Source organism: Hetaerina americana, unplaced genomic scaffold (genome assembly GCF_022747635.1).
Source record: "Hetaerina americana unplaced genomic scaffold, ioHetAmer1.1.p SCAF_2, whole genome shotgun sequence".
Lineage (NCBI taxonomy): Eukaryota > Metazoa > Arthropoda > Insecta > Odonata > Calopterygidae > Hetaerina > Hetaerina americana.
Genome location: NW_027286763.1, coordinates 11,491,647 through 11,635,825, shown reverse-complemented (window position 1 = coordinate 11,635,825; position 144,179 = coordinate 11,491,647).

The window sequence follows — 144,179 nt, the reverse complement described above, 5'->3', positions numbered from 1 at the left end:
ATCGCCCAATGACAGCGCGAACGAGTTGGTCTCGCATTAAAACGATGCTTATTGCCTTCTTTTACACCCGAGGAATCGTCCATTTTGAGTTTTTACCGTAGGGAGAAACTGTCAACTCAGCCTCTTACCTTGAAGTGCTCAAGAGATTGAAACACCGGGTCGCGAGCGAGAGAATTTAAATCAAATACACGATCAAACTACCCCATGACAAAGCCCCCAGTCACACGTTCTTCATCGTTACCAACTTCCTTGCCCAGATAATCACCCCGGTGGTCCCCCAGCCCTCCTAGAGTCCCGAATCAGCTCCGTGTGACATTTTTGCTTACCCGACTGAAGAGAGAGCTGAAAGGAAAGCATTGAGAGACCATGGAAAACATCCAAAAGCATGTTGCAACTATCTTGAGAGAGATTCCCGTCGAGCAGTTTCAGAGTGCCTTCCAGTCGTGGCAGAAACATCTCCGCAAATGTATTGATGCAGGGGAAGAGTATTTTGAAGAATTTTAAGTATTTGCACAAGTCCAAAAAATAAATCTATATTTTCCAGAAAATGCGCATTATTTTATAATGGACCCTATAGATTTAAACAATCAATTCTTCTTGGGGTATCTTTGATATTAAGGGTGATAATGATACTCGTCATTGTTAAATAATATATTGGTAGAAGAGCGCAAAGATTTTTACTGCAAGAAAAACATTTTAATTTATATAAAAAAATTAATGGTAAAAGTTATCGAACGGTTAAATTAATGAAAATATGAAGCTCTGGAATTGGCTGATAAAACTAATTTGGCTTAATGCCTAATGCGAGTACTAAGCATGATATATTTTCCCTAAGAATACTACTGGAAAACAAAATCGATTATTTAAAACTCCGGCATTAGGAGAAGGCTGGATGTCGTTATTGTTGTCTGGAGAAATTGCGTGATTTTCCATCGAGAAGCAAGGATTTCCGTTACAATATATCAATTTAGTGGGAGGCATTTGCGAAACTCATAAACCATTCTGAGAGAATCAGTATTAAATAAGTATTATAGTAAATACTAGAAAAGACATCAATTGTCTTAGTGACTGGGTTACAAATAACAATATGGGCATTAATGTTAGTAAGAGCAAACAGAAATATTTTTCAAATAAAAACAATACACAAAAAGGTTATTTACACCATCTTTAGAGAAAAAATCCCATGTAGCAGTCATTGCAAATATTTAGGCGTTTACTTAACTAGGGATCTTGAGTGGGGAATCCAAGTTGATAATGTTGTACGGAAGGCATTTAAATTACTTCATTCGGTAATGAGAAATTTAAAACGAAGTAGCGTAGCCACACATGAAAAAGCATATGAGGTACTGGTTATCCCTATACTAGAATACTCGTCCACAGCATGGGATCCACTTGAGGTGGGACATATTAAAAAGATAGATAAAGTCCAAAGGAAGGCATTAAGATATGTACTCGGAAGGTGCAAAAGATCAGATAGTGTCACAGAAATGTTGGATACACTGAAATGGGAGAGATTGAAAAAGAGTAGAAAAAGGAGTAGGTTAGGCGCAATGTATAGAATTGTTAAAAATGATGAAGCGTGGGAAGATTTATGGGATGAGATAGAAAAACCAAACTTAAAGGAATGACCACGGTTTTAAAGTAAAAATCAGAACGCCAAAAACAAATATGAAAAACTGCTATTGTTTAAACAGAACTATCGCTGAATGGAACCAGCTACCTGGAGGTTTGTTTGAGCCTTTTCCATCCAATTTTAGGAATTCTATGAATAAGTATAAAAAAGCCGTTGGGTGATAAAATTGATAGTAGTAGTAGTAGTTTTTAGGGGAGGCGACCGACAGCTAAGGTCAATTGCGCCATAGGGGATGGACAGGAAAGGATGAAGGGTGGAGAGAAACCCGGCGTCGGCATTAGCCTACTCTTTACGAAAGGCGCCAAGGGGTCCGCAGTTTAACGTCCCATCCGACGGACGGCGTACTCACTCAAAGTGCCCTACACAAAGCACCTCAAGTAGGGATCGAGATACCTCTGAAAAATATTCAACACTGCCGGGATTTGAACCCGCGCCCTCAGGGTGGGAAGCGATAAAATTGATTAATCAGTTAATATTAAACCTGTTTTTTTTTACTTATTAAAATATTGTTTTTATGAGATGTGGATGGCATGAGAAGATGTATTACAATAATGCTTTAACGGTGCGTGATTTGGAACAGTGAATGAAATTGAAGAGTGCGCGATTATAGATGGAGTGGGGTGATGGACGGAGCGTTATAAGTATGGCGTGTACCTAGCCCTTGTGTGATGGTAAAGGTGCGGTTGGTAATCTTTAAGTGTCATTGTATTTATATAGATAATTCTGTCTCATATCTGTTCTTATTTTGTATGAATGTATGTGCATTGTAAGAGTGACCGTTGACCAGACTTGACCGTTGCCACCAGGCCTAAAATCATCAAGATTTATACAATAATAATAATAATAATAATTAAAATAAAATATAGAATTTGAAAAAATGAGTCGTTTCTTAAAAGGGCTTCATATTGAGTCCATGCATATCTAAAATGGTGGACAATGATGCTATCATGAAAGGTATACATACAAGATAAGAAGTCGTGTGCCACGTTGTTTTCTGACGATGGCAAAACAGTTACCACCATGGCTAAAAAGGCGCGGGGCAAACTCTCATTATTGAAATAAAGACTAAATATTCATATTATGAATAAAGCAGAGATAAGACCGGATACTTTTATGTCAAAGTTGAGGTTGATAACAAGTGGCATAAAAATGCTCAGATGAATATGAGACGCGACAATAATTGACATTAATAAGAATAAAAATGTAAGAATTAGCTTTAAAATGCACCAAATTGGGAGAAATAAAACGTAGAAAAGAGTCTTTAGAGTAACAGAGTACAAAACGTTAGTCCAGCTAGTCAAAGACGCGGAGATAGATCAGAGCTAAGGTAGGAGGATGTACTGAGAATTGTGAAGGAGAGCGGAATGGTGGGATAAAGTGCGAAGATCAGGCAAGATGAAGAAAACTAAAGAGGAAAGCCTACCCAAACATGGGAAAAGCTAGGAAGAAATACATTACAGACCAAATGATTAGGTGTTAAATTTTAATCAAATCTCACCTTTCCAAGCACACATTAATTCCAAGATTCAAACATTAAACCAGACATTAGGAAATTTGGTTTTATTTAACGAGTTGCAGGAGAATGTAAGGAAATAAGAGAGATTAGGTATTCAAATTTATCAAGGTATTATTTGAAATACGTGACAATTATTACGAGCAACGGTTACGGTTTTGTTGAAAAACAAGCTTAGGAACCCCATGGTTTATGAAAAAAAGGACAAAATCTACCTTTCGAATTACTGTCGAATGTTTTCCTTAAGCATCGCAAAAATTATTTTTTCTTGTTGATTGTTTACTATTCCTTTGTATTCTTTCCTTTCCTTGATTGTTTGCACCTAGAACATAAAAATAACCAATTCATTTCGGTCAGCAAAAGTTTCTACCAATGTTTCTCAAATACTGGCCTGTTCAATGTTTGCTACACTTCTTCCTTCTAAAACTCAATTCTATAACTGCCACTTGCTGGCTCTCGTTTCTCCACTGTATTTGACTACAAATGTCCAAAAAACATTCGTATCCTTCGTATATTATGTCACATAGCACTATCAAATACCTTCAGTATTTATATATAACTGTATTGCAATACGTATCTTGTTGCCAATAGTGTTTTAGCATTTAATATCCTCATTCAAACTCTTTTGTTCATGTTTTTGGTATTTGTTGCAGTTGGGTCCGACATAAAGGGTGCGTTCCGAAAGTAATGCAATTATTTTTCTTGGTAATTTATTTAATAGATTTGTACAAACACTTAAAATTCTTCAAAGCACTGTCCTTGGGCTTCTACGTATTTTTTCAGAAACGTACGCACCCTGGATGGGGCGTTATTTTTTTAACGCGTTAGATTTTTTAACGCGTTTTTTTAACGCTTTAGATAAGCGCGCTTGACTTTTCATTAACACATGAGAATTATTCTATGTTTTAAGTGATCCAACATTTTTGTAACAGATGAGTTCCATACCAATCATTGTGAGGAGAGTAGCAATAAACATATTTTTTGAATTAATCCAGTTAGTAAACAAAGCTTCATTATTTTGAGAGATAGCTGTGGCCGATTCTTCGTGGAATTTTGTTGTAATTAAAAAAGGAAGGCCCAAATAACTTCGTGCATCCACAGAATACTAAATATTTTTTGCCCAGTATAAATGCAAAATTATTGACAGCTTCGATTTGCTCACTGAAATCAAGCGATTGTCCCTTAATCTATTAAAGATTAAAGTAGCGAAATACCCTTAGTTAAAGGTATTAATTGAGCTATAACATTAGATTGTATAGGTAAATTTATGGATAATTCAACATATATGGATCCAATAAAAATCACAAGCGATGAAAAACCCTATCGTCTTTATTCTTAACAAGATTATTGATTTTAGCAGCGTTAAACTATTATGTAAACAAAGTAACACTTTCAAAAAGAATTATTTTTGCCACAACAAACGCACCGAACGTGATAATGATAGCTAATATATTTTCCACATTTAACCCAATCATCAATCATAACATTGCCTGCAAATTATAAATAGATATTCCTATGAATCATAATAATATCACCTGTATATTCTGCCAATCACTAACACGCTACTACATCATGCGGTAACAAAGGAACTACGCAAAGAATATAAATTACATTAAGCAATTTCATAAACGTGTATGCATGAGATATAATTTATTTGTTTTTTTTTCTTCGGAGACACATGATGCCAAGACGGTACGGAATAAAAGCCTCTTTTTGCAGTAAAGAAGTAAAGACCCATGAAATCATACTTGTACAGGCTTCTTCCGAATTGGATATGATTTTCTGTACATTTTGGAGATCGAAAACTGATTTTTTAAAAACATTTTGTCCCACAGAGATGGCAGCACAAATTAGATTTAGAATTTTTATCCCTTCACTTCAATGAGCATATATAATTAACTTGTCCCTTTTTTCTCCAGCTATAATTTTATTTAAAAATGCATATTCTTATTTATTCCGAGAGCTGAGAAAACGCTTCTTACATTGTAAACAGCTGCTGCAAATTCAAATGGCCTTGGATAATTTCTTTTAAAAGGAACTAATAAAGTGCTTCAGTTCATTTTTATAATTGTTCCAATAATACCTGGCAAATTCAAATCTCTTAATCATGTTTTGCAATAAGTATCTTACTTTTAGATATATATATATATGTATTTTAAGCAAAAATTATTAGTATTTTAAAATAAATGCATGAAATGGTCTCTTATTCGAATTAAATCCAGCTCTGTAGATAAATTGTTCCAGCAAAGCCAGGCATATCCGCCAGTGACATTTTGAATGGGAGACCATTTTTACGGATCTTATTATTCTCCCTTATTGTTTTCAACAATTTCATAGATCTCTCTCTTTACATCACGACGAGAGGAAGACACAGTATTCAAAATAACCCGGGCATTACCCGTTTGGGTAAGTTTCATAGACAATGGAACCACAAATTACATCACCGGCACATTGTGGCATTAATTCGATTGCTTTTACTGTTTTTGATAGAATCTTCAATTATTATAACAGGCTGAAGCTTTATTTAAATAATCCAACCATGAAATAAAGTTCAAAAATTTGTTTCTGTATGATGGAAAAATGCGCGATTTCACATCTAATTTTATTTTTGTGGTCTCTGATACGAGCTGCATGCATTTACTGACTCAGTTTTAGTGCAAAATGTATTTAAACAATTCTACTTTTCAGTTGATTGGACAGCGGAAATCTTGCTTACTGGAGTGACTCTTTGATGAATCTTGTTTTAAATGGAGATCAAGAACCTGGCAATACCGATTAAGACAATGATCTCATTCCTCTGTCATGCCTCTTGATTGACTCTAGAGATCCCCTCACGCAGTGAAATTCTCTTTCCACCTCAGAGAATATTCCGTCTTCCCCCCTCCCTCTCTCTCTCCCAAAAGCAACCCTCTGTCCCATCTAGAGGGGAGAAGCCGAAGCTGCACATCAGCCCAAGGGTTTGGAATCAGACGTACTCGATTTTTTCCTGAATCAATGGGTAAGATTGACGACTATGTATTCATGTGAAGAAAACAGCCTGTTCGTGAAAACAGGAAAAAGACCACTTATCCGTATCTCTTTGCTTCCCCTGTAAAACCGCTATGAGTGCTAGTATAAGTGCAACAAATGAGCTTTTCGATTCCGTAGCACAAAAAACATTTCACACGATTGGAGAAGAATATAAAGGTGACACCGCTTCTATAATGGAATTGGCATACACCATTTAATCGTCAAATTCTAATAATCCGTTTTTCAATAATCAGATTTTAAATTATCAACCAGAAAACTAATATAAAGTATTGCACGTACTGAATATCTACCGAGTAAATATTTTTTCTAGATTTTGTAATCGAATCGAAGTATTTTTTCATTTTTTTATTTGATAAAATTTTATAAATTTTGTTTACATTTTTCCTGTTCATTTTTTGGTAAACAAACAAAAAAGAATGAATTAATTCAATTATTCTCCAAACTCTATTTTTTTCAGTAAAATTCCTCACACAACTTGATGTTAAAAATCTCGCCTCAAAAATATCATTCGATTGGCGTTTGCAGGCAATTCCTGCTCAGTGACATTCGGGTTGAACAGTCCAGAGGAACTACGAGTATTAACAAGTAGTAATCAATCACCGGTTAAAACCAAAACTAATCGATGAATATGTAATTTATTGTAATGTATTTATGGTTGATCTAGAGCAAAATAATAAATGGATATTTTGTAGACGTCCATATTTCACATTTGAAAAATATAATTCTTGTTCAAATAAATGTTACCGAACAGTTTTTTGAATATCCGACTACTGTTTTGTGAAATAGGTGTTTTTTTGATGTTTTAGTAGATCGAAGGATTTCTTTGAGAGTACAACATATTACGAGCTTTAAAGTAAACTTTGCTGAAATGAATAATTTACTTTCAAAACAAGGAAGGTCAGACAAGCAGAATGTCGATTTATTTTAGAACTCACACTCAAGTAAAAGTGAAAGGTCTATTGCTCTAAGGGTTAGTTAGTTGTCCTCGGTAAGCTTTGACTGCCAGGAAGTCGTGGGAAGTGTGTTACGAATCCCTTAAAGGGACCGTAGGTGTGGTAAAACATCAAGTTTATTTATTTTATTGATGAACCCTTGGGATTAACTGAAGATTAGTACATCTAAATCTAAATCTACTTAATACCCCGCAAGCAGCCGCAAGGGCGTGTGGCGGGGGGGGGGGGTACATTGATGTGGCTGTTTTCTGCTACGAAAATTTTAACACGGTTTGATGTAATTCAAAAAACAACTACTTTGATGAGATTTGATTTCATCGATTTTCAATTTTCCATAAAAATCGGACATGTTGTCCTTTGTCAGCTGATGACATTAGTAACATTACTCGTCGTTTCGCTCGATGACGATAACGAATCAAAAGATCGCCGATGATTTCACATTCTTGTAGATTAGATATCAATCATGTATCTCGCTTGTGTTGGATTACTTTGATTTGCACATCAGGGAAAAATTAAAACGCTCGAATATCGCTTAATAACTTTTTAAATGTCTTCCGTGATAGCCGGGCAAGTTTGACTACTTCTCTAAAAATACATATTTTCTATGAAATAATTGGGTTCACTGTGAACGTTTTACAGTTTATGATTGGTTTTTCTTAATCTAATAAAATGATTATCACGTTTACATTAAACTTGCAGTACAAACCTACGCATGCACTTTGTTTTGAACTGTATTGCTTTGCCACGACTAAGTATGCAATATTATTTTAATGTTTCATGCATATTTAAATGCCATTCTAAAAATGAAGTTGGCTTAAAAATTTGTCGATGAGGAAGACTCATATTGTTGTTTTCCAAATTAAAAGTAAAATAATTTTTTTATTTCATTAAAAACAGATAGAGATATTTCATAGTTACTAGCCAAAAATATCAATTTATATTATATATACGAGGGTGGTCCCATTTTTACCCGGCCTGACCTAGGGATGGCGGGAGTTGTTTTATAAATGTCACTGTATTAATAAGTACGTACTCTACAAAGTATGTGTTTCAAGTTCTAAGACGCTACGTTGCTTGGTATTTGTTTGGCAACCATCAATCGGTATTTGGTATTTGGTATCCGTGCTTGGTATTTGTTTGGCAATAAACTTGTGAAAATGGAGAAAATTGTTCATCCTCATGTGATACAATACTTTTATCTGAAAGGCCTCAGCCAAACTAATATAATAGCTGAACTAGATTCTACTCTGATTGAGTCTGCTCCTTCTTTTACAATGGTAAAATATTGGGTACCAGAGTTTAAACGAGGCCGTACGAGCTGTCAAGACGAGCATTGCATTGGTCGACCAAATGAGGTGACAACCCCAGAAACGGTGAAGAGAAACCGCATAGTGATGCTGGATGATCCTCGAGTGAAATTTTGCAAGCTAGTAGACATAGTAGGCATTTCAAACAGTGCGGTACATCGCATAGTGACTGAAAATTTGGACATGAGAAACCTGTGTGAAAGATGGGTGCCACGTTTGCTAACACTCGAGCAAAACCAGTGTTATGAAGATGTTTCAATTGAGTGTTTAGCAACGTTTCACAACAAAAAAGCAGGATTTCCGCGCCGTTCATAACCATGGATGAAATATGGATCCATTTCTTCACACCCGAGACAAAAGTGCAATCAAAGCAATGGATTTAAACGGGAAAACCAAATCCTAAAAAGGTGAAGACCACTTTATCTGCAGGCAAGGTCATTGCGTGGGTTTTTTGGGATTCGCGTGGGATAATTTCATTGATTAATTTGAAAAAGGAGAAACCATTAATGGCGTGTATTATGCGAACTTATTGCAACGTTTGAGCGAAGAAATCAAGCAAAAGCGGCCGATTGCAAGAAAGTGTTGCTTCATCAAGGCAATGCACAAGTTCACAAATCCGTTATAGCAAATGCCAAAATTCATAAATTAGATTAAATTAAAAATTTGAATGGCTACCTCATGAACCCTATTCGCCAGATTTAGCCCCTCGCATTATTTTCTGTTCGCAAACTTGAAAAAATGGCTCGGTGGTCAAAGATCATCCAACCGTGAAGAAGTGATGTCGGCAGATAATGGCTATTTTAAAGAGCAAGACAGTTTTTACTATAGAAAGGGTATCAAACGAATTGTAAATCGCTGGGAAAAGTGTATAGAGCTGAAAGGAGATTATGTTAAAAAAAATAAATACATTTTTTTACCGAAATGCTTGTGTTTTCTCTTTGTTGGGTCGGGTACTTCTGGTACCACCCACGTACTATAATTTACTAAAATATATTATACTCGTAAATGAATAGATATTTTTAATAATGAGAAAAATATTTTAAGCAGCATCTTAAAAGCCTCGAAGCAACGATATGTTTGAAAGGTCTTGTACTTTCCTTTACGGTGTATCTGTTGTGTGAAATCCTCTCGGGACTACCACTTTGCTAGTGTCTATATGAATGAAGATTCTAACACGGCGGAACACCCAGGGACAATTTTACTCGATACAAATATTTTTTTATAATTTAGAAATATACGCAACTGTATATTGCGGTATTCAAAAACACCAGAGATTTCGACTTTATATATATATATATATATATATATATATATATATATATATATAAACAATTTTTATTGCTCTGGGAGCAAAGTCCCTTGGAGCAGAATACAGTTTACATTAGGTTTCGAAACCTATGGAGTGAAACTGGTTCTAAACTAGTGAAACAAGACATAATTTAACATCAGTTGAACGAAACATATAGTACAATACATACATACAAATACAAAGAACAATGGTTAAATATTTAACCTGATAGAACAGTAATAAGGTCATTTTGGTAGTGTGGTAGACAGATATTCAAACATTTTCCTGTTGAATTGGGATGTGTTCCTGGATAATTTTACATTATTAGGCAAAGAGTTCCATAGTTTACAGGATGAAATACTGAATGACTTTTCATATATAGCCGTGCGGTATTTGGGAAGATGGAATGTTTTTGTAATGCGGGTTAATCTCTTTGTCGTAAGTGAATTGAATATAAAATTTTCATAAATTCCAAAGAAACTGCGGGAGATGCCGCAACAGTAACTTTTAACGGAGTCATCCGCTAATGTGCATTTTAATGCAACAATTTCAGAGCGTAAAAATCATTCGCCTTGACTGGGACTCGAACCCAGATCCCTCAATATCCGGTCGAGTGCTTTAGCCACTTAAGCTACCGAGGCGTCCTCTTAAACTCTGAAATTTTGGGGCTTTTAAAGGAACTAGATGTTATGACGAAATACCGTACATACAATGTCACATGCATTCGTAGTCGTGCGCGAGGCGCCACTGTCCACGAGGTTAAAAGCCAACTTTAAACACGTATGGTGTTTTCCCTTTGACAAATTCCAAAGAAACTGCGGGAGATGCCGCAACAGTAACTTTTAACGGAGTCATCCGCTAATGTGCATTTTAATGCAACAATTTCAGAGCGTAAAAATCATTCGCCTTGACTGGGACTCGAACCCAGATCCCTCAATATCCGGTCGAGTGCTTTAGCCACTTAAGCTACCGAGGCGTCCTCTTAAACTCTGAAATTTTGGGGCTTTTAAAGGAACTAGATGTTATGACGAAATACCGTACATACAATGTCACATGCATTCGTAGTCGTGCGCGAGGCGCCACTGTCCACGAGGTTAAAAGCCAACTTTAAACACGTATGGTGTTTTCCCTTTGACAAATTCCAAAGAAACTGCGGGAGATGCCGCAACAGTAACTTTTAACGGAGTCATCCGCTAATGTGCATTTTAATGCAACAATTTCAGAGCGTAAAAATCATTCGCCTTGACTGGGACTCGAACCCAGATCCCTCAATATCCGGTCGAGTGCTTTAGCCACTTAAGCTACCGAGGCGTCCTCTTAAACTCTGAAATTTTGGGGCTTTTAAAGGAACTAGATGTTATGACGAAATACCGTACATACAATGTCACATGCATTCGTAGTCGTGCGCGAGGCGCCACTGTCCACGAGGTTAAAAGCCAACTTTAAACACGTATGGTGTTTTCCCTTTGACAAATTCCAAAGAAACTGCGGGAGATGCCGCAACAGTAACTTTTAACGGAGTCATCCGCTAATGTGCATTTTAATGCAACAATTTCAGAGCGTAAAAATCATTCGCCTTGACTGGGACTCGAACCCAGATCCCTCAATATCCGGTCGAGTGCTTTAGCCACTTAAGCTACCGAGGCGTCCTCTTAAACTCTGAAATTTTGGGGCTTTTAAAGGAACTAGATGTTATGACGAAATACCGTACATACAATGTCACATGCATTCGTAGTCGTGCGCGAGGCGCCACTGTCCACGAGGTTAAAAGCCAACTTTAAACACGTATGGTGTTTTCCCTTTGACAAATTCCAAAGAAACTGCGGGAGATGCCGCAACAGTAACTTTTAACGGAGTCATCCGCTAATGTGCATTTTAATGCAACAATTTCAGAGCGTAAAAATCATTCGCCTTGACTGGGACTCGAACCCAGATCCCTCAATATCCGGTCGAGTGCTTTAGCCACTTAAGCTACCGAGGCGTCCTCTTAAACTCTGAAATTTTGGGGCTTTTAAAGGAACTAGATGTTATGACGAAATACCGTACATACAATGTCACATGCATTCGTAGTCGTGCGCGAGGCGCCACTGTCCACGAGGTTAAAAGCCAACTTTAAACACGTATGGTGTTTTCCCTTTGACAAATTCCAAAGAAACTGCGGGAGATGCCGCAACAGTAACTTTTAACGGAGTCATCCGCTAATGTGCATTTTAATGCAACAATTTCAGAGCGTAAAAATCATTCGCCTTGACTGGGACTCGAACCCAGATCCCTCAATATCCGGTCGAGTGCTTTAGCCACTTAAGCTACCGAGGCGTCCTCTTAAACTCTGAAATTTTGGGGCTTTTAAAGGAACTAGATGTTATGACGAAATACCGTACATACAATGTCACATGCATTCGTAGTCGTGCGCGAGGCGCCACTGTCCACGAGGTTAAAAGCCAACTTTAAACACGTATGGTGTTTTCCCTTTGACAAATTCCAAAGAAACTGCGGGAGATGCCGCAACAGTAACTTTTAACGGAGTCATCCGCTAATGTGCATTTTAATGCAACAATGCAGCAATTGTTGCATTAAAATGCACATTAGCGGATGACTCCGTTAAAAGTTACTGTTGCGGCATCTCCCGCAGTTTCTTTGGAATTTGTCAAAGGGAAAACACCATACGTGTTTAAAGTTGGCTTTTAACCTCGTGGACAGTGGCGCCTCGCGCACGACTACGAATGCATGTGACATTGTATGTACGGTATTTCGTCATAACATCTAGTTCCTTTAAAAGCCCCAAAATTTCAGAGTTTAAGAGGACGCCTCGGTAGCTTAAGTGGCTAAAGCACTCGACCGGATATTGAGGGATCTGGGTTCGAGTCCCAGTCAAGGCGAATGATTTTTACGCTCTGAAATTGTTGCATTAAAATGCACATTAGCGGATGACTCCGTTAAAAGTTACTGTTGCGGCATCTCCCGCAGTTTCTTTGGAATTTGTCAAAGGGAAAACACCATACGTGTTTAAAGTTGGCTTTTAACCTCGTGGACAGTGGCGCCTCGCGCACGACTACGAATGCATGTGACATTGTATGTACGGTATTTCGTCATAACATCTAGTTCCTTTAAAAGCCCCAAAATTTCAGAGTTTAAGAGGACGCCTCGGTAGCTTAAGTGGCTAAAGCACTCGACCGGATATTGAGGGATCTGGGTTCGAGTCCCAGTCAAGGCGAATGATTTTTACGCTCTGAAATTGTTGCATTAAAATGCACATTAGCGGATGACTCCGTTAAAAGTTACTGTTGCGGCATCTCCCGCAGTTTCTTTGGAATTTGTCAAAGGGAAAACACCATACGTGTTTAAAGTTGGCTTTTAACCTCGTGGACAGTGGCGCCTCGCGCACGACTACGAATGCATGTGACATTGTATGTACGGTATTTCGTCATAACATCTAGTTCCTTTAAAAGCCCCAAAATTTCAGAGTTTAAGAGGACGCCTCGGTAGCTTAAGTGGCTAAAGCACTCGACCGGATATTGAGGGATCTGGGTTCGAGTCCCAGTCAAGGCGAATGATTTTTACGCTCTGAAATTGTTGCATTAAAATGCACATTAGCGGATGACTCCGTTAAAAGTTACTGTTGCGGCATCTCCCGCAGTTTCTTTGGAATTTGTCAAAGGGAAAACACCATACGTGTTTAAAGTTGGCTTTTAACCTCGTGGACAGTGGCGCCTCGCGCACGACTACGAATGCATGTGACATTGTATGTACGGTATTTCGTCATAACATCTAGTTCCTTTAAAAGCCCCAAAATTTCAGAGTTTAAGAGGACGCCTCGGTAGCTTAAGTGGCTAAAGCACTCGACCGGATATTGAGGGATCTGGGTTCGAGTCCCAGTCAAGGCGAATGATTTTTACGCTCTGAAATTGTTGCATTAAAATGCACATTAGCGGATGACTCCGTTAAAAGTTACTGTTGCGGCATCTCCCGCAGTTTCTTTGGAATTTGTCAAAGGGAAAACACCATACGTGTTTAAAGTTGGCTTTTAACCTCGTGGACAGTGGCGCCTCGCGCACGACTACGAATGCATGTGACATTGTATGTACGGTATTTCGTCATAACATCTAGTTCCTTTAAAAGCCCCAAAATTTCAGAGTTTAAGAGGACGCCTCGGTAGCTTAAGTGGCTAAAGCACTCGACCGGATATTGAGGGATCTGGGTTCGAGTCCCAGTCAAGGCGAATGATTTTTACGCTCTGAAATTGTTGCAATAAAATTTTCATATAAATATGAATACAGAATTTCACTTTAGGGCGGTAACAGCATGATTTTCAAGTGAAAATTATGTTCTTACCACCCCAATTCGAGTGGAGTGATCTGTGGTGGGAAAAATGGTAAGAGGTATTGGAAAGCACCGTGACCTGTGTTAATTATCTTCGGACCGTTGCAGTGCGAAGATTTCTGCGAGACTAGACCTCTCTTCGATCATTGTCTAACAAATCGATGATGCCACTTTCCTTATAGCAATGATACGTGATAAAAGTGTTCATTAAGCTTGAAAAATAGAGTTCGAAGACCATGACCATGGTTAAGGATGCTTATGGTGATGGAGAAATGTCCCAAGTTATGGTTTTTTGCTTCTCCACAGGATGATCTGGGAGGGATACGAAGAGTAATGCCCAGCACACGAATCAGCATTATATTGTGACGAAAATGTGCAAAAAGTGAGGCAGAAGCTAAATTCAATATTCAAAAAACCAGAGTGCATTGCATTTTTTCACGGAAGATTAAGCCACAAGAAAGGTGTGCCTAGATAGTCCCCAAGCTGCTGTCAGAAAAATACTTGTGTGATAATCTTACTTTGGAACCCTTTGGACCACGGTGAAGGTGGCACGAATTTTTAAGAAGAGGAGACGAGACATACAAGGTTTTAGGTGTGTAGATCTTTTAGTTGGGCGCGAGTATAACTCCTTTAAGTACCATTTTGGACCACTGGATTATGTCAAAGAAGCCAAGACGAGGTATCTGAACGAGGGTCCTGTTGATGCCCTTGAGGAATCATACCACACCTGACGGAGTCACATATTGGTTTTTCAATGCATAAGGATGCTCTAATGAAGAATTTTAGCAATTTATACTCTGAATTGCAGTATATATTGTATTGAAAAGTACATTTTTTCCCCAGATTTATTCTGCTTATTTTTGGGACAGACCTTGCATATAGAGCTACATCGTCACTGCCGAGGTGATTGTATCATTGCGTTATTCGCTATCAGTGATTATTGATCCATTATACATTGCGTTCGATTAACTTGATCAGTGAGAATATTCTATTCGAAGCGTAACGAAGGGAGATGTTGTATAATGGCTCTGGGGTAGCTCTATTGCCTCACTCCCTTCGCATCGCTCTATGAATACCTGAGCAGCCCATCGAAAGTTAGGCTTTTCGTCCATTTGATTGCTTCCTTTGATCCCTAACAGTAGTTACGTACATCAATATACAGCATCAATCCTTTTCTCTACAAAAATACATACATTTCCCAATGCTAAACCGTGGAGAATGAATATTATAAACTCGGCTTTCATAGAATATTGACTACACAAGTTTATCACATTGAAATTTCGTAAAAACTCTTTATAATCTCTTTAGTAATATAAGTCATAAATAAAAGTAGAAAATACTTGGAGTCTATGCAAAATCGTTTAGAAAATTTTCTTATCTTTCTAATTTTCAGTGTACTATTTTCAAAAACGTATTCTACGATCTCTTCTATGGCTTCATCGTCATCATTCATCTACATCTATTTGATACCCGGCAAGCCAACGCATGGGCGTGTGGAGGGGAGTGTTAGGGCACCACCCGTAATTAAGAAGAAAGCATCTAAAAGCCACAAATTAATACAATCCACAAGCAAAACATGGCATGCATTCATGCAAGAACCCTTAAATCCTACCCACATGCAAGCACTCAAACTGCCAACTAATATACATACCCACCTATAAATATAGCTAATATTTTTGCAATTTTTAATTTTGTTTCGACTTGTAAATTCAGTGTTTTTAATATTTCTAAAGTGACTTCGGTTTTTTACTATTATGATTCTTGATTGTTCGGGGAAAGAATGAGTATACATATCTATCTATACTGGAATCTCGCATCTCCCTTATTTTATCTTTGTGGTCTGATTTAAACAAGTAGTGTGGGGCCATTATAACTATTTTGTGTCATCGTTAAACACGTTTTTTCTAAATATTCTCAATGCCATTTTATAAATATTAAGGCCGATAGCGTTATTTTAGGGACTGAGCTGTTCATTGTATATTACTTTCATTGAATAATTCAGATTCCAACTCTCACGTAGTAAATTTTATGTGCAACTGAAATCACCTGGAGTGCCTCCACTAGCCGAGGGTGGATTTTAAATTGACCTTCAGATGTCACATATCAGCCTCGCTCCAAGAGCTAAAACTAGTGTATTTTTCCCGGCCACGTTTTGCTGGATCGCAGCGATAAAGATCCATGCAAGAAAAACGCCGAAATGGAGGATCCTCCCCCCTTATGGATTCAAAGATCTTAATTAACTCGGTGATTTAACCGACTCATTTCCAGTTGTATATTTCAAAGAACCAATTCTCAAAAAAAAAACGAAAAACAGGAAATGGGCAATTGGATTCCAGTAAAACATTGACCGGAGAATAATATTTTACTCGTGAACTAGTTTTTTGGAAACTTTTCAATTGGAGAGAGGACTTCACGAGACAAATAATTAATGAGATTTCGTAATTTGAAATGGTACGGGTGAGCTTGTATTGGAAGAGACGAGAGTCATGGCTGCATGGGGAGGGGTAATTGTTTTCCTCTTAGTTTTATTGTCCCGCCGGCGTCTGCTTCGAAGTGGTGGGAGGATAAGGATTGATGAGCCGGCCTTGGAAGACTCCAACGTTTGGCCGTGCTTCGATGCAAACTTCTGCCGCGCTACCCACACTCCCCCATTCCCAATCACTTTCTTAGTGCCCCTTTCTCCTCCTAACCTGCAACCGTGGACCATAACGACACGCTGCGGACGCACCGGGGTCGTATAAGGTTGCGTAGCAAACTCGAATCGTAGCAGCTTTGGTCGAAATTCCAATTTCAAGAGCAATTTCGTTCACGTCCAAAAAAGAAGATCCTGGTTTAAGAAACCCCGGGCCAGAAATACAGGATGCGTTTCAAAATTAATGCAGTTGAATTTCCTGCGTCGCTCCTATTGGTCAAAGTGGGATCAAATTATTCACAGTAGATGGGGTAAATGCTATGCTTTACCGCAAAACCGGTCTCGGTGCTTTCCAAGCCGTGAAGGAGACAGGACGTTAGTTTTTGCTAACTTCTGCACGCCAACCGTGTCACGAAAGAGCAGCCAAGCGGAAATGTTACATGAACTTTTGCAACGCATTGAAAATGAATATGAATTTTTGGAAAACGTCATCACTGGTGATGAAACCTGAGTTTTTGAATACGACCATGAAACAAAACGCCAACGCTTGGAATGGCATACCGACCAATCCCCAAAAAGGCAATAATGAGCAAATCAAAGGTGAAAACAATGTTCATTGTCTTTTTGACAGTCAAGGAGTGGTCCATTAGGCGTTTGTTCCTCAAGGAGAGACCGATAACGCTGCCTGCTACGCGGATGTGCTGGAAAGACTCCGCAAAAGGAACATCAGTACGAGAATAGACATCTTCGCTACCTGGCAACTCCATCACGACAACGCGCCTGGCCACAATGCGTTACGAGTCCGTGCGTTTCTGATCAAACACTAGGTGCCAATGCTGCCCAAACCCCCCCTATAGTCCTGACGTCACTCCAACAGACTTCTTTTTGTTCCCTTGGATTAAGGCAGCCCTGAAAGGAACCCGTTTATCGTCCATAGAAGAGATCCAATAAGCCTTGACGAAGACCTTGCGAGAGGTTCCCTTACGAGACGCCCTCCAGGATGCGTACCGATCATGGCAGAGTCGCTGGAAAAATGTGAAGAGGCCCAAGGACAGCACTTTGAAGAATTTGATTGTTTGTGCAGATCTATTAAAAAAATTACTTTTTAAATAATTGCATTACTTTCGGAAGGCACCTATTACATTGGCCTGATGGCCGAGTGTGAAATATTCCTTCTAAATAAAATGAGCGTACGCATATCTAATCCTCCCTTTTAATGGTTCTGCTTGAAGGGTGAAAAAATATACTTTACATCCTCTTTATTTAAATATAAGTTTTTAATACGTATTTGCACTCGGGAATAATATCTTGCCTTTTATTATTCATGAAAATTAAAAATAAAACTTAACTGATTTCTAGACAGTTCAAATAATATTCGTGGAAGAATATTCGAAACCCTTAAATAAATTCTCCGAATCTCATAAATATTTAGCATAAGTATTCATGTACACCGTGAATTATTGTATACCTCAAGGAGCAAAGAAAGGTTGAGAATTAATAGAAAATGAGGTCATAAAAAGATAACCGACCCTCAACCAAAATGTCGGAGTGTAAGAAAACGTCATGGTAGTTTAAGGTAGTAGGTAGTAAGAAAACGTCACTGGCTTAAGCCAGACATCAAGCGATTCTGGCTGGAATCTTGAGCAAGGCGAATGATTTTTAAACTCTGCATTTGTTGCATTGAAATAGCCAACACTATTTGCAATCATTTTTTCAAGTACTTTGCTTGTGTTTCGCCGTACTACGTCACTGCTTTTCCACATAGCATCGACGCAATAAACAAACGCTAGGCGAATTTATACTTCCAGTAACTTTTATGCCCAATATTCCCGTTGTGCCTGTGAAAACTGATGCAGTACCTAAGATTAAATATTTCCGCCTGGTAGGCACTGTTTTCTTCAAGTATATCAACCGCAAGAATTTAAATACCTGTTGTAGTCATAGGGTCCGTTTTCGATAACACGGGAGACTTATTCGTTAGTCTTCCTCGCAGGCGGTTATAGTCCATCTCTGACATTATGAGGGAGTTTATGCTCGGAGATATGACATGCACGCGAAAGTGATTCGAAAAGGCGAGGAAGAGAGCATAGGGGAGGATGAGAAAGGTGAAGGTGGAAGGGGGAAAGGGTTAAGTGGGGAGGAGCTTAAACCAAGAGCAGAAGAGGGGAATGGAGTAGGGGTGAGTGGATGGCGGTGGAAAGGGTGGAAACCTCAAAATATTCAAAATATCCGCTGTATTTGGTGCACCAGCTTCATGGCATCCAAAAACCTTGTCAGGGTCTTAATCCTGCTGACTTTAATTTCCCGTCTGGCTGCCATTGTACGTGCATTGCCATTCCTGCCCAGTACTATCCCAGATATTCTCGCGGCAGTAGAACTCAGTTTTTTATTTCATTTTTTTTCATAAATTAAGCTTTGATGCACTTGCTCTTGCTCTTGCTTATTTTCACCATTAATATATTTCGTTCAAATAGAAAGGTTTTCGAGATGAATTTGAGGAATTTATTCAATGATTTGAAATAAGATGATATCACGGTTAAGTGTCACGCGATTCAATAATGCTGATTAGGCTTCACGGCCATATGTCTTGGACAATGAAAGATGGTATAAATGGCCCCGTAAATTAAATATCGTCCATTTTCCTTTTCTTAGTTTTATGTTCTTTCCGAAATGTAAAATATATAAGTCTAAGGTTGTCACAGGCGTCCTTAGACTTAATATACCCTTACCCTTAATGTACCCTGTATATTCCTTCCTTCATTCCATTTTCTTACTTATTCATCGGAGCAAAAGCCACAGGAATTCCCTCTGAACGAATTACAAATCTCATTCGAATAAAAACAACTTTTGTTTGCTAAACTTCCTTTCATATCGTCTTACTTTGGCTTGTATTTATCTCAATATCACAACTCAAGTATAATCAACTGAATTCTGAATAACAATCTCTACCTTACATCATGGCCATGATGACCTAACGGATACCATTGGTACTACGGGCCGGTGACCCCCCCGCCACAAGGGCGCGTGGCGGCGGGGTCACCGGCCATGCATGCACAATCCTAATGTCACCTCTTAGATGAAAAAAATGGGATACTGTAAACATCGCAGATTAAATATATACAATGCAGTTGTTTTAAGCGCAAGAAGCGATTTATTATTGCACCGAGATTAATAAACTAGGGCTTGGTCATCAGAAAACCTCATTTATTTTACGGATTCCCGGACGACTTCCTGTCCTATCCCGTTCTTCCCATGCCTTTTTCATTACTCCTCTTCATAACACTACCTATCCGGACTTTTCATCCCTCTCTCGAACCTGAGTAGTCTGCATCTACTTCTATATCTATATCTACTTAATACACCGCAAGCCCCCGCAAGGGCTTGCGGCGGAGGTGTTAGGGCACCACCCATAGTTAAGAAAACAACTGTATGAAAAAGCCACAAAATTATACAATCCACAAATAAGATATGGTATGCATTCATGCAAAAACTCTTAGACCCCACACACATGCAAACCCACAAACTACCAAATAACATACACATGCACCTACAAATATACCTGATATCTTTGCAATGTTTAATTTCGTTCCGACTTGTAAATTAAATATTTTTATATTTCTAAAGTGACTTCGGTTTCTTGCTATTATGATTTCTGATGGTTCGCTCTGGAAACTCAATGGCCCAAAGGTCTTCAAAATATTCGTTATATATACTTTATCGCCATGATAGTCAGTAATGAATTCTTATTCTGTATTATTCTGTAACATTTTCAATCTGATGAAAGAAGGCACTTTGCTTTGCCACATAGAATGTACTTATTAAGACCTAGGTTTCGTTACAGCGTAACATCTTCAGGTAAATTCTTACGCTGTATCGATACCTAGGTCGCAATAAAAATATTCTCTGTGGGAAAGCAACATGTCTTCTTTCACCAATAAGAATGTCCACCATACTACGCCTGAAACCGCGTACTATGTTACAATTCAACTCTTACCGGATCATGCAAAATGCACTGCGTTCTATTTTTAGGACGATTCTACGTTTTCAAAACGGTAATCTTACATGAAGTTACATGAACTCCTGAGAACCATCGAGATCGTGTGTAACGGGGTTTGGATCGATACTAGACATCCTCGGTACGCGAAGAGCAACGGTCATGTACCGTGAATGAAAAGTATTTTTGTGTTAAAAACCAAGGCAGCATAGTCTCCCTAGATGGCAGGAACTTGTGTGCGTACCGGGTTCCTGATGATGTCGTATCACATTCAAACACGTTGAACCAAAGAGTACAATTCTATGGAAAAATATGTTCCTTCTCTTTTATTATGAGCATTTTCAACTTCACAAACGAGAAGCCAGAATCCACGCATATGGTCAATATGAGGATAACTCAATTAAAATGTCATCTTTTGAATTGAAAAAAAAACAGATGAAAGGAAAATTAATCATTAACATCATATTTAAGCACCTCTGAAGGTGTTTCCTCATTTAATGAAATTTATTTAAAAAAACTTTCGTCCCACTCACCAAAATTAATGTGTTTATCCTGATGCTATCCAATTGCGGCTTTTCCTCAGCAACGTTTCTGAATATTTATTAACAGTTTCCATCCCCAAAATTAAACCGACATATTATGTATCTTCATGAATAACATTCTATTATATTAATGGCATATAACAACATAACATCCGTTTATTCTGCCTTGGCAAGGACATTAATTGTCCATATCATTGGTAAACACGCGCTAAGAATAACATTCAAGGGTCAGAGAATAGTCTGACTTCCCTAATGAATGTATAGTCAACAAAATGCCATTCTATAAGAAGAGGAAACACTAAAACAGTGGCAACACTCACTCAAAACAGTGTTCCAGTAATGGAGATCCCTTGAATGTTTTCGTATTTTGATCAAATCAAACTTGTTGCCACACATTCATTGTAAATGGAAGTAAAAATGTTTTAATAAACAGAATGGAACATTACGTGAAAATATTGATATTCATTCAATCATGCATATAATACCCAATTCTGTCTTTGAAACATTGGGTAAAAGTCTCTACTCTCCAACGAATATAAAGTCATGCATTAGTAAATAGTGTTAAGCGGATAATATCCACATGCAATAAATGATATTAATAACTCTTATATTAATCAATATAAGCCTGATTCAAAAGCTTATTTCACCAATTAAAATTGCATGCATTTGTCAAGCATTACTGCCGCGAGTAAATATTTACATATTCTCACAGATATACTAAATCTGTGCCATTTTTCTTAAAGATTTTAGAAGAGGATGATGATGTATGATTCACGAATATGACACGTCATAAGTATCTTTGTAAGATCAATTTAACTCGGATACCACATCTTTACAGTGTCACTGCACAAATGACTAAGCATATAGCTATTAACTGACGTGTTTCTTCAGTAAATATACGGGAGGCTTATTGCAAATTTTTATCATATTCATTCCTTGGTTACTTGACAGCTAATTACAGTTGGAATGTGAGAATTCTTCATCACTAAACCGTTGTGCAAAAAATATTCTGTATACCTACTTTCATACAATAGCTCAAAAGCATGGAAAGAAATCAATTTATTTGTGAATAAATGCTTACACTGTTAGGGTCATTTTCACAATTACGAACAACGCTCTGTTGGCACAATAAAAAACATCGGCATTTAAATGTAAGCATCAACATATACCAATTATTAAAAACAAAATTAAAACATCAAATGGCCTCAATAAATATGTAAGAACAAAATTATGTTATGATAATATTTTTCGGGAAAAAGAAAATACCGAAATCAATTATTCTTCAAGGAAATACTTTCTTGTCGGACGAAAAATCATGATAAACGTGATACCGCACGATTGAACGTACGAGTATGGATTCTACACCAGCCAATTATGGAACCTGGCCGGATGTCATGGACGACATTTGACACTCAAAGAGATTCCCTCACATTTCCGACTCTTCTGATGCACAATTCATAGAAATACGCAGCAATGTCTGCGTAGTTTGAATACTATCCCGCTGATGTTTATATGAAAATGATGTCGGTCTTTCGACTCGTTCATTCACCAAGCAACTTGAGCGTGTTCAATAACAATTCTTTCTTTCTGATTGCTATGGAAAACATAATATTTAAAGACACTATAGTGCCATTTCCATCAACCACGTCGAGTTTTTTCAATTAAAACAAACCGTGCAAATTTCCCCAACCGGAGCACAGCCACATTCCTTGACTAATTTTCACTCTGATCCTCCTCATCAAAAGCTTCAGGCAAAAACTTAGTACCTTGGGTTTTATAGTATCTAACACCATGAAAGAGGGACAAAACAAAATTTTATACCTACCTGGGTGTTTAAGCCGTACAATGGCACTAAATGAAGTCATTATGCAGGGCCTAAGTGGCATTACTTAGACGTGAACTAAATTGCTGGTTTTTTTTTTATTTTCTCTTTGGTAAAAATTATTTCAGATGTGTTCCATTTTTCAATTATGACCTTAGAATAAATAAAGACTCAAACAAAAGAAAGGCATTGCCAATATCAGGAACCAATTATTGTCTTTCATCGTCACGTGGGCAGTCGGGAAGAAGGGATGTGGTGTGGAGGAATCGATCGATACTTGAAAGAACGCCCGAGTGGTGGAGGGCCGATGTAAGGCAGGGAATGGCAGGCGGAAGATAGAGTGGCAAATCCATTTTCGGGGGTTTAGCTAATTGTTCACTCCCGATGGGAACTCCCTCGCGTCAAGCGCACAAGCCACAGACCTTGGCGAGCTGCCACCCCTAACCCCCCCCCCCCCCAACTCCCACCGCAGGGAGGGGGAAGGAAGAGAGGAGGAGGAGGGGAGAGGTCTCGGATGGATGGGAGCGCATGTAGTCTATTTTTCTGAAGGATATAATCAGTTCTAGGACTAGGAGTTTGTCCTGCTGAAGGATTTGGACAAATCGTCTTGTGGAGGGAAATTATAACAGTGGCACATGATGACTCAAGGCATCCAAAATGCGCAATTAATTTTGTAGCTCTTCTGTTCTCGAAGAGATCAGGCGAGTCTTAGAATTTAGAAAAATATACAGAACACCTAAGGTTACTCGGGACACCGAGGTAATTTTCATAACACCAAATAATATTGGGAAACAGTGCTGATAAATTATGCTGTTCGTTAATCTGCAGTTAACTCTAATATATTCAAAACGATATCATCCTAAATTCCTAGGCATTTTCTATAAATACCTACACCTTTTTATTTATGCCTAAACCAAGTGTTCCTCATGATTAACCCCTGTCTCCTGCAGAGCCCTAAGCCTTTCTCCCCGTTCGCTGACTTCCTCCTCCTAAACCTGTAGTCTCCGACCTCACTACCGTCTCATCCTTCCCCCCGTTTAATTTGAATAAAATAATTACTGTCGTACTCTAATAAGGCCATATTTTGTGGCTGAGGACACCTCAGATACGCTAATTGCGGAATCGGTAAAGATTTAGAAATAATCCACGAGGCTTTTTAAAATTACTACGAGGAGCAAATAAGCAAATAAAGCAAAGCGACCAACGTGTAATGATTCAGTTAAAACGGGCCAATTATTTCTGTATGCATAAAGGCATGAATATGTATGTGTGTACGTGTGCTTGTGCACGGAAGCAAATATACATTCATAAGAATGTAGGGTCTCGTATTTGTGCTTGCGCGGCTTGTGACCGACTACCCACGTCTCCCACCCGCGGCTTGGGAGAGGGTGGCATTGCGTGGGCGTAAATACGCAAACACACTCTTTCCTAGCTACGCCTATATCAGATATATATATATATATATATATATATATATATATATATATATATATATGTATGTATGTGGGTATGTCTATTTCTCCTTTTGTGGGTGGAACAGCTCCCTAGCGCCATCTCTTGGCCAAAGAATCGGGGCACTTGGTTGCATAAAGCATCGCAGATCTCAGTGTAAATTACGTTTCCTGGATCGCTCAAGTGGTTAAGAGCCTCCGCCCGGCAAGTGGAAAGATCCGGAGTTCATATCCCGGTCGAGGAATTATTTTTAAATTCGTGATCTGCTGGATTCCGCCTTCCCCACCTCTCCTGTGTTCGTCCATTATGTGTGCTCCATCCCTTTTCCTTATATCTATTTCTATATAAATGAATATACATATATATATACACACACACACACATATATATATATATACACAATGTATATATATACATATGTGTGTATATATATATATATATATATATATATATATATATATATATATATATATATATATATATATATATATATATATATATATATATGTTTTCGTAGACGTAACACGGAAGTGCCGAATAGTACAATACACAGTAACACACATAGTCCAGGGGGTAGAGCGTTGGACTGCTGACCGGAGGGTCCCGGGTTCGATTCCCGGGCGAGGCACTCTGGGCACATGCAGCTACACCCAAGCTTAAGTGATTTGTCGGGTACCAGATCTTCCTGGGAAACCATAACCGGCACAGGGAAAGGAACTGGCCGCCCTACCCTGATGTGTGAATTTCACACGCCGATAGCCTTAGTACTGGGTGAACTCTACCATCACCTACTAAACCGACCTTCGGGTTGATTACTGTGTTTATGGTATATATATATATATACCATAAACATAAATGTATATATATATATATATAAAATATTTATATAAATATATATATATATATGTACATATATATATATATGTATAAATATAAATATATATATAAAATTATATATGTACACATATATATATATATGTACATATATATATATATGTACATATATATATATATATATGTACATATATATATATATATATATATATATATTTATATAAATATTTTTCATATGAATAAATATTATACAAATACACATATACTGCTGCATGGGAATAAAGGAAAATTCAGGAATATGAATATGAGAAAATGAATATGATTCTGGAGTGGATAATATTTTACTGCAATGAGAGTTTCTGCAAGAAAAACTAAGTGAATGAAAAAAATACTACTAGACTACAAACTAGTAGCCGGCACAGTTCTTTTATTCCACCATGAGATGAGGAGGGCTCATTTCTATCGCATATTTTGTGTGCAAGTCCGAGGGTGCCTGAGCAAACATGCATTTCTTTCTTCCAAAGGAGTAGCAGGGGGGTTGGGGAGGGGGGGGGGTGTGGGGGTGAAAAATGCCGTTCACTGGAGAAAAAAAAACGGACGTTCGCTCACTCCGCGTTCCAGATATTACCCAAACAAGTAGAAGGCCTGGGAGGGTGGGAGAAGTTGGCATGGCAAGTGGTGGGGAGAGGGGGTGATGCCAAGAGAGAGAGAGAGACCTCCTTTTCCTCATTTAAAATGGAGCCGTTCTCATTAAGAGCGCGAGCGAGGCTGGAGGATGGGGGTCTGAAGGGGAAGGCTCGGGGCGAAAGAGTGTTGGGGGGGGGGAACTCTTTTCCCATCTCCTTTCAAGCGAGGGGCGCTGCTTTAGTGAAATCGCCCCTTACTCCCTCTCCCCTCACTCCCAACCCACCCACTGCCCTTCCATTGAACGAAAAGTTCTCTTCCACCGACGGCTGTAGCTCCCCCTCCACCTCCCGCTGAAAACCTCCTCCCACCCCCACCTTCCCCCCACGCTTCCCCTCCGCCACATTCCCCGCCGTCCCCGCAAACGGTCTGTCTCCCTTCTTCACACGACTCCCCCGCCCCCTCCCAAAGCTCCCGGGTGAAGAGATGGCGTTCCCACGCGGAGCCTACCCATTGCTTCCTTTCACTCCGTCCCACGTAAATAAGTAAATAATTACAAATTCGGACGTGAAAACTAATACATAGGCGCGGAAACATAAGCAAGGGTACGTCTGCCCTTTGGAATTTAATTTGAAATCCCGTGGGTCCTCCAGTGGTCCTACAGAAAAATGATTCTGCGAGAAGTCGACTCGATTTCATTCCTAATTGAAATGGCGGGCAGTCACCTAAACACGCGTCGGAAAGGCACGCATTTCGACGCCGTTTTGCACTGAAATGGACGCGTGAAATACTTTTCTCTGCGGACTACGGTAGTTAATCAGTGGATTTTTGTGTAGTTGATTGTATATGCGTATCATAACTCTTCCCAATCTAATTGAGTTTCAATGTAATGTTAATAATTAGAAAAATATGATTAGGAATGCTTGGAAAATTGACGAGGGCATGAAAAGTAACTTTTCTTGGTGCATTATTCCGAGAGCGAGACTCTCAACTACAAATATTATATGGAATGCTCCATAGACGTCTCCTTTAACGCTTCCGTGGTCGGAATTTCATTTTTATTCAAGATTCTTAACCACAAAATTGGAATTTGCTTTGCATTGTGTGATTGATCCAGGCTTGGGATTCATCCTGCGACATAATTTGGAGTATAAGGTTTGTATAAAAAGTATCTCTAACAATATTTTCCTGAAGTTTATGTGGGAAGTTCCGAGTTTAGACCGTCTATTTGGTGCGCGTATGATTGTATATCGCTTTGACATTGATAAGATGACAGTGCACACACAGTATTTTCACTGAAATTTTGGCGATGCAAAAGATGTGCGCTAAACTCACCCCAAAGGCCTTTGGACGGACAACTAAGAGCAGAGTCGAGGGTCTACTTGCGGAGAACTCATGCAACGCAATCGGGACGATTTCCCAACCCCCTTACAGTCCTAAAAGTACACATTCGACTATTTTCTATTTCCAAAAGCGAAATACTCCCTTAAAGTACACCACCATGGGACCCTAAGTGAATACGTCGAAGAACCTTGCACGCGTACCCTTTAGGACCTTCCGCAGACCACCTACCAGGGAGCCTTCCATCCGGGGATAAAGCCAAAGGGCAAAAGTGTGTCTACGCTCGAGGGATTTACTTCGAAGAATATTGAGATGCTGTAGCAATATCTGAAATAAGTCTATTTTTCTCCGAAACGTTTCCCGATGCTTCTTATGCATACCATGCAGAATGAGAAAAGAAATCAGCAAATGACTATTATGAGAGTAATATTTTATGAGAAGTATTTCAACAAATTTTTAAAGCATACTCAATTCATGTAACTTGGGAACAGCGATTCAAAGCTACTCCCAGTTAACCTTTTTGTGCCTGTTTTATAAATGAAGAAAAATTCGTTTAATTTACCATCCACTTTCGTTCTATTAAATTCATTCATACTTTTCCCGATACTTTTTTATGAAAACCATTCAAAGTATTTCTCCCTGTTAGTTTAGTGAACTCTCACGAATGAAGAAGAATTTAAGTGGGTTTTACTTAACCTCTTAGGAAAGTTCCTTCGGTTAGGAGTTGGTAAGATGTCCTCACGATGGTTCAGTTTTAGATCGATCGTGCACTGGAGACTTCTTTTAACGTCTCCGTCAACGCCGTATCCCAGTCCAAGTTAAATTGAAATTGTATTCATAAAAGAGTTGCCATTCCAACCTAAGAACGCATTATCTGGTGCCTCTATTCCTAAGTTTAAATTTGGGTCCTAAGTTGTCTGAAAAACACGTTTATTTCCTAAATAGATCATAGAGTAATTTCAATTCGATACATAGGCATTGGGCTCGAGTCTCTTACAATTGTTATTTAATTACATTTGAATTGCCATATTTCCCATGTATGTTATTACAATACTATGAAACGGATAAACGCAGTAATTTATACTTTTACATCTTATGTATAAAGAAAATGACAAATTTAATGCAAACAGATAAATCGCTATTTTAGTTCTATTTTATAACCTGAAGATAGATGCATAAAATAGGCTTATTTGCGTACCCTAGGTCACTGTCCATCCCAGACCCCGTTAACTTGCAAAAGATAACCCCTTTCCTAGGGGTATAGACAAAGTTCCTCAAACTCTCGCCGAAACCTTTGTTGAAAACTACTTGAAATTTGTTTCTCATGTGAATTATTCTCAAAACTCAAACATTTATGGTTGAATAATTCGTCGATTTTCGTGAACTTTCGACAACTGCTCCTTCAAAAAAACTGGCAAAACTACCATTGAATTTTCAAAAACAAAATTTTCCTTAATTGCTCAATCAACGATTAATTAAAAAGAAAAGCATTGAGAATTAAATCTATTTTCACAAAATCTCATTTTCTTTTAATCGCAGAGGGCTGCCGGGGGCAATGACATTAATTTAGCGCAGAGTCATTGTAAGGATATTAAAGTATTGTTTTTTAATCGCTGCCGAATGATTAATATTTTCGTGATTGACTGCTTTACTCATAATCTATACTCCTACCACTATATTTAGACTATCAACTTCTATTACTATTTATGAAACAAAGAGATTTGCCGAATGAAGTCATTTATTTTTCAGATGTTGGCATTCTAAATAAAAAAATCACCCTTGCATCTTTTTTCACCCGGTAAAATAATATTTCAGCTGAATATTTTAACAGAAATAAAAATAATTAATTTGTTTTTGATGATTAATAGTGTTTTTATCAAAAAATCAATAATTACATTTAAAATTACAGTAAGAATGATGGAAACAACTGCTTTACCTAAGTGACTGAAATAAGAAACTCTTCTTTTATGGATACTAGCTGAAGTTTTTGGGGCAGGTTTGATATTTTAAAAGTTATTTCTTAGACTGACACAATATATCCGTTTGAAATTAGTTAGATAGGTAAATTTAACATCAGAGAAAATGTGCTGATAGCAAATTAGATGCAAAGAAAAAATATTTCTTTAGGCAATGCAATTATCCGTGTACGTAGAGGAAGTGCTACTAGGAACATACATGACAAAGGAACTATAAGAAAATGTTTGTAAAAATAGTTCTGATGCTGGTCCAAGTAACTTTGGCAACAAAGTCTGCATTGAGTGTACAAACCAATACACTTTTGATGGAACCGAAGTATTATCAGCGAGATGGAACTAGTAGGCTGGCTAAGCGTAAGAAACTTTTGGTCATAATAAGAAGTGGCTCTGGAAATAAAACCAGGCCAAAAGTACAAAATCTGTAGTAAAAAGCTCGAAATATGAACACAACATGCAATGCTCTCCCTCGTGGTAAATAATCATAGAAAATCTGCAATATCATGATAGTTTTAAAATATATATTTTATATATCAAGCATGTTTCTCTACCATCGCATATTCATATCTCAATCTGCTTGATATGACGCCATTGCTGAATGCTGACATAATATATGCGTGAAGTACAATAAAAGATTTCAGGAAATTATGATGAATAAATTAGTCCGTTCCACCTAGTTTAACCTCATAGGACAGATGTGGGCGAGAAGAGGCGAACTAGTTATGAGAATACTGATGAGGTTTGTTTGTGATAAGAGTGGGTGGTCTAATACAGGAGCTTGGAGAATACACAAGAGTAGTCTGAAAAGTTTCCGACCAAACAAATAAACGAGACCTATCATCTACAAATTTAAATTTGTCTTTTAAGTTGATAAAATTTTTCCAGCAACGCTCTAACTTTTTTAACCCTTCCAAATAATAGTCCCCCTCCCAAAAAAGGCGTTTAACGTATGTAATATCCTCCTCGTCTGATGAAAATCTCTGTCCTCCAGGCAAATCTTTAAGGCAAATAATCAAGAATCAGTCGACGGGGGCCAAATATATTAACCATGGTGAGTTTTCAACTAATTCGGAGTGCAACTCGTGAATTATAGCCAAAGCGACTGCCAAAGTGTGAGCAGGTGAGTTGCTCTGATGGCAAAGTATTTTCTTCCTCTTCTAGTGTTTTTTCGCAATGTCTGGTTTTGCTTGCCATCACTAATTTTTAATCACTGATTCCCAGTTTTTGTGTTAATTCTGATGAAGATAAGCGATGAACACAATTCCGTGACTATTCCAAAAACCAGTGTCCAGCATGGAACCGTCTTCACCTTTTTCGGAGTAGGTTCACCCTTTTAAGTCCACCGTTTTGACTGTTCTCTCGTCTCAGAAGTGTAGTGTTGGATACAACTTTCATCTAAATTCATGAACCGATGCAAATAATCTGACTTGCTTCGCTGAAACCGCTCTAATGGTGCCTTTAGATTGTTCATTCGAATGCGGTTTTGGGTACAAAGTGAGCAAATGCGGAACCCAACGCGAAGATAGCTTACACATTACTAATCCTTCATTCAAGCAAGGAGTTAAAGGCCTGCTGAAATTCAGTACGATAGACGTGGTTTGAGAATATACTGTATGCTTAAAATAACAAAGGTTATGCGGTTTCTCTGAAATCCGTAATTTGTTGTAAGTTGAATGTTAAAATGGAGTTCATAAAAGTTAACAGGTGTAAGAGTTCACCTAGCTCGAAATTGCTGTGAACCAAAACAGGCAAAATATTCGGAGATAAGAAGAAGAAATTCGCTGGGCAAATATGCTTTCACGTAGAGGAGGTAATTCATGACAGGATGGCTGAGTAACTTTGTTGAGAAATTGGTGATCAAAATTTGATATTAGGGGTGGATTGGTGGCTTCCATAATGTGTGTGTGGTGAATTGGACAGAACTAAAAATAAACGAAAAAGTGGGACTAGGCATGGTGTGAGAGAAGAGAGAATTGCTGGAGAAATCCAAAAGAGGCAGAAAAGATGATGTAGTGCATTTTTATTAGCAAAGGGATATTGAAGATTGTCCCAGAGTGAAGAATTTTAGGCAAAAGAGAAAAGGGTTGAAATACATGGTTTGCATAAAAAGTATCAGGAAAAGTTTCTGGGCAAAATTGATTTATTTCAGATACAAAATTCTTCAAAGTACACATCCCTTGAGCGTCGAAACACTTCCGCCCTTGCGGATTTTCCTCGACTAGAAGGCTCCCTGCTAGGCGGATTCTGGAAGGTCCTTAAGGGCACGCGTACAAGCTTTTTTACGACAACCAGGGTCCCATGGTGGAGTACATTGATAGATAATTTCACTTTTTGGTATAAGAAATAGTCTGCTTGTGCCAAGTCTGGACTGTACAAACAGCCGAGGTCTTCTTCGACGCGTTGCAGAGAGTAAATCGCGAGGAAGCAGATATGACGAACTGGGTAAGAAGAGGTGAGGACATGTGCATTGTCGTTGGATCGCTGTATTTTCTGTGTCTATTTGAAACCTACCTCAACCACTAGAATACCTTACGGTAATATTTATTAGATATTTCCCGTCGTCTTCCGTCGAGATAACGTGTGATTTGATTGGAATGCTAATATTTTCTGCGGATTAGAAACAATTTCGTCAACGAGGGACATAACCATTGCTCCATGTATGATGATAAGGTCAAAAAAATCTAGCAATTCATATTATGAGTAGAACATTCCGGGGAAATATTATGAAATTCACACTGACTACCTTCCTGCGGATGATACGTTTAGGATACAACCGACGAAAAATTAAACGGCCACGGAAGGAAATAATGGCTCGGTTGCCGGGGAAAGGGGTGAGTCCCAGTGGGGGAGGTGAAGGCTCTTTTTTCGAGAGCACTGAATGTAGGGGAGGAAATGATTAAAGATGGGCAGTAGAGTGAGTGAGGGAAAGGAGGTGTCCTACTGGGGGTGTTGATGGTTGGGCGGAGAGCGCGGTGACCGAGAGATGAAGTCAATGGCTCCCGTGTTGAGAGACGCAGCAACTGTGTGCGGGAGGGTGGCAAAGTATGCCTCACGAGTTTTGCCGTTCCTTTCACCCTCCCAAATGAATGACTTTCGAAAGAGGGTGATGGGAGGACAGGGATCGTGGGGTGGAGGGGAGTGGAAACAGAGATGGGAAACGTGAGAAGGAACAGGTTCCCATGAAAAACCCGTCCCCTCCTTGAACGTAGTTTTTCTCACAAAATACGAGCAATTCAAATCCGTTATCCGGAGTAACGGGGAATTACGCAGAGCTCCTTCCCCTCCTCAACGGGATAGCTTCGACGCCTTGCCCACATGGCCCTCTCTCCGTTTCAAAGCACGCTTGTATGCCCCGAGAATATCGACTGAGCATTGAGCCACCTGCCGAGCAAAATTTACGAGGTCTGTCTAATAAACACGCGAACTGAGACCATAAAAACTACATTTTACAAAATTTAGTCAACATCGATTTTGTCCCCTTCTAAGGACTCTCCATTCGTTGCTATGCACTTATTCCATCTTCTTCTTTTCCGTCTTGTTTAAAGTACCCTTGGAGGTCGTCAGCGGTTGGGATTTTTAGTTTTCTCGTCGTTTCTTGCTTTATTGTGTCCACATCTTCCCAGTGATGTCCCCTAATCACATTTTTGCATTTTGGGAATAGGAAAAAGTCGCAGGGGGCGAGCTCTGGCGAATAAGGAGGATGAGTCATCAAGGATGGTGATTGAATTTTTTGCTAGAAACTGAGGAACAATAAATGCTGAATGTGCAGGTGCATTGTCATGGTGAAGGATCCATCCATCGCCTTGAGTCAACATTGGCCGCACACGACGCTCGAGGTCTCTCAAACGCTTGAGAACTTTAAGACAGAACTCAGCTTGTCTTTCAGGAAGGTATTCACGATGAACAACACCTTCGACATCAAAGAAAACCAGGAGCATGACTTTGATTTTCGATCGGCTTTTTCTTGAATTTTGGTTTGATTTAGTCCACTTGAAAACGGTTATTTTCTTCAAAGCATTATCACCGTAAACAGCTAGTAGTAGTAGTTTTGAGGTGAGGCGACCGACAGCTGAGGTCATTTGCGCCATAGGGGAAGGACAGGAAAGGATGAAGGGTGGAGAGAAACCCGGCGTCGGCATTAGCCTACTCTTTACGAAAGGCGCCAAGGGGTCTACAGCTTAACGTCCCATCCGACGGACGGCGTACTCACTCAAAGTGCCCTACACAAAGCACCTCAAGTAGGGATCGAGATACCTCTGAAAAATATTCAACACCGCCGGGATTTGAACCCACGCCCTCAGGGTGGGAAGCCAGTACGTTAGCCCCCGCACCATCTCGATCCCCCCTCCGTAAACAGCTATCAACATTTCAGTAATTTCTTGATAACTTTTAACGCACTCCTCCCAAAACTTGATGTTGATTTGTTACTCCGTGATATTGCCAATTTTCATTCCCGACAAACAGTAAAAACAGAGGTAACAGAAACTAACCTAACTGGCAGCATACGCACAGCTCGACGATCCGCCAAGCACAGACGGCTCATTGGATCTCAGGCAACTAGCGCCGCTAGTGGGCGGGGCTTCTATAGTCCGCGTCATGGCTACCATATTGCAACAGTTTGCGTATTTATTGGATAGACCTCATATATGTAGATAAGGAGAAGGCTAATGTGTTTAATAATTAGTATGCAAGTGTATTTAAGGGAATGGTAAACCAAATGGATTCTGTAGATACATCTCTGAGTTGGCAAGGAGGGGAAAAAAATATTAAATACTAAAATTATTAAAACGACGAGTGCAGAAAATTACTAAAAAATTGTGAAAATGAGGGCAAATAAATCAAAAGTGCTAAATGGTATCTCAATTGGCTTACTTAAATTGGGTGGTAGTGTAGTCTCAAATTATGTAAATCATTTATTCACTGTTACCTTTCACAATAATGCCCTGCCAAATTCTTGGAAGGAAGCATATGTTACGCCAATTTTCAAAGGAGGAGATAAGGCATTAGTTGATAATTATAGACCGGTAAGCTTGACATCAGTTGTATGCAAGCTATTAGAAAAGATAATGGCTGATTATCTCTAGGATTTGTGGGAGAGTGAGAATTGGTTTTACAGTCACCAATACGGTTTGAGAAAAGGACACTCTCGCGAAACTCAGCTATTAGGATTCTGCCAAGAAATGTTCGGCTCTATGGATGCGGGAATAGAAGTAGATGCTATAATAGTCGACCTGTCGAAAGCCTTTGACAAAGTTGACCGCATCACTTAATGCTTAAGATAGGCCAATTATTACTATGCACAGGTGGAAGAGTAATATCAAAGTGGGTCAAAAATTTCATGGAAGGTTGAACACAAAGGGTCAAATGAAGAGAAGTGTATTCTGAAAAAATTAGGGTAACATCGGGAGTCCCATAATGAAGTGTACTTGGCCCGCTCTTATTTTTAATCTATATGAATGATCTCGCGGTAAATATTAAATCTCAGATAAGACTTTTTGCGGACGACTGTATTATCTACAGGATAGTCGAGAAAGACAGCGACCGCGATATATTTCAAAGGGATGTAAATAAAATGGCGGATTGGGTGACAAATACCTATCAGATACGCCTATCGCCGCTGAATTGAATTCGTCTTATAGGTCGTCTTTTAAGAAACCTTAGAATTAAATGTAGCCGTTAATCTTAAACATTAGAGCAGTTTCTTGTAAGGGCTCTTGCGTAGCCCTTACACTGCGCCTTTCCAGCCTCCAAGGCTACTAAGGCGGGAAGAATTCTTCTTCGTTTGATTTATTCCCGCTCAGAGCAGCCTTGGCTTCTTCTTTGCCGGAAGGGTGTCTTGCTCGTCTTGGGATGCTATGGGGCACTTGTAGCGGTCCCATGGCCATACCCTTATGTCGCCAACCCGGCGAATTACTTTTACTTCCGCTTCTGCCGCTTTCCTGAAGAATTTTCCAGAGATTCTAGGCAGAAGGGCATCCAGGGTCTCCAGCTTTCCGTCCTCGTGCATTTCGGAAACGCGGGCGTAACGACCGCGTGCCATGATGTCACGATGAGCAGAATTCTGCACCATTTGGATTTGAGCGAGACTCGTTCGCGACACTCCTGACCATACCGGAGCAGCGTACGTGATAACAGGCAGCACGCACGCTTGGTACAGTCTACGTTTCGTGTCCATACTCAGGACCGGCGGGCGGATAATCGGCCGGAGCCGCGAATGCCTTTCTACGTACACGAAGCGCTTGGGCGTTCCAAAGGAGTTTCCGGTCCATTAGCACTCAGAGGTAGGTAACTTTGGACTCCCACGGTAGGGCGACTCCATTTACAGTTAGGTTCACTCCTGGCGGCCGGCCACTTCTCGGATGGAAGATGATCGCCTTCGTCTGTGCGTTAACAGCAAAGCACCATCGGCGGTACCATTCTAGGAGATCCGCCACAGGGCTCTGCAGTCTTCTCACCGCGGTCACCTTCTCCCAGGAACAGCACAGGAGGGCCGCATCTTCGGCATAGAGAGACAGGATCTCGAGGTTCCTGCGACGAGTTGGAATGTCGTGGGAGTAGATATTGTAAAGCAGTGGCCCGAGAACTGATCCCTGGGGCACGCCAGCGGAGATCCGACGCACCCCTGAATTCGCCCCGAGCCATTGCGCAGTGAATGTCCTGTCTCTCAAGTAGGAGTGAACCATCCGTACAATCCAAGGTGGGAAATGGAGTCGTCTCATCTTCAACAAGAGAACCGGATACCAGACGTGATTGAACGCCTTACTGACATCGAAGAAAGCCCCAGCAACCGCCCTATTCCTGTTGAAACTGTCCGTGATGAAATCCGCCGTTCATACCAGCTGATGGACTGTGAAATGCTGCGCACGGAAACCAAACTGCTCCTCCGAGAGGATTCATTTTCAAAGTTAAATTTTAAATAAATAATCTGAGGCAATCCAATTTTGCAGCATCAACTGACGGAGCGTCTTCGCAGCTATCGGTATATATCATTATATGCATATAAGTACATACGCGGATGCTGCCAATGTATTACCTCGAAAAATAATACAAAAGTTTTATAGTTGCCCCTGATTGAAGTGAATGAATTGAAATCTTAAAGTAAAACGCGAGCTACCATCTATTTTTGAACAGAGAATACTTTCTCAAACAAACCATTTGATTTTCTTAAAAATTACCTCGAGTTAACTTCGATTGTTTCTTCCAAAAAACCGTCTCTACTTTTTGACAGTACCATCACCTTCCCTTTCAGTGCACTCATATTACAATAGCACGTGGATGTAGGGTGCGATACAGGGTTCGTCCGGAAAATAAGTGTACTGATTTTTTCCCGCCGCTCCAGGCGCGCCCAGCACCGCTCTGGCGGGCTGCGATTGGAGGGGGGTATGTTGGCAAGCGACGCTGAAAAAGGCAGTCGGCTCTGAGCTGTGGTGTAGTGAGGAGCTCTGTTAACGCGAACCTCCACGCTCGACCCACGTCACGGAACGCGATGCCGAAGTTTTTGGAGCAGCGTTATTCCATCAAATTTGCGGTAAAGCTTGGGAAATCGTCTACCGAAACTGTCGGTATGATTAACCAGGCTTACGGGGAGTCAGCCATGTCCAGAAACATGATCTTTCGGTGGCACAATATGTTCGTGGAGGGCAGAGAAGAGGTCGACGACGAACCACGGCCTGGACGTCCATCAACGACACTCACCGACGAAAATGTGCGAAAAGTTCGCGATGTACTGAACTCTGATCGTCGTCTTAGTTTTCGGATGATAGCAGAGCAGTGTAATATTCGAAAACGAGTCGCCCGCGTCCGGCCAGCGATCAAAAACATCTGGCGGCTGCATCACGACAATGCGCCGTCTCACACCGCGCTTGTCGTGTCGGACTTCTTGGCCAAGCACGGCGTGGCAACGCTGCCGCACCCGCCCTACAGCCCGGACTTGGCACCACCGGACTTCTTTCTGTTCCCGACGATAAAGAGGAGTTTGAAAGGAACGCGATACGGGACTTTGGACACCGTGTCTTCGAGAGGTTCCCGATGATGCCTTCGCGGGAGCGTTCCAGGAATGGGAACGCCGCTGGAACAAGTGTATCGACTCACAAGGGTCCTATTTTGAGGAATATTAGCTTAAGATATGTAAAAGTGTAATACATTTTTTTCCTGAGCTCAGTACACTTATTTTCCGGACGAACCCTGTACGTGAAATTTTATACAATAAACAATGTCGGAATATAATAAATGTGAAACTCCAATAGCCGTAAACAGTTAACTGTTTACGGCTATTGGAGTTTCACATTTATTATATATTACTAGCCGTAAGAGCTCATTTATATCAATATTAATATAATGTCGGAATATTTCTTTTGTATTGCTCTTTCGAGTTTTGTGAAAATTCAATGAATATCCCCAGAAAAAAATTACCGTAACCGGCTGAATATTTTTATTACGTATTTGCGCATGCCTTTTCTGCCCTGAATTGGTGTGGTACCGCAACGTTCATCGTAGCATACAGGGTGCAAATATGGGATGTATTTCAATGAGTCAAAATGCACCTCAAACGAATCAAAACCCTCTTGTATTGCGACTCCGTTAACCGAGTGACTCCATTGCGCTCTTTCCGCGCAGGCTCTCCGGGTCCCTCCGCCGGCAAAAGGATGATTGTCACCGGGGAAAATGCCAGGAGTAAAGTTGTAGGAGGAGCCAGCAGTTTCCGAAGGAATGATTGCCGACCGATTGACGGGGTATGCTGCGAGCGTGTAATTTGCGCTTTTAGAAAGAAGACGACGCTCTGGTGTCCTCTCCGGGGAGGCAGATGGGGTGAAGGAGCAGTGAGAGGGGGAAGGAACGAGTTATCGCTGCGATTACCTAACATCTGGCGTCGGAGAGGTTTCTCGATGGCAAGGGGTAAACACGGAGAGGGGTTTTTTGAGAGCGCGTAGGGAGGGGATAAAAATGGTCCGGGATCAAGATTGATGGTTTTCGGGAGGCGAAAGACGAATTTCGAAAGCATTTGCCATCATCGCAGGAGTCGAATAGGTGATAGGAAAAAAGGGAGGGTGAGGAGGGATTTTGAGGGTCGGAGAAGGCCGCATTTGAGCTGTACTCTCGGCAAGTGTGAGAATCAGGATCCGCCAAGGGAATCTGACCCACGAGCGACCAAGTGTCCATGCACGGATTGAAGGAGCTTTGGGGAGGAAATGTAAACCTTTTCTCTTGCGTCCGTGCCTAACGTCAGAGAAACTGTCTCCCGGGGTCAATTTGGTCAAACCAAAACGGAAATCCTCGTATTGCGACGAGGAAATGTACTAGAAATTGGTGATTACGTATTTCTTTTCGTTCCATTCTGATCCCACCAACCGCACCAATACTGGAGTAGATAGTGCTTCTTGGAACACACGCAAGGGAAAAATAACGCAAACTTATGCATGGGTACTATTAGTAAGGAGAATCTCGAATGATTAAGAGGCTTGTAGATATGTTATAGCTATTATTGTTCTGGAAGTATCCGTGAAATGTCAAAGCGCTAAAGTTTTTCTATTGTACGCCAAGATGACCGCACAGGAAAATTGTATTAATGAGAAATTCTAGTAAATAAGAAGTGATGAGATAAAAATGTTTAAGTTTTAAGGTTTTTACTTGACTCATCCTCGTATAAACCAATGAGATTAAAATTTCATCTCTCAAGAGAATATGTTCAATATGTGATGATTGTTTCGAGGATCTGATATGAATATTACTCTCCATCCATTCACCCTCCTTAACGGTGATGACTTTAAATACCTTAATAAAACAACCAACCAACTCGTATCTCACCACCAAGTTTTCAAAGTTGAATTGAACCTGCTTAGAAAGAGCCTACCCTTTATGCCGTGGTTGCTGTCTTCCTCATACGAAATCGAACGACTGGCGACCAACTGCAAGCAGACCGCACCCAAGTAAAATGTCCCCTTCGGACATTTTGGGGCTAATTGCATCAGTAAATGATTATATACTCGATGACCGGCTTCAACACCACCTCTTCCAGTTATCGGAAAATCATTCTCCCCATCCGAAACATCAAACCTTGGTACTCACGGTCATTGGCAAAGGATATTAATTGATTTAAGGCAGGAGTAGTCATGTTTTCAAGTATATCCACTTTATCGGGAAGACCAGAATTTATTGTTTAGCCAGTGGACCGAAGGCCTGATTTCATATACTATCAATGCCTCTAGAAAAAGATAATTATTGAAATGAGTCCTTTCTCCCAAGAATTCATGGCTCCTTAAAATTAACGAATTAAATTAACAGAAGATACCTGTAGTGGATATTGCTCGTCTCAAGTGCATAAACTGTCCAAATGAAGGTGCAAAGTATTCAAAGAGTCCACTCATTTCTCTGGAACGCGATCTGTAAATAATTGTTTCAACATGATTTCAGCACTGAAAGATGTAAACGTCCAGCTAAAATCAATATGGCCTTCTTTATTGCAACAAACCTTTCTCAGTTATTCCTGTTAAAGGTCCTATCTGATAAGTGGTACTTTTATTAAAATGAACCCTCTACCCACTGTGATAATTGAAATGCACTAATTATTTACGCTTTTTCCATGACAAAATTTTCTGTTTGAAAATAAATTGTATGCACAAACATGGCGTAGTTTCCAGCTATACCAATCCCATCACAATCTTCAAGTGTTTATTTGAATTTAAACTCTTTATTGAAAACTCCACTCCCACCAAAAATGCAATTTACTGGCATCGATGTGTTGATGATGTCTTTTGCATAGGAGGTGAAACACATACCCCACCCTTTTAAATTCCAACCAAACTTCCACAAATTTTACTTTGAAATTAGAAAACGATATCTATATCAATTTCTTAAATATAATCAACCGAGGGAGTACCATAAACTTTTAATTATTACTTCAATATAATCAAGAGAGAAACCTAATTTTTATTTATTATTCTTAATACTTCTCTCTGCATAATCACCATTCAGAGTTATACATTTCTCCCAGCGTTACTTGACCTTTCGAAGGTCATCATTGTAGAACAAGGTAGATTACGTCGAAAAGCATTATTCTACATCTTGAATGACGTCACTTATCAAATTAATGACGTGTTATCAAATCTCCGACCCTGAAATGGTTGTTTGAGTTCTATATTTAAGAAAAAATCACTTTTGACAAGATCAGCAGAATAGGGCATAGGGCATATAATGCGTTAAAATTTCAAAGCCGCATAGTTTTGATTGCCGGTCGCGTCGTGGTCACGATCACAGGTCGCGCCATTTTTGCTTCTGCAAATGAGTCGGTAATCCTGTAACAAAGCATAATGTCACCTTTGACATGTGCATTTCTTCACGAAAAATTTGACAAAAACTACCTTAGCAAAGATCAGTCAAATTCATGATCATTTTGATAGTTGCTCTTCGGTCTAATATAAGGAAGTTCTCTGCTTTTTACACTCTGGCTGCATCGTCAGTGAGTGTTAGTCTTCTGGTTTTTCGATCATCTATGGATGCATGTTACCAGTATGAAAATTCCTTTTCCACCTCAAAACTTTATCAAATGACTGGCTATCATGTCCATAGAAGTCATCTTTTTATCGTGGATACACCGGGAAATGTAGTCCTTCAAATGAAGGAACGTAATTTCACTGCGAGCCTCTACATGGAAAGGCCCAGAAGTACCCGGCCTGACCAAGTGATGGCGGTAGTTGTTTGAAAAATATCACTGTATTAGAAAGTGTACTATCTATAAAGCATATGTTTCAAGTTCGAAGACGCCACATTGTTTAATATTTGTTTGGCAGCCATTAATAGTGAACGTTTTCAGGGAATTTGTGAAAATGGAGAAAATTGGTCATCGTTATGTGAAACAATACTTTTATTTTAAAGGCCTCAGCCGAACCAATATAAAAAAAAGATTCTGGGATTACCCTCGTGCCTTCTCCATACTGCGAGCTACTTCAATCTATGACTTACTCAAACGATATACATTAACTATAAGAGCTGTAAATTCACAACATTTCGTATATGAGAATCAACTTACACGTAGAATAAACTTGATTGAGTTATAGTGGTTGATATTTAGTAATAATTGCAAAAAAACGATTCCCCCACTTTCACTGACAGATGTTCCAGCTGTCCCCCCACTCACCCTGCATCAATTCCGAAATTCGGTCCTCCCGCGCAGTGTTCCCATGGCTCGTAGCGTATCCGAGGCGAGGCACGTCCATGAAATGCGTTGCACGTTGGCATTCGTTTCATGCAAGGTTTCGTCCTGCGTCGTCGAGCGATTGGAATATGGATGGCTGTGACTTTAGGCGGCAGCGATGTTTGCACTGCCGGGAGGGCGAAGGGTAATGCGAGGTGGGGCCGTCTGCCCAAAGAGGATGCGCCCTGAGAAAGGGAGGCGGAAGAGGGGGAGGGGAGCGGGGAAAGAGGCCTCCGTAAGCCCGAAGTTCGCAGTCATAAATCTCGGAGAGCACATTTCGCGATCGGAATCCTAAATTTGTGAAAGCTCCCAAGGGCTTTCCTTGAACGCAAGCAGGGTAGTAAGGATTAGAATTCAGCTTTCGAAGACGACATGCACGGATGCTGGAAAGGCAAGGTCAAAATTGACAAGCGTGCTGGTATTACAACCCCGGTACTTTAATGAATATAATGTTCTTCAATTGCGGAAAATTTTGGCGTACATACCGGAGAACTGCGGAAATTATATTATATTTTTTAGGGTTACTTATGGGTCTATGAGTGAATTTCAACCCGTTTGCTTCTGGCATAGTAATAGATAGTATGAATAAATAGATTGCTTTACAAAATATGCCACAATTTCCAAAATTTAACTTTTTGTGGTTTACCTTTTTGTTGTGGGGTAACTTTGGTGAGTTAACGGGTGGGTTAACTTTGTAAATTCCGGTTCGTCATGGTTACCCACCTCCTTTACGTTTGACCAGAGGCGGCGGTAGAAAATAATAAATACTATTCAATAATTGGCCTTTTGGATTGGTGAAAAACAGAAACGTTGAAAATAGCATGTAGTTCATATTTTAGACCAAGAGCATCACTAAAAATTGGACTGGGCAGTCGAAAAACTGGCCTCTAATGATTTGTATGCCGATCTCTTAAGTAATGATGCTGAAAAACTGTAACATAGTATCTGTCAATTCAGCCGTCTTCAAACGGCAGGAGAAATGGATTTTAAAAATTTTTGAAAGTTCAACCAAGGGAGATCAAAACGTTATTTTTCCCAGGAACGATTAGAAGTATTTATAAAACAACTTCCACCACAAATAGTCGAAAAATATTTCACTATAAATGCTCTGTATTGTGAAAATTACAATACAAAAACATTTAGATGATACCAATACGAACTCGTCTCGAATAGATACGTATTAGAGTTGTTAACTGTAAACAGATGTACCACTGAATAGTATCATCATATCCGGTATTTTGCATGGTCCAATACTTGCACGTCTACTCTTCGAAGTCTGATCAACTGAAAAGAACTTTTCAAGACCGAAGGCATAAAACGTTTGTAGACTATAGAGTGACCTCAGGGTATTCTTTTAATTAAAATACCTCAATAGATTACCACACTACAGGCAGTACTGGTTATAGTTAATGCGCACAAGAACTGCTACCATGAATCATGTCACGATGGGGACAGCAGTTGTTTCCATGGTGCGTGGAGTGGACCAGCGTTAACAAATATTTGTATTACGCAAACCAATTCAACTACCTCTCCGTGGCTGGTAAACAAGGAGACAATTGGTAGACAAGGAGATAATTATTGCTATTATTCTACCATTTGAAGTAGGTTATGGAAGATCAAAGACTACGTGTATAAAACAGTGAAAGAATAAAGGTTTTGACTATACTTAATACATAACCTGAAATCTGACCCTTCGATTAACCTTTCCTCAATTCCACATACATTCTTTCATCCTTCATTCCATTCAACATACCTATTCTATTCCTATTCCTTTCCCGTCTGTCTAACGTCCTCCTCGCTATCACAGTTTTTAACTTCTCTTTGTCAGCTAAAGTGTTCTACATCTACTATTTCTATTTTCTTTGCATTTCTCGCAATAATTCTCTCTCCTCCCTTAGCCTACCTGGCAGTTATTCGCTCGTTTTCCTTTCTTTTCCTTGCACCTTCTCCAGACCAAAAAGTCACAAATTTATGCCAGTCTTTCTACTTCAACGATCACGTTACCGCGCCGCAGAAAAATAGGCTCCATATAACATTTTTAAGAAGTCTTTTCGCAAAAATCCCTACGCAACGTCTCTGTCATCAGTTTCCCCTTCCTTGGGAAAGCTTTTATACCCAATGCAATTTTTCTTTGCATGCTTCTTATACTCTGACATTTTTGATTAAAAGCCCTTCAGAAATGTGACATCCATACAAACATTCTAGCCTTACCTTTATAAGTAAGTTTTACCTGAGCCTTATACCATTTTAAAAGGCATTTGTTTGTTTACATTTATCCTCATATCGTACCTATGGCATTTACTTTCCAATGCGCTCGCTCAGCAATGCCTGCAACCCCTCGGCTGATTTTAATACTTAGCGAAGGATAACATTGGTTAACGTTAACCTTATTTCCACACTTCACTAACATTCTCCTAATATTTCCTAAACTTTTTAACGCCTGTCAATATGATCAGCATGCATGTTTTACACAGGAGATTTTGTGGCTAAGGTTAACGCCAAAGTTCCAGCCTACGTTTAGTAATTTCTCATGCAGATTTTTATTTTTTATGCGTTTTAATAAAATGCCATTAAGAATACATCGCATATACAAGGGGCTTTGGAGAAATTGTGGATAAAAGAATTAGATTAAATTCAGAAAAAAATCCGCCAGATTCTTCCAAAGACGTTACGTTAATAATACACGAGTGAGAGGAATTAGGCTGGGAGCCGTTTGGGACACGAGGAGAACTTGTGAGACTCAAAGACATTTAGCAAGATTCAAAACACACGAGTTCCACAATGGCACTAAGGGAATTATTATGAACCCACACTGTTAGGAAGGTTAGAATTCAAAGATAAAAGAATCAAGAAAGTCTGAAGTACCCAGATGTATGCAAATTTTTATTCTTTCATCGGAAAATTAGGAATCGAAACGGTAAAAAATCGAAAGCATTTTTTAAATATTGAAAAATTCAAATTTCAAGCGAAAACAAAAGTATACGTAGGCACCTAGAACATTCGTAAATGCATTGAATCGTGTAGTTTTTTGCATGTATATTTTCATGTTTGTAAATTAAAATTAATTTGCTTGCATTTATGCATGTGTAGGGATGCATTGGCATGCTTTTCTTTGTTTTGAATGTAATGGCGTTCTAATTAACGGTTGGTGTCCTAATACTCTCCACCACACGACTTATCGGCGGCTGGTAGGGTATTTTGTAGAAGTAGATTTAGTTCTATATAACAGTTTTATCCCACTATGTTATCCTTATTCCACTCGAAAAAAATAATCCATTATTATTTCTAATTAGAGTGCATTGTAGCAAAATATTTTGAATATTTGCAATCAGTGCTAAGGTATGATTAAACTGAGCATTAATTCTTTGTGAAGGAATTCATTAAGCTTATGCTCAATTTGGGGTTTTTTTTTAGAAATGAGTGAAAATTCCCAATGTTTCCACATCCACATCTACTTAATACCCCGCAAGCCGCCGCAAGGGCGTGTGCTGGGGGTATTAGGGCACCGCCCGTAATTAAGATAGAAAACCGCATGCAAAAGCCACAAATTTATACATTCCACGAGCAAAACATGCTATGTACATGCATGCAAAAATCCCACATGAAAACACGACAACTACCAGCTAACATACACATGCACCTTAAAGTATACCTAACAGCTTTGCAGTGTTTAACTTTGCTCCGACTTGTAAATTCAATGTTTTCAATATTTCTAAAGTGACTTCGGTTCCTTACTATTATGATTCCTGATTGTTCGGGAAAAGAATGAGTATTTGTATCTATCTGTACTGGAATCTATCTCCCTTATTTTATCTTTGTGGTCTGATCTACCTAAGTAGTGTGGGGCCATTATGATTCCTTCAGTGTCATAGTTAAACTCGTTTGTTCTGAACCTTTCTAAAAGTCTAAGCCTCGCTTGTTCTCTCCGCACTTCAAGTGGTTCCCAGCCTAAATCCCCTAAAAGACCTGTCACACTTGTGTTCTTATCATAACAATTTTTAACGAATCTAGCGGATTTTCGCAGGACTTTATCCAATTAATTTTGCCAAGTTTTCTCCCAAAGATCCCAAATACTTGCGGCATATTCCAAATGAGGTCTAACTAGAGCAAAATAACACCTCTCGTTCTCACTTTCTCGTTAGATTTTCCCAACACCCGTTTCATGAAGCATAGTTTCTTCAAAGCGGATCCGGATATTGTCCTGATATGTGTTCCCCATGAAAGGCGTGTTGTTAGAACAACCCCCAAATATTTAACTGCTTACAAATGAATCTAAAAAAGAATACAGATATTTCATAACTGCCTATTTTGGAAGTGTTAATGCGTTTTGTTGAACTCTGGAGGTATATTCGCGGCAGGAATTGAAGGGTTAGCAATATCAGATAGGTCGAAGGGTAGAAGCCAGACAAATGGTGGTCTGTGCAGCGTCTGTTATCCAATAAGATGGCTACAAAGAATCTGAAGACCGCGGGACGACCATTCATTTCTGCTATGGTGTCACGTGAATAACACCCTTGAGGAAGGTAACAGGATACCTTAATCAATCATCCCATTCAAAATTGATGGACATAGATGCCATCACGCTAAATTATTGTAAAGCGGAATCAACTGCGTCGGCGGAGAAGATGACGCAGAATAAGAATCAGGTAAAATCAACACTCAGGACAATTGGACGATTTTGACAATAGCGTAATTATAAATAGAGTGCGGGAGATGGAGAGAAGAAAGATATTTCAGGACTGTGCGAGATGAGATGGAAGGATAAGCGAGGAGCGGGTGTCATGGAGAAGGTAACGCGAAAGAGGAAGAGAGCCAGCAAGAAGTAGCATTGAACGGAAAGGTTGTAAGATAGAAAACGTTGTTTATTTTGTCAGTATTAAAATCGGAAACAAATAATTTGTTCACTATTTAAGTCTACAAGCTGACAAGTAATCGCAGGGATGAAAAAGTAATTAATATATGCAGTTAGTTAGAAAAAATAACGGGCAAAACTACTTTTAATACTCATCGGGGATAACAAGGAGATGAGAGAAGGGATATGAGTTTGAGGACTACGGTTTAGGGAGAAGAAATGACCGATAGTGGAAAGCAACGGAGCTCTGAAAGAGGAATGGCTTTTTAATACAGGAAAATTACTTGAAGAGCAAAATAGTCATACGCAGAAGTGTCAAATGCCTGAGGGTTCAGAAGTAGGGGGGTCACGGTGGCGGCGTGCGCAGAAGGGTCTGGGCTCGAGTCTGTTTGGAGCCGCCGTCGGCGCAGATCTTGGTGGTAGTAGGCCCTTGATATAGTTCGGCATAGATCAAGAAGCAGCATAATTATTTCGGAATGTTTTCCCTAGGAGATGGAGATTAAGGTCATATTTCAGAGTCAATGAATTGTAATGCCATATTTGGGGAAATAAAACGGGGAAGACGGTTGAGAAAAAAAATTGAAAGATTTAGCGAGATGGATTGATGAAGTTACTTTAGAAGACGGTGGCCGTGAGACCGGTTAAGATCAAGAAAGATGGGAACATCTCTATTTAGGGATACCGAAAGCAACACTATGACAACAGATGATAGAATATAATAGAAATATATAGATACGGTAGAAATAGATAATAGAAGATTTGATTTAGAAATATTATGCTAGTGAGATAGGGAATTTCTTTTTTTGTGTTAGAGATTGGTGTTTGGAAGTTTCCTCAAAGTGTATTGTTTTTTTCTGACTGATTTTATTTGTTATCTTTTGTGAAATTAATTGGATCCGAGATGTCATATTCTTTTTCCAGAGAAATATTATAAATATTCCAAATTTACATTTTTATTCGAGATAAATGGAAAGATAACCAGCGAATCAATATGGTAATAAGATTAGGCCAGCAATAATTTTAAATAATGAGTATTTTAGCGATGGCTTTTCGTTTTTTCACTCTTTTTTTCCTACTTTTCATGGTATAATTAGGGAAGTTCGAAATTTCTTTTGGCAATCATAAGTAGGCGTCTGGCTTCTCCCCCCTTCCACTCCGGGACCCCACTCCCACACCGCCCTACCCACCCACCCCAATCTTTAGCTGAGCCAAGGGGTGCAGAGAAGGTCGCCTAGAGTGGGAGAGAGGCAATGAACCCAGGACTACAACTCCAAAAGATCAATATCAAGCCCAATGCATGGGAGGAACCGGAGGCGGGGCGGGGGTAGTTGCAGCCGGACATCTTACATTCCGCAAGCCGCCACGGTGGCGTGTAGAAGGGGGGCGTTAGGTCAGCGGCCATTTGGCTACTAATCGGTCACTTGGGCTACTAATTTGACCAGGGCAAAGCTTCATTTTCAAGCTCGAATTGTTCGTTCGTAACGCTACCTACTGTTGCCACTGAAGGAAAAAAGGTTCCGTAAAAATATCTCTTCGGATTTCGATTTCTCTCTTAAATTCCTTTCGCATATGATCTCGCCGAGCAATTACATATCATTTCAAGAATGTCAAGTGAGCTTTGACGTTAAACTCAAATATTTGTTTTTTCATTACACTGTGGTTGAAGTCGTGCAATGATTGTTTGCGCCTTCATTAGTTTCAATGCCAACATTTAAATTATAATTTGAAATTTACATTGATTTCGTTAAATTGTTCTACGTATTCGACGGTGTTTAGTTTGGGATGTAGCCGTCGCGCAGCATCAGCGTTTCAGTATATGAATAAACAAGCGAGAGGATCTGACTGTTGATTGGTCGTCCCTGTTCCAACCTTGACTTGTCCTGACCACGCACTATGGTGGTCCACCCGTCCAGGACCTTGGCTCGCGAATGTGTGGATGGACAGCGGTCTCATTACTCTTCACGATAAATTCTTCCACCAATAACCTGCGCAAATTTATATACCTTTGAGTGTAAAGTAATCCCAGTTCAGCAAGGAAGACGCCATTTCTGCATTAAACACATGCTGAGGTAGTCCTATTTCACTTGCAGTTTAAAGTAAAGCATATTTCATATCATTGTTATAAGCAATAATACATTTTAGAATTCTAGTTGTCAGCTCTGGCTTTGACGTCCCCGGATACGAAGGAGTTGGAAGCAGGTGGCGTTCGTGGGTCAACTAAATTCCAACGCGGTGAGTCAGCGGGGTAATCTTCTGTCGGTGCATGACCTTTTCTCATAGCTACCGACTTTGATGGAATACCGATTGACAGCTTCATTGGTATTTAGTCAATAGAAGTCATCGACGCTTGACTTCCTTAATTGATGAGATTTCCCCCTGATTTGACTAATCGGCAATAAGCAGAAACTTCGCTCGCCATCTCTAAAATGCACCTCTTATGACTTCTACTCATTACGGCTACTTCTAATTCCTAAATACGAACACATTAGTGGCTATGTCCGGCATTGCGGGGAATAATTATCCCTGTAACAGTCATGGGATTTAATTCCTGTTATAGGCATTTATATGTACAAGACCATTTTCTTTGACACTGTGTCGCCTGTGAATATGCAATAACGCAGCTGCTTTGTACCAATATGATTTGATTCCGGAGAGCTCTAAACACATTTATTCCCCTCCTTTGGATTTCTCTCGACAGTTCTCTCTCTTTCCCCACTTTCGTCCCTAGCACTTCTCCATTTGTTTTTCTTTCTGTCCATTTCACCTTTGCCACCCTTCTCCACACAAATATTGCAAAAAACTCCAATACACGCCTCTCGACCTGTTTCAACGAACATGTTTTAGCGCCGTACAAAAAAAAGCCAGGAATTTCACAAAAAATATGAGGGTCATACAATAAGCAAAGAGAAAAATGTTCTCAATTTGAAACTTTTTAATGATGCTTTGGCATTTCTTCAGAGGTTTTATTAGACACCCTTGAGATGAGCTCAGATTAGCTCTTCGATTATTTTACGTCAAAATAACCACAAAATCTTCAGTTCACCGTGGAAAGTTCACATAAAACATTTCATCGGGAGGGCTGGTGTGTATTCACTCCATACTCTGTCTTTTGGTTTAAGGATCGTATTGATCGATTCGAATGTCATCGCAAGTCACCATTCTTTCATTAACGCGTCTCTTCTTCAATTGAAATTCGTTACTTTAAGTGTTGTTCAATTTAAAGCCTCGATTCTTTAAGAGCATCAATAAGCCCCCTGGGAACCCATCTCGCACACGTTTTTCTATTCTTTAAATGCTAGTATGTGATGCTGAGAACAGTGTCAACATTTAATTCACCTTCCTAATCTGTTATTTCAAGGGTAGTTCTTCTTTTATCGCGATTAAGTCCATCGATCCTCGATTTACGCGAAGAACCAGAATCTTTGGCTAGACGTCCACTTGAGGGCTCATCACCCACACTTGTTCGGCCAATTTTACACCTATCAACTCGCTTGTAAACATTTTCAAGGTTTATACAATCCTTACCGTATTGTATCAACATTTTAGAAAGTACTTCCCTTGGTTTTACGGCCTCCTGCTCCTAAAAATCAAATGACCGAGCCCGCGTCTTCTCTGGTGCAATCCTCTAGTGGACTTGCAATGACAAAATGAAGGATCTGAGGGTGTGTTGGTATAAGATAATCGAACAGCTAATCTGAACTCATCCCAAGGTTGTCTAATAACATCTCTGAAATGAACGGTTCAGCATATTTGAATAGTTTTAAAATGAGACCATTTGTCTCTACTTATCAAAGGACCTTCATACATAATACAGAATATTGAGAAAGAGACTTCATTTTTGCTGCCGCCTGCTTAATGTGTAATGAGCCCTGCCACCAATTAGTAGTGGCGGGCACTTATCATGCAGATAGATTGGCAGTTGAAGGTGTTCAGCGGCGCCACCAGGAACCGACCCCGGGTACTCCGGTTAGCAGCTCAATTGTTTATCCTCAAGAATACTGCGCCCCGGAATTTATAAATTATATCAAAAGTAATTATTGCACATGATTCTTGAAAACACTGAAAATGATATCATACAATGTTTTATCCGGGAAATAAAATCGTGGGCATTAGCATCAAACATTTGAAGGGAATATATTCAAAATGTAAATAATTTATTTGAAATTAAAAACCAAATCAAACATAAGGACAAAATCTCGACACCTAAATTGCCAAGTTAAGTGAAATACCCCTCCGAATGAACTATGCACAATCTTGACGTGGTGAAAGGGTTTATGCATTCGCATGACTAGCTAGTTGGGCCCCACCTTGAGTACTTGTACGCCGATGGTGTATGGGATCCTCATGAAGTAGACTTAATTTTAGAGCTAGATCAAGTGACAACCAGAGCTGATAGGTATTTGAATAGCTGTTCTGAAAATTGTAGCAGTGTGTCGACACTATTGGAAGAATCAGGAAGTGAGCCACTAGCTGACCGTAGGGTTAAATATAAGTTAAATTGACGGCATCAATTCGTGGCAAATTACTTATCTGAGGATAATAAGTACATATTACAGGCCCCCACTCAATATGGCAGATCAGATCACCAACGTAAAATTAGGGAGATTTTTGTAGAACCGATTGATTTAAAATGCTGCTTTTTCGCGTACTATTAGAGATCAAAATATAGTAGTAGTAGCAGTATTTAGGGGAGGCGACCGACAGCTGAGGTCATTTGCGCCATAGGGGATGGACAGGAAAGGATGAAGGGTGGAGAGAAACCCGGCGTCGGCATTAACCTACTCTTTACGAAAGGCGCCAAGGGGTCCACAGCTTAATGTCCCATCCGACGGACGGCGTACTCACTCAAAGTGGACTCCACAAAGCACCTCAAGTAGGGATCGAGATACCTCTGAAAAATATTCAACACCGCCGGGATTTGAACCCGAGCCCTCTGGGTGGGAAGCCAGTACGATAGCCACTGCACCAATCCCGATCCCCGACCAAAATAGATATGAGAGCAATCGCGTAGGACTTAATTAGAATTGGTACTGTATAAAGTATTTGTCTATATCTTGCATGCTTCTATCTGCATGTTATTCTTTTTATTTATTAGACCCATCTTTTTAATATTATTAAAGTTGAATATTGTTGCATGTAAGCACTTTCTTTCGTTTGATTAAATTTTATCGAGTGCTTGATCATACTAATAGTAGTGTAGGAGTAACTTGATTTGGTTTTGCATGTAGTTTTATTCTATTTTACGGGTAGTGACCTAACATTCTCCACCACACGCCCCCGCGGTGGCTCGCGGGGTATTATATAGAATTAGATGACACCTTGATCTTTACACTCTGCACCACAGCGTTAGCTTGCCCTATTACTGAGCGAGAGAGTCTTTCAGTCTTCCAGTTTACAATTGGTGCCTACTTTTTGTCAAAGCACCGTACCCCGGGTAATTTTTCGATGACTTTGCTGCTTTTTGCATTCAGGCAAACACGTTCCGCCCGACGGAGCGGCGAGTCTTCTCGCTTTTACCCAACACCACATCCTAATTAGGAAGGGATTCCTAGCCTTTAATCTTCGAAGAAAACTCTGACACGATACCCTCCGTTGTAACGGTACAAGCGCTAAGAATTGTTAATTTGCCGTCTTAATCGAGAGTTTAGATCAAGTAGAAGTCGCTTTAATTCTATCGCACCCACCAAATCGTTTCCTACAGGCTCGATTTTAAGTCCGATGATTTAGAATTTACTGATTGATTATTTTATTAAGTACAAAAACGCGAAGTTTAAAGTTATTATAACCACTCAGCCATCTACACTAATCCATCCTACAGCCATCATGACACCCAGCAAGCCACCGAGATAATGCGTGGAAGAAGATCCATCCCTACCTATGCCGGTCACGTGCTGTGGGAGAAAGACTTTGGTCGTTACATCTACATCTACATAATACCCCGCAAGCCGCCGCAAGGGCGTGTGGTGGGGGGTGTTAGGACACCAACCGTAAAAAGGAACAATACCACATGCAAAACAACAACGTGGAAAATTACACCCACAGCAGCGCACACACTCATGCAAAAATCCCTTCATCCAATACTCATGCAAACACATATACCGCAAAACAACTAAAAAACTGCACCCCATGATGCAGCACGAAAGCCATGCTACAACACGGAAGCCAGGACACGACAAGCAAGAAATTGAAACATCACTACCACATGAAAATGCACCACGAAACACTCTACCCCCTAAAGAGTCTGTAAAAGGCAGAGAATGTGGCCCAACGTTGCAGGTAGCAGGAATTTCCCCCCGTGGAGAGGGACGAGGGACTGAAAGGGAAACTTAAAAACAGATGAACAGAACGCTAATGAGGTCATTCGGAAAGAATGGGTTATTATAACAAAACACATAAGGTTAGTGGAAGAGCATGCATTTAAATAGAACTAATTATTTTTTAGACGCTGAGGGTCGCAAGTGGAATTTTAGCTATCTATAACCCTGCACTTAGTAGCAATCTAAGGTTATTTGCTGACGACACGGTGATATACAGGGAAATAAGGAGCCAACTAGATCGCGAGCTACTCTCTAGAGACTTAGACAATATCTCGGAATGGTGCAATAAATGGGGATTAACACTTAATATAGATAAATGTGCAGTTTTGAAATTTTGGAATAAAGGAAGCGAGGAACAGGATATAAACTACAAAATAGAGGGTTCAGTATTGACTACGGCAAATCAAGTTAAATATTTGGGGGTTGTTCTAACACCACGCCTTTCATGGGGAGCACATATCAGGACAATATGCGGATCAGCTTTAAAGAAACTTGGTTTCATAAAACGGGTGGTGGGGAAATGTAATGAAAAAGTTAAAGAGAGGTGTTATTTTGCTCTAGCTAGACCTCATTTGGAATATGCCGCAAGTATTTGGGATCCGTGGGAGAAAATTTGGCAAAAAGAATTAGATAAAGTCCAGAGAAAATCCGCTAGATTCGTTAAAAATTGTTATGATAAGAACACAAGTGTGACAGGTCTCTAAGGGGATTTAGGCTGGGAACCACTTGAAGTACGGAGAGAACAAGCGAGGCTTAGACTTTTAGAAAGGTTCAGAACAAACGAGTTTAACTATGACACTGAAGGAATCATAATGGCCCCACACTACTTAGGTAGATCAGACCACAAAGATAAACTAAGGGAGATAGATTCAAGGACAGATAGATACAAATACTCATTCTTTTCCCGAACAATCAGAAATCACAATAGTAAGAAACCGAAGTAACTTTAGAAATATTGAAAACACTGAATTTACAAGTCGGAGCAAAGTTAAACACTGCAGAGCTGTAGGTATACTTTCAGGTGCATGTGTATGTAAGATGTAGATTGAGTGTTTGCATGTGTGTGGGGTGTAAGTGTTCTTGCATGAATGAATGGCATGTTTTTTTTGTGGATATATGATTTTGTGGTTCTTGCATGCGGTTTTTTTTTCCTTTCTAAATTACGGGTGGTGTCCTAGCACCCCCCGCCACACGCCCTTGCGGCGGCTTGCGGGGTATTAAGTAGATGTAGATGTAGATGTAGTTGCTATCCTGTATTGTCCGTGGGAAGAAGGAGTCCTTGAGTCGGCTAGTTCTGGCATCTATTTCCCGAATTTTATATGCATGATCCAAGCGACCAATGTATGTAGGAGTACGAATAATTTGCGAGACCTCGGTGCTGAAACATGCGGATCTGAATTTATTTAATAATTTCAATCTTGCATTGAATCGTCTCTCTTCCAATGATTCCCACCCCAGACAGTTACATACAAAACAAACCTATGTCAAATTAATCAATGGAAAAATAAAACAAATTCTTTGATTAAGGGTAACCACATTCCAATGGAAAAGTCATGCAAATGAAGAAACCAAAAATATTCCATTAAAAACAATATATCCTACATATTATAGCAAGAATAAAGTCAATATTACTAATGTAAAGAGGAAAGTTGCAAAATATGCATTGTAATTTTTGAACCGGCCATTACAGCAAGAGAAAGAAAAAAATGAAAAACTGTAGAGGGTGCACTAACAGGGGTGCGCTTACCTGTAAATGCTGCTGTTTATTCCCAATTCGATATCAGTTGCAGGTGTTTATTTCCATGATTGTTTTAGAAGTGAACATATCCGTCATGCCTTCTATGCATGGTGTTAAAAGTACGGTATTCCCTTCTAATAAAGTATGCTACGGAATTCAAGCATAAACGTCTTCCTAAATCATCACTGGGAACTCGCTGACGGAGGCCCTTTCACCCAGAAGGCCAGAGACGCCCTTCGGAGCAGGGGTGGGCGTGATTGGCCCTGAACCCTCATTCCCCGCTAGCGCCCGCTGCACGTGCATATTGTCCCTCCGTCCCTCCTCCCTCTCCGCGTCCCCAGGCGTGTTTGCGCTCATGCTTCTATTATCTTTAGCGCCCTAAGCGACACGCTGTCCTCCGTAAGCCGTTTCTAATCAGCTGCTGCAAGTGTACAGCGACGACTGAGGTGTGTGATTTCACTGCGACGGGTGCGCCATTCAATTCTCGCAGATTACTGTTCCACAGACAAATTTGGAGTAATTGGATTTATGAAGTAAATCCTATTAAAATTTATAAAATGGCCTAAAGGCGTCAAAGAAAATGCAATAGTTCCCATTGAAAAGAAGAAGTAGACGAGGAAATGGAAGGAATAGAGGACGATAGGGCTGATATCAAATGTGTCTAAAAAATTTTTAAAACATCGATAGATAGGAAACTAAATAGACTAGGAAACTAAGAAGACTTTACAGGAAACTAAAAAGTGTGATGGGAGAAGAACAATATGAATTTAAATGAGGTATAAGTTTAAGAGATGCAATAAGTCCATTTAGAAAAATAGGCGAAAGAGACTGGGAAAAGAACAAAAAGTAAATGTTTTGTATATCAACACAGAGAAAGCTACAGGGTGCGTTCCAAAATTAATGCAATTTAATTTCCCGCGCCGCTCCTATTAGTTGGAGTGTGATCAAACTCCTTGAAATAGGTGGGTGAGGGACGCTATGCTTTGCCGCAAAATCGGTCTCAGGGCTATTTAAGTTGTGGAAGCGGCAGGAAGTCAGTTATTACGATTCTCTGCACGCCGACCGTGTCACGACAGACCAACCGAGCGGAAATTTCAAGTGAACTTTTGCATCGTATTGAAAATGAACCTGATTACTTGGACGACGTCATCACTGGTGTTAAAAACCTGGGTTTTTGAATACGACCAGGAAACAAAACGCCAAAGCTCTGGGTGGCACACATACCAGTCCCCCGAGCCAAAAAAGGCAAGAAATAAGCGAATCGAAAGTGAAAACAATTGCTCATTGCCTTTTTCGACAGTAAAGGAGTGGTCCATAAGGAGTTTGTTCCTCAAGGACAGACAGCAGTTAACACTGCCTACTACGTCGATGTGCTAAATAGACTTCGAAAAAGGGCCATCAGACATCTCCAGTACCTGGCGACTTCATCACGACAACGCGCCTTGCCACAACGCTACGAGTCCGCGAGTTCCTGGCCAAACACCAGGTGCCAACGCTGCCCCATCCCCCCTATAGTCCTGACGTCGCCCCAACAGACTTCTTTTTGTTTCCTCAGATTAAGACAGCCCTGAAAGGAACCCGTTTTTCGTCCCAAGATGAGATCCAAACAGCCGTGACGAAGATCTCGCGATAGGTTTCTGAAGACACCATCCAGGGCGCGTACCGGTAATGACAGAGCCGCTCATAAAGATGTGTAGAGGTCCAAGGACAGCACTTCGAAGAATTTTGAGTGTTTATGCAAATCTATTCAATTAATTACTTTGAAAAAAAATTGCATTACTTTTGGAACGCACCCTCTATTGATAGAATTAGATGAGAAAAGTCGATGATAATTCGGAAAATGAATGTGATTGGTTATCGGAGAATAATACTAATAAAATAACTGTATCTTAGTCAGAAAGACAGAGTAAGGATAGTAGATCAGTTTTCAGAAAAGATTGAAATAGGAAGGGGCGTTAGACAAGCTGCTGCCTATCACCAACCCTATTTTCATGAAAATATATATATATATATATATATATATATATATATATATATTTTATTGTTATTTTTTTAAGGTAATCTACCGGTTAAGGTAGGTTTTTGGATGGACACAACTACCAAACAAATATTTTATTACTCCTAACAAAACACAAAATCCATCATCCTACTCTATATCAGGTCCCTCTTCTTCTCTGAGTACTTTCTTCCTCCCTTCATCCCGTCCAACATCCCTATCCTGTTCCTTCCCTTTCCTCTTTTGCCCAACATCCTACCCTCTGTCACAGTCTTTAACATCCCACTGCCGGTCAATACCCCCTTCATCAACTTTTCCTGCCTCCATAGGATTGCTCCCAACAAACCCCTCTCTTCGCCCACCATACCAAGTACTTCCTCATTTGTTTTCTTCTCTGTCTATTTCACCTTCTCCATTCTTCTCCACACCCACATTTCAAAAGCATCCAATCTACGTCTATCCTCCTGCTTAAATGACCACGTTTCCGCACCGTACATAGCTACTCTCCATGTCAAAGTTTTTACGAGTATTTTCTTAACATCCTTACTCAAAGTCCCTGTCATCAACTCCCTCCTCCTTGTGAAAGCCTCTTTGCCTAGCGCAATTCTCCTCCTTACGTCCCTACTACTTTGACCGTGTTGGTCCAAGACACTACCGAGATAGGTAAACTGTTCTACCTGGTCTAGTTTTTGCCCTCCTTTTTAAATGTTAAGCTTAGCCTTTTTCTTTCTAGAAAATCGCATAACCTTTGTTTTATTAATATTGATTCTCATCCCATACCTGTCGCACTGAATTTCCAATTCATTCAGCAATGCTTGCAGCCCCTTGGCTGACTGACAAACTAAAGCTTTGTCATCAGCAAACCTAACTGATTTTACGAATTCCCCGCCCACTTTCATTCCTACCTCCAGTTCTTCCCATGCCTCTTTGATCATTACCTCTGTATACAGGTTGAACAGCAACGGTGATAATGGGCAACCCTGCCTTACACCTCTTCCTAACACTGCCCATCCTGACTTCCCGTTTCCCACCCGCACCTGAGCAGTCTGAGACATGTACAGGTTACGGATTAGCCTCCTTTCCCTCCAATCTATTCCTATTTTCGGCAATATACTCATTAGTTTTTCCCAATTCACTCTATCAAACGCTTTTTCGAAATCTACGAAACAGGCAAATACCTCCTGGTTGTGTTCTATATTCCTCTCGATTAATAATCTCATTACTGCAATGGCATCACGCGTACCTCTCCCCTTCCTAAACCCAAACTGATCATCCCCTAAGTAATCATTTGCCCTACTCTCTATCCTTTTGTTTATGATCCTGAGAACAACTTTAGCTGCGTGGGATATCAAACTAATTGTCCTATAGTCCTCACATGACGTGGGCTTTACCTTTTACGGAATAGGAACTAAAACTGATCTCACAAAGTCTTCCGGCCAGATTCCCTCCTAATAAATACTACGGATCAGCCCATATAGCCTCTTCCTCCCACATTTTCCAAAGCACTTTGAAAGTTCCATGGGAATGTTATCTACCCCCACGGCCTTATTTAGTTTCATCTCCCTTAATGCCCTTTCTATCTCATTGTCTAGTATGCCTGGACCTAAGCTGTCTTCCTCTACGTCATTTTCTTTTTCAATGTCTAGCTTTGTTGGTCTGAGTTCTTTACTATACAGTTCTTCTATATACTCCTTCCATCTCTCTTGGATCTTTCCTGCGTCAACTATTACCTTACCTGCCTTATCTCTAACTGCTATCGTTTTCTCCCTTTCCTACTTCCCGATAAAGATTTAACTTTGCTGTACAGCGCACCGATTTCACCCTTCCTCTGCAGACTTTCCATATCCTCGCACTGCGTCTTCCACCATGCTTCTTTTGCTTTATTTGTTGGCCGCCTCAATTTATTGTTCAATTCTTTGTACTTCATTTTGCCTAATTCTGTATTTATATTCTTCCATTTTCGCGGCTCATCCATCTTTGTAATCATCTCATCCGTGATCCATGGTTTCCTAGTTCTTTTTAGCGTCCACGGTTCCAATAGTGTATTTTGCGGCTTTAGACAACCCTTTCTTGATCATTTCCCATTTTTCTTCGATAGTTCTAAGCCCTTTGCCATCCTCCATGATTTTCTCTACCGCCTGTTTGTATTCCTTCCTTTTCAACCCATTTAATGCTTCTACATTCCATTTTCCAACTCGCCGCCCTTGCCTTATCTTTTTGAAAAGTACGCTACATTTCATAACAACTAAATTGTGGTCTGAGTCCGCATCCGCTCCCGGGAAGCTGTGGGAATTTATCATACTGTTCCTAAACCTGTGTCTAACCAGGATATAATCTAGCTGATATCATCCTGAGTCACCTGGCATTTTCCATGTATACCTGCGTCTTTTGTGGTGTCTAAACCAAGTTTTGGTGATGACTAACCCCTGTCTCCTGCAGAACTCAACTGCTTTCTCCCCGCGGTCATTCCTCGTGCCTAAACCGTAGTCCCCCACCTCATCACCATCTCTTCCTTCGCCTACCGTCGCATTCCAATCCCCCATCATTATCAAATGTTTCCCTGCAGGAACACACGCGATTATGCCCTCTAACTGATCGTATATCCTATCGACCTCTTCTTCCTTATGGTTGCTCGGTGGCATGTATACCTGAATAATAACTAAGTTCGTCGGTTCTGCTTTTATCTCTACTAGTAGTATTCTATCTGTTCCCTGCTCTATGTTGACTATGCTTCTTCCTACCTCTTCATTTAATACTATGGCAACCCCTATATATATATATATATATATATATATATATATATATATATATATATATATATATATATATAAATATGTGTGTGTGTGTATGTGTGTGGAATAGATAACAAAATAATAATATAAAGGAAATCAAACACTGCGTTTTCTGCAAAATATAACTTTGCTGCGGCCGTTTTCGTATAATCAACTGGCCAGATGATGACACAGTGCATGGCAACCGGTCGTGATAGAGTTTCATTTTGTGGAACACCACAGTGTTTTATTTCCTACGTATAATTGAGAAATTGCACCGAGTTACGCTATCCTCCATTGTATATAAAAACAGACCACTTTGATGGGATTTGAAGAATGAGATAAAAGAGAGTAATGCATCAGGTTTGCTGATGATATTGCTATAGTGGCAGAGACTAAACAGAAATTCATTGAGAGGCTAGCGGACTTTAACGACAAGTATAAAGAATATGGAATGTTAATAGGTAAGAAAAGACTTCATCCAAATCTACTTACCCCGCAAGCAGCCGCAAGGGCAATTGGCGGGGGGTGTTAGGACATCACCCGTAATTAAGAAAAAACCGCATGCAAAAGCCACAAATTTATGCAATTCACAAACAAAACGAAATATACATTCATGCAAAAATCCTTACTACCCACCTACATGCAAACACTAAAACTACCAACTTACATACACATGAACCTACAAATATACCTGATGTCTTTGCAATGTTTAATTTTGTACCGACTTGTAAATTAAATATTTTTAATATTTATATAATTACTTTGTTTTTTAACTATTATTTTTCCTGATTGTTCGTGGAAAGAAAGAAAATTTGTATATATCTTTACTGGAATCTATCTCAGCTATTTTTTTTTCTGATCTACCTAAGGAGTGTGGGGCCATTATAATTCCTTTAATTTCATCTTTAAACTCGTGTGCTCCGAACCAAGACTTAAGAGTATGATAATGGGAGATAAAGATAAAAAGATCAAAATTATATTGAAAGTTGAATTAATTGAATAATTGGAGAGCTTAAGGTATTTGGGAAATGTCATTACTAAAGACATGTCCTGTTTCAAGGACATCAAGTCCAGAATAGCTTTTATAAACTGTAGATGATAGGTCATTCAGTAGAGCAGAGGCAAACTTCCTCATACTTGCGAAGGATGAGAGTGGCGACTCATCCTTTTCGTATAATTTTAAGCCAAAATGTTCCCTGCTATCACTTCTTAAGACACACAAGTCTTAAAAATATCACATTCACTCTAGACATCTCCAAGCAATAGTTTACGTTTCGAAAAGTACCCAGCGTGACTTGCTCCAAAGAAAGTGGTCAACAGGAATGACATTGAAAGCATCGGCACTCACATTTAGCGATGTTCCAGCGCCGTCATCACCGGTTCCAACTCACAGGGAGAACAGTTCCTTTCCGTCAACCCTCCCCCCCTGCCTAACCCCCGTTCCTCCATTCACCACTTGTCAGGATGAATGCGGGTTCTATGGCGCGAGAGAAGGTACGACTTCGAATTAAAGATGCCTCCACCACTCTCCACTTCCAACTTTTTCGTCAAATGAAGGCAAGATGGCGGGCGATGTGACCATTTGGTTGGGTTTACAACTGAGATATACGTGTCAAGGGGCGGAGGGGAGAGATGCCTGCTAGGAAATATCGCATCCCAAGAGAGAGAACATGAGGGAATGTGGATTCCTCTAGTGACAGAGGGATAACGATTTCGTTAGGGGCAAGGAGAAGGAAAGAGATTCATTTCGGGAGGAGAAGGGGCTGAAAGATTGCGTGCGAGTCCCAAGGATTCTTAATTTAGTACGCCGGTCCGTTCATTCCCTCTCACAGCGAGATTTCCGGTATGAATGGCTACTCCAAAGAGGAAGGGGATGGAATAAATTGGTCCCTTGAGAGGGAGGGGGTGGGGGGAATAGAACACGGGATGCTGGAAAGGAAGACGGGAGATTCACCCATCGAATAGTTCCGTTAGGTGGTTTGCGGACCGCAGTCAGTAGATATGCCGTAAAATCATATTTTTGGGGAGTTAAATGTTTACCACTTGATAATTCCCATTCTTGTTTTGGGCAAACTGCGCAATACAAAGAGAATTCCTTATGAATATATCGATCCGTTCGGCAGTCAATTTCCATTAACTTCTCGTGGTGACCTCTACAACGCCCACTGCCATATTAACGGCCCGAAAATATTCCCTCACCACGACCGATAAAACTCAGATAATTTGCATGTAACTGGTACATCAAATTGTTAATATAACCTCCTTGTTTCTAGTGTCTCGTAATAGAGATTACCAACGCAAACTTGACGATCGTTAACGCTTCAAAATATTTCCCAGGAAATTGGGCATCTTTTCTCTGTTCCCTCCCTCATTTAGAAATTAAGTCCAACTGCATTGGACACCAAATACTCGGAATATTTTAAATATAATGGCTGAGAGGCGAAAAATAAATCCTCAAACTTATATTTTCCATTTATATAACCCCTCAGATTAGCATTAAGAGAAGAGAAATGAAATAACGCCATGAAGATACAAAAAATTCCAATAAAACTACACATACATTTAGGAAAACACGGGAGGAAGAACTTTTATTGATTGATTTACCGCGGCATTTATGAGGAGGAAGTTTGCCCGGAAGATTTCGTCCGATCAATATTAGTGCCTTATCCAAAACAGGGAAAGGCCGTCATAGGTGATGACCTTAATTGTAGAAAGGCATGAGCAATACAATCAGGTTGAATTTGTCTGTTTCGTTTATTTTTGTCTAGGTGTTACATAGATGCAATTTGGTAGCAGTAATTCATGTATTGGAGGCAATAAGAGTACATTAGAGAGATCGGTAACTTATTCGCAGCCTGCAATTGTATCAGGCAACTCATATACGAGTTAGGCTGGGAGAGTTCAAATGGGCAGTGTTGGGAAGAGGGGTAAGACATGGGTGTCCATTATCACCTGTGCTGTACATGTAGAGGAAATGGTGAAAGAAGTATGGGAATTATTGGAGGTAGGAGTGATAGTCGGAGGGGAATTCATAAAATCAGTTGCGTTTGCGGATAATTAAGGTTTAGTTTGTCTCAGCCAAGGGGTTGCAAAGCAACGCTGAGTGCTTTGGTGGGTTCGTCAGATGGGTATGGGATTAGGATTAATGTAAATAAAACAAAGATTATTATGATTATATAAATCTCGTTCCAATTAGGCAATTATCCTGATGCCAACGGTCAAGTCTGGTCAACGGTCACTTTTGAAATGCACATGCATGCATGCATACACATAAAGAACAGATATGAGACAAAATGCTCTCATATACAATGACACTTTCAGATCACCAACCGCACCTTTACCACCACACAAGGGCTAGGTTAACACCCTACCCATTACAACGCTCCGTCCATCGCCGCACTCCGTCCATAATCACGCACTCTTCAATTGCATATACCGTTCAAAATCACGCACCGTTAACACATCATTCACTTTTGGAATACAGCTTCTCACACCGTCCACGTTACATGCAAACAATATTTTAATAAGCACATTAGTGCAATAATCCCTGATCAATGACGTTTATCACCCAGTGATTGCATTATGAATGGAGTTTTCTAGAAACAGAAAATCTGAATTAAATTATAAAATGGGAAATTCCAAAGAAACTGCGGGAGATGCCGCAACAGTAACTTTTAACGGAGTCATCCGCTAATGTGCATTTCAATGCAACAATTTCAAAGTGTAAAAATCATTCGCCTTGACTGGGATCCCAGTCAAGGCGAGTGATTTTTACACTCTGAAATTGTTGCATATAAAATGGGAGTTAATAAACTAGAGCGAGTGGAATAGTTTATATATCTCGGGAGTATTCTGCATCAAAATTGTCAAAATAGTGGGGTCATAGGGAGAATAAATACGTTAGGTAAATACGTGGGAGAGGAGGGAAATAATAACTGGGACAATGACTAAGGATTTTATGAAAAAGCTTGTTAAAACTTAAACGCAGAGCGAAGTTTTGTGTAGCACGTAAATATGGTAATTGAAGGAAGTATAGAAGCAATTGGTAAGCATAGTTATAAATATATATATATAAAAGGAGAGGATTGCAATTGCAATTGGTTGATTTGAGAAGATACGCTTCTCAAATCAACCAATCCACTCCTTAAATCCCCACCCCGTCCCAAAACCACTCCCATGCCATGCATTAAACCTAGACGCAAAACACACACCATTTTCAAAACCAAAATCCCATCCCTCTCCCACCCGCTTTTTAACTCTCTCCCACCAATTTCCTTCTCTACTTGCACATCTAGCAATGTAGTGTACCTGCTGAAGTGCCAACTTTGCCCTGCCTATTATATTGGGCAGTGTACCACACCCCTTAATATTAGAATTAACAACCACCGAGCCTCATGCAAGAATTCTTCTCTAATTGATATGCTCCCTATCCCCAAACACGCATCCGAACACAACACCCCCTTTGATAAATGCTGTAGTGTATCCGTCATAGCATCCCTCCCACGATCTGATCCTCCACTGTAACTCAAGACATTAGAGCAATCCTTCATATGGCTCTTGGAGTCCTGGAATTGGCCAGGAATCAATATTAGGCATTACTTACCCTGCTCCAAACATATTTTCATCCCCCCTCCACCCCCATCACCTTCTACATTTTCCCCACCCTTCTAACGCTGCCCCTCCAAACATTTCCCTTCCGAATTCTCTCCCCACCTCCATCCATCGCTCCAGCCCTCGTATTCCCTTCAGTTCCTTCCCTCCCTTCCTTGATGAAGGTGGCTACGACCACCGAAAATTCGAAAAAAGGTGAGTCCCTTTCTTGTGTGTTTCTGTGTTTTTGTCTGTATCCACGAATGCTAAGTGTTATACATTATTATTCACGCCCGTGAGACTTTAAAAAAGTGCTATATATATATATATATATATATATATATATATATATATATATATATATATATATATATATATATATATATGACGATTGTACGGAAAAACTCACACGAGCGTCACAATAATGGGCTGACACAATATAACACAAATGGAATAGAATAGCAACATTGAAAAGGACAATCACACAAATGGTTCGAGCTTTCGGCCCTCTCAGAGGCCTTCTTCAAGTGAGACTGAAAATATGCTGGAGAGGGTAAAGGGGTATGGGCGGGGAGGGTAGGTGTGGAGGGAATGCTCGGAGGAAAATTAAGGATGGCGGTTAAGGGTGGGAATTTTGAAAGAACGGACATATATAGATGATTTCGTCGACGTAACACGGAAGAGCCGAATAATAAATTGGACAGCAACAAACAATATAGAAACACATAAAAAGAACACTCACACGTTATTTCTTGATCATTTCGACGGAATTCTGCTCCGTCTTCATCGGAAGAGAGAGAAGTAATAACTGCTGAGTTAAAAAAGGAAGATTTGTTTCTATATATATATATATATATATATATATATATATATATATATATATATATATATATTTATATATATTTAGAAAGATAACTTCCTCTTTTAAAGGGCTTTTGCCTCAAAAAAAGGAAGTAAATTTGCAGCACCAGGGATATATATTAAGGCTGTCCAGAAGGTAACCTCCGTTTTCGTGTAGCGTGAGAATTATTTTACTGCCGTGTAGTCGCTGTATTGACACACAAAGTAGGTCAGTACGCCTCAAGGTTAAGTGGTTGGATTGATATCGGCGCTTATCGTTTATTTACAATAGTGAGTCAAAATGTGCAAAACAGTTGAAATTTCCTCCAAATATTAAGTCCATTTAGTGATTAGGTTTTTCTAATAAAAAACATCAAAGCTGCTGACATTAATTATTTAAATTTTTGCTCTGCGCGGAACAAATGTGATGAGTGACAAGAATTGTGCGTCAGTCTTGTTTTTCGTCTGTGGTGAACTGCACCTAAAAATTGACGAAAAGTTCGCGAAAACCGGCGTTTTCAGATATAGAAAACCTTATTCCACGAATTTTTACGACTCTGTTGCATAAAAATATGACTGAAAAGCTAGACTTTTACATGTTTTTTGCTCGTCTTTATGAGGAACCTGATCTTTAAAGATGCCTTCATCGGTTGGCTGCGAACTCAGGCGGCGGAATTTTATTTTCTGAGGGAAATCGAAAACTAGTTCAACGATGACAAATGTTTAATTATATATAAAATAATAGATAAATGTAATTTTGAGATGACCATAATAAACTTTCCCTCGTTCTACCAGTGTATTTTTTATACCAAAACGGAAGTTATTTTCTGGAGACCTCTCATATATGTGTTTTTCTCTCCCTACCTGCCAACATGAACAACATTAATCCCGTCTCTTCCTGACTACACACTTTTAAAAAAAACTTTCCTCCAAGTTTTCCCAATACACTTGGCATGCTATATTTCTTTTTATCAAGTTAGAACATAAGTCTGTTTATTTCGCTCCACTCATTAAATTCTCACTATCATGTTTATCTACCCAACATAAATCGACTGTCCCACGAGTTAGCTTCCAAAAAATGTCTTCTTCGTCTGTGATTCCATTGATGATCAATACACTGCTCTTATCAATACATATAACGCATCAGTGCACTGACTTACTGATATGGTATCTCTCTTTACCATGCATCTTTTTTTCCAAATGTAACAACATTTCTTGATAAATAAAAGTTTCTGGCGTCACTTGGTGGAAAATCTTCATATTGAAATTGAAAATAAACAACTTGGCTTTCTATTTAGAAAAGCCGTATTGTTTATTTTCAAATTCAAAATTTCTTTGGTTAGCTTTCCAATGCTTCGAACAATGTTGCATTAAAATATAAAAAAATGTGGTCCTACCGTAGAATTTCTCACTAACACCAGGTCTACCCTTATCTCCCTCTCTCCTTTACCCCTCTCACTCATCATTCGTCCTCTCATTCATCCTCTTCCAGAAACATGACGAAGACACGCAAATACATGCATAAAATTTATTTAAAATATTAGCTAAACACGGAAACAAAAATATAGGACACTTCCAAACACACATGCACTCAAAGCCATCCGATTCGGTAATTATATACATTGTTGATTTATTTTCTCAAAAATATCATTAAAATTTTAATAAGGTGTGCCTTAGTTTTAGAAAAGTGATAAATATCAACGACGAAGGTATAAAGGTTTTTTTAAACTAAGATCCCATTGTTGGGTGGCGACCAATTGGGATTTCTAGTGAAAGATATTTCTTCAAGGACGATGCATACACAGGAGCATGTGGTCCACAATTGCATCAACACGTGACTCAGATAATTTCATGCCCTGGAAACACAAATCAACGCAATATTTAATACACATCAGTTCCATTCAACTCAATTTACAGCAGTGCGGAAGATGATATAATGTATTCACACATTGGTGTTATCTTTTGTTACACAGGTAACAGCACTTGAGCCGTATTTAACGAAGTACGTTTCCTAGTCGGTTAATATGTTCCCGGCCCTGAAATACGTGAGGCGCGAGTGCAGGGCTCCCTCCCGCGCCACATTGCTTCTTGCTCCGCGACGAGCAGTTGGCCGGGTGTTCGACGACGGAGCGCAAGAATGTTCGCGGCTGCACGGCACTGCGATGTCCCCGTGAGGTATTTAACCGGGGGAGGTTTGGGGGGAGGGGCTCCGGAGTGCTGGTTTGTTCCAGGGGCGGCGGCCGATGTCCAGGGGCGTGCTGGGTTGGTCGAAATCGATATCCGAATCATCGTCCCCTCACCCTCGCTATTCCGCCCGCTCCCTCCATCCCCCCAACACCCCCCACCACCGGGGCTAGTTCTCACGTGGGGGGTCGACGTGGGATGAGGAGAACAAAAGAGGGCAGCGAGGCGATCATTTTGTTGGATCGAAGATATTTTGATTCGACGTGAAAACCACATCATCCCCCTTCCCTCCCCCTCCCTCCCCATCCCTACCTCGAACTAAGGTGTATAATACGTAGTCTAAGGCAAGGCGGAAAAAGTGAAAACGAATGACATGAGTATGATATTCGGCGGTAATGAAAACAAAACGACTCCGTTCTTTTGGCGTGAACGGACTCAAGGTTAACATAAATCGTTATTTCTCGCGGTAATTCTGGCTATATGTTTAAGGAATGCTGTAAAATAAATCATCATGGGAATGGGCCATTATACACAATAAATTGAACTTCAAATAAACACAATGTGTCATGAAATCCTAGTTAAAGCTTATTATACGCACGTTTAATTATCCAGGGTTCAATCATTTAATCTCTGAGATGTTAACACCGCTTGTTCAATACAAGTTTCAAGGCGAAAGTAAATCGTATTTTATATCACTTTTAAATATATTTTTAGCTCTTTATTTTCTTCTGTATCTCTCTAAAATGCGGTAATATCTCCACTTTAAGGTATTACTATATTGTAAGTGCAATAGTGTACAATGCGGTCAAATATAGCATCTCGTGACATTGTTTATATGCTAACAGAGATAATCGGAAATATATTTATTTATTTATTTATAAATTTACTTATTTTAATTATTGGAGAGTAATTGCTGATTAAGTTGTTTAACTGTGTTGTGGGTTTAATGCATTGGATCCTGGAAAGTTATATGATATAACAATTAATTTAGGGGCAAGATAAAATGAGTTAAGCCATTTAATTTCATATAATTACGAAATAATTTCATTATTTTCACAGTGAAGGTATGTTTCCAGTGTGAAAATATGTAATTGCTACCTGGCTATCGGTCAAAATATGAAGAAAAAAATATTGAACGGTAAACCAGGTTAATATATTAAAATATAAAACGCATGTTGTGTATCAAAAATGCTTCATTCATTTATAAATATTTTATGTTTAATATTTATGTTATATAAATTGTTTGCACGTTAAAAAAATCAAATTTTCATAAAATAGCATATCTCTTCACATATAAATTGAAGAGCGCCTACAAGTATAGAGCATTTATTACAAATAACGGTTTCATTCATTCGAAGGAAACCTTTTTTCGTAGATACAGTATAGTATACATGAATAAACCGTTTCATTGATTCAAACTGGAAGTACGTTTTACCAGTGGCACCGAGCAAGAATTCTTGAGATGGGATTGATCGTCGGAGAGTAACTCTTCAGTACCAAACACCCCTGACCCAGGGCCGCACATTTTATGGCCGTGTGATGAGATAGGAGGAAGTCGAAGGGACGACGTTGAGGACAGCCGCGCACGACTAAATCGCTCCATGCGACCATTTATGACACTGCAGAGAAGAATTTTTTTAATGAATGTGTTTTTTCCTGTGTCCCTTCCTCTCCCTTATCCTCCATTATCCCCTACCCATTCCACCTGGTACTTTCACCCCCAGTCACACTCATTTTCGGTGAATCGAGGTGTATTTGTGTAGATGTATTTATAGATACATAGATAGTACCCTAAAAAAACCTATCACTCAATTTTATGGCGACTTGCGTGTTTCTTTTTGTGAAGATAATGGGAATATTTAGTTAGTTTTGCTGAGAATGAAAAATTATGGCTCATTTCTTCACGGTCATTGCCGGACCGGAAATTAGAAATATGCTGTTGTGATGAAATGAAACATTTTGAAATGATATCTCCGTTTACCAATAAAAAAAATCTGAGCTACGTTCCATGCAAGAAAAAAGTAAAAAATAATTAGAATGGTTTAGATATAATTCATAATTTTAAGAAATTTTCCCTGCATTGATCTTTGTGATATTAATCAATAAGATGGTTTAATTAAAAGGAACGGTAACTACGGCTGTATGAATATTATGGGAAGAATCAACCCCAGCCGCACTCTTATTAAGAGAACGGCTGGGGTTGATCCTTCCCGTAATAAGGTTGTTTCCGATTCATAGTGGTGTTTTTTTGTTCGGGCATCTAGAAACAGTTTGCTGACTGTTGACCCATTTTTGCTTGCACACACTTCACGTCAAACTGAGGGATATTGCTTCCTGGGCTTCATTTTCGAGGATAAAACTCATCAAGCGTCCAAATTAGCTTGTATGTCCAAATTTCAAGAAATATTTCGGGCAATTAGTCCAATTTCATGGCACGAGCGCAATATGATGAATCCTTTTACACATTGCCAGTTCAATAACGGATTCTTTTTAAAGGGACCCATTATTTATAACTGCAGTGAATCTCTTGATCAAGTATAAACTTTCCTACGAATAGCATGTCATTATTCAAAGGCCTTGGGGCAAATGCTTTCGAGCCAGTGCCAGCGTAGTCATTTAATCAACAATTCTATAACAAAAAGACTTTCACTCAATTATTAATGGGAAAAAATTCATGAGAATGCGCATAGGGAAAAATCTCACATCAATAGCATCAGCATCAATATCAAATATTTTATGCATTAGAATATTTTCTCTTTATGACTCACAATTAAGCTCAGCACCAGGTGAACCTTGTTTTGCGTGTCATGCCAACTTTTGGGTGGTTTACTGTGGTGTGTTGGGTGTTTACTGTACTTTATGAAGGGATTGATATCAGCGTAACATACAGCTATTTGATCTGTCCTGAGAATAATGATTCGGTTCCATCTTTTATATTTATTATGCGTGTAACTTTTATTTTCGTTATTCCAAACCATCCGAGCTGCACATGCAATATGTTTAATCCTAACTGTCATTCTTTTGTCAAAAACCCTAAGACCCAATTGTGTTTAATATGCTCTGTTTTTCGTAAACTCTACTTGGTTACGGAAGAGTATATTCCTGCTGTCGAGAAGGGTCATTTTTTATTGAAAACTGTAGTATCTAAGATTTTAAAGGAAAGTTACTCTGATGAAATCCGTTTGTAAATATGTGGTACTTCATATCTCCGCCTTTCTAGAGGGGATAAAGCCAGCTTCGATTAGAGAACTGTTGAACCACTTTATATTGACTTCTAAAAAACTATTTTTAGAATAAGGAACCCTGTCATTATCAAGTTTTAATAGTTCTCTGACTCGATTTTTTCCTGGACATGGATTTTTCTTTGAATAAACGATTTGGAGCAATTTCATAATCCCTAATTGAATAATGATTTGTTCCACTTGGGTGCTACAAGTTTGTGAGGGACTTCTTTTGTGCGCACAGATATTTTGTGGCAGACTTTCTTAATGTAAGTACTTAGAATAGTGGCTTTGCCTGCGCTATGTACGATAATTTTTATAATTGTTCTATTATTTATTCATATATACCCTGCAAACCACCTCTAGTATGTGTTGGAGGAGATGAATACACGCCAGAAAATTTTACCCTACATGACCCTGCCGCGGTCAAACAATGTTATTATGATCCCCTATCGTTCGTGGAAAAAAGAAATTTTAAATTTATCTGTTCAACACTTAATCTCTCTAATTCATTTAGCATGAACTCTCCTATCGTAGTATCATGGGAATAATAGTACATTTTCAACATCATTGCTAAAGAGTCTTCCTTCTAATTTATGCAAGAGCCTCAATCTGTAATTCAACCTTCGTTCCGTGAGTGATTCTCAGTCCAGCTGCTCTAATATTTTGGATACGCAACTAAGTTTATCATAACAACGTTTTACAAATCTAGCTCCTCTACGCTACACGTATTCCAATTCCAAATTAATCTAGCTTCGTGAAGATTCCATATATACTTTCAGCATATGCTAATGAGGCCTAACCAGTGACAGATAACATTTCTCTTTAACTTCTTTATCACATTTACCTAGTATTCTTCTAATAAATTCTAATTTTTTGTTAACTTGTCCATATATTTCCGTATGTGTTTCACCCAGAAGAAATCGTGAGTGAGGGTAACGCCTAGGTATTTAATTGAGTTTACGCAAGTTCACTACCTTTAGTTTTACCTTAGTTACACTTACCTTGAAAGAGGATACAGTTATTTTTTTCATTTAATATCCATGATGTGATACTGGGCGATTTATGGTTGCGCTAAATATTTGCATAATATTTTGATTTTAAAGTTGTGTAAGACTTTTCTCAGAATATATTTTGCCATATTCTTTGACTCTAACTTATTACGTCTTCATTAAAATGTTGCCCTTAATTTTGTAAACTATTATGTGATTTTGGTGACCTTTAACTTTCCTCCTCACTAGATTGGTATATTTATCAAATAGATCCTCTGCAATGTATTTAATTTTTCCGATCGTTCTTCAATCCTTAATGGCCAAGCTAATGTTTTTCTGCCATAATTTTGATAGCGCCAAGTATTTTCTTGCTTATTTCTTGTTAATGCGTTTACCATTCTGTGATGCGCAATCATTTCTTCTTCCCTTTGTAAATTATCTATATCCTCGCTTTTGGTCTTCCACGCTTCTTTCTTCTAATCATTTTCACGTCTTAGCTAATTTTTTAACTCTTTGTTTTTATATTGTTTTTTTTTCCATTTTTACAATGCGGCATTTAGTTCTCTTTCCTGTTTTCTTTTATTATCTCTTCTCTAGTCCTTGGTGCGTTTTTCTATCACGTGATCCAATAAGTTCGTTTGCGGCTTTCAATGCAACTTTTTTGATTTATTCCCTTCTTTTTTCTTCTCTATTCGTGTTTCTGTCTTCGCCCATACGTTTTCCAGATGCCTCCTGATACTCGGACCAAACGCAGTGCGTAATATAGGTGTCACACAAACCCATGCATCGAAAGGGCGAAATCAGCAGAGGGGAAGGAGGAAGAAGGTACATGGATGTCCTTACTCTTAAAAAGCTCAAATGAAAAACTTAAGACTCTACTTCTTCAGCAAGTCTCAAGAGGATTTACTTAGCCATCGATAAAACAAACTCGTTCTGAACGCCGATGAATCTTAGATTGAATAATCTGGCAGAGGATGCAGTGAGAGACTGAACGGAGTACAAGAATTGAATCTCGTCCAGAAAAGCATTGAATGGTACCCACGATAGCATCGCAAGAAATCCATGCATAGAAAGACATCACAATTTCTCATGCACAGATCACCACCGCGTTTCCCTTCCCAGGAATACCTTCTTTTTTAATAGCACTAATTATACGAGTAACAATAATAAACAACTACCAAAAGACAATGAAATGATGCAATGAAAATAATATATATATATATATATATATATATATATATATATATATATATATATATATATATATATATATTGTAATAAATGACGCCGTGAAAGAAAATATAGAGATAGATGCAGAAGATGCTACCTATTTGGAGAACCTATGGCACACACTATAGCCAGACGGAGGCAAAATTCTACCCGGAACAGAATACACCGATTGATACAACTTAGAAGCAGAGTTGGTAAACGATGAAATAGCAGTCAGACATTAGCTAATTACGACACTCAATGAGTACTACTCATGGATTCTTGAAAGAATCCTTGAAAATAAGGATTGGAGACTATGTTCGGGTGGAACCCTACTTACTTATATAACAATAATAAGCAGTAAGGGAGAAGTAGCATATGTTTACAAAGTGTCATAGATAATAGTTCAGATAACAGAATTTATCACAAAAAGAAAAAAAATGTCAAAATACCCCCTCCCGGTCAATAAGTGGAAAGAGGTCTGGAAGAATTATTTCGTTGTAGCAATTGTGTCAATCATATTGTCCGTGTAAGGTATTACCGCCAAGTGTCTCATTAAAATATCACAGCAATGTGAATAAAACCATAGTTCATACATGCACCGATGAAAACATGCAAAAATCATTTTTTTATGAAGTTTTATCCGGTCTTCCACCGGGTCAGGGGTTCCGTATTGGCCGATGTTTCGATGCCCGACCCGTGCATCGTCCTCGGGGCAGCTCATCTACCCTAAGGGCGATGCACGAGTCGGTCATCGAAACGTCGGCCAACATGGAACCCCTGACCCGGTGGAAGACCGGAGAAAACTTCATGAAGCAAATACGCCGGGAAAACACCAGATCTTAATACAAAAATCAGTTATACTAAAAATATCCACAATATGGAGGTAATTTCGAATGCAATGAAGTTCAATTGGACTTGGTTAGCACCACTTTCTGGATCAGAGATAAAAGTTATTCGAGCACAACATAAAATAACCACGAGTTTGATGAGCATAGTTGCCCGCGAAAAAGTCAACAGATAGTATATAACAGAGATTTTAACTGAGGAAAAAAGGCGTGTATCAATAAAAGAGTAAGAGACGTTTCAGACTTAATAAGGTGGAATAGCATGATTTATCATAAATTGGCAATTACACAAAATATTTTGGTGAAAAACTGCCAATTTTAATTAATCGCATATCAATTGTATTAGTCGAGTTGAGAATTGTCATTTTTCAATTAGTACAAGAATCATTTTTCAAAATAATCAGAAGAATCCAACCTTTATGTGTCTCCCAACATGTATGTGTCTCTGCTTTTAACCATAATTATCCAGGGCTACAATAACTTAAACATTCGCGAAAGTGGGTGCGACGACGCATGTGATATTTAAAATGAAGGCATCCATCAAATTTCTCCCTCCGGGCGGTATCCCAAGGTTCAAGGTATTCGTTGCTCATGAAGCGAATAAAAACTGAATAATGCAACGTATTCCATGTTCTATTATGGGCAGCATTGAGACGAATGGTTTAATTTCAACATGTCAACGCAAGGCCATGGGCTACAGGCGCAGGGTCAGAATGGGCTCTTGCTCATTCCACTTTAGTCGAGCCACTGGATAATACAGGTCCTGTAGTCTAGTGGTATGTGACCCATAATATAAAATAATCATCATATCATATTTCCTAAATTTTGTATACTTTGGCAAATATATTTCGTATTTGTACTTCAGGTAAAAGCGGCACCGGGCAAGGAACTGGCCCCCTTAGTCTGATATACCTGTATATCTAACTTTGTTGGTCGAAGTTCTTTACTATACAGTTCTTCTATATACTCGTTCCGGGATATCAAACTAATTGTCCTTTAGTCCTCACAACATTTAGCCTTTACCTTTTTCGGATTAGGATCTAAAAGTGATCTCACAAAGTCTTCCGGCCAGATGTCTTCCTCATCGATACTACGAATCAGCCCATATAACCTCTTCCTCCTACATTTTGCTAAACATTTCAATAGTGCCGCATGCATGGTGTCCACCCCCAAGGCCTTATTTAGTTTCATCTCCCTTAATGCCCTTTCTATCTCATCGTCGAGTATGCCTGGACCTAAGCTATCTTCCTCAAAATTATGTTCCTTTTCTATGTCTAACTTTGCTGGTCTAAGTTCTTTACTATGCTGTTCTTCTATATATTCCTTCCATTTCTCTTGGATCTTTCCTGTGTCAACTATTACCTTACCCGCCTTATCTATAACTGTTAGCATAGATCTCCCTTTCTTATTTCCCGATAAAGATTTAACTTTGCTGTACAGCGTACCGACTTCTCCCTTCCTCTGCAAACTTTCCTCATCCTTACACTGCGTCTTCTGCCATGCTTCTTTTGCTTTATTTGTTGCCCGCCTCAATTCATTGTTTAACTCTTTGTACTTCATTTTACCTAACTCTGAGTTTACATTCCTCCATTTTCTTCTCTAATCTATCTTCTCAACCATATCATCCGTAATCTATGGTTTCCAAGTCTTTTTCGCACAAACGGTTCCAATAGTGTCTTTTCCGGCTTTCGAAAAGCCTTTCTTGATACCTTCCCATTTTCCTTCGATAGTACTCAGATCTTTAACATCCTCCATGATTTCCTCTACAGCCTGCTATTACTCCTTCCTTGTCAATTCATTCAATATCTCTACATTCCATTTTCTTACCCACCGCCCCTGCCTCATCTTTTTGTAAATGACTCTACACTTCATGAGAACTAAATTGTGGTCAGGGTCAGCATATGCTCCCGGAAAGCTGTGCGGATTTATCACACTGCTCCTAAACCTGTGTCTCACCAGAATATAATCTAGCTGATACCTCTCTGAGTCACCTGGCATTTTCAATGTATACCTGCATCTTTTGTGGGGTCTAAACCAAGTTTTGGTGATGACTAACCCCTGTCTCCTGCAGAACTCAACTGCTTTCTCCCCGCGGTCATTCTACGTACCTAAACCGTTGTCCCCCACCGCATTACCATCTCTTCCTTTCCCTACCGTCGCATTCAAATCCCCCATCACTATCAAATTTTTCCCAGTGCGCACACTCGTGAATATGTTCTCTAATTGATCGTATATCCTATCGATCTCTTCCTCTGTATGGTGTTCTGTGGAATGTAAACCTAAAAAATGACCAAGTTTGTCGGCTCTGCTTTAACTCTACTATTAATATTCTATCCGTTACCTGATCTATGTTGACTACGCTTCTTCCTACCTCTTAATTTAATACTATGGCAACCCCTCGTTGGCTCTCGTCCCCGCCGCTGTATATTATTCCATAATTATCACTCCAGTAATCCCAGCTATCCTTACATCTCACCTCGCATAGACCTACAGACCCATTGTAAAATATCTATATTTCCCCTTCCCATCTCTCGCTTAACTTTCTCCAATTTCCCTGCCCTCATCATTGTCCTAACATTCCACGTTCCTATTCTAACTAATGTGGTCTTCTTCTCCTGTGCCTTCTGTCCTGCTGCTGCTGGTTTTCCCTTGCAAGGGTTTCGTGGGATGACGACCGGACGACCGGAAGCCTTGCCTTCTCCGCTGCCGGGCACGACACACGGCCGATTGGGCCGAGCCTCGTAGTTGTCCGGATTAATATTCTCTATATTGCGTTTCATGATGTTCTTGGGAATAATAATTGAGGTGGTTTCCCGTTGCCTTCCTCAATGGTGTTTTTAACGTGACACCATCACTTACTGGCCGCCCCACTGGGGTCAGACGCCGTTGCAGCCGCCTCACTGAGGAGCAGACGCTGCGTGGACTAACTTCCGTCTGGCTCCTAATCTTCGACCTATCTGGCATGGGTGACCCTACCAGGAACAATTATTATTGCTTCTGCCAGCATAGCTCTATGGGTCATCGGAACTGGCCAGCCCTTCCACCACATCAAGGTTGTAGTCCAGTGAAGGGTATGATTCTAATATAACAAGATTAGTAAGTATAATCACCATCCCACAGTCCTCTCAATACTTTTTTCTGCCAATATTTATTACTTCTGCCGCGAACCTCGTGGCACAAATTTTGTTGCTTCTTCGTCTCCTTACCTATTACTCACGCATAATGTAACACCCGAATATTGTTTGCTAGATTCTTAATTCGTATGAAACAATCGAGCAAAAATTTTACTAAGCAATGAAAACCTTTTTTTCTAGTTATACGTTGACTTCCTATAAGGACAGGATTGCCAATCGCTACATAATTATTTTGTATAATAATGTGAATAATTGACATAGAAAATACTTTTCTAATAAAAGGCACGGGTGTTGTCCAACATATTTTATCATGTATTGTTGACCGTTTTTTTAAGTATGCGTGCTTAAGACCTCGAGCAAAAATAATAATTACAAGATAAATTATTTTCATTGCATGTAGCTATTTTACAAAATAAAATCCTTAAGATCCAACTGTAATGAAACTTGTGAGTTTGGAGGCAAGAACGGGACGGGAAAATTGTTCAATCACAAAGGCGTTCGATTGAGTTTATGGTGAAACTATTTGGCCACCTTTCGGATAAAATTTCACCATTAAAATCATTTTTAACGTTGTAATTCTAAGATATCTGTGCTTTTAATTTTGGTGTGTCATTCCCTCATTACAAAATAATTATATCAATAACTGGCATTAAGTCGCAATTTTTTGCTTCTAGGGCGTCACAAATTGGTCACGATTTCGCTAAAAAGAAAGCAAAAGAATTCTTGTTCCCTCTACTTGAAAGGAAACCATATTTTCTTATACTTTATTTTAGGGTTACGGTTTTCATATTTCATATAAACATCTGATGGTAAAAATTTATTTTTTAACAAAATGTTTCAAAGTAGTTTGGATGCAATCGTGTGTTGTGTGATCGGTAACGAAAAAATAGGAGAGTAATCAAAGAACTAGGAGAGTTTCTAGTATCAGCAAAAGGGAAGGAAAAGATAATTGAATGGGAGACAAACGCTGTGGTCGGATGAGGACGAGAGGGAAGGAGCATGGCACAATTCGGATTGGGAAACTCGATACCTCGCGATCAAAATAATAATAGGATTCTATAACGAGAAAAAATGATATTGACAGATACCCTTTCCGAGAAACGACAGAGAAAAAGATACACATTGAAGATGCCGAAGGATATGACAATACACCAAATTTGCTACATCCTAGGCAGAATGAGATGAAATAACCGAATCCATGGATGAAAGAGATATCCCTGCGCATGCGTAAATAGCTGTCACATCTGGATTGTTATGAAGAGTGAACTTTTACAGAAGAAGATGAGGTAAGATACACAGAGACCCAGATGGAGCACAAAGATGGTGAGTGAAAATAAATGCGAAAGAGTTCACCCCGACAATCCAGAGAAAAAGAGAAGGTTTAAAAAAGACAAGCGTAGAAGGGCGATTGAGGGAAATACAGAACCTAATAACCAAAATAGCAGATGAGCGACTTGTGAGCAAGGCAATCAGCTATTTCCATTCATTCCTTATAGTTTGAAATTCCTGAATATGCACGTGCCCTGAAAACGTTACTGCACAGGTGGCGTTCCTAATAAAAATAACAGTTTATTTGAAACACAGACTAGCAAACCAGAAGGGGGCATTGAATTAGAAAGCAGAGTTAGGTAGTTAATTTTAATGCAGCAAATCACCACTAATATCCATCAGGACATATAAATAAATACTTTCATGTCGATTTATATTTTAAAAAATGAGTATGCGAGGTCATATATTCGCCCATTAAATAGTTTTCCTACTAAATTATTGATCTCTATCAAAAACTTTCATTCCTTCTCTATATCATAGCGTGTAATTATTGTTAAATTCAGCTTAATATAATAATATCCAGTAAAACAGTAAAACTAGAAGAAGATAAGTTTTAGCACCACGTGGCATTAATCCCACCATCTGACTACTCTTTTAACCATACGTATGTCTTAAGATTGGCATTCTGAAAGATGTATCATTTGCACCTAACGATTCTGATCTGTATTGAGATATACGTGCATCATTAAATCACATCAGTGCCCACAAAGAATATTCATGAGATAAGACTTAAATAGGGGAGTATAACCAGTTTCCATATTACTATTAAGAAGATTGTGATTATATATACGTGTATATGCGTAATGTCATGGCATTGCTCTAGCCTAAGGTTAGCATGATAGCTACTAGTTACTAGAATAATATTTATAGTATTTACATGGTCACATTTAATAACCTGCAGAAGATGTATGAGACTACGACACTCAGTGTAGTACGTATAGTATAAGTACTATTTCCGTGTTTTATTTCTAAGACCAATTTATATATATATAGGAAGAGTTATGTCCTCAAATAATTTTTTTAACCATGGCAAAGGGGAACGTGGTAGTTCAGGGGTAAAACGCTGTACTAATGGCCGGATGGCCCGGGTTCGACTTCCGAGCAAGCCTTTGGGCACCCTCAGCTTCACCCAAGTTGTGAGAGTTTTCGGGTACCAGCATTCCCTCGGAAACCATAAGCACAGGGAAATGAGCTGCCATCCCTACCCTGATGTGTGAGATTTGCACACAGTTGAGCTGCTAGTAATGGGTGAACTCTGCCATCACCTATAAAACCGACCTTTGGGATGATAACTGTGTTTGTGTTATTTTTATGCCCCCAAGGTCACCTAAAACATCTCTGAATGCTCAGTTATTCTGGGAGAGCCAACAAAGATCTTACGGATATCTATCCTGCGGCAAATAAGACTGAGGTTTGTTGATTAAATCGATATGCATGCAATCATCAATACCACTTACCATTCGCTGAAATTGTTTCAAAACGTATATTTAATTATCTCACGCAACTCGAAAGTACGTTTTTTAATAGTTTCCAGCTTCTTCCATACATATATGTGATGTTATTTTCATGATTCTTACTGACCTAATGTTAGTAAACATAAGCATAACTCCACCATTTTTCTCACTGCTTGTTCCCTGCCATTATTTACTATTTCTATTCCAAACCTTGTGGTACATACGTACCATGTGGTACATAAGCAGCAAAATACCTCGTATGTAGCTGCTTCTTCATCGTCTTACCTATCACGCAAGTATAAAGTTACGATCAAAGAAAGAGATAGAATAATATAATTTTTACAATCCAATATACTATATTACGATATTTACGATGCATAAGCAGTGCAAAATTTGGGTTGGGAAACCGCGAAAATTCAAACAAACACAATTCCACCAACAAAATCATGGCAACTGTGCTTTAGTATTGAAACGGGGTATTATTGGTCAACTTTATTGCTCCTGAGACCACGATAAACGCTAATTGGTATTGTGAGACACTTAAATAACTCACTCAGTAGATTCAGAAGCGGAGAAGAGTAATGTTGAACGAGGAATTAAAGCCTTATCCACGTCAACGTTCGCACCCAGGTCGCCAGTCAAACCGTCGCTCTCCTGAAACAGTCTGGAAGGGACATTATCATTTACCCACCACCCTATAGTCCGGACTTGACACACAGTGAACACCACTTGTTTTATGATTACAAAGAGCATTTGGCCAGAAGGTGTTTTAGCGATTATGAAGAGGTGTGATTGCTGAGACCCAACGCTTCCTCGACGACATGACGACGAGCTGTTATGACATGGAAACATGAAAACTACCCCAGTACCCACAAAAAATGCATCGACTGAAATGCAATTATGGAGAAAAAGAGAGAAACGTTTAATATTCAAAAATAATTATTGAAATAGCTTCTTTTGTTTCTCTTTCAATTATTAGCAACCTAAATTTCGAGATGACCCTCGTTATATCCAATTGCATGGAAATAAACCGAATAGAAAATGTCCTATTTTAAACGGGACGAAGTTACTTGCCTGCACCTGTGGTTACTGGAACTGAATAATCGAAGAATCAATTGAAATTAGAATGACAGGACGTAATTTCAATAGCAATTTCGGCTACTCTCGCAGCAATGCATTGAAACCTGTGCTAATGGAGGCAAGAAAAGGAAGAAGCAGACCACAACGGCACGGTGACCAATCAGGAAGCTCCTCCTCTTCGGGCAAATCACAAGTCACCTGGACCGAGAACTCAAGTACATAAGACGGCCAAATGCAGAGAGCCACTTATCTGCAACCACTACCTTCTTTCGTAGCCTTTCCTACGTAAATTTTCCACCCCGAAGAGGAGTTAATCCCAAAACGGGGTATCCGTATCATTTTTATTAATTATTACATTTTATTTTATGTATCTCTTGTATTGTGTCAGTCTTACGGAAACAAAAACCTTTTGACTGAAACTGAAGAGCTGCACTCATCTACCCTGAGGACGGTGCATGAGTCAGGCACCGAAATGTCGGCCAATATCGAACACCTGGTCCAGTGGAAGACCCGAGAAAACTTCATCAAGCAAATACGCCGGTAAATAAAATGTAGACTTGAATAAATACGTAAGCGCTTACTTAAAATTGGCCTCTCCAGAGTAAAATTATACTAGCATACTTGCATGGAACATGCTTGTGCATGCTGAATATACGGGAAAAAAGTCAAAGATTAGGAATAAATAAAAGAATATTGGAGAAATATGACGAGAAGGTAAAATGCCAAAGTAATCCGTCACTAGTTTAGACCTCAACGAAAAAATTCTGCTCATTTGTGGCATCCCCATGAAGTCGGATTGATTGCCAAATTAGATCATGTGCAACGTAAGTGAGCTACAAACTGCGGGAGACGCCGTGACAGTAACTTGAGAGTCATCCGCTAATATGCATTGAAATGCAACAATTACAGAGCGTAAAAATCATTCTCTTTGACTGCCGGGACTTGAAGCGGGATCCCTTGATATCCGGCCGAGTGCTTAAGCCAGTTCAGCTATCGACACGTCCTCTTACTTTCAGAAGTTGCGCGGGCTTCAAAGGAACAAGATGTTGTGACGAAATAGCGTACATGCAATGTCACAGGCATTCGCAGTCGTGCGCGATACGCCGCAGTCCACGAGGTTAAAGCCAACCTTAAAAGCGATCTAAGTGTCAGAGATGTCGCCCCTGATTCCTTTCAATGTGGGCTTTTTGAAGTCGAAGGGAGCTATCACCGCTAACCTATCAAGCTACCCTCGCTCAGAATATAAATTTTGATAGATAGTGCAGGAAAGAGTGGAGTCTGAACTCTGAAGGGTAAAATGTGCAAATTTTAGGCATAAAATAAAGGTAAAGTGCCTTGTTAAAGTGCCTTAGTTGCAAAAGTTTGAAAATGGGAAACTTTTTGAAAATATTTTTCGAGATGGTCACACAGCCATTTCCGTTCACTAGAAAAACTCTGCGAATAAGAGTCAAGTTAAGAAGTTTCGGCCCTACTATTTGGCTTTCTTTCATTTTCAAAGAAAATAATGGAACGTACCATCTATCATCCTGCGCGATTCCAGTCCAGGTCGCCTGTTTTTCCCGAGTAAACGCGCCCGCGACCGGAGTCTGTGCTTCCGCGAAGCAGGGACTCTCCACCCGTCTCCACGTATTCCTCCCACGGGACTGATTCCGGAAATATGGACACTTAATCCTTTCGCAGGGGCCCAAGAGCGAATACATGTATCGTTTCCTGTCGGAGGAGAGCTCTCTTTTTGGAACAAGCGATATCGGACCGGGGGCACTCGACACATCCACTCCCCCCCCCACCCCCCGCAAAGAACGTCCTTCCGAATCATGCTCATCCGGTCCATTCTTTAACTTCTACTTAAGGTACCTATCACCACTCTCTTACCTTAGATTTATTGAATATGAATGCTAAAGGAGCGACATCAAATTTAATTTTTTTAAATTATTTCTACAAAGTACCCTGCAAGTCCCCGCTAGTGTATGTATACTCACCAGACTATTTTTGACCCAAAATACTTTAATTCCCCAGAACGCTCGGACGAAGTTATTCTGGTCCGCTACTCTTGGTGGTAAAAATGACATCTTAAATCTATGTTTCTATCAGCACTCAATGTCTCTAATTTTATTAAAAGGACATCTCCTGCCGTAGTAAGATCGGGCTCATAATGATACTCTGGTTGGAAGGTTGTGGTTGGCCGCCGTCGCGTAATTTCTTTTACCACAAACCATCGCAACAATTTTAATTTTCTTTGCAGGACAAGAGGTGATAACCTATCATGGCTATAGGATTTTAACTTTACTTTATTAATTTACGAGGCTGTAGAGCTAAAGTTACCTAGATTTTGAAATCCAACTTCTTTATTTTTTTCACATTTTTACATAGTACCCTGCAAGGTACCAATAGGGTGTAAGGCAGGGGGTAATTACATACCAGACTCCCCTGAAATCAAAATTATTTTCCCTCCTAGCACGTTCGGAAAACGTTATTCTGTTCCTTTATCGTTAGTGGGAAATATCTTTCAGTTGCTTAAATCCATCAGTTGCTGTCTTTACTCAACTTAGTTCAATTTTATCTGCCTGTTATCTACTAACGTAGTACGATGATGATAGTAATATATTTTAAAAATCATCGCTAAAGAGACATTCTTCATATTTATGCAGCAGATTTAATTTGATTTCCGCTCCGTGAGTGATTCCTAGCATAAATTCCGACTCTACATCTTAAATTGTTGTTTGTATTTAATTTACATAATTTCTCCGGTATTCCCCGTACGAAGATCGGAAAGGGAGAATTAATTAATCTCAGAAATATTTTACACGAGGTCCTTCCACTGCGTCTGTTATCGAAATCAATAAAATAAGGAAAAGCATTAAGACTGCTGCTCCTCTGGATCGTAATGAAGTCAATTGCCCACCAAACCGCAATGTTACAACACTTGGAGCAACTTTCACCGCGCCTACTACCTTGATCAAAAAGTTCCCGGAATAACCACCGTGTGGCGCTCCCATCGTTCCGATTTGAGTTCTGTTTTTTTTGTTAAATTGGTACATCTGTTGTTGATATTCCCTTTAAATCTTAGTGTCATAACTTGACATTTGCAAAAGTTACGTAGCCAAGAGTACATCTATCTCTGTGTGTGTTGGCGATTTTTTACAATTGCAGAAATGGATTTAAATTTGCAACAACGAACTTGTATTAAATTTTGCGTAAAAAACGGATTTAGTGGCGCACCATTCCTTTCCATTGAAGAAGCAACTAATAAGCGCCCGGTAAGTACGAGTAATAAATTCTCACCGCTCGTCACGGATCCGGACACGGACAACTCTTCTGCTCCCGTGGCGATGGAGGCTGAAAATTCATCTGCACCATCTGGATCCCCGGCAAGCCGAAAAAAGGAACCACGCCCCCCGGCACTCATCATATACGATGTAGTAGACCACGCGGCCTTGCTGAAACTTGTCCGATCCAAGGCAACGGACAAGTCCTTTACTGCAATCCATACAACCGACTCGACGAGACTTCAACTAAAGACTGCGGCTGATTATGCGGCCATAAAGCAGCTGTTGGTGCAGTCAAATGCACAATTCTCGACCTGGGGCCCGAAATCCCTACGAGCCAATTTCTACGCGGTTCGTGGACTTCCGTGCACCTACCCAGTTGAGCTACTGAAAGAAGATATGGACGCCATGGGGATTCCGGTGGAACGAGTGCATCTGGTGCGGCAGGGAACCTTCTTCCTTGTCGTTGTCAAGGAAAACCCTGAATGGCAAACAAAAGAAATGCTTGCCATAAGATACATCGGCAATTCCCGTGTCAGGGTGGCAAAATATCAGCACAGGGAGCCACAAATGTGTTACCGGTGCACCCGATTCGGACACGCATCTTCCAACTGCACGGCAGCCCCGCGATGCTAAAAGTGTGCTGGTGCACATGAAGGCATCCAATGTCCGGATACGGAAAGGAAGAAGACTTGTTGCTGTAACTGCGGAGGAAACCATCCTGCATTTTTCAGGACCTGCCCTGTCTACGCCAAACAGAAGGAGATGAAGATGGCTAGCCTCCGGAGGAAAGGCGCACCAACCCAGGGGGCGAAGAACACCGCCGCTGAAACAGAGCTGCCTTCTCCTCAACAGAAGACGCTTGGTACCTTCAACGCGTCGAAGCCGGGAGACCCAACCAACGCAACCCAACGTCTGACCATGTGCAAGCATCTTGACTTTCCTCCACTCTCGACGCCGGCTCCGGTCGCCAGGGAGACAGCAGAAGAAATAAAAATTCCTCTTCTCCAGAAGAGGCGGGCTGCAGACTCGCATATGCCGACTCCAACTTTGGCTACATCCCTCTCTTCCATCCTGGAAGCATTGACGTCCTCTGCTGCGCTATTGCAACAACAGCTGCAAGCTTTAACTGTCGCCCTTACCACTATTTTCCCAAACCAAAATGGACCATAGGCGAGAATTAAATAAATCTATCATCCTAGCCACATGGAATGTCGGCGGCGCATTGAAGCGAAAGACCCCTGAATTGCTTGCCTTTCTACGGAAGGCAAGAATCTCAATCGTCTGTCTGCAAGAGACTCATCTCCGTCCTGGAACTTCATACGGCGTTCCAGGCTATGCAGTTTACCGGGATGACCGGCAAACAAGAGGAGGGGGCACGGCGGTCCTCGTTTCGCTTGACCTGGCTGCGAGAAAAATTGACCTACCAGCTCGACTGCATCTAGAGGCGACAGCCATTGAAGTAGATACTTCGATCGGCTCTCTCACAGTGGGGTCACTCTATCTCCCCCCAAAACGACCTCTAGCCACACAGGATTTCGAAGTCATCTTCTCCGGGTCACGGCCGTCGCTTTTTCTCGGGGATCTAAATGCAAAGAATGCTGCATGGCATTCAATTACACCGAACCCTCGGGGTGAAGCGCTGCTCACATGGGCTCAGAACAACGGAGTACGCGTCGCGGGTCCACATGGGCCAACGCATCAGCATCACGGCAGGAGCGAAGACGTCTTAGATATTGCGCTGCACCGTGGGCTCACGAGTTCGCTTTCTCTCGTGGCGACACCGACGTTGGACAGCGACCACTACCCAGTCTGCGCCTATCTGGGATGCTGCCCAACGTTACTTCCCCCACGGCCGGTGCGATGCCTGGACAAAACAGACTGGACAGGGTACAGGCAGATCCTGTCCGACATTTTACCGGAACAGCCGCCATCACTGACGTCACAAGCTATGCTGGACGAATATGCTTCTGTCATAACAGCTGGCGTGGACCAAGCATTACAGAACACCGTGCCAATAAAACTGATCCGCCCTTCTGGACATCTGACGCTGCCTCATTCCATCCTTCGCCGCATCCGCGAAAGAAATCGGCTTCGACGACGATTTCAAAGAACCAAATGTCCCGCGGATGGGGCACGGTTTAGAAGAAAACGAGCCGAAGTGAGGCAGCTCATCCAGGACCACAGGCAGACGACGTGGGAAAGGAAGGTTGCTTCCCTCCGAACCGAAGATGGGAGCATCTGGAGAATGGCAGCTTCTCTTCGCCACAGCATTCGGATCGACCCACCGATCGACTCACCTGGTGGCCCTCTTATCACGGAAGACGAAAAGGCTGAATTTGCAGCAACTACGCTGGAGGCCACTTTCACGTCGACTCCGGATCCACTGGTACCGGATGATCCTAGCGACTTTCCTGAAGAGGATGAAACAACGGAGGAGGGCACCATGACGGTAACGAAGGTTACCGAAAACGACCTGAGAGCAGCCCTTGGACGACTACGCTGCAAGAAAGCACCAGGAGAGGACAACATCCCGAACGAGGCCCTTCGACAGATGCCTGTCTCGCTCGCAACTCACCTGATTACGCTCTTTACGGCCTGCTTCTCCATGGGACATTTTCCGGCCATCTGGAAATCGGCAAAAGTCATCCTATTGCCGAAGCCGCCGAAGTCCGCTAGGAACGTAGAGAACTACCGCCCGATCGCCCTGCTAGCGACCCTGGGAAAGCTGCTTGAGAGGGTACTGCTGCCACATCTCCTGAAGCACATCGCGGCCTACTCAATCTTGCCGGCATCACAGTACGGTTTTCGAGAGGAACACTCCACCACACACCAGCTCGTCCGTCTCGTGGAACAGGTGACGGCCGGATTCAATCGGCGATGCTGCTCAACGGCGGCGTTCTTTGACATCAGGAAAGCCTTCGACCGGGTATGGCACGCTGGTCTCAGGCGAAAACTTGCAATACAGCGGTTTCCAAATTGGCAGCGCCGCTTGCTAACATCATACCTGACAGGAAGGACTTTCCGTGTCGCCTGGGGACGCGCGCTGTCACAGCCGAAACAGGTCCACGCAGGCGTGCCGCAAGGATCGGTGCTCGGACCGATACTTTTTAATCTATATACGGCGGACCTCCCGGTAGACCTTGGACGACATACCATGGTTGCCCTGTATGCGGATGACGCAGCAATAGTGACCACTTCGCGGAGAGCACACATGGCGGCAACATACCTACAGCGAGCAGTAGACAAACTGCTGGAGTGGTACGCCCTGTGGCGAATCAGCGTCAACAGCGCAAAGACACAGACGATTCTTTTTTCACCTGGAGGACTGCGAGAACCAGGAGAAATCCTCGTGGGCACCGAGGAGGCGCCATGGAAGGAAGAGGTGACCTATCTAGGCGTGATACTGGATAAAAGACTGACATTCAAAAGTCACGCCCTCGCTGCCACCAGGAAGGCAAGAGGAAGACGACTACAACTCTCGCCGCTGCTGCGTTCACCGTCCCTCTCTATCAAGACAAAGACGTATCTGTACGTGGCGGCAATTCGCCCAATCTTGATGTACGCTTCACCGGCATGGAGTGGAAGAATGACTCAGACGGCCTTCCACCACTTGGAGGTAACGGAAAGAGGGGCACTCAACAGTGTACTTGGGCTTGGCTGGAACTATGCCGCAGAAATTCTCCACGCCTTAACTGAAACTGCGCCCATTGAAGATGTCATCAAGACTCGCGCGACGGCCTTTTACGAGGAGCTTGAAGGCAAAAAAGAAGAGCACTTGCGGTCGATCGGCGGCTTAAAACCTGTCTCCTGGGAAAGGCACAAACGCCCAAGAGCAGCAACGGGACGGGACGACGACCAACCACCATTGAAAAGGAAAAGGAGTTGATTGGACCTTCCTTCATCGACGGGCTAAGAAGCCGCAAACACAGCAGCTGAATGATTAAATCATCGGGCAGCTGCAAGCCAAGCGTCAAGAGGGAACGTTTTGGCAAAAAAGAAGACGAGGACGGACGTTGGAAATGTTGGAAAAGTGTTTCGGCAACGATTCTCTAAAAAAAACGGTCGTTTACCAGTGGCACGAGCGGTTCAGAAGTGGTCGTGAGTCAATCGAAGATGATGAACGCAGTGGCAGACCATCGACATCGAAAGTCGGTGAAAAAATTGATAAAGTAAAAGAAATGTTGGTCAATAACCGCAAATTAACCATCAGAGAAATAGCGGAGGACTTGAACATTGCCTATGGATCCGCCCAAGACATTGTGGTTAATGATTTGGGTTTCCGTCGTGTAGCAGCAAAGTAAAGACCTCAATTTCATGCAAAAAAGAGACCGTGTTGACGTCGCAAAAGACATGATTTGCGAGGCTGAATCCGATCCCACATTCATCAAAAGGATCATTACTGGAGACGAGACGTGGGTTTATGAGTACGACAAGCAATCCAGACATCAGGCAAGTGAATGGCGTTCACCAAATGAGCCGAGACCAAAAAAACCACGTCGTTTTCAGTCAAAAAAGAAGGCAATGCTGACGGTTTTCATGGATTACAACGGTGTAGTGCATCATGAATTTTTGCCAGAAGGCCAGACAGTAAACAAAGAGTATTATTTGGGCGTTATGAGACGTTTGCGTGAAGCAATTCGCCGAAAGAGACCAGAAATGTGGGCAGAAAACTCGTGGATTTTGCACCATGATAACGCACCGTCGCACAGTGCTATCATTATTCGTAATTTTTTGACGAAAAATGCAACAAATACCATCCAACAGCCACCGAATTCACCTGATTTGGCTCCCTGTGACTTCTTTCTGTTCAATCGAGTTAAAAAACCATTACGGGGAACGCGTTTTAGCAGCCGAGAGGAAGTAATGGAAAAATCGCTGGAAGCACTGATGGACATACCGAAAACCGAATATAAAAAATGTTTCGAGGATTGGATCAAGCGCTGGCATAAGTGTGTTGCAGTCGATGGGGATTACTTTGAAGGGGACAATATAGATTTAGATGAATAAACTTGTATTTTTAATTTTCTGAATAAATTCCGGGAAATTTTTGATCAAGGTAGTATATTGAGAGGAGCTTCGCGGCACCGCCCAAGACCGCGACCTCCGCATACACTCATTTAAAGAATGAGACCCGTGTCCTCCTTTTCCCGTTTACTAACCGATTCGTGGCAAACCCTTGCAACGTCTCAGCACCTTCATACTTTCGTAGAAATTCGTATAAAATGTCAACCTCAGGTGGGATCCCAAGTCCTCCAATAAAAAAATGTAAAATACCCCTGAAGTTGTCTTATTCTTCTACTAGTACACTGGCTAATTTCGAAAATTACATCATTTATAGGTCTAATCCCATCCGCATATCCGGGTAGTCATTTGATAACTTTAACTGCAGAACTAGAAGTAGTGCCTCACTCAAAAATTACTGTATTTTACTAATAATGAAGAACACCTATCATAACCTCAGGGGAGTAACGACGAGACAAATTAACAACGAGGAATTCTCATAAAATCAAATCCCTTCTCTGAATTTAGCATCGACGTACGTTTTAACTTGTTTTAGAAGTTGCATTTATGCGCAAAAGAATATCCACACAGTCTCGCGGCTATGGGCAACCACAGCATATGTTCTTGAAAGCATTTATCAGGGACGCCAGGGTTTCGTTTTATCTTCCAGCGGTGGTGTCCCGTTTCTGACAGCAATAATTCGCCTCCAGGAGAACTCCCCCTTTTTAGACCCCACTCACTTTCCATTACACCTCAGGGCTAATGCCTCAGCGACCCGACTGTTAATATATGCTTCGGAATAATCCAACCAAGTTTCAGCAGAGAGATAACGTATGAACAATGAATGGAGACCGACTAAGACATGGATAGCAGAGACACACGAAGCATTGAAAAACTACTGAGAGAATTTTCAAATCGTCCCACTTGCTAATTTCTTGAAAATATGTAATCACATTACCCTGCGCTAGCTTCTAACACCGAGTTCGTGGCGCGAAAGGTTCAATCTTGCACAGCGTAGATGAGCTAGATTTGTAAAACTTTCTTATGATAAACTTAGCTGCGTATTCAAATTATTATAGAAGCGAGGCTGGGAATTACTCATGGAGCGAAGGTTAAATTAGAGATTATATATTTTGTGTACATCGGAAGGATGTCTCCTAAGCCCTTAACCTTAATGATAGTGTATTTGTTACCCCCTTCGTATTACGTTAGGAGAGATCATCTCAATAAAATAAGCGAGATTGAGGATAGATCGAATAGATGTAAGATTTCATTTTTTCCACGAACAATAAGGAACCAAAATAACGAAGTCCGACTGCGGCAGGGGTCATATTCGGGCCAAAATTAGTCTGGTGTGTTTTCAACTCCTGCTACACATCCTAGCGGTGGCTTGCAGGGTACTAAATATCTAAATTCCGTCAGAATTAATCCGGTTTTAAATGTTTACTTTTTTCCTTAGAGAATTGTCCTCTCTGCTATTTAATATCTTTAAAAAATTATGCTCCATTCAAGCAGAAGTTAGTACAAACTTATATATACATACTACCTTGCCTGAAATTCCACCAAAATGAATGTTGGGACCAAATAAAATAAAGCAAATCCCTCGACCCTAATAACGCTATGCCCACTACACTAAGCTTCCTCGACTGGAGAGAAAAGGTGATGAATAGACCGCAAAGTGAACACCACGTGACACGGGTACAGCTAATCAGCGAGTCCACTTCTTCCTCAATAAAGGGCGCTTCGCCTTCTTTCCCTTTTGGACACAAAGGGTCACCCCTGCCTCCACGCAACAACACTCACTGCCGCTTTAAACAACCTTGACTACCGGAGTAAAGCCCATGACACCCTCTGACATGAGTCGCACGCTCTCCACTCCACGGATGGACGCCACTTCTAAAGTGGTGCACGGGTTGCTGCAGCGAGGACGCCTCCGCAGGTGTTCGAGTCTCCCCCTTCCGCCCCCCTCCCCCCGTAAGGGTGAGGCAGGTTGAGGGAGAGGGCCGATGGCTCGCCGGACTGAGTCGCATAATCAGGGGGGGGGGGACGACGTCGCACCTCTCCCGCCCAATTTCGCGACCACTATTTACAGGGAGAGACCTTGTTTGCGACTCCAATTAAAGAGTCATGATGCCCTCCTCCTCCAAATTGCCTCCCCGTGTCGCCACGGCGAAGGGGAGCAGAGTCGTCGCAGAAATTAATGAGGTCCCACTGCGTCGCGATGTCTTAGTGGGGATTAGAGGAACGTACGCGTCGGTGTCCCACCCAAAGTAATGACCCCCATCCACCCGCAGTGAGGCTCATATATGTAGTGCCTGAGACGGTTGTGTAACGTGTCACAATAAAATTCAATTCGCTTCCATTGAAGTAGTAGCATAAGGATTCGGAGAAATTGGTGAAATGTGAATGAAGGATATTCGCATTTGTTTTAAATAAGGTGAGTGAAATTTCAAGTCAGCAGTGGGAGTTAAGTTTGTGGAAATAATATGCGTAGAGAGCCAGGAATTGTACAGAGGAAGAAATTCGATAAGTGAAGGGATGCGTACTGACCGCAAGAATGAATGTTTCAACAAAATTAATAAAGACGACGCCTTTTTAGGTGTAGGTATAAATCAATGAGAGCGGATGACAAGTACCTGGATGTGGCGCGGACACAAAACCTTCCATGGCAAACACACATTAGAAAGGATTTGAAATTTATGTTGGGAATCACTCACGGAAATAATCCCCTGCCACACACCCTATTGTTACCTTGCAGGGTAGTATGTAAAAATAAATTAGATTTCAAAAGCTGGGTATTTTTTGCTCTTAGGCCTCGTAAATTAATGAAATAAAATAAAAACTCCCATAGCCGTAATACGTTATCACCTCTTGTCCTGCAAAAAAAAATTAAATTTGTTGTGACGGTTTGTGGTAAAAGAAATTACCCGACGGTGGCCAACCACAACCTTCCAACCAGAGCACCCTTCTGCAGTAGTTTGCGGGAATGTTACTTCCTCGCCAGTGACCAACTACATAGGTACACACACACAAAATCCAAATGGGATCCTTATTAGGGTTGAAGGGACTCCGTTAAGGGTTAGGTTTCAATAGACGTGTTTTAGCAAAATGTAATGAATAGGCAAGAAAGAGGTGCTACCCCGCTTTATTTGAGTCACATTTATTAAATTCGGCAAACTTATTTGTGATATAAATGTTAATTACAGGAGTTGATAAGAAAATCCGCTTAGGTTGCTTAAAATATGCTATGAATAGTTAGTAAGCGTGTCAGCTAAGCTGAACGAAATAAATTTAGAGCTTCTAGAATCCCGGAGAGAGCAGCCAAAACTAGCATTGAGAATTCCGGAAAGCTAGAGCACACCTGAGCTCCCTTGTAACTCTGAGGGATTCATTATGGCACCAAATATAATCGTTTTATTTAAAAAACTTGGATTAAATAAGAGGGATTGATTCCGTCACCGATAGGTTAAAGTATTCGTTCTTTACTCGCACAGCACGCCATCTTAATGAAATCAAAGCAAAGCCCCCGAATACAAGGTCTGTCTCAAAAGTAAAGTTGATTAAAAAAAGGGAAAAAGTTGACTCAATAAAATATATTGCCAGAATTAATAAATTCACTCAAAAGTCTTTGAAGTAGTACCCTTGCGCGTCTACGAACCGCTACCAGAGGGTTTTACACGCATCGTACGCCTTCTGGAAGGCGGCGCCTGGAATAATGATAAGCTCCCTCGTCACGACCTGCTGTAATCCACCCACCGAGCCGTGGTTAAGTCCTTTCAGCTCAGATTTGAGACGAGGGAAGAGGTCTGATGAGGCAACGTCAGGACTGTAGGGTGGCTGAGACTGGTCGAGAAGTTCTTGGCAGATCCACGTACGAGTTTCCTTTTGCTCGTCCGAGAGCAATCGCAGTACCTATTTTACACACACCTTTCTCATGCCCATGTTATCCGTCACAAGTCGATGCACATCACTTTTAGGGATGCCAAATTCATCAGAAAACCATGAAAACACTTAAGTCTCCAATCCCTGTGCAACGAAGTCTTCACTTTTTCAAGATTTTCATCACTTTTTGAGGTCGAAAGGCGTCCTGAACATTCGGTGTGTTCAACATCTTCTCTACCCTCCCGAATCAAATTGTGCCACTCAAAAACCCCCGATTTACCCATAACGTTATCATCATAAGCTGCCTTAAGCATTTCATGAGTCTTTTTCCCGGTTTTGCCTAGTTTCACGCAATATTTGATGGCGTTAAAATAAACGGTTCATGACGGAGCGTAACTAGGCCGCGTTATAGAGGTTTGGCAAACGAACGATTTGCGCTCCGCAAAGTATCGGAGCCAACTACCACTAACCTAAGCCTTTCCTGAGACTACCCTCCCTCGAATCCAGCCACAGAGACCGCCTCCTATTCGTCCGTCTATCCGGGAAAAAATAAGTCATACTACCTTGTGGAGAGACCTTCCATATTCAACGGTTTCAGGCTTCTTTTCGTGGAAGTAGTCAGTAACCTTACCAAAAGATGTTGCACTTTTTCTCAGGCTTTATTTTAAGGTATAACAAGTTTCACCTAATTGCGGCATCATTAGGTGCGTAATGCACTACATTGTACCATAAAATAAAGTTTTAGGAGATTTTCATAAGTTTTAAAAAAATACAACTGTCTAAAGTTCTTAAAATATAGTGATTTAGTCTAACACTTCAAATTTTGCAAGATGTTTGTGGAAATGAATGTATGTATTTGTTTGAGTGTTTGAATGAATGATGAAATATATTCAAAAGTATGTTTTGGCTGGTACCTCAACACTCTACGGTATACACTTAAGGTGTATTTGTGCAGATGTGGAAGATAAAAGCTATTGAGTATGTTTTCCTATTAGTCCGCGTGTTTTTCCTGCGCTCCCTAGAAACACGGTTAAAAATTACTCTGCTATGACTTTGTTAAAGGAACTACTCCGTAGTTTAAGTCCTACTTGGTGCAGTAGCTGGAATTATGGATTTCAAATAATGTCTGATTAGAAATCTTAAAAAATATTTAAGAACATGCGCTGATTTTAACCCTTGAGGAAAAAGATTTTTGCTTTACTAGTGGTTTGAACTTAACATTATGAATTCCTTACGGATAACGTATATCGAAGTTATTTTCATTTTTTGTGAATTGTACGAAGTATATCGTTGGCGGTTGAGTTTAAGTTTTAACCAGCCGTTTGAACCATTTCTAAAAATTATAATAATGACTTTCACTCATGCAAAGACAAGGCTCTTGTAGAAGATTATGATGATTCCATATATAAAAATACATATGTGTATTTTTTCAAGTTTGTTCCCCTTTGGCCAAAGTATATTTGCTCCCCTTTTGAGTCAATTTATGCATGTCAATGCAAAAAAGCAGTAATTTTCCCCCTTTTTAATTTCACAATATGCATTCCGATTTAAACATTTACATCGAAAGGCACCTACAGCATATTAGTTGCAAAGTATCATTTTTCACTTTCAATTCCTGGGATTATTTTCACTATAATTAAGGAGGGTGCAAATAATAATTCTATCTGGCAATTTTCCATTCATACGACCGCTTTGCCACTCCTTACACGTATCATTCCTGGTCCGTATTTAACCGTACGTTTTGTATTTATTTATTTTTTAATTTTTAGTACCCTGCAATCCTCCGCTAGGGTGTGTGGCATGGGATGAAAACACACAAAACTAATTTTGACTCGAAAATTTTCACCCCTTCCGAGGTTAAACAATGTTTTCCTAATTCCTAATTGTTCTTGGGAAGAAATTACATCTTAAATCTATCTGTTCTACAATTAATTTCTCTAATTTTACTAACATGATCTCTCCTCCCAGAGTACAATGGGTATAATAATACATTTTCCACATCAAGTCATAAGAGATATCCTTCCAATTAATTGAAGAGATTTAATCTGTAATTAAACCTTCGCTCCGTGAGTGATTCCCAGCCTTGCTTTTCTAATATTTTGGTTACGCTACTAAGGTTATCATAAAAACGTTTTACAAATCTAGCTCCTCTACGCTGCACGCGATCCAATTCGCATATCAATCTAACTTCATGAGGATTCCATATACCAATAGGTAGTATTGGTCTTACAAATTATCTCATCGGTTTTAACAAATTTATAATTAATGATTATGAGTGGGGGGAAAATACTATCATTTCAAGCTTATGAGTTCGTTTGAAGCTGCTTAACCAAATTTGAAGTTGCTCCTCCTTGTTATTCCCGTTTGAAGGCAACACGGATATCTGTATTTCAAAATATACATGCACTAATATCACTGTCCAATGATAATATTCTGTGTATTTACCAGTATACTAAAGCAGAACTTGAAGATATGAACACTAAAATAATATTGGGGATGTTATTTGGGCCCGAATTTCGTCTTTCCATTTTACTGTTTTGGGTTGCAGTCGCTCATTCTATTTTTTGCTCTTGTGCTTGGTACCTTATAGCTGTATGTGCATCAAAACACGTTGCTTGAATAATCGCTAGATACGAAGTGAACATTCATTCTACTTACATCATGCATTCGTTCATATCTGAGCATGATCCTGTTACAACCTCTGCAGTCTATACACAAAAGGGGTAGGGACATGTTTGTCACCATAACTGGAAGGATACCTCTTTAAAAGTGATGTTGAAAATGTATTTTGGCCCCTATCGTACTATAGTAGGAGATATTATGTCAATAAAATTAAAGAGATTCAGTGTCAAGAATATAGAGACTCAAGATGTTTTTCCCCCGAACGATAAGGGATCAAAATAACATTGTCCGACCGCGGACTGATATTCGAATTAAATTTAGCCCAGTGTGTATTCACCCCCTGCCACACACCCTAGCGGTGGCTTGCAGAGTACTAAAATCAATACAGAATGAAAATTATCATGTGTTGTTGATATACATGCGTATTTTAATCAATTACATGTGGTATACGTTGTCACCACAAAAAGTAGAACTAAATAATAATAAATGTACTGGGTTGTATTTGCAAAATTTCCAACTAGCTAAAAACCAAATATAACCGTGGTCTCACGATAAAGGACTTCATTACTAATGGACATATTTTTTCCTCTTTTTTCTGAAGAATGAAACACTCATTTCTGGATTACAGATGGAAGCAAATTCTATTGAAACAGCCGTATGCCTTGGAAACAGCCCAAATAAAATCTCCTTTTTTCATTCATGGTGTTGAAATATGGTATATATTACAAAGCCTCAATGCTTCCATTCAAAGAGGATCTCATCTCAAAGCTTTTATATACCTTCTACATCATAAATACGACAGTCAGTGGAAGTGAGTTTCGCAGAGCTGGTTTGACAGTGGCTTTGGCTCAGCTTTAAATGATTTGCATCTCTCTTTAAAATAAAAATTTAATCTGTAACTTCCACTGTAGCTGTTTTTCCCATATCTTAGATTTTCATAGAACTCACAACCAAATTATCGAGCGGTATTTCTTTTGTCCTAAAGTTAAGTAATTATGACAGGCAAAAATAATATGACAGGAAGGTGAGCCTGGGATTTTGTGAGATGTCATTATGATGATAGGAAAAGTGGTACATTATTGGCTTCACGTATTGCTGTGAAACGCAAGGTTTATATGGTTTCACCGCTGTGGAAGACATTGCGTCATTATCCTAACACTAAGCAAAGATAACAGGTTATTCCTATGGATCTGGAAATACCTGAATTAAATTTCCCTATAGGTGGGTTTTCTGACACACTGCCAAAATGAATATTCCCAAATTTAACTAATGTGTCTTACATTTGGATAAACTACTAGAAAATAATACGTATTTAAGTCATATAAAGATTAATATAGGTTCTACTTTACAATTGAATTATAGCGATTTGTTTGTTTAATTTCTCCTTGGTATTGAAATACAAAATGTCCAATCAAACTTTCACGGTTGTGTGTATTCGTGAAACTACCCAAAAATACTTGGAAACCAGAACGGAATAGCTACGGTGACCAACATTGAACAGACACTTATAATGTCAGAGCTGTCTCCGTGACTTTACCTTGCAAAAAACTAGAAACTAGAAGAAATGCACTGCTAGAGTTATTCATCCATGTGGTTTTATGACTTGTAAGGGGGAATAAATTACTTTCGAACGTCATACAAGTTACTATTCACGCATTAATAATGTATGAAGTGATTTAGGGCTAAAACTCTTTTGGTTAAATTGTATAGTACATACGTTATGGTAAATAATGCACTGAAAAAGATAAAAAATGGAGAAAAAACATTAATTATTTCGGCATATACATGGATGTTGCAATGTGACAATCAAAATGCAATGTATTTACATTCCGAGTCTCATATTTTAAAACCTCTTCAGGCAAATATTAAGTGATTTTGTGAATGCAAAACATTTGCTTACGAAAGTCTGCAAGGGCTGACGTGCAAAGAGCTTAAGTTGCAAGTTGGTAAAAGTAAATTGTTACCTAGGACAGAAGTAGAGCTTATTGCAGTCATCATATGTTTATCTCGGTATTTAGAAAAAATCTTAGATAAGGTTTTAATTCCACTTTCCACGGCCATTACTTCAACTTTGTGGCATCGTCAAGTGACCACTGTTGACGTCATACAGTGGTGAGACTAGAATTCGTGAAAAATAAAAACAAGCTAGTGGAGTTGCAGTTTTTTATTATCTGTGTATTGGAAAAACTCATCTAAGTAATGACTCAAAAGGTTTCACGCTGAGCAAAACTTCAAATACTCTTTCCTCTAATTGCGCCGCTACTCTCGTCATTTGTTTACAAAATCATATAATTTATTCCTGAGAGAGAAATCTTTATTTTTGAGGACGCGAGTAGGAGGAAACAGTAGCTCTTCCGGGGTGATGAGATTGAAAAACGGGGAAGGGTATAAAGGCGCAATTGTTGACACGTGTGGTGGGAAAAACTAGTAATTTGGTTGAGAACAGCATGAGAGGAATTTATTTTCAAATGTGTTCAATTTTTCCATCAAATATTGTCCCAAATCATTTCCGGGACCATGTCCACCCATTATCGAGTGCTTACTCTAATTTATTTCGCCAAATATGGAGAGTATCCTTCAAATGCACTCGTCACTATCTTCTTGAATGAGAACTTTTATCATTTCAATGGTTTCAAGCGCAACCTTTCACGATATCTCTAGAGTGAAATGAAGCAACTTTGAGGATTTCATAGAAACCCTATTACGTTCCGACTGGCATCGTTACACAAATGACACCTTCAAGCATCGTCATTGATACGTAATGATGTCAGCTATATGATGTTATCGATCGTAACGTTATAACATTTTCGAGGAATTCATCCAGACTGACCACCCCATTCTCAGGTTTATCACCCAAGGGCCACAACGTTTGCCTCAAAAGACTCTTCGGTGCCTTGAAATTCTTACGAGAGACGATGAGGTTCCTCGTTCACCGCCGTTCACGATCCAAACGGTAAGCCATCCAACGAAGTGGGCTGTTGTACTCGGAATCCACTCGCCCCTTGAGCTCCACGCGTATGTATTTCGACGGAAAATCGATAAAAAAAATTGGATGAGGTGCGTGAAACACGGATGGGAGTTTTCTGGACGTGCGTTCCCTATCCAAAGATCAAGGTATCCTCTTTGGGTTAAATTTTTATCAAAGGATATTTCAAATATTCCAGGCCGTTCCATGATCATAAACTAGTGTATTTTTGGGTAAACGTCAATCGTGTTACTCCAATCATTGACTACTGACGTCAGAAACGACGAACAATGGTTGGCAGTCTCGTAGTGATATCTGGCTAGTGACATTATATCCTCCGGAATCCCATAAGTAAACGCAAACGAGCGCAGAATTTGAAGAGGCTGAACCATATTTATCAGAAGTCCTCTTCGTTAGTTGCTGACAATTGCTCCCTTTAGGAGAACATGGATTCCTTGGAAAATCAAAATTAAATCTTAAAAGACAGTGATTAATTGTTTCACTAAAATGGCATATTTAATAAAAGTGACAACAGTGACGAGAGGTCAATATGTTTGATTTAAGCCACTTTAAGTAGACATCAATCACTATCATCTCTCGACTGAAAGTCGGAAAAGTCACTGACGACAAAAGTGAACCACATCCTGACTGATGACTTCCTTATAAGTAAATGATGAAGGGATGAAACGAAACAACGGTTCTTAATAGCAAAGAAAAAATATACAAGTATCGGAGCAAAATAAATCTGCTACAAGATAAAAAGAACACTAAGAGCACAATATTATTAGGTCCATTTGAATGAAAAACTTATTTTTCCAGAGTTTTAAACAGGTCCCTCGAATTCTCCATGATTTACCGGTTAGTGGTCACTTGATCTGGCTCTAAACCGAAGGAGAGTCGAACAAACGTTTTCTCGCCAAGATGCCCAATAATGGACTTGTTGGACTCGAGAGTGGAAGGATAAGCCTCTAGGAGGGAGACGACGGGCACTTCTTCGGGGTCAATTCGGATTCCGGCGCAGAGGAAGCGGTGCCCTTCTCGCCCACGAGGGAAGGAGGTAGCGGAAGAGAATGAATGACGGAGTGGACGATGAAGGTACGAGCGGGTGACGGAGTAAGAAGGGTCGAGCGTCTTCATTTCCCTGAGCGACCAACCCTCGCCTCTCCTTAGCCCTCACTCTCCCACGGGTGTCTTTCTGCGTCCTCCCCATCCGTTGCATCCTTCAAACAGGGGCCACCGGTTGGGCGGGGGACGAGATCACACCCCTCCCCCCGTGAGCGCCACCCACAACATTATTTTTCCTGCCCGTCATGACCTCCCTCCAATGGCCATGTCCCCGCGAACGAGATTAAGGCCTCGGTGAGTCCACCCTCGCTATTCCACACCCAATATTGACTGCGGCCCTCTACTGATCCCTTTCTTCAACATGTTAACCCTTTAAATCCCATGTACCCGATAGCATCCCTCTTTGAACTAAATCACCACTCCGCACATATTCTGCATTACTATATAAAAGTTAGTTTCTGGATGGTAAACACTATTATGTTCTGCTAATTGCGTCTACTTCCTCTTATTCTTCTTAGATCAGTGATTTCTTCATAATCACCTTTATGTCACAAAAGATCTTTCAATTTTATCTCTTCCTCTCCCCTGCCTGCTTGACAAAGATGTTCATTCCATTCAATGTGACATGGTTTCGTCAGCATCCCTCAGCCTCTCATTATTTCTTCCACCCCTTAACTGCCCATTTTCAATTTTGCCTATGAGGTTCCTCTCTTCTCCCACCATGATAAAAACCACATCATTAATTTTTATCTCTGCCAAATTTTTATTTTCCATTCTTCTCCATCAATTCACTCCATGTCAAAAGTATCCAATCCATTCTTGTATAGTTACCACTTTTAAGTACCACACCCAGAACCATACAGCATTACAATTAATACTTAAAGTCTTCATTGATATGTTATTCACGCCTCCATTGCCATATCTAAAGTAAAGTAACAATTAGATCTCATAATTCTCAACAACGTCATTGCTATTTTTTACAGTAAATCTCCGCTTAACACTTCTTGCATTGCTGCTGCAAAAAACTAAAAAAGTAACTGCAATCCCTCTGCTGGTTTGCTACAAATGATTTGATCATCCTTAAACCTATGTTTACCCACCAATACATTAAGATAAGGCAGAAGAAGAGAAACTGTGGGCACGTCATTGTTATTGAAGCCATTTTATTTAATGCTAGGGGTAGATTAAATTCATCACCATACATCAATGTGAGCTGCCTGTTCATGAGAATATTGGTTGAGGATTTTTCCGAACTTTAGAACCACAACATATTTTCTGGTAATTGGTTCACTTTATTTGACGGGGCAGTAGAACTTAAAATCATGGGCATATTAATGACGGGGACTTTGAGGATGGGCAACATGGCAGGCTGCCCTTTCCAGACAGATGCTTCATCTGTGGAAAAGGGAGGGTTTGGTTATTTTGATTGTGCAGTTAGACCAATGAGAATATCATGTTATCAGACTGGTTTATCATTATGCAGTATTATTAAGTTTAATTATAAAAGCCAACAGTAGTTTTAAGTTTCATTCAGAGGACTTTAGCTGTCAAACAACGTGTGAATGTCCCTAACTATTGATACCAAAGAATCCAACTTTTTTATGGCATGTGCTGATCTGTATGACATCCTCATGTACTGTTATGAAATTGAACTTACAATGAAAATTCAGGCTCTTTATTCACCAATCATACCTCAGCAGTCTAATATTGGGGAGAATCACCTATCCCTTCAACCTACTTCTATTATTTAAAGTACATTCATTAATTTTACCCAATTTACCTTGTAAAACATCTCAAAATCTATGAAACAAACAAATGAACCCTGATTGCACTCTATACCCTCTCTATTAACATAGTCATGTATATAATGGCTTCAAATTTTCCTCTTACCTTCTTGAATCCAAATTGTTCCCACCTGAGTAATCATTTCCCCCCTGCTCTATCACTTTATTTCTCAATGCCACTTGAGCTGTAGGTTAAATTAAATATATTGTTCTTTAGTCCTCACATTAGCCAGCCAGTCCATTTTTCGGTATGTGAATAAGCGATGTTATGATCATATCTTCAGGCCAAAGTCTTCCATCATAAATGCAACAAATTAGCCCATAAAAACTTCATTTCACACTTTCTGAAACACTTAAGTTGTTCTATAGGTGCACTAATTATGTGTATTCCAACAGCCTCACTTGCTTTCAATTTCCTTATAACCTTTTCTATCTCATAATAAATTATATTTGCACATACCCTACACACCCATCAACATTATTATCTCTATGTCTAAGCTTTCATGTATAATATCCATACCGTATAAATTTTTAATGTATTTTCCCAATCTCTTTTAATTATGACCTCATTCAATTAGTTATTTTCATGCCATGTATTTGATATTGTTCATACAGATTTTTCCTTTTTACTTCCAAACAGGGCTTTCACCTTCATTTAGAGTGCACCAATTTTACATTTCCTATGTAAACTTTCCATATCCTTGCATCATCCAATATCCTACTTTTCCCATAATAGTTTCCCGCCTAAGTTTTTAATTTATCTCTAAACACCATCTTTTACCAAATTATATGTTTAAATTCTTTAATTTCTTTCTCTCACCTACATTCTGAATTCTCTTTTCAGTAATTCATGGTTTCCATATACTTTCCCCATTGTCTTTGCTTCACAGCATCCATTTGCTGCCCAGAATCAACATTAGCTCATTTTGGCAATATGCCATTGATTTCATCATTTTAATTATTTCAATAATATCCCAAAGTTTCTTATATATTTATGCTTAAGGGATTCATTTATAATCTGCTCAAATGACTCTATTGTTCATGCCATAGTGCCTTCTACTAATCCCGAGATGGAATGATTTTAGGATAAAATAGATAAAGCTCAATAGAAGCAATGCAACAGACAGGACTTCTTGCCTTGACAAATTCCAAAGAAACTGCGGGAGATGCCGCAACAGTAACTTTTAACGGAGTCATCTGCTAATGTGCATTCCCAGTGCAATCCCAGTCAAGGCCAATGATTTCTACATTCTGAAATTGTTGCACTCCTTGCCTTCTTTGGACTTATGCAAACTGCTACCTCTTGAAATGCATTTCCTATTATTATGAATCTATAAGGGAAAAATTGAATGCATCCCTAGTTTTTCAAGCCAGCATAAATTTTAAAAAGGTTAATTTTTTATAATTTTTGCATATTTATGAAAGAGGGTATGGCAACATAACTACCTTTTTTAAAGGAGTTTTGCATTACAATAAAGGAAATTATGTTGCTGGACCCTGTATAAACACTTGAAGTGAGCATTGAAAAATGAATAACTTGATTCTTCTCTTCATGATACATGGGGTAAAACAAATGACATAATGAGGAAGCATTATGCCCCAGGGAGTATTTCAACAGTTAATGAAATTTGCCTGCCCTTTAAGGCAATAAATACCTCATACTATTCAAAAATTCATTCCTTTAAATGGAGTAATACATATACAGTTGAACCTCACTTAACAAGCACTTCTCCTATCATATTATTCACATTATGAGCAAATAATATTATGAAAAATTGACTAAATTAATGAATAAATTTTGCATAATGAGCATAACTTAAGCATATAACCATGGCTGTTTGAGCTATCCTATTACACCAACTATTTGAGCTATCCTGATGAAAAAGGGCAAGATTATGGTGATAGATGTTTCACAGGGTGTAACAAAAATATCTATGAAATGACTTTGAATTCTCAATGATATTGAAAGTTTGCTTCTAAAATGGACCAGAGAAAAGAAATTACGTTTGACAGTATTAACAAGGATGTGATTTGTAAGAAGACAAAAGTGTTATTTGCCAGCCTTGCCAAGAAGATGCCAGAATCATTAATGGCTGAAGAAGTATATGATTCCAGAATAATAATAAACAAATGGTAACATTTCTACAAGATAGCAGAAGCATCTATTGGAAAAGTGTTGTTACTTATTCATTACTCTACTTGAGTTCCACCATATCATGTCTGAAACCATGCAATGCATTATTTGAGAAGTTTAAGAGAAGAACCAGTATCCACAGCATTGTGAGGCATGCTGATACAGTAAGCTCTAGCACAAAGGAAGCAGAGAACTTCAATGGTAACTTAAAGAAGCTGGTAGATTCTGAGGTTACCTTCACCAAGAGGTTTTTAATTGTGATTAAATGGGCCTCTTATGGAAATGTATGTCAAAGTGAACCTATGCAATAGCAATTGAGAATGCATTGCCAGGCCACAGGCAAATAAAAGACTCTCTCATTATGCTATTTTCTGCTAATATAAGCGGCAATTTAAAAATAAAGCATTGCTTTTTTATCATTCAGAAAGTTCATGAGCCCTCAGGGAGTACAAAGTCAAAAAGAGCAGACTAAATGTGACGTTGAGGTTCAACAAAAAGGATTTATTAACCCATGATGATTTTATTAATTGGATCAATGAAAGGTTTGGTCTTTTTGTGAAGAAATATTTGCTTATGATGAATCTGTCACTCTATGTACTGCTTCTTATGCTCCTCCAGGCCTGGACCTCCTTCAAGATTTTAAATTCATTAACACCCGGTGTCTAACTCCCAACACCATTCTTTTGGTCGCGCCTATAGACCAGCAGGTTATTTCTTGCTTTAAGAAGTACTGCATGAAAACATTCTCAGAGGATTCCTTTTAGGAGATTGAAGAGACCAATCTTACTCTCAGAGTGTCATGGAAATATTACTTTGACATCAATACCTGCCTTATGATAATCATAGAGGTGTGGTGAGGGCTTTTTCAGAAAAACCCTCATTTCTGCTTGGAAGAGGGTTTGACTGAAGAATGTTGTTTAATGTGACTTCGAGGGGTTTGAGACACTGCCCGAGAGCCTGTACGCCATGAGATTGTGCGGGTGGATTAGAATGATATCGATGAGCTTAGAGAATAGTACAGTTAAGAGCTGACAACTGAAGAGCTTATAGGGTTACATTGCATTTCACAGCAAGAAGTTGTGAAGCAGAGTTGGTCAGTAGAGCCGGTAACAACAGAGCAACAATCATCTAGTAAGAAGAGATATAATGTAAATGCTGAAGGCATGAAAAACTGTTGCGTGGTATATTGAGAAGCATCACCCTAATAAGGCAGTGAATATATGAGCTACAAATTTATTCAGTGATAATGCTGTCAAACTTTCACCAAATCTTGAAGCATTGGTAAAAAAAATATCTCTAGATAATTTTATATTAAAAAGAATTAGATTATTACTATGAATAATATTCTAATTATTTCAATTATTTTATTTCCTGAAAATCAAATCCTCATTCCAGTGTGGTTCATTTCATGACAGATGAAAAGATAAAGGTGCATTACGATCATAAACAATGTATTTTTGATTTTCTTTATATAAACCTTATATGTAAGTTATTCTGAGTATTTTGTCACCATGGAATGCATAATATTATTGCGGGGTAAACCTATCCACTTGGTTTGCAAGTAACTGAACCAGAGAAAATGAAATCACTGGCCTTTTCCATAATTAAATAGAAACATTTATGTATGGCATGACATCTTAAAACACATTAAGTTCAGATTCTATTGAGAGAAGGCATAATAGGAGGAAAGGTTTTTATTCTTACGGTGGATATTATCTGGTAGAATGAACCGTTCACTCATGAACTATTTTCAGCCTTTATACCCCAACTAAGGCAGTAATAACCATTTTTATAGCAACAGGGTTCGTCCGGAAAATAAGTGTACTGAGCTCAGGAAAAAAAAATTATTACACTTTTACATATCTTAAGCTAATATTCCTCAAAATAGGACCCTTGTGAGTCGATACACTTGTTCCAGCGGCGTTCCCATTCCTGGAACGCTCCCGCGAAGGCATCATCGGGAACCTCTCGAAGACTCGTCGTCGACCTCTTCTCTGCCCTCCACGAACATCTTGTGCCATCGAAAGATCATGTTTCTGGACATGGCTGACTCCCCGTAAGCCTGGATAATCATACCGACAGTTTCGGTAGACGATTTCCCAAGCTTTACCGCAAATTTGATGGAATAACCCTGCTCCAAAAAACTTCGGCATCGCGTTCCGTGACGTGGGTCGAGCGTGGAGGTTCGCGTTAACAGAGCTCCTCACTACACCACAGCTCAGAGCCGACTGCCTTTTTCAGCGTCGCTTGCCAACATACCCCCCTCCAATCGCAGCCCGTCAGAGCGGTGCTGGGCGCGCCTGGAGCGGCGCGCCCAGCACCGCTAACCAACCAATTTGGGAATTTTGTCATATAATTAAATTCCAGGAATAATAGTAATTTATATGTGTTCTACAGCTAAAACTAGGATATAAAAATGATTATGTCAGTGCAATTGAAGATGATGTATTTAATCCATGTAACTTCTGACAATATTGCAATTCATTTTCAATAAAACTGCCTCGATAATATTATTTTAGCGTTTATAAATAAGAAGAATTTTCTTGAAAAGAAATATCCTTATTATAAATTCCATTATATGCATGCAGAGAAAAAATTGAGTCTCATAGTTCTTATCTGTATAAGAAATAAACTCATTCCAAAATCTTTGTCTTTCACCTCACTGCCACTGTTACCTTCCTCCACTGTCATGTTTCAATGCTCCATTACTGTCACTTTTCTTTTCAGAAGAACCAACTATAATTTTCTCAAATTGATAGTCTACCCTGTCTACTTATTCCTCTCTATGATTACTAATTGACAGCTAGACCTGAATGAGGACCAAGATGATTCGTTGGCCTTTCACTTTTACAAATATTATTCTAACACTCATCTACTCTGTGTGCACTGTGCCACTTCCTACTATTTGGTCGAATACTACTATCAGCCCTCATTGGCTACCTTTCTGTCCACCGTATATTTTCTTTTCCATTAATTCCTAATACCTATCCCATCTAAGCATAGCACAGTTGGATGAAAAAATGATGTTTTTTGTGACCCTGCTCAATTGTATAACAACTTCAAAGCGTATTAACTATTTGCCACTACCGGTCAAAATTTCGGTCAAGGAGAATGATTTTTACCCTTTGAAATTGTGCATACGCAAGCATGCTTTGTATCAAAAATATCGGTAAATGTTTCGGTAAAATAGATTTATTTCAGATTATGCTGCAATGCTTCAAAATTCTCCAAAGTATATATCCCTTGAGCGTCGACACACTTTTACCTACGGCTTTTCCACGGCACCCTGGTAGGCGGAAGGCCATTAAGGGTACACGTTTAAGCTTTTTAGACGGCACTAAGGATCCCATGGTGGTGTTGCTTATGGGAGGATTTCTTTTTTGGGAATAAGAAATAGTCTACTAATGCCAAGTCGGTTGGTAAGGTGGTTAGAGAATCGTCGCAACGCCTATGCAGGTCTTTGTAAGTAGACACTCGACTCGGCCCTTGGTCGTCCGTCAAGACCTTCGGGATAAGTTTAACGCAGATCTTTCGTAGCAGTAGTATTTGAGGGAGGTGACTGGCAGCTGAGGTCATTTGCGTCATATGACAGGAAAGTCAGGACACCCTTTCCACCCTTGGACAGGAAAGGATGAAGGGTGGAGAGAAAACTGGCGTCAGCATTAGCCTACTCTCTGCGAAAGGCACCAAGGGGTCCGCAGCTTAACGTCCCATCCGACTGACGACGTACTTACTCATAGTGCCCTCGGTAAATCACCTCAAGTATACTGAAAAATATTCAACACCACCGGGATTTGAACCGAGGCCCTCAGGGTGGGAAGCCAGTACGATAGCCACCGCACCATCTCGATTCCTAGATATTGCATCGCTAAATTTTCGGGGATAATGGTGTGCACTACCATCTTATCGACGCCAATACCACCTGATGATACGCGCACATGAGCGATGACACGCGCGCTTAACCAACGGTCTGAATTCAGCAATTTACGTACACGCCGGGAAACAATTGTTACCGGGGTGTGTGTATTTATCTATATATATATATATATATATATATATATATATATATATATATATATATATATATATATATATATGCTTAAACTTTATTTAGCAAACATATTTTAAATATGCAACAGTAACCAAACTACGAACTTAAAGGAAGTTGCGGGTAACTATTTTTACCAGGAAACCTACAGGGCGCGTGCGAGATTTTGCCGCGGAAAAATCATCCCTCTCAATCGGAACATCTAAAGGCAAACAATTATTGCACAGTGAAACCCTGGCATTGAATAAAATTAATAACTGATTTTGTGAAATATTTTGAAGCACCAACATATTAGTTTATGAGTCGACATTAAAAACTAGCCAACAGTCTCCTGAAGGAAACATTACGAATGTAAAAGAAACAATATTCTTAGTCGGTACATATTTTAATATTTCAAAATCCCAACTAGAGAGCTTGTACAGTTAGAGAACCGTATGAAATAATATTTCCTGTTAGATTGTCTGAATTGATTCTTCACTAGAGAGAAAATACTTCTCCATCCCTCGATAATCTATGACTTGCACTGGGAATAGTAATTTAGATTTGCTATCGAGACCGCGAGGAATGAAACTGAGGTGCTCGTCCCTCTCCCTTGGCCTACCTTTCCCTCTCCGTCATTTAAAAAAAAGCACGATATCGCCCAAAAGTGTTGGCATTTAAATGGAATGATAATATTCGAAGCCTCGTGCGAGCTCCATGCTTCATCATCTCCGTCATCCGGATGCCAAGGCGACGGCAAGCACCTCGATGACGGCGTCCGTCACTCAACCCGGCCGTCCGAATCGACCGCCTGCCCGTGCGCCGGGAGGAGGCCCCGCGGTGCGGCCCGAATAACTGGCGAGGTGATTGATTGATTGACGCGGCTTTTCTCTTGAGCGGAGGAGGAGGGAGTAGCTGGTTCAGTCCTTCTACTTTCGGCCCCCAACCCCAGCCGTCCATTCCCCCAAAGCCGATATCTCCTCCGTTTCCCATCCCTTGGTCCCCTGCCCTCCGACAAGTTAGACACGTAACCACCCCCCCTCACCCTTCCTGCCGCAGAACGTGCCGATCCATAATCTGCCCCAACATCCACGGCATAGCCGATCCACGCTATCCGGGAATGGCCAGGTAGTGCCTTGAATATTTTACTACGTGAAGTTGTTTTGGAAGGGAACAACAAATTTAAGATTTTTGCATATTCGAGATGTTAGTACTGTCTTTTGTTCTGAGAATTCATCGGATATACACCCATTCGTGAAGTTGGTCGTGCTCTCCATGCAAATTAAGAATGACAAGACCATTCAAAACTTCATTTGCAATGCCACTGCAGTGAAAAGAGGGACTTGTTTGTGAGTTCAGTGAGCACAAAAAACTTCATCCTGTGACAGAGAAGCATTATTTTCTACAAGTCCTAATTATAAATTTCGTTATTTCACCAGTTAGTTAAGTTTTTAAGTATTTTAAAAAGCACTCCGCGTAAGTTCACAAAAAAGTGAATCTTATTCGTCCGCTACTGCTGATTAATCACTTCCATTAGAACCTAAGACATCATTCAGTTCTCTGCAATACAAAGAAAGACATTTGTATTTATCATCATTAATGCATAACGGTAGGTTTGTGGCAACTATGTTAGGTAGAGAAAACTTCTCTGAATTGCTGTATTTTTCACCAATGCATTACATTTAATTTATCTGCTCATAATCACAGGCTAAACATAAGTTTAGTTCGAAACCATTTGTTTGCGTGCGTTTATTTTTTGTAGACATTTTTGACATTTCCGCTAATAAAATTCAAAGTATGCATGTTTAATGAACAGACAGACTTAATGAGATATATTTGACGTGGGAGAAAAAAACTCTTGGATCGAGAAATTAAAAAAATAGTTTTTTTTTGGGCTTAGAGATGGATTTTCACTGAAAACACTTCCAAAATTTCCATTTACATAATTTTTATTTGGACTCATTTTCATTTTTTGTTACTGGGTCAATTGCTGATAACTCTCTCTAGTTCGTTGGTATCTAACTTACAGTACTTCAAGTACTTGAGCCTAAATCATTTTTTGCAAGCTTTCAAAAATTTAAAAAAATTAAATTTTGAGAAAAGAAACTTGAATTGCCAGTGATATTGAACTACCAATTATTTCCCAGTAACAGCGAAGTTTCTACCAGTGCTGTTTGGCAAAGCCTACTAGACTTTACATTTAACTTTACCTAAAGTTTCTAGTCGAAATACTTCACATTTTTACCACTGCTCCATGTGAATAAGAGTCGTAGAAAAATGCCATATTTGATTGAAAAGTGGGTTTTTCAGGAAAAATTGCATAATAGGTGTCGCATGCACCCAAGAAGTGTAAAAAAAAAGGTTTTCTCAAATGAAAATGACAATTCAATAATCATTGAGAGCCCAAAAGTAACTGATGATCGAGGGAATTTACTTTTCACATTCGTAATGGCGTTTGAATTAAAATTCGACTTTGTTATACTTTTCTTTTTTTGTATAATACCACAGAATTATTGCGTTCTTTTTATTTCATTTAAGTCTAAATTTCTTCAATATTACTCAAAATGTGTTTATTTAAAAGCATCATGAAAGTGTTTAAATGATATATTCAATTTGTACTGATTGCTTTTGCATAATACCTCAGACGTTGTCAACCCAACACTTTCTACTTTCACCCAAATCCAAACCGTCAAGGAAAATAGAGAACGAATGAGAAAAAATAAAATTACGAAATTTTTCTCATAGCTCACTAAAGTAAGAGAAATAGAATAAATCGATCCATAAGTGCTCATTTGCAGAACTTTGTAATTTATATATATAATTAAAAAGTTGTGATTTTTAATGGCTATCTTGTCATTAGACTGATTTTTACGTATTGCCTTATTTCTATCATTAAACTTCAATATTACCATTAAAAAGTAATTGTTTAAATGGAGTTTTTTGATATAATTTTCCAATTTTATATTTAACTTGTGAGATTTTATGTCTAAATTACGATTTGAATCATTATTTGAAATTTCCAACCCTTAGCGATAGAATTGCTCAATACAAAGCTCTAAGCTGTAGGCGATTTGGTAATCTTAAGACTCTGTCGTATACCTACCTATTGGGCCTATTTCCATTTATACACCAAACAAACCATTCACGGTTATATTGCCTTATAAATCAATCTTATGCTGCTGTACATGCAGTAGATAATGATCACTGTTTGACTAAACCTAAAATAAATCACTGCTTTAACTTATGTTAATTAAATCCTTGAAAAGAGTCAAAATACCTATATCTTTTTAACAGATAAATTAAGAAATAGATTTTATTTCACAATTAATACCAACACTCATGATACAGTGAATATTTTCTCATAGAAATCTTTCACAGTTTTGTAATGTTAATGAATTTTAAATACCTACCTACATATATAACATGAATACCTACTTCAGGAAACTAAGCCACGGACTTGGCAAGTAATTCTGCCTTTTTCGTGGAGATACACAGCATGCATTTTAGCTTTTGTTCTTTACTTAAGAAAAGTATATAATTCCGTGGTTAGCCAGATAGTGATCACACTTCCATAAGCATTGGAAACACGTTACAATTAAAATTATCCTAATAAGATATGTCTTTCCGAGCAGCTATGTTTTCTCTCTTCTGCTCTCAAAGATAAGCAGTCGATAGTCAAATATTTACCTCTCCGGGACCCAGTTCATTTCATCTTTAAGTTAACGGCATTGATTCTGTAGTAGCTAAATCGATAACCTCATTCGCGTTACCCTCATTCACGACCACTCCTGAGTGAAGCAAATACGGAAAATATGTGGAAAAACCAAAAGAAAATTAAGATCAATTAGAAGAGTGCTGGGTAATGTGATGAAAAGGTTAAAGAGAAATATTACGTTTTGCTGATTAGAATAGATTTAATTTTTTATTGATTTATAAATCTAATTAACAATACTGCTAGTACTACATAAGATTTAGCTGCTTCATAAGATCCTCATGATGTTGAACTAATTGCTAAATTGGATCGCGTATATCGTTGAGGAGCTATATTTGTAAAATGTTTTAAGGCAAACTTTTTAGTGTTTCCAAATAATTACAGAGGCTAGTTTGAGAATCACTCACGGAGGGATTCAGAGTAAAAAACTTGTTTACATTGGCAGCAAAACTCCTTTGGAATGATGTTGAAAATGTATTATTAAAAAATTGAAGTTTGAATTCAAGCCCAAGTGATACTTAAAGAAGATGTTAAGATATACTACTATATATATATATATATATATATATATATATATATATATATATATATATATATATATGTATGTATATATATAGTATACATATATATATATATATATATATATATATATATATATATATATATATATATATATATATATATGTATGTATATATATAGTATACATATATATATATATATATATATATAATGAATTACACTCTCATTAATGACGGTAGTCCTTCAGATGTCAAAAGCATTTACCGAACTTGGAACTACGTACCTGCTCATGCATGCCACCCATGACACGACAGCAATTCACAGGCAAACTGAACTAAAATGACGAAAAACTTTCCAGATCCATATATTTTCTACGTCCCTTTTTCTCTTAAAGCCACCTAATATTTTCCTTACATTACCTAAAAGCACTCAATATTCTAAAAATCTACGCGAAAATATACAATACGCACGTTCCACTGACTCGGACCTTCATCCTTTTACACTGCCTTTCCAGATTTTTTCCCGATATGCTTCTTCCTTCCTTTACTATTTCTTGAACATCCCGTTTCCGCACGAGAAGGAATGAAGGCACATCACTCAGATATATATTCAGTCATTGATTTTTCAAAAGGATATAAATCTAATTCTGAAAGAATTCAATTTACGCCCCGCATCAAACAGTCCAATGGAGATGATTTTCGGAGACGTTCGCTCTGAGCGATCAAAGTCCCGAAATGTGTTTGCCCGATCAATTTTACGAGCCGAATGAGAGCGAAGGTCAATCAGATGGTGTTCTGCCTCCCGCTCCCTCAGATGGGAAAACTAAAACCAGCCCCACACTAACATTTCCATCATCCGGCTCTTCCTAGAGGGGGACTACGGTTTAGGCACGAGGAACGACCGCGGAAAGAAAACAGTTGAGTTCTGCAAGACACAGGGGTTAGTCATCACCAACGCTTGGTTTGGACACCACAAAAGAAGCAGGTATACATGGAAAATTCCAGGTGACTCAGAAGTATATCAGCTAGATTATATCCTAGTGAGACACAGGTTTAGGAACAGTGTGATAAACTTGCTTCCCGGGAGCGGATGTGGACTCAGACCACAATTTAGTTGTTATGAAATGTAGCGTACGTTTCAAAAAGATAAGGCAGGGGCGGCGAGTTAGAATATGGAATGTAGAAGCATTAAATGGGTTGAAAAGGAAGGAATACAAACAGGCGGTAGAGAAAATCATGGAATATGGTAAAGGGCTTATAACTATCGAAGAAAAATGGGAAATGATCAAAAAAGGGTTGTCTAAAGCCGCAAAAGACACTATTGGAACCGTTAACGCTAAAAGGACTAGGAAACCATGGATCACGGATGAAATGATTACAAAGATGGATGAGCGGCGAAAATGGAAGAATATAAATACAGAATTAGGCAAAATGAAGTACAAAGAATTGAACAATAAATTGAGGCGGGCAACAAATAAGGCAAAAGACGCATGGTGGAAGACGCAGTGCGAGGATATGGAAAAGTTGCAGAGGAAGGGTGAAATTGGTGCGCTGTGCAGCAAAGTTAAATCTTTATCGGGAAGTAAGAAAGGGAGATCTATGCTTACAGTTAGAGATAAGGCGGGTAAGATAATAGTTGACACAGGAAAGATCCAAGAGAAATGGAAGGAATATATAGAAGAACAGTAAAGTAAAGAACTTAGACCAGCAAAGTTAGACATAGAAAAGCAACATTACGTAGAGGAAGATAGCTTAGGTCCAGGCATATTCGACGATGAGATAGAAAGGGCATTAAGGGAGATGAAACCAAATAAGGCCGTGGGGGTGGATAACATTACCGCGGAACTATTGAAATGTTTAGGAAAATGTGGGAGGAAGTGGCTAAATGGGCTGATTCATTGTATCTATGAGGAAGGAACCTGGCCGGAAGACTTCGTGAGATCAATTGTAGTTCCTATTCCGAAAAAGGTAGAGCCTACAATATGTGAGGACTACAGGGCAAAAACTTTAATATCCCACGCAGCTAAAATTGTTCTCAGGATCTTAAACGAAAGGATAGAGAGTAGGGCAAATGATTACTTAGGGGATGATCAGCTTGGGATTAGGAAGGGGAGAGGTACGCGTGATGCCATTTCAGTAGCGAGATTATTAATCAAGAGGAGTAAAGAATACAATCAGGATGTATTTGCCTGTTCCGTAGATTTCGTAAAAGGGCTTAATACAGTGAATTGGGAAAAATTAATGAAGATATTGCAGAAAATAGGAATAGATTGGAGGGACAGAAGGCTGATCCGCAACCTTTATAAGTCTCAAACTGCACAGATGCGAGTGGGGAACGGGGAGTCCGGTTGAGCTGTATTAGGAAGAGGTGTAAGGCAGGGTTGCCCATTATCACCGTTGCTGTTCAACCTGTATGCAGAGGAAATGATCAAAGAGGCATGGGAAGAACTGGAGGTAGGAATGAAAGTGGGCGGGGAATTCGTAAAATCAGTTAGGGTCACCGATAACCAAGCTTTAGTTTGTCAGTCAGCCAACGGGTTACAAGCATTGCTGGGTGCATTGGAAATTAAGTGCGACAAGTATGGGATGAGAATCATTATTAATAAAACAAGGGTTATGCGATTTTCTAGAAAGAAAAAGGCCAAGCTTAACATTAAAATAGGAGGGCAAAAACTAGAGCAGGTAGAACAGTTTACGTATCTCGGTAGTGTTTTGGACCAACACGGTCAAAGTAGTAGGGACGTAAGGAGAAGAATTGCGCTAGACAAAGAGGCTTTCACAAGGAGGAGGGAGTTGATGACGGGGACTCTGAGTAAGGATGTTAAGAAAAGACTCGTAAAAACTTTGATATGGAGCGTAGCTATGTACGGCGCGGAAACGTGGTCATTGAAGCAGGTGGATAGACGTAGACTGGAGGCTTTTGAAATGTGGGTGTGGAGAAGAATGAAGTAGGTGAAATGGGCAGAGAAGAAAACAAATGAGGAAGTACTTGGTATGGTTGGCAAAGAGAGTGGTTTGTTGGGAGAAATCCTATGAAGGCAGGAAAAGTAGATGAAGGGGGTATTGACCGGCAGTGGGTTGCTGAAGACTGTAATAGAGGGAAGAATATTAGGTAAACGAGGAAAGGGAAGGAACAGGCTAGGGATGTTGGACGGGATGAAGGGAGGAAGAAAGTACTCAGAGATGAAGAGTCACCTGATGTAAAGTAGGTTACTGGATTTTGTATTTTGTTAGGATATGTTATTATATATATATATATATATATATATATATATATATATATATATATATATATTATTAGGTAATCTACGGGTTAAGGTAGGTTTTTGGATGGACACAGCTACTAAATAAATATTTTGTGATTTCTAACAAAATATATAATCCAGTAACATACTCTACATTCGACCCCTCTTCGTCTCTGAGTACTTCCCTCCTCCCTTCATCCCGTCCACCATCCCTATCATGTTCCTTCTCTTTCCTCGTTTGCCTAACATTCTCCCCTCTATTACTGTCTTCAACAACCCACTGCCGGTCAATACCTCCTTCATCCACTTTTCCTGCCTCCATTGGATTTCTCCCAAAAAAACACCTCTCCTCGCCCACCATACCAAGTACTTCCTCATTTGTTTTCTTCTCTGTCCATTTCACCTTCTCCATTCTCGTAGTCCAGGGAGGACTGAGCATATATATATATATATATATATATATATATATATATATATATATAATAATATAAAAATATATATATGCTCATGTATATACACCGAAACGCAACGCGCGCGCGCTTCTACCTAAATGCCCAACCTCTCTCATTATATGTTCATCATTCATTCTTTTCTTCCACTTCGTAGATGAGGAACATCGCACTCCATCTTAGCCCCCCCCCCTCACAATTGCCAGGCCTCAAAAACCCAGTCTCGCCCTCTCTTGCCATCCTGCGCCTCCTCTTTTCTTCGTAAAAGAGCAAATATACATTTCATTGCTAAGGTCCGCGCTATGGGTGCAACCCCTCGTTCATTCTCACTAACACGCATGCCGAACAAATACTTCAGAAAGTAATGAAAAATGCACTCAAAGCGGGTGCTCTAAAATTCGGAATTCATTTGCATACTTCGGTTCTCATCATTTACGAAGAATGCAATATATTTCAGTGAGCATCAAAACGATATGATTTTTAATTATTTTATTATGTTCTACCGGCTTACTATGTTGAATAACCGATCTTTTGAACTGAATTGAAAATCTACGTAGAGGGATTCTTATGTTGGGCAAAGATGATTTAGGAGTGCGAATATTTAACACCGCCGTACCCATATCCGTAAGAACTCAAAATGAGAAAGGCAGCTTTGAGAAAATATCAATAGCGCGGAAAAAATAAATAGTGAAATCCATGCGAAACAGAAACTATTGCTTGTTATTGAGAAAAAAATAATATGAGGATTAAATATTAATGTATACGAAAATATAATAATATCTCGTGTTTGGAATTTCTTTCATCATCACCCCTTATTATCCTCTAATTAGTTACTTAATGAAACGAATTAATATTTTTGAATATCTGCTAAACTTGTAGGCCAAATCTATCCACATCTCTGAGCTATTAACGGAACACATGAGTTTTTAATTCAGCATAATGATACTTTTAGCATACCCACTGGCTACATACTATATGTGTATTTACCTGAAAATTCTCAGGGATTTCTATTACTTATGTTACAAATGAAATGGCAGGCAGCATTAACGTACTTGACAAACTATAGACTATAACATATTTATTTATTTATCGACTTAATTGGGCGAGGTTGAGACCTATAGTCCCTTCTTCCACCTAACCCTTACATTACAGACATTACATTGAAGACAATCACATACAACCAAGCCCTAGATGGAGGAAAACCCACCTAAGCGGGAATCGAATTCGCAACCTCTGGGTTGGTAGGCGAGAAACATGACAGTACTTGAATGGCAAATGAGAATAATTCGATTAAAACATGCCTTTCAGCAGATTTTACTTATTTCAGCTGTCATAGATCGCACGCCAGATTTATTTCCCTACCGTCTGTTACAATCAGGCAAGAAATATTCTTTCTCAATTAAATATTGCATATTAACATTGAAAGAAAACCATAATTTGAGCAGCTTGCGCCATTAATTCGAAAAATAATGTTCGTTGTGGGTTCCTTGGGGCCGCAAAACCAGTCGCCGTGCACGTTGAGTTTATAAGAGTAGAGTAATCTAGCCCAAGTTTTCATCATACCAGTTTTATGATGAATCCCAACTTTGGAACGCTTCTGCAAAAGCAATTTCAACGAGTGTTTTACGAACCTCTCTGCGGTATAGGTAAAGTGAGTAGAAGCATTTATCTAGGGATGTGACCAAGTTTGACCTTCTCATTTAGCGAGAATTAGTGACTCCTACAGCAATAACTGACTATTGACAATTATATTGAAACTTAAAAAGGTTCATTGTTATGAAGGATATCTCTTTAGCAGTGATGTTGAAAGTTTATTATTGCCCCCATCGTATTACGGTAGGAGAGTTCATGTCAATAAAAAGAGAGAGATTAAGTGTAGAGCAGATAGATTTAAGATATTTTGTCTACGAACGATGTGGGATCAGAGTAACGTTATCGGACCGCCGTAGGGTCATATCCGGGTCAAAATTAGTCTGGTGGGTGTTCACCCCATTGCCACATACCCTAGCAGTGGCTTGCAGGGCACTAAAATATCTAAAAAAAAAGAACTAACTTGCGCCTATGGTTCAAGATCAGTTTCACCAAAAGGCACTGATGGCGCATATAAAAAAGTTAGTACAGTTATAAATACTGCAGCTGCTGGCAAGAGGGATGGTCACTGAACCGAACTCAACACTGCAATGTGGACGGCAACAAGAAACCATGAGATTAGTATCCCTATGGGTATTAAAATTGCAGTTTAAAGAGAAGTGACGGCAGTCCTCCCGGTAAAAGATATGTGAGGTAAAATATTCCTCCATTCCGAACTACGGATGGGGACTACTGAGAGGGGAACATCAGTCAATGTGGGCAATTTCAGGATGAGATATGAAATTTGAAGACAATAGGTTTAGGTGTGGAAAGTTGGGAAATGCTTAAACGGATATGGACATACGAGTATTAAGATAAATATTCTATGACTGCGTGAGATCAGGTGAGCCGGGGCGGACGACTTCTGGGACGACCGAATTGTGGTGGAATAATTAGAAGATGACCATGGGATTGTGGGAGTGGAAAGCATACCCAAGAAAGTATGGACAAAAATCATGCCGGAAATACAGTGAGAGGAAACTGACGACAATGAAAGAGAGACAGCCCACGGATGTAGTGCGGGTGCGGGTCATTAATCAACGCCCAGGCATTCGGAAGAAGAATTAGAAGAAGGAGCACCTGGAAGAGGCTCTCTGAGCATTAAAAGAGTAGAAAAACGTAGTCGTGATGGGAGCCTGTAACGCTGTGGTCGGAAGTGACTGAGAGTGAAGAAGTGTGGGGAATTTCGTATGGGGAAAACGAGACGTCTTGAGAGACAGAGTGATAGAATTCTGTATCAAGAACACATGGTAGAGGCAAACACTCTTTCAGCATTATCAGAGAATAAGATAGCATGGAATATTACAAAAGAAAGGAAAAAAATACCAAATTGACTACATTGAGCTATCCAAATGCAGATATAAATATCGATCACAATCAGGTGATTATGGACCACCGAAAGCGATGTAAAAGGGTGAAGAAAGTGGGACAGGAATTCAGGTGAAAAACAAAGATACTTGAAGAAAAGCAAGCAAAGAAAAAGTCACCGTGACCATGGACTGAAAAAATAAGGAACAAATGGGAATAGATTTCAGAGAAGATGAAAGGGAATAAAAAAACATAACATCCGAGGTCGCAGATGAGTTATTCGTGAAGAAAGTCGGCTAAATCTACTGTGCCAATGGATTATAGCTCAAATGAGAAACCTCGAAGGGGGATGAAAAAAATATAAAATAAGAAATGAAACTAAATGAAACCCCTTGAAATAATTTTGTGAAACAATGTCAAACAAGAGTGAAAGAAAGCATAGGAAGAGTGGATAGAAAGCTGCTGCGAATGAGGGAATGAAAACACAAAGAAAGGAAACTCTAAAATTGCTTACATACTGGTTGATAAAAAGACTTCAGAGGATAAAACAACTTTTCAAAGCGTCGGAGATGTTAATTGAAAGGCACGAAATGAGATAAAAATCATTGGGAAGAAGGTAGGAAAACATTGAGAGGGTCCAAACCCACTTGACTTAATTAAGGAAAAAACCGCGATGAAAGAAGATGAGAAGGGTTCGGATCCTAAACATCGAATTTAACCGAGAAGTGGAAGGGTCTGAAGAAAAAAACACCAGTAAATGACAAAATAAACAGAGTGAGTGCGAGATAAATAATCAAAGCACTCGGGATAAAGGTAAAGGAAGCCCTCAGCATATTAGCTAAGTTAGATAGAACAGTCAAAAATTACTAAAGAGCATTGAGAAAAATGTGATGATTGTAATACCAAAGAAAATAAGAACAGAAAATATTTTGCTTGATATCTCACACATTAAACATACTCGGGTATGCAGCTCAAAATTGGAAGAAAATTTGGAGATTATCTCATGGAAAACTAATTCGGAATCAGAAAAGCGGAGGAGCAAGAGAGTTAATACTCAGCTTAACGCCATTGACAAAAAATATGACACACATAAATAAACAGTATTGGCATTCGTGAACTCGTAAAAGACTCGGCAGCGCCGATTGGTGCGGGATGTTCAAAATACTATAAGCACGTGGAATGGCCTACAACGATAGAGTCAATCACTTCTGCTAGAATTTGGCAACAACCGTGATAATTTAAAACGAGAAGAAAATAGATGACAATAAAAAAGACAAGAATTAGACAAGGGTGCAACCCATCGCCATCATTATTCAAAGTATATTTAGAAATTCCAGGATCGAAGATCTAATGAGAGAGAGAGAGAGTGGATCACCTGGATCATTGACCAATATCGTCGAGTCGTTGAGTCAACGTCCAGGAGCAAGCTATGATTGGTCCGCGGATGCTGCGTATTTGCGTTAATTAGTGAACGAGATTAAGTCAGTTATGAGTAAGAAATGGAGGGAATACGGTTGCTTGAAATGTATTACTTGAAGGGGGGATATCATATTCAGTCTATGTACAGTGAATGAAAAAATATGCTTTCATTTTGGCAATTTGATGAAAGAATCAATACATGTATTTTTGTTATCCACTCATGAGTCCTCATCAAGAACTCAGAAGAAAGCCTTTACATAAAATATAGATGCCATATTGAGAAACCGTGTTTTTGCATGCAGTGTGAGATTAACATAAGTTAGCAATGTATTTGTTAGACAATGATATTACAGTTTAGCATAGTATTAATTCAAATTCACTAAATATTTTATGTATTTATATAAAGATTAGTATTTTCAATGAAGACACTTTGATATTCTTCGTCTCACGTAATCGATTGTTAGGTTTGTGCTTGCGAAGCGACAGGTGAGCTATATTTTCTCACGTGTAGTTTTCCCGAAGAAAGCCTTCCTGGAAAGTTGCAACGAGGAAATGGAATTTAGATGGAAAGATTTAGGGAAATACGGTCACAAACGCAAACTAGGGAGCTCAAGGGAGAGAAGTCATGACGGATGGACCTGGATGGGAAGGAGATCTCCCCTTTCAGACCCCTCACCTGTCGCTACCCGCCACGAGGAGCGACTTGGGATGGATGGGGGGATTGTGTGGCGGATGTAATTCAGAAGTGGATTAGTCGCATTCAGAAGGGATGGGAGGAGGATCATAACTTTGTAGAATTGGTTCGGGGGCCTTGGTTTTCCGGAACCCCCGATATGATTAAAGGAAGGGAATTAAAGTACCCTCTGCCGAGCGAGACGATGGGGGCGCGAGTATTGGGAGGGGGCGTAACCATGGCACTTTGGCGCTTTGGTTGTGGCTTTTCGGGGGTGGGGATGGGCTTTGAGTATTTTCCTCGAGGAGGGGAGGGAGGTGGCACGAGCGGAGAGGGGCGACGGAGGACATGGGAGGTGGCAGTAAGCGGCGTGTTTGGCACCCTACCGTCTTATTCTAAATGCACTCTAGTTTGGATTTTTACGTCTATAAAATACAAGGGTGGATTTCCTAATGAATCAAATCACTATTGCGGTTTTTCTACTCTGCATAGTTATATACTTCCATCCAAACGCGTTTCCAATGTTACAAAAAAGTAAATTGAGAGAACTAAAAAATAAGCCGCACACTTGCTTGGGATTGCTTAAGCATTGTGATCTGAGGTATTAAAATAGCTAGCCAAGACAGAATGCTTATCTAGGCTGTTCTCTTATGAGCGTTACATTTAAATTGTGTTTCACAAGGAAATTAAATTAACCACATCCCTCTCGGGATTATCCTTTGCACTCGAATAATTTTTTGTCAAAAATATTCTCTCCAGGGAGAGCTCGCTTTTTCATCCCATTACTTCTTTCAGCCTAAGGGCAGAGAATAACCCATCAAGAACTACGTAAATGTCAACTTGATATGGATACTAATCCTGTGTCACCAGTCCTTAGGGAACTAGTTTCTCTTCTTCCCATCCTCTACCAGATCCAAATCAGCACTAAAAATGCGTTGTATGTACATCAGATAAACAATAAAAATTCATCCATAAATGCCATTTTAGGAGGTATCCTACCCAGTTTGAGAATTGGTTAGCATCTAACTTTTTCTCATGAATATTTTGTTCTGTAATAGTATTTTTTTCCTCGAGAGTATTTTTTCTCGAGAGTTATTTTTTAGAACCCTGCAAGCCATCGCTAAGGTGTGTGGCAGGGGAAATGTAAAAGTCACTAATGAAATGTCTCTATTGGTTATCGTCCGCTCTGAGAAACTATAGTTGGAATTAAAATGAAGGATGGATTTCATAGGATTAGCTAATATTTGGGTATCATTTCGCGACTTTTTAGGTGATTCATGCAGTTACGTGTGTAGTTTATCATTTCGAAAGCTATACACCTAGCTGACGTTTGGTATGCAATTGTGATAGGTGAAAGGCAATTTAAACAAAGAGAAAGTTTGTTTTCCTCTTCTCTCCGTCCTCAAGCAGATGCTCCAGCCTCCTCGAGCAGTCACTTAAGATGTGATCCTACGAACAGCGCAGTCCAAATTTTCTTCTTTTTGGTATTCAAGCTATAAAGGCATTAACCATAGGTAGTGCTGGATGTTAGGTTGTATTTCGTGGTTGAAGCAAAAGAACTATTGCTGTGCCGTTGTGTACATATATAGTATGTAATGTGTAATTAATGGGGAAAGCTATCGAGGGTCCCTTAAGTATTTTGCATCAAAAATTAAAGAAATTTCCACCATGTATTTATAAAAAATGTAAAATTATTAAAATTGAATTTCAAAAAATATTCAAAGTAACTTCTTAAAAAACTATGAATAACATTGGAATATTTCAAGGAAATGTAAATCAGAATAATAATGAAAAAAATGAATGGGATCGGATTGACCCCACCGCACTCACGGTTTTGCGAGGAGTAACCACAGTAACTCAGCGTTTATCTGTTTAAGTTTTAAGCCTTACGGACTTACGGACATCTTCAAGGGAAGCATACTCATTGGCATCAGAAAATTTCTCACATATACTAGTAACATTTTTTAAAAGTTTTATAAAGCAGTGAGTCATCAATCTAATTATATGTATCGCAGCTGATGCTGAAAGTAAAAATTTGAATTCACCGACATACAAACTGTCTTCCGAGCCAAATATCAATATGTTTCGCCCTCCCTCTTGGACGGACGGGTGCAGGCTTTGGGATTCACACAACAAACCAATATTGGTAAAATAAAAACTACGAGAGCGTATCGATAACTTTAAATTGTTACTAAAAATATAATCGGGATTAAAACTTAACTTTATCTGCTATTCTTAAGACTTCTCTGCATCGTCACCATTCAGAATTATACATTTCTTCCAGCGTTTCTTGACCTTTTGAAGGCCGTCATAGTAGAACTCTGCAGATGGCATCGGAAACCATTGTTTTTCCTCTTGATTTTCGTAATTATTGCCGTCATATCTTCGACTCAACAACGGTGTTTTTGAACTCTAATAATAAAATAAGTCACTTGGGGGCAAGATCGGTAGAATAGAGCACATATAGCTAAATTTCAAGCGATATTGCTTTCATTTTTTTTACAAACTTTTGGTCTTTCGGTTTGTTTATTCCTGAAAAGGAATGAGTAGTCGTGGAGCCCAACGTGCTGAAACCTTTGATATGTTCAATTTTTCAAGAATAACTTTCCACGCACTCCCGTAACTAAAATCAGTATTCATGATCATTTCGCTGGTCACCCTTTGGTCTAATCTTAAGTTAAACTCCTCCAATTTCTTTCCTGAAGCAGCATCATCCGTGATGATCTTCCACTTCTTGCCTCGTATCTGAGGAACATGTGGCCAGTTTTAAAATTCCTTACCCACTTCAAAAATGTCTCATATTGCGGGTTTATATTTCCATTAGCAACCATCATTTCATGGCAGATTACCTGGTCTTTTTAACCTTTCAAATGAAGGAACTGAATGACTCTGCGAGCCTCTATTTCTCCATACAGCGACTTACTTCAATCTTTGATTTCCTAAAACAATATGCATTAACTTTAAGAGCTGTAATTTACAAAATTTTGTATATAATCATCAATATGCATAGTATATTCTATTCAATTATCTTATTTATTTGTTAGTAATAATTTCTTAAAAACGATATACCCAAGTATTTCTTTTTTTAACTTCTATGTATATTTCTCTTTTCTCGAGGTATTTTGCTCATAGCTGAACAGATCCTTTCACCGTCGCTTTTAGAAACAGAATATTCATTAAATAATGATAAATATTTTGAATGTGCCATCAATGGTGGTTTAACGTATATTTTTCTCTGTGCTATATGGACTAAACGCCTTGTTTTGGATTCATGGAGACTGAAGCATGTTTAAATAAGTCTAAAATTATTTGAAAATATATTTACATAAATACCTTTACATTGAAGGTCGTAGGTTGTGTAAACAAAGACTTCATAACCAAAATACTGGACATTTTTATCGCCCAAAAATCGAAATACTGCATTTAGATTGAATGGTTTGGAGATTGTTCAATTGCACTACACTCGCCTTTTCATAATATTTATCTTCTGAAGCAGTACTCATGTTAGGTCAACCGCCAACATGCGAGACTACATCGGCACGCTCTCATTCGGTTGACAAGTCAGTTTGATTTTACTTCAAAAGTTGCTCATCGTTATAATTACCTTTATAATTACGAGGGCGATTCGAAAAATGAAAAATCAAAGATATTCTCAATTTTGTGCACTTCGTAGAAAAGGCTGATAATTTAGCTATTTTTCTACATCAATCACCTTTTGCATACTTGTAACCAGCTTTTGAATACGGGCGTCGTACCTTTCTCCCGCCGCGTCACGAAGCCAACTGATGGCTGCTTCTTGCACTTACTCGTCTGAATTGAATTTCTTTCCTCCAAGGTGTTTTTTGAGAGCGGGAAACAAGTGGTAGTCGCTGCGGGCAACATCCGGGCTCTAAAAAGGGTGGTCGATGATATCCCAGCCGAATTCATTGAGTAGGGTGGTCGTTTGATGTGACACATGTGCACGTGCCTTGCCCTGATGCGAACACTCTCCTTTAGTGAGACACCTTGTTGTAACCGAGGACCTCCGACACAATATCCTACACGTAGAAGTAGCCACTCTCTCCATGAAGGCCTTCCTTTATCTCATTAATGGCAATTCTCCGGCTATTGCGTACCATCTCGTCAATTGAAGCCACCGTTGATTCCGGCAAACTCGGCCGCCTCGACCGCTGCTCATCGTGGACGTTTTCCCAGCCATCAAAAAACTCCCTGCACCACTTCCGCACGTTTTTGATGTCCTTACACTTCCAACCGTACACTTCCACTAAATGGCGATGAATTTCTATCGGAGAAGCAGTCATCAGTTAGATTCGCGACGCGGCGGGAGAAAGGTACGACGCCGGTATTAAAAAGCTGCTTACAAGGATGTAAAAAGTGATTGATCGTCAAGGCGAATATGTAGAAAAATAGCTCAGCCTTTCCAACGATGTACGCAAATTTGAGAATAAATTTGATTTTTCATGAAAAAATAGGAGACCTTTCCTTTACTTTTCGAATTTCATTGTGTAAATTCTCTGAATAATCACATTTACATCTGACACTAATAAGGAGAAAACTTGGTTTGAACTAGCTAATGTCAACCCGTCCTTTTTTAGCACGATGTATAATTCTCAAAGACAAAATGCTGCAATATGTCTAGATCATTATGGAATCTCGTTTTCAAAAGAAACGTCCACCCTTTCATTTTTCACTGATTCGTTTGAATACAGTTTAGCAAGGATGTTTAATTCAGAATCTAATTATGTGTAAGGCAGTATTTAATGTGTGGTCAAACGTAAGAAAAAATAAAAATTTCTGCTTCAAAATAAATTTGTGAAATGTTTAATTATTAAGTATTGGTTAAAGACAAAATCGTGACTCGTCAACATTTACAAAAAACAGAAACTTTCAACGATTGGGGGAATTAAAAAATATACCGTATTGTCACAACTAGCGAAATATTTTAGTGTCACGTGACATATCCTCAATAAAACAAGATGATCCCATCATTTTGAAGGCAGTGGTGGTAATATTTGGAAAACTATTGTATTTGGAATATGTGCGTGGGTTCTTTAAGTCAAAAAATTTAAATAATAGAGCAAAGTTAAATACATGCAGTATCATAAAAGCTTTTTTATAAAAATAAATTACTCACGCGTGTTACAAACAACTCTCTCCCGTTCGGTGACATAAGACTTTGCCGGTCCATCCTAATGTACACTATTACAAAAGTCGCTCGTGATTTTTTACTTGTTTTAAGAATTGTTTTGCTCGTATTGAATAAGAGAGGGTATCATTTTGTTTCAATCTCAAGAAAAGAAAAACGTCCTCCCATTCATAGACCAGTAACCAGCACCAAAAAATATTTCTAAATTTTGAATACTTGCTAATTATTTATATATTTACAGTGCGGAGCTATAAGCTCAAAAAGGTAAAAGTTGAAATCATAATACTGTAGTTGGAAAATTTTTGAAGTGTTGTAAAATTGTCTTCATAAATATTGCAATACAAATATCTGGTGGTTTAACGCCATCCCACTCTTCCTATAATAACCTTCACAGCATGCGCCTTAATTGGTCTTCCATCTCGCAGCCTTCCTCTTTACTTGGCCTAAATAACTGTTCCCTCCTTGGCCTTACGTCGTGCGGCTCCTTCCCTTCAAACACCACTCATATTATAAAAACGTTCCTATGACGCATGCATGATATCTCGCCTTTTTTTCTTATAAGCTTTTCAGAATTAACGGTAAAATCAATTGGGTGAAATTTTTCCTTAAGAAAAAATCCAAGTGTTTGATATATGTATTATTGTTGTGATGATTATACTTGTGGAACAGGGCAATCGATGCGAGGGATACCATCCACTGTGTCATAGAGGAGGTCTCGTGGGCAATCTAACATCGCTCTCCTCCCCCCGGGGCCACCCCCTGTCTCTGCATTCTCTACTTTCGCCTTTCAACCTCCTGATAATTCACTTGGACCAACCCCCAGGGCACTCCCCCTTTCCCCAACACCCTCTCACCGCGTTCCCTGAGGAGTAGGCTAGCCACACCCGGCGTGGTGGTGGGGAGGAGGGGATCCCTTATGTTCTCCGGACAACTTCCTCCTCTTCCGAAGCGGACGTAATAACGGCGTTGGGGAGACGCGATTCGCCCATCGAGAGCAATCGATGGACCCTCTCACGTGGGATGCGGTAGTCGCCAATGCTCTCCTCCAAGGGTGTCATCTCAAGGCTGTCACCGCAGCCCTCCCGAGTCATTTCATCTGTAAGAAGGGGGGAGAGGGAATTTTTTAACCGGAAGAGGTCAGACCACACCACTGTAAAAATTTGAGGCGAAGGTGAAGTGACCTCTTTACTGATATGCCATCACGTGTCCCTACTTCTTCCTGTAATCTGACTGATAATGCAATGAATAATAATTTCCCATTTTATCCATCTTCTTATTGATTCCAAGAACCAATATAGTCCCATGTTATGTCAAACTTACCGGTACGTCGCAAAAATAAGGATAATGATTATCTGCCGCCAATGAAGAGGGCTGGAGAGGAGTGACTGGTGAGGAAAAAGGAATACGAGGTCTTTGGAAAGGAACGCGGCCCACATCAGTTAACTGTGTGCCTTTACAGTGTGGGGATTGCAGCTAGCCTTGACCCCTGTTCGACGGTCATGTCACGAATTCACGATGTCACTTCCCATGAAGCAATGATATGTAATGCATTATGCTTGAATAATTGAATTCGTAAACCATGACCATGGTTAAGGATACTTATGTAGATGGAGAAATGTCCCAAGCGATGGTTTTCTGCTTCTGCAGAGGATTTTCCGGGAGGGTAACGAGGAGGTTGAGAATGAGGAATGCTCTGGACATCCATTAACAAGACGGTGTGATGAAAATCTGCAAAAAGTGAGACACACGCTCAATTCTGATTGACCCCCAAGTATCAAGATGTTACCAGGGGATCGTAATATTATGAAAACCACAGTGCTTTGATTTATTACAGATTTAGCCATGAGAAAGGTGTGCCCAGATGGTCCCCAAGGTGCTGTCGGAAGACTGCTTGTATAACAATCGCGCCCTAGACCTCTTGGACTAATCTGAGAGTTACCCGAATTTTTCAGAATAGGTGGTTACTGGTGACAAGACATGGGTCCTTGAGGAAGACCAAAGTAAAACCCCTTGGAGTACTTTGGGCCCCTGGATTATGTAAAAGAGGCCGTGATGAGGTGCCTGAACGAGGGTCCTGTTGATACCTTCCAGGAAGCATACCACAACTGGTGGAGGCACTGGCATTATTGTGTTCATACATATGGATGCTCTTATGAAGACTTTTAGCAATTTGTACTTTAATCTGCAATAAATGTATTTCCCCAGGTTTATTCCACTTATTTTTTTGAAACAGACCTTTAATTGCTCTGTAGTATTCGCATTTGGTTGCCTTTCCCTATTTTGAATGGGAACTGACACTGACCCGACAAAATCTTCATGCCAAATTCCATTTTCATAAGGGCTATGAATCAGCCCATAAAAGACTTCCTGCTACGTTTTCGAAACCCTCAATTATTTGCACGCCATTTTCATCCATCCCAAAATTATTATTGGCTTTTAATTCCTTTAATACACTTTTTATCTCCCCAGCAAGTATTCCCTGACCTAAGCCATCCCCATTTATTTTATGCCCTCTCGGATTTTCCAACTGGCAGTGATTTCATCTTCCTGTAAGCGAGTAACTCATTTCACCATTCCATTTGCTCGAATTGTGTCCTTCACCACGTTTCTTTCACCATGCTATATTTTCACCTCAATATATTTTTCAACTCTTTGCTCTTAATTTTTACTGATTTCGTGTTTTAAAAAACGGTAAATACAGTAATCAAACCTTAGTGAGTCATGTTATCAGACCCAAGAAATATAGTAATGCCTGTGCCCATTCCAAACCTACCTTAAAAGATAGACAACCAAAAAATTAAAATAAAGACCTTAGCCTAGTAGAATTACTTGGCGTTCATGGTAAAAAGGATAACAGAGAATGGGAGGGTTTTGAGATTTAAGCATGGAAGAGAATGGTAGAAATGTATTGAAGGAAACAAATATATAAGTTGGATGCTTGGCAAAATGTTGTCAGAAAATTTTTGAATGCAGCAGAAAAAACGTCGCATATTGACTGGCGGTTGAACAGTTAAATATACAGATAATACAAATACACTAATAAAGAAATACAGATAAATATACAGATGGCATAATGTTGCTCCGCTCCTAGGGCTGACATTTGATGAACTCCCTGTTTTTTATAACCCGACCAATTGGAGACAAAATTTTAAACGTTAATGTTTGAATCTTGAAAAACTGAAATTTAATATTTTTTGTAAATAGAAGGGCTATGGATGGTGATTAGGTAGGGCAAGGGAGATAAATTATACAGGTTGGAGAGAACGGGAAGACAGAATTCGGGAGAATATTAAAAAAAAAACAATGAACTATTGCAATCCTGGACGTTGGTATCGTTTTGGAGTGGACATAGTAAATGTATCAGTGTGTAGTATGTTTCAACCAAAAAACTATTTATAGACTTGAGTTAATAATAGGAGATCATCGTCGATTTTTTAAGACTAATGTGCAACAACAGTTGAATTATAGCTTGCGATGAGTGGCGTGATAGAGGGATGCTTTTCCTTTGGTATTCCTTCATTCAATCCAATTGACATTGGTATTCTCCTGCAGAAGGCGGGGTGAGGGGGGGAGAGTGGCGTGGACACGAGAGACTAGGGAGCGTAAAGCGAGATTTGGGGTGTCCACACGGAGAGGGGAACAAGAGGAGGAAGAGAGAGGGAGAAAGGGAGCAGAGCGCTCGAGTCATGAAAAATTCACGGTCCGGAGTCCGCTTACGGCTTTTCTCCGCCCATGCTCGGGAGATTGGAGGTAAATATTTCCAAAAGGATTTCTGGACCCTCAGAAGAAGTTAAGGTAATAAAAAATGACGTGGGTTCGGATAAATAAAGGAAGATCTGTTTTATTTTTATGTTTGTGTGTTACTGAAGCGACAAAAGATTGTCGTCGACTACACTCGCGGCATTTCCACGCTCGCAATATTATTTCACGATTACTTTGCTCCAAGCAGCGCTACGTCGACGGATCGGATGGACACAAACCCTCCTTCCACCGCCGCTGTTTTTGGACCAAAGATTTCCACATTTGTGTACATGCCGAGAGGACGGGGTGCAGAGGGGTATACTATGGCTCTGAGACTTATCAAGGAGTGCAGCCACGGAAGAGGAAGAATAGAAATAACATGGCTTGCTAATGAAGCGGATTCTCTGCCAAGGCAGTGGCTGAACTATTAGTTCCTAATGGTAGTTATCATCCAGTTAGAAATATGAAAACTATTTAATTTTTTTTTAGAGTGCAGCTTCAGAATATTGCGCTTTCTTTTTCCCATAGTGCAACATTATCCAGTAAAACACTTTTAAATTTATTATTTTAGTATTGAATAATTAGACTAAGTTAGACTAAGAAATAACCAACCCAAAGTAATCGAATTCGATATATTCTTAGTATAAATATATTTATTGTCTCAATTTATTATTAGCCTTATACTTAATGAACCTGATTAATCGTATTAACACTTGAAGCAAACATTTGGCAACAAGTCGTTATTTTACAGGAATTTAATGGGATAACTCCATAATTATACCCTTCTGAGAAAATACTCGTACAATTAATTTATTTGCGTATCAAACGAAGTGCTTGAATTGCAATGAAATTCAAACAGTATATAACAGCAATCAATGATTGTATAATACGTAATTTGTTTTTCAGCGTAGTAAGAATGAGTGTCCAAATTGTTGCAGACTTGAATACTTAAATGTATCGTTCCCATAATTGACTAAGGCATATTCATTTGTGAGTAGTGTAATAGTCAATTTCCAAACTTATAAATTTAAATTAATCGTAATAAAAAGGAGTTTAACTTGGTGTGCAATTTGGTCCTCATGAAAAAAATCCCTCCACATCCTAATTTATAATTTACTGCATTATGATGTGCACTTCGCTCTATTTACATAGTCACATTTGGCCATAACCATTACGAGTGTCAGAGTTCCACCGGAACATAAGATTGGAATCTCCCAGGCACACACCACTCAAGAACTTCTAAGCCCCGTTTACTTTTACCCTGAAAATCATAATACTCCCGGCTGATAATATATATTTTATCCCGTTTTGCAACACCACACACTTTTTACCCCCCCTGCCTGCCATAAAAATACCTAATAATTTATCCTCTCCAAACCGATGACCAAAAAAGACTTCCTTTCCATGAGCTTACGTTAAATTACTTAGGACATCTGTGGAAGGAAGAGAACCATTTCGCTAGGTTTTCTTACTGGGCTCCATAATCCTGAAAAGCCCATGATGGCATCCCCGTGGGGAGTCTATAGAAGGGTTCAGTAGGACTCCCACGAAACGTTAATTATTGCATCATTTCAACCTTTGTTTATGAAGACAGAATGTTAATTATCAAGAACAGAGCACGAATCGGGCTGATTCTCACTTATTACGCCGTTGGTTGAAACATATTAAAGCATTCAGCAGTCTGTTAAATAAGTTTAGAGATGTTTGTTTCATTTCAATTTATGTTTCCTGGCATTCCAAAAGAAAAATATTCATGGTAGCGTCCTTTTTTACCGGAAAAAACGTATTGGATGTGAGCATGTAGACAATCATAGTAAAAAATGCTTTGCCGAAACAGAATTCGTTTTCTTTAGAAAAAAATTACCACGTAATATACAAATGAGTTCAGATATGCAGAGAGGCGATTCACATTTTATGGGACATTTATATATATATATGTATGTCCCATAAAATGTACATATATATATACACACATATACATATACACACACACATATATATATATATATATATATATATATATATATATATATATATATATATATACATACACATATATACATACATATATATTTATATATACATATATATATATATATATATATATATATATATATATATATGAAAATGTGGGAGGAAGAGGCTATATGGGCTGATCCGTAGTATTTATGAGGAGGGAATCTGGCCGGAAGACTTTGTGAGATCAGTTTTAGTTCCTATTCCGTAAAAGGTAAAGCCCACGTCATGTGAGGACTATAGGACAATTAGTTTGATATCCCACGCAGCTAAAGTTGTTCTCAGGATCATAAACAAAAGGATAGAGAGTAGGGCAAATGATTACTTAGGGGATGATCAGTTTGGGTTTAGGAAGGGGAGAGGTACGCGTGATGCCATTGCAGTAATGAGATTATTAATCGAGAGGAATATAGAACACAACCAGGAGGTATTTGCCTGTTTCGTAGATTTCGAAAAAGCGTTTGATAGAGTGAATTGGGAAAAACTAATGAGTATTCTGCAGAAAATAGGAATAGATTGGAGGGAAAGGAGGCTAATCCACAACCTGTACACGTCTCAGACTGCTCAGGTACAGGTGGGGAACGGGGAGTCCGGTTGGGCAGTGTAAGGCAGGGTTGCCCATTATCACCGTTGCTGTTCAACCTGTATGCAGAGGAAATGATCAAAGAGGCATGGGAAGAACTCGAGGTAGGAATGAAAGTGGGCGGGGAATTCGTAAAATCAGTTAGGTTTGCTGATGACCAAGCCTTAGTTTGTCAGTCAGCCAAGGGGCTGCAAGCATTGCTGAGTGAATTGGAAATTCAGTGCGAACGGTATGGGATGAGAATCAATAGTATTAATAAAACAAAGGTAATGCGATTTTCTAGAAAGAAAAAGGCCAAGCTTAACATTAAAATAGGAGGGCAAAAACTAGAGCAGGTAGAACAGTTTACGTATCTCGGTAGTGTTTTGGACCAACACGGTCAAAGTAGTAGGGACGTAAGGAGAAGAATTGCGCTAGGCAAAGAGGCTTTCACAAGGAGGAGGGAGTTGATGACGGGGACTCTGAGTAAGGATATAAAGAAAAGACTCGTAAAAACTTTGATATGGAGCGTAGCATTGTACGGCGCGGAAACGTGGTCATTGAAGCAGGAGGATAGACGTAGACTGGAGGCTTTTGAAATGTGGGTGTGGAGAAGAATGGAGAAGGTGAAATGGACAGAGAAGAAAACAAATGAGGAAGTACTTGGTATGGTGGGCGAAGAGAGGGGTTTGTTGGGAGCAATCCTATGGAGGCAGGAAAAGTGGATGAAGGGGGTGTTGACCGGCAGTGGGATGTTGAAGACTGTGATAGAGGGTAGAATGTTGGGCAAAAGAGGAAAGGGAAGGAACAGGATAGGGATGTTGGACGGGATGAAGGGGGGAAGAAAGTACTCAGAGATGAAGAGGGACCTGATATAGAGTAGGATGATAGATTTTGTGTTTTGTTAGGAGTAATAAAATATTTGTTTGGTAGTTGTGTCCATCGAAAAACCTACCTTAACCGGTAGATTACCTTAAAAAAAATATATGTATGTATGTATGAGCTAGTGGCGATTCCATGCAATTGAATTTGAAGTGAAATAATGTAGTTCATTAAATTAGTACACGCTTAGTACTTAAAAGAGAGTGCATCTCACCACGATTAGTTAGCCATTTTCTAATCCAAGGGCTGATGATGACGACGGCGATAAAAAAATATTTTCACTAAATAAATAAATGATTAATCTTGCAGAATTTTTTGCGTCCACAGCTGTATGGAGAGGTCATTATGGAAGGTACATTGTTACCCCTGAATCCTCGTATACACCTCAAAAAGTTGATAAATATTATGTCATCTTGAGGAAACCATGCAATAAAATTGAAATTCATCGTAATTATTGTTAATATTCTAGTATACGTTTATCGCAGTCCATTATTCTCTTTTCTGTGCGAAAAGTAAATATTGTATTCGTCAAAATCTCATAATCCCAGTTTAATGTTTAAGAGACTCAATTTGATTGCCAAAAGCTTGTTCTTTCCTTCAAATATAAGAAAATGATTTATTAAGAAATTAAATGTCTCCGTCAGTTAAAATATTTTTTTGAGAAATCAATTCACTTAACTGGCGTCTGATACGTGAGGAGCAGAGAGCAAGAATGAGTCAGGTCCTTAAGGAGGGAAGTCATTAGGGAAGTTTAATGGCCGGGAGAGAGCTGTCCTTCGCGGTGTCGGCTCATCCCCGACCTCCCCTCCCCGATCCTCTTCTGCCTTTTCTTCATACCCCCGGGCCGCGGCCCATGTGGCCCGCATCCATCTCCGCTCCCGAATGCCTTAGACTGAGGCATTTCCATTGCAAAAAAAGGACTATTGAGAGAGATTTGCGTTAAGTATCCCCATAATAAATAAGTATTAATAAATGATAATCCTCTTAATTACACTGAACCATTTCAATATGATTTCAACTCAGGAATTTTGTTGCTCTGTGATCATTCAAATTAATATTAATTCACACGCATTTTTGGCGAATTCCTAGTTTATCTGTACCCAAGCTTTCTGCCCAGGCAATCGAGTTGCGGAAAGGGTAAAATTTAACTATTTATGAATGAAGATATCACGTGACTACGAGGAGCTTATTGGGTTACTCACACTTTAAAGCACATATTTATCTTACTTTGAGTAGAATAAATCTAGATCGAGAAAATCTCTATGGTAGTTAGTTAGTTTTTGTTAATGTGGTTTTGATGCATATAGCTTTATTTGGACTCACATTGCCGTTAGAAAATCAAGACGGGAGTAAATGTTAAGAAAAGGCAATTGCTTTAATGGAAATTAGTTGCTAATAAAATTATAATCTGTGAAAACTTAAAGTTATTGAAATCTTCCTTTTTTATTGTTCCTCGACCAAACTATTTCTCAAACAAAGCCATATTAATATGCCAAATAGAAGTAACATGTAGTTAAATTCTCTTTAAACACCGCGATTGTGAATTAAAATGATGGTTTTTGATGAGGGAACACAAGCCTAGGTGCTTAGGTACGGTAAGTTATATATATATATATATATATATATATATATATATATATATATATATATATATATATATATACATATACATAATATATATAATATATATATATTTATATATATATATATATTATATATATTATATGTATCATATCATCTACATATATATATATATTTATATATATATTATATGTATCATATCATCTACATATATATATATATATATATATATATATATATATATATATATATATATAGATATATATATATATATTTGGGGTAATATTCACGTGTATCATCATAGATATCCTTAAAAGTTACATATTTCAGATTGAGAACTATATTTGGCTCATAAATCTCACTGAAATGTGTCTTTTAACGCCCTTTATTCTTAATTAAATTGGTTCCAAATGCTGAAATTTGAAGAACGTAACACGTAAAATGAGACCCTTCCTGATATAATTATGTCGGGGTACCTTCATCCTCTTTTTATGGAGTCATTACAATGCAGAAACGGATAAATATCTCTTACCGTGAACTCGTACGCTAAGGACTAATTTTTCATGAAATATTGGTGGAAGTTGCTAATGATCCAACACAAGGCATTATCATCTTTATCACCACGCCATCACTCTTCGTAGTGATACAGCCAATAATTAACGTCATCAGCGATTAAGATAATGAACACCGCAGTCTTTCTCCGACATTACATAGGTCGGCAGACACGTGTGTGACAGAGCAAACTCACCCAAGTTTTTGACTTTGATTCACTTATGCTCCTCGGGATGATCTCCAGCACATGGTTTACCACATTGCGTTGGGAAATCGGGCCACAGGAATTCAATTATTATGGCAGTTCAACAATGAGTACCAACAATTTTTGATTTGCAAGAATTATCGTGTAAACATTAAATTCTAAATTGTTGGGTCTCTCGTATTTGAACGTCAACAAAATTAAACGTGGACCTGAATGCCTACGAATACGTTTCAGAGCAGGTGTATGCACTTAAGAGTAATGACTCAAGCGTATTGCAGTGTCTGAGGTTTTATTAAATCAATACCGGTCGGGGGAGCAGAACCTCCAGCTGTACCTTGGAATCGTCTGCGCTTGTGCAGTCGTTCTCTGGAGATTTTGTGTTTGCGTGTGTCCCTTTTCATGGGCTACAACCTTGACATGGCAGAAAAGTGGGTGAGTCCGAGTGAACCCTTGAGCTATGCTTACGGTAGCAATGGTATTTGTTCCTGGTAAGGTCACTATATCAGATAATTGGAAGGGTAGGAGCCAGACAAAAGGTATTTCGAGAAGCTTCAGTTTCTAAGTGTTACGCCTAAAAAGACGTCTGAATCCAGTGCGATGGTCATTTCAGTGATAGTGTCACATTAAAAACACTAATGAGGAAGCCAACGGGAAATCAGCTCAATTATTAATCCCATGCTACTATGTAGGCACCCTATTGAAAATGAGTCCTGGTTAAGATGGGACTCGGCCCAATCGGCTGTGTATCGTGCCCATCAGCGACGGCAAGGTTTCCACGTTCGTCATCTCACGAAACCCTTGCAAAGAGAGATCGATAACTGTGTCACAAAAGACCCAGAGGAGGACTGACTATGCGAGATGTGAACAGGAAGCTGGCAGCTGTAGAAGAAAATGGAAACACATCCAAAAAGGGATATTGAGAGCTGCAAACGAAACTAAGGGAGCATTGAATAGAAAAAAGGCAAGGAAACTATGGAGGCGAGATAATTAGAGAGAAAGACGAGAAAAGCAAATGGAAGAATGTAGACACAGAGTTAGGTGGACAGGGCATTTAAAAATCAAACAATAAACTGAGTTGGGAAAAAATAGAGCTATAGAAGAGTGATGATAAATGAATTGCAAGGATATGGACAGTTAAGAGAAAAAAGTTTAAATTGGTGCACTAAGAGGGAAGTAAAAAGAGATAATCTATGTTAACAATCAGAGATAAGTCAGAAAAATTATTCATTGAACCAAGGAAGATTTAAAGAGATCGGAGGAAAATGGAGAGGAACAATATGGTAAAGACAGTAGGTCAGCCAGCCTAGACAAAAAATAATAAAGCAGAGATGCAAGATAGGAAGGGTATTAAGGGAAGGGTATTGAAATCAAATGAGTCTCTGGGATTAGACAACATTTAGTACTGAATTTCAATTGAAAAGACCGATATTGTCGAACAGTGGAAATCATCATGCATGAAGTTCAGGATTTTTGCCGTACATATGCAAATGTATGGAGGAGGAGAAAAGGGATTTCAGGGGAATATGATATTTAAGAAGTTTAAAGCCGAGTAGTTCAAGTTACGAGTTGGGGAGAAATTGGGAGAAATGAGAGGAGGTTAGTGACTAAATCAAGGGAAGGTGAGGGGAGAGGGTATAGAGGAAGGGTAGAGCGGCAATCGCGTACGGTTTAGCAGAGTGCCCTCGGCGGCGGGGGTGCTAGGTAAGAAGGTGAATAGGGGATTAGTGGGTCGGGGCATTGTGGGAATAACTGTGTGAAATTGATATCAAGGAGGACGGAATGTGAGGAAAAAACATAATCATTTACTAAGAGTTCATTACGAGGGTAATCCCAGAAGTACCCGACCCAACAAAGAAAACACAAAAATTATAGAAAAAATGTATTTATTTTTCAACATAGTCTCCTTCCAACTCTATACACTTTTCCCAGCGATGTTCAATAAGTTCGATACCCTTTTTACCACAAGAACTGTCTTGCTCCTCAAAATAGGCATTAACTGCCGAAATCACTCCTTCATAGTTTGAAAATCTTTTACCACCGAGCCATTTTTTCAAGTTTCCGGGCAGAAAATAATCAGGCGGGGGCTAAATCTGGCAAATAGGGTGCATGAGATAGCAATTCAAACTTTAATTCATGATTTTTGACCATTTCAATAACGGATTTGTGAGCTAGTGCATTGTCCTAATAAAGCAGCACTTAATTCTTAGCCAAATACAGCCGCTTCTGCTTGATTTCTTCACCCAAACGTTGCAATAAGTTAGCGCCATACTCGCCGTTGATAGTTTTTCCTTTTTCAAGATAGTAAATGAAAATTATCCCACGTGCATCCCAAAAAACCGACGCCATGACCTTGCCTGCAGATGAAATAGTCTTCGTCTTTTTGGAACCGGTTCTCCCTCTGGAATCCACTGTTTTGATTGTTCTTCTGTGTCGGGTGTGAAGTGATGGACCCGTGTTCCATCCATGGCTATGAAACGGCGAAAAAATTCTCCTTTGTTGCTACTTGCTTGATACTTTGCTAAACACCCAATTGAAAAATCTTCACGACACTGGTTTTGCTTGAGTATGAGCACCCATCTTGCACACAGCTTTCTCATGTCCAAATTTTCAGTTAATATGTTTCAGTTAATACCGCACTTTTTGAAATGCCTACTTTGCCTGCTAGCTCACACACTTTCATTCGATGATCATTCAGTGAATCCACTTTGTGGATTTTATTCACCGTTTCTGGAGTCGTCACATCATTTTGGTCGACCAATGCGATGCCCGTCTTGACAGCTCACACGATCTCCTTTAAACTCTGCTACCCAATATTTTACTATTGTAAAAGAAGGAGCAGACTCACCCAGAGTAAAATCCAGTTAAGCTTTTATATTGGTTGGGCTGAGGCCTTTCAAATAAAAGTATTGTAACAAACAATTATGACCAATTTTCTCGATTTTCACAAATTCACAAAGAACGGTCACTATTGATGGCTGCCAAACAAATATTAAACAATGTGTCGTCTTCAAACTTGAAATATATGCTTAATATATTGCATACTTTCTAATACAGTGATAGTTTTAGAACAACTGCCGCCTGCCGGTCAGTCCGGGTACTTCTGGGAACACTCTCATTTTTTTCTTTGCTCCAAAAGTCCATTCTTCAGCCCTTGATTTCTTAATGGAGGATTTCGGGGTTAAGCCTCTATTATGCCCTTCTCCCCCTAAGGGCTTCGTAAAATAGGAGTGCTCGACATTGGCCGTAGTGAATCACCGTAAATGTTTCCCTTATCTTAAATTATCTTCCCGTCTACTCTATATAGATTGCGCTGCAGCCTTTACATTTTTATTTATACACACCAATTCTATCGCTGGATTAAAAAGGGTCTTTTTTTCTGAACACATTGTTCAAAATTGTTTTTCTCATAAAAGGTTGATGCTTTATTGTGAAAAAACGCTGGCCATTCTATGAGAAGTTTTCCCAAAAAAAGGTCAGTTTACACCATTTCGCTCTCTCTTTTCCCTGTTTCCACTCCATGCTCGAATATAAATTTTGCATATGAGTGCCCTTTTTACGTAGAATCTTTTTAATAATATTTGATTGGTAGCCATTGTTTGAAACAATGAATTCGATGGTTTCAAGTTCCCAGAGATTACAAATATGGAGAGGGTGATGCTAATAAGTGTCTGTATCATTGGATGAAAGGTAGTCAGCTGGTAAGAGATGTGATGCTGGGAAAGTTTAGTTCATTTTTTAATTTGTGAAGGTTTATTTTCCTGAAAATTTCACTGGGTACCGGTAGCTATATTAACATCAACGAGAATGAGATAACCATAAACCCCTTCTCCCACCTAAAATTAATGCAATGACGAAGAAAGTTCAAAAAACCAATTAAGTTGCCCATCAGTTCCGGTCCACACTGTGAATATGCTGTCAATATAGCAATATCAAAAACTAATGTTCTGAATGTTGCGAGGATAATATCGTCTCTCATCTTCCCCAAAAGACTGATTCATCAAACAGCGTCAGCCTGTCTACTTTTTTAAATACCTCAAGTTACTTCCCTTATCATAGTGTTTCTTGTACTTTAAATTGTAAATCTTTTTCATCAGTTGAAGAAAGGTTTCTTAATCATCAAATTAGTGCAGCTTTTCCTTCGGAACCATCTGCAATCAATCTAATACATTAGTTTTTCCGCCCAATAAAACATCATTGGGGTGCACCAATGGGCGGAGAAGTGCTGAAGGCAAATACCGCGAATGGTATCCGTTCCTTAAATTTCGTTTGATCATTTGCGATGCATTCATGGAGGTGCTCTGCTTTGACCCTCAGGATTCCCTTTGTTGCACTGGTGCGTTGGGAAAGAAATGTTGTCATTTGAACCTTCTTTGTTCTGATCATTTGGGAAGTTGCCAAAAACATTGATCCTTGATCAGTGCGACACGCGGTGTTCAAAATTTAAGGACCATTTGTTGACAAAATATCTTTCCACATCAGCGGTACCATCCTTCTATAATAGTTTTGCTGACTTAACCTTTGAGAGTTCACCTTTGAAAGTAAATATGTAGGTACTTATTAATTACCTCCGAGAGGCCGTAAAGTGGTCTCACAATGTCCATGGAGCATTTATCTTACACGACGTCAGTCGCGAATGTGATTCTTAATACCATGCTCGTCTTTCTTTCGGCAAACCTGCACTGAAATATCGGTTTGATCATGCATTATAGCAATTTTTGTGCATAAAAGAAGCTACTAACGCACATGGTAGTACGTTCAACAGTAGGATTATTCAATCATAGGATACATAAAATCTTGCGGAAAAATGTTACCGAATGGATCTTTTGAAACTGCTCGCAAAAAATAGATCTTAAATATCGTAATAAATAAATCTTTTCCCTTCTAATATTTATCCCCATGATTTTGCGTACATGATCTGATCTACTATAGTCAGTCGGGGTCTATAATATGTCGTGAACGTCCTCAGATAAGTAACCTGCCTCAAATTTACTCGTAGTAAATTTAACCTGTCAACCAACAGTAAATTCAACCTGCCTACGGTCAATTAGTGGCTCCCATTTTAATTCTTCCAATAGTGTCTCGACACTGCAACCTTGTTCATATCAACTTTGCATAAACCTAGCTGCTCTACATTGAACTCGATCTAGTTCCAAAGCTAAGTATACCACGTGAGGATCCCTTGCACTCACAGCGTACTCTATGTTCGGCCCAACTTAAGCAAATAAGAAAGACAGAAAATAGAAAATTGCTAATAAGCGACGGAATTGACACTAAATAGAAAAAAAATGAAGGGAATCGTAGATTTTTTAAACTCAATTCCAACCACTATATTCAAATATATCATTATACAAGATCTGTCCCAAAAGTGATAGGACTGAGTTGATTAAGAAATATTTTGATAGAATTGATACATTAATTCAAGAGCATTTGAAGTATCACCCTTTTTACGTTCACCAATCGCTGACGGCGGGTTTTCCACACCTCATACGCTTCCTGGAAGGCGGCGCCAGGAATACTCCTAAGCTCCCTCGTCACGGCCGCCTGTTGTAACACTGCCACCGAGCCGTAGTGACGTCGTTTCAGCACAGATTTTTGGTGGGGGAAGAGGAAGAAGTCTGGTGGGGCCGAAGCTCTTGGCAGATCCCCGTGCGAGTGTCCTTTGGTTCGTCCGGGGGCATTCGCGGCATTAACTGCGCGCACACCTTTCTCGTGTCCTTGTTTTCGGTCATAAGTCGATGCACATAACTTTTAGGGATGCCAAGATCATCAGAAACCATGGGAACACTTAATCTGCGATCCTTGTCCAACTAAGCCTTCACTCTTGCAAGATTTTCATCACTTTTTGAGGTCTAAAGGCGTCCTGAACATTCGGCGTCTTCAACATCTTCTCTACTCTCCCGAGCCAACTTGTGCCACTCAAAAACACTCGATGTATCCATTTCGTTATCAACATAAGATCACTTGTCATGAGTCTTTTTCTCGGTTTTGCCAAGTTTCACGCCAAATTTGATAGCGCAGCGCTGTTCAAGTTTCGTGACGGAGCGTAACGAGGTCAAGTTGTAGAGGTTTCGCAAACGACCGATCCGCACTCCGCAAAGGCTGGGAGTCATCTGCCATTGGTCTCCAGTTTTTTTTATGACTCCCCTTTCTGGAACCCAGCCGGATGAACTGCCGCCTGACCCTACTACTATGAAAATGGCTGATGCTGGCTGGGAAAATATAATGAGAAAAAGACAAAAAATAAGCTTAATTTCACATACATGATGTTAGTACCTTAGGCGGTTGAAAATGTGTTTTCGGCACAAAAATACCTCTTCTTCTGGGTCTAGTTGTTTTATGGCAAAATTTTGCGGTCCCAGATTGGCGGCGAGTGAAATTAAGAGGAAAAATGTAGACAAGATCGTTTACAAGAAGTTGCTATTTACTGTTTCTTATAAAAAAGCATGGTGGTCAAAATCGTCTTCTGCAGATGACGTCCGAAATGAATAAACAAGCGAGCATTACATGAATTCTATGATTCCTGCGTAATAAATATAAGTTGTACCTTCATGTAAAATAGTACAATATACATATGCAGACGGTGAAGCTCTGTAAAGGTAAAGTGGAGAGAATGAAATATTGAATGGACTTCTGAGCAGCGGAATCGTACTGGTCTTCTTCGCCTGCTTGAATCACGCGACTGCTTACTGGTTCTTATTGATTTTGCTCATTGTATTTTATTCCCAGTTTGATTCGATACATTTTACTCCATTCGAAGGCAATCTTGAAAATGAATTCGTTTTACCTTATGCTTTATCTGACAAGATTTAATAAGGAGAAACGCGGTGGCTAGGGATAGAAACGATTTTATCGTCTGCGGCCAGCTTATATTTTTGGATAAATTAATAAACGTATGAATGAATATTATTATTTTTTACCAAATTGAAACAACTATGTAGTTATCATACCCCAATCGTGATGAATTGAATATTTAAATGATAAAAATAATCCGAATATACGCTCTATGCGACTGAGGCAAGAGAAAAGAAAATCGATGTATTCCAAGGATTATTGAGACTAAAAAGAGACGTAATTACGTAAATTCTGCTCATCTCACGTAAAAACATTTGATTTGATCTCGACGCATGAATATTTATCACTTAACTGCTTAAAAAACTTTAAAAAAAGGAGTAATTAAAATTAAATTAAATCTAAGATTCCTCGGGATTGGTTATTCAATTACGCTTAACCAACCGCTATTGAAAGCAAAATGTTTTCAAATGGTACATGGCTGGTGAGTTCGTCACAATACAGAGAACAGGAGTGAGAGAGAAAGGTGTAAACGCCACCAAGGCAATTCAGGCAACGTTCGTTCATTCTTGTTCGCGATAAGCCCTTCACTTTTTTCAATTCGTCACAGAGTTTATCCCGGGAGAGTGGACGTTAAAAACCCGCATTCTCTCCCCATTTCAACCCCTCCCCCACCATACCACCACACCCCCTACCGCTGAGTCGTTTTCGGGACTGCTATTTTCCCCACCCAGATCTGTTTTTCAATTGGACGCCACGTGGAGGTTTTCTTGAAATGCCATTTCCACCGAAATTGCCGCAGAGAGAGGCAGTGACGAAATGTTGGGGCGAGCGGACGAACCGGCCGTTGGAAAGTTGCCGCACCCCTCTCCGCGACACGGACGTCCTTATGTCCCACCTCCAAACACTACAAGCTGCCTGAATTGTGTGAGATGGGCATCGTTTTATACGCACCAGTCATTAAAGCTATATTTTAGTTCTCAAGTAAGCATAAGGCACATATGATTTATTCTTCCGGAATTTGGATTGCCCCATTAATTTTAATTTGCTGTCCTCTCGCCCACCTATGTTGTTTAATTTTAAGGGGTTAGTAATATTTTCTCTCCCCAAAATATCTCTCGTCAAACACAAAAGAAATTTATCTAATCAATAGCAAAATCACGCATACTATTCTTGAAATAGGGGCCGTTGAGGCCTAAGGCCTAAAAATACCCATTCTTTTTTCATATTAATAACTTAAGCTCACATATTGGTAGCAACCTCAGATTATTTACCGATGACACGGTGGGAAATAAGGAAATCAGGGGCCAATCAGATTGCGAGCTATTGAGAGACTTAGACACAGTATCGGATTGGTGTCAGGAATGAGCATTAGTGCTTAACATAGACAAACGCGCAATTTTGAAATTTTGGATCAAAGGAAGTGGCGAACGGGAAATAAACTACGGAATAGAGGGTTCAGTACTAACTACGCCCGATCAAGTCAAATATTTGGGCGTAGTTCTAACACCACGTCTTTCATGGGGAGCACATATCAGGACAATATGCAGATCCGCTTTAAAGTAACTCGGCTTCATTAAATGAGTGGTGGGGAAATGTAATGAAAAAGTTAGAGAGAGGCGTTCAGTTGCTCTAGTTAGACTTCATTTGGAATATGCCGCAAGTATTTTGGGTCCTTGGGAGAAATTTTGTCAAAAAGAATTAAATAAAGGGCAGAGAAAATTCGCTAGATTCTTTAAAAATATTTATGATAAGAACGCAAGTGTGACAGACGTTTTATAGGAATTAGGCTAGGAGCCACTTGAGATACGATGAGAACAAGCGGGACTTGGAATTTTATAATGGTTCAGAACAAACGAGTATAACGATGACACCAAAGGAATAAATGTAATGGCCCCACACTATTTGGGTGGATCAGACCACAAGGATAAGATAAGGGAGATGGATTCCAGAACAGATATATACAAAAACTTGCTCTTTCCTCGGACAATCAGGAATCATGATAATAAGGAAGAAAAGCCAATATATTAATATTAAAAAGATTCCATTTACATGTATGGGATAAGATTAAAAATAGCGTAGACATAAGGTATATTCGTCGGGGCATGTACATTTTTTATAGTATTTGCACTCGTCTTCGTTAAAAAGCTTCTCATTAATATCTTACTCACCTCTGTGATTGTAAATTTACATGAAATTGTTGGTTTTGCCTGTGGTTTTATTCTCTTTAACGGGTAGTGACCGGACTTATCAAGCTCTTGTCGTCAGCAAGGCGCTCAAGGTGAGTGCCGGAGCGGAGGGGTATCCCCCGGAAAAGGGATTGAGTTTCACGCGGAAGTTCCATATTGTTGAAGGTGGATCACAGACCTACTTCCACCTAAATCGCCTCCCACCCCCCTATCTTCGGGCCGTGCACGTTTCGCGAATTCGGCAGAGCGATGCACGGACAGTTGGTCCATTGAGAATGAAGCCTCGTGGAATATCAAGAATTATATCATTTTGGAGATAAAGTTCCCGAAATTGTGGTCAAAGATTTGACAAAAGGACTTTTGACCTGTCGGCCTCCGAAGAACAGAAGAGAATCAAGGACACCTCCGGTTCTACTTATGCTTTGAATAAAGTAATTTGAAACATTGAAATGACTGCGGTAGGTAACTCGAAAGGTACTGTAGCGGAGTCATCCGCTGATGTGAATTAAAACGTATGGATTTGACCGAGTGTTAAAATCATATGCTTTGAACAGGATTCTTAACCTCACCCAAACTCTCCTTGATTTCCGTGTGAGTGCTTTTGGCAATTGACCAACAGATGACTCTGTTAATGTGCCTGTCGCGGGCCTGTTAAAAAGTTCTTTGAATTCGTGGAAGAATTACTTTTGGGCCTATGGCTTGGCGTAGTTTTTAAAGTAAGTTTAAACCTCATGGAATGTGTCGCGATGCAAACGCCCACCATTACTCGTGGAATTTAATGTACGGTAGTTCATAAAATAAAACTCA